The sequence below is a fragment of the Tetrao urogallus genome (assembly GCF_951394365.1).
Source record: "Tetrao urogallus genome assembly, chromosome: 1".
Classification (NCBI taxonomy): domain Eukaryota; kingdom Metazoa; phylum Chordata; class Aves; order Galliformes; family Phasianidae; genus Tetrao; species Tetrao urogallus.
Genome location: NC_136813.1, coordinates 137,575,841 through 137,720,019, shown reverse-complemented (window position 1 = coordinate 137,720,019; position 144,179 = coordinate 137,575,841). Strand labels below are relative to the sequence as shown.

The following is a 144,179-nucleotide window of genomic DNA, read 5'->3' as shown; positions in this document are numbered from 1 at the left end:
ATTGTGAGAGCCTGATGATAGATTCTCGGTCCCCTGCTCTAATTATACAGGCAAAATTGGAATGGGAATGAGAATAGACAAGAACAGAATTTCAGGTCCCCCGTCAGATTAATGGTATCATTTTCCCAAGCACCGACACCTTTTGAGGATTAGCAAAGAAGGCAACAATCACCTCCACCAGGAAAGAAAAAGACTTTAAAAAGAAGTATAAAAATGAAGTAGCCGAGCCTCCGCGTGAGGAAAGCTGTGCCTGGAGCTGTCACTGCAAGAGCAGCGATCACCAAGCAACCGTTCCATACAGTAAAACCATAAGGCACTAATCACATTCTGCTCGTTACAATCATCACATGACTAAAAATTGACATTCATAAATTAAAAAAAAAAACAACAAACAAATCACTGTACATGTTAAAAAGGCAATTTTCCCATTAAAAACAGTTCCCACTTCTCAGTTTCAAGAATTTTCCTGCCCCTGGCTCCCACATGGCATCACCATTCAATTAGGCTGAGTGTTTGATCAAAGTTCTGCTGGTTAACACATATCTACCACACAAACATCCCAAGGCAAAAGCAGAAGACAATTTGTTGAGAACTTATTCAGTGTTCCCATGAATATCACCATCAGGTGTCAGAGGTGTCAGTCAGCCATCCTGCTGGCTGCAGTACTGCAAAATGCTCAAATTCTCTCATCCTAAGTGCAGCCACATGATTTTAGAGCTCACCTGCATCTAAACTCCCACATACAACTCAACTTCAGAACTCTGGAGTATAAGCTCCCTTATGCAGCCACACGGAGAGACAACTGCATTTGCTTCTTGTACTGCACCATGAGGAAGCTTCAGTCCCTGTCTGGAAGCTCTTGTCTGAGAGCAGCCAGGTCTCTTAAATTCATCCAATTTATCCCTTGTTGGAGTTGAAAGTAGCTGCCCCATAAGGACACAATCAGCGACACTCACTTCCTTCAGAGGGGCACTGCACAATCCCATTTTGGTCAGTATTGATCAAAGTACAAAACACAACCTGGTAGTGAAAGTATTTGTGTCCCATCGCTGATCCCCAAAGCCGTTGAAAGTTCCTTCAGAGGCAAAGGATCTGTTAAGGCTTTTTCTCAGAGATCACTGTAAAATATTACCTAAATATTGCACACTGTTTGTCTGCTTAAATATTAAAAAAACAAAATCTCATTTCCCAGAGATTAGTAGTAATATTATTAATAAAAAATGCTAAAAAATAAAATAAAATATGGAGTTAACCTCTCCATGCAAATCTGCTGGAATATGAGACAGTTATTAGCCAGGGACAACAGAGGTCCATTTGTGCAGAGATTTAGCAACAAGATTTTTGAAACAAATGGACAGCACAAATTCCAAATATTTTTGCCCTTTCTAAAAGCTACAGTGATTGTAAATTGAAACTACCCATGAAATACACTGTATGCTTTCGCCAGCACAACAAAGCATCGAAATTCATTGCAAGACAGCCTCTCTAACGTCAGTTTCAAACGCCTGACCTGTAGTCAGGACATCTAGAAATAAATAAGGGGATAGCAGTGAGAGCACCCAACAGCAGATCCGAAGTGACTGCTGGCATGGAGAAGCCTGGTCAGCTGGGACAACCCACCAGCCCTGCAGATTGCCCAGCTCTGAGCAGCAGCTCCATGATGCGGATGGTCTCAGGACAGGTATTTGGTACCGTGATACTGAGCTCGCAAAGGCAGGCGAAGCACAGCTCACAGAGTCATTCTGAACTAGTCCAAACCTGGAAGATGTAACCAATAAGTCTCCCAGGAATCTGATTAGTATCCCAGCCATCAGGTCCAGGCAACAGTCCTTCTGGAGGAAAGCAGAAGTCACTCAGCCAGCATCCGCAGGCGCCGCTCGTGCAGAAGCAGTCTGATCTCCCTCACTATTAATGGTGAAATGAACAGGATGGTTGAACTCGTCTGTGGAAAGAAGCATATTCAGGACAGTCAGCACAGAGCAACAATAGCCACAGCCATCCTGCCATCCAGAGAGTGCTCAAGGGCTCCACTGAGAGATTTGGGCTAAGAGCCACTGCAACAAGATGCGCAGAAGTCAAAGTGCCCGAGTTTACAAGGAGGCTGCTACGACTTCAGCTATCAGGATTTTCCTTCCAGGAAGAAGCTGAGCCCTTCACCTCCTCAACAGCCTTCCTCCCAGCCTTCTCTGCTAGTTACCCATCAACTTCCATTGTCAGCAGAGATACAGAGACAATCCCTGCCACTTCCAGTAGGAAACGAACAGCATTCAACACTGTGGCAATGCTGAGGAGATCAGGGTTTGAACCGTCCCCTCTCCCGGTGCTGTATCAGGACAGGGCATTTTAATTTTAGTTTCAAGTCCCTCGTCGCTTGTCTCACTAACCTTCAAGGGCTGACAAACGAGCAGCTCTCTGAAAACATTAGGAATTACATAGCATGGAGATGAATGAGGAAAGTGTCCTGCCTTGGAAGTCAGACAGGCCAAATGAACTTAGGGAAATGCATACAGGTATTTTTAGGTAAGTATTTTCGTACGTCTGCCAAAATCCCCATTCCTGTTGAGCAATGTGACTTTAAAGGATCCAGCTGATTTACACACCCTGAGGCAAAGGCACACCACAGACCATTCTGATAAGTGCATCAGAGCCTGCAGCTACTACACAAGTAGACTGCAGGTCTAGGTCACCGTGTTTCAGTTCTCATAAAAACTTTCCATTACAAATTGAATAAAAAAGGGGGGCTTTCTTACCATAAGAATGAAAAAATAGAAAACCCACATCCATCCCAGGTTCTCTTGGATCAAAGACACTAGATACTGAAAGAGAAGAAGAGAAAATGATTCAAATTGGGAAGATAAGCATGACATTCAGACATTACTCTTTCAGAATTTGTGGGCTGTTAACACGCCATAAAGAGCTGATCACAAAACCTTCCAGCTGATCTCTTCCTGTCAAGATAGATGACTCAGGACAGCAGCCTTTCTGTGTAAAATCCCATCTCAGCAAAGCAGAGACATCATCCTGAAGCTTTACAGTAACTCACAGCAGCACAGAGACAGAAATGAACTACAGCTTCAAGGGTGACAAATTGACTCCGCTGAATACAGGGTTTTTGCGCAGAACACCAGGACATAAGTGGATGTAAGTACTCTCAGAAGAGCTAAAAGCTCTAGAATGGCTTATAAATTAGACAGGACACATTTTTAAGAGCCGTGCAACTACTAACTACTTAACTCTTCATCAGAGGCGAGGCACTTGAGACTACAGTCTGTTCTGAACTGCATCCTTCTTCTACAGGACTATACAGTGTGTAAAAGAAAATGTATTTCCTATTAGCAGATTTACACTCAATTGCTGCACAAGGGCTTCCCCTCTTCACCACATATTAGCACAAAGCAGGATGTGAGTTTCCAACACGTTCATTGCGCATTTGCTGTTACTCACACACCCCCAGAATGACATCATGCTTGTCTCTGCTGAAATAAACGCCATTTTAGAATGGGAGGCAGGTGGAATTTTTCAGAACTAAAGGCCCAATTTTTGTGACGACGTAAGTTCCAATGGTATGTGTGGGGGAAGACAGAAACACTGAAGACAATGTGTAAGAAAACTGAGTGCAGCAGTGCACTTCAATACACCCACCAGGCACTTGTAATTTTCCATGCTTAATGGAGCTAAGTGGCATCTTTCCTATGAGACAGAACGATTGCATTCATCCGGCAATAAATGACAAGTACAAATCCAAATCCCTTCAGAGAAAAGAAACTTGCACGCCTTGCCTAAACCATTGATATTTCACCAGCACTACAGAATGCCTGGAATAGAACTGGCTCCGATCCTCCTGCTAAGTCCTCCCATCCCAAAGCATCACTGTGTTCTCCCACAAAGTTAACGCTTGTATTTGAGAAGTAAAAATGCCCCCAGTGGGCACTCTGTCTGCTTCCTCTTCTGCAGCAGTCTGCTCTTCAGGCCCCTGGCAGCAGGCTGTAAGGCCTATCAAAAGTAAGTGGTGCCAGATTTACAGGGTGTAAGAGACATTCGCAAATAAAAAGGGGAACCACAAATAAGAGCAAAAGTGAAATTGCTTTGTAAACACTGTAACATTCATAATGCGTCTTCTAATTTTATTCAGTCCTGTAGATAAAGTTTTCTGTAAGCAAAGATTTGGCTATTACCTTTGAGCAAAAATCCCAAGCAAACTTCAAAACATTTTATTCTCCCTCTTTGTGAATCTGACCTTTTCTTGCTTTTTTCCAGTTTGGGGTATGAATGTCTCAGACTCACTGGATTTATGAAATTGCTATAACGATAGGGCTAGAAATACTTAGTCTGGTTCTTAGTTCAACTTCAGCCACTGGATCACAGAACACATTCTCATGGTTGTTTGTTAAACAAATACCATACATACACACATACCCCCCACACTCCATGCACAGAGGAGTGAGCTAGCATCTGTAACCACAACAGACCCTCCCCCTCATTCCCATTGCTCGTTTTCCTTTGTAGCCTCACCTGGCCCACTGCAGCACCAATGCTGCCAGTTCCATCCACAATCCCCGTGACCGTTGCCAAAGCTTCACTGCTGCCTCTCACCAAATCCTGGCGCCCCAGGTCAGCAGAAATTGCAGAACTGATCATGTTAGAAGGGCCACCAATGAAAAATCCTGAAATAGCCAAGAAAACAGCCTTGGTGCAAACCAAGTAAGGGGATGGATTCTCAACAGAACATCTTCAAAACGCAGATTCCAACAGGCACAGCTCGGGAGAAGGATTAATTCTAGGACCAGTGATCACAGACTAACTGCAGGTAGAAGTTGACCCGCACAGATGAGGAATACAGTTCTGATACACCTGGAGTATGCACACACAAATTGTCAGCAAGCACATCTTCATTCAACAGCACAAGCTAGGTAATCAGATGTGGCACACTGCAAGGAGTCGGGATGCAACAGACTGAAAAAGCTACTGATTAACAGCGTGCATATACAAACCCTCAACATGAAGTACACACAGCACAGGTATGTCCCCCATGCTACAGCCTCATCATCCCAGGGTTGGTGGAAAGATGGAAGAAAAAATCTCCATGGGACAGCAAGTTCTGAGTAGGAGTGTTTGAAAAGAAGGGCTCTATTCATGCAGGCTGATCTTAATTCCGTAACACAACATCATACATCTGGTGCACAAAAAGCTTGTGACCCTTCACAGAACACAGGGCATTCGGGGTCCTGGCAAACACCCTCAAAGCTGAACTGCAGTTCACTGCCAGATATTTTGGTAGAAATCCAGCTCCATCATATTGAGCCAAGGCAGACCGCTATAATTCCAGTCCACTCTTCCATGTAGTATATATTCCATACTTCCCCCTGTTAGGCTATTTTTCTACAGGTATATTTGAAAACTAACATAATTTGGGCCTCATATTTTATTCTTTCTACAAAGCTAGTAGAGATGACAGCACATTACCACTACTTAAGCCTGATTTTTCCACAATGTAATATGTGTGTAATACATACACACATTATAAATGTATAACAATGTCTATTGGCATAACAGTGGCATTTTAGATCATACCTGTAATTGCCATGATCACAGCATTGATAGGTTTGCTATTAGGAGAACCTGAAGGAGAAAGAAAGGTTAAGTCTTAAGTAAAACAAATGAACTTGAAAACATCATTTATTTATGCCTTTACAGGAACAGCATTATTAGGTACATGTAGCTGCTTTTCCATCACAATTCCTCAGTGCTTCTCAGACATTCTTTTCCCCAAAACCTCAGTTCCAGGCACTATCTGAACTCCTTACTCACTACCACAACTTTGGGCCCCCACATGATAAAGTTACCGCATGTAAGACAAGTTGCAGCCCTATTGATATTTTCTCAGTCCATTATCGTTCTTGTGTACAACACATATTTCCATCAGTTTGGCTGACAGAAACGTAATTATCACTGCAATAACTTTGTGTTGCAAGTCTGAGACTTCTGCATATCTTGCTCAACTGTACTTTTTGAGTTGAGCACCAAACACCTGGACTTTTGGCTGCTTGCTCTGCTGTCTAGTACAAGCTTCAAACCTCTTCAGCAACAATACTGTGTTTGCTTCCAACTCACTTTTGACAGTAATGAGGTAGCAAAAGTTCTGGCAAAACTCCACCAAACGCAATCTTTGCTATCTAATGCTTATACATCACTGCCTTTAATTTGAGACCATTTGAGCAAGGCAGCATGCCTCTGGAAAGGCATGACTAGCTCTAGCAGTGATTTTTGTCCACAGACCTCAAAGTGCTCTATAAAAGCTGGCCTGCAATGCCACTTCATTTTAGAGGAAAATACAAAGGAATGAAATGACATAAAAGTGAGTCAAAGCACTCTGGAGCCACTGAAGAATACATCTCAAGGTACAAACCCAATGCTCTTAGAAGAGCTTCATAGATGCTTCACTGAAATGAGATCTGCCTATATCAATTTTCCTGACAGAGTTTTTCTAATAGCCAGCCACCAAGCAAGAGATGCATCTACTATAAAGGAGACAGGAACTCTTTTAGCATTTTAGCACTTTCAGAAAAGTAAGAGGTAAAGCCTAAGAGTTTCTACCTTTTTGTAGTATATACATATATATTTGTCAGCACAGATCTTCCCCAGATTCTCTTTCCTCTTACTACAGAGACATGCCTTACATTTCCTGCTCTGCCAGTTGTGGTTTTGATACAGCAACAATGCCAGAAACCTCACTGACACTAGAGAGGGAATAGTACCACAACTTGTCAGCATAGGGAAATCCAACCACTCAGAAAATTCTGTTCCATCTCATTAATCAGACAATGGATTTCTTCCTCTGCAGTGCCACACATGAAGTAAAATACACCAAAAGGCACCATCCTGGTTCAGGAGCAGCTTCAAGAGCAGAAAACATAATTAGAACAGGGTGCACACTGTTTTTCCCTAAGAAGCACCAAATGAACGTCCATCATTATGCAAACAAACCATACTCACGGCTGTATCCAAAGAGAGAGCCTACAGCAAAGAGCAGGCTGATTGCTAGCACTGGGGCCCTCTTTTGTAGCACGTCAGAAATCAAGCCCTGGATAGTTCCACCTGCAAAAACATAAATCATCATCAGGCTTAGAATGCTAACACTTGAACAAAACCAAGTTGTTTCACTGAGTGCAGTGGCCTTCTGATTAACGTGCATTTTCTCTACAATCCAGAAAGGTATGCCTCCTGCCCTTACACCTCAGACGCAGAGACAACAGTACACTTAACTGGCCCAAAAAGAGCAGGGAAAACTTCTCATGCTGCTTTCTCAAGAATTTGTTACTTTTTTTCTCCCCCCTCAGGCAACTAGCCAGCGTTCCTGCTTTCCTTTTCCTTACCCTATAGCAGCAAACACAGCCCTGAACGTGAGCAAGCTTAACATTGTGGCTGATTAGCTTAACTGGAAGTGCAGTTCTTTTTCACAGGGAAAGTATTAAGCACCCAGGCGGCTCACGTTCCCTGCTGTCTCATCTACTTAGGGTAGACGCAGCTAATTGCAACAAATGTTGCTAGCTGACACAAATCACCTTATGCATCACCGCTGCCTTTATAGGAACTCCTATGCTGGTAAGAATGACAGTGTTTGAAAAAGCCTAACTTAGAAAAGGCCACAGAGGCAGAAAAACTGACACTGAAAAGACCCAAACAAGGATGAATGCTCTAGGAAAGCAAACTGGACTAGGTAATAAAGCAAGACATTGAACACAGGAGTGTGGAAGCCTAATCATAGACGGTAGGTTTCTTTATTCTGGAGGGCTAGAGGTAAATTTGGCAGTCAGCAGAAAAAAAATACCATTCCATTTTATCTCACTGAAGATAACAGAGCTGTGCCTGCTCTACTGAGCTTTGTGCTGAGTCTGTTCTTATCCATACAGGACAGAAGGTGTAATACAGCACTTCACAGCACAGACCTCACCTCTCCCTCAAGGGTTCGTGTCAGAAAGGAAGCATCAAGCCGTTGGGATGCTGTTTTTTGTGCCTGGCACTTTTCAGGAAGTCCGAACAAATAAAGAAAAATACCTGCTGGGGGTAGTGTCCAAGAACACAATAGCATCCTCTAAATCATATGTGAACAATCTGGGAGGCTAATATACTCTGCATTTTATAAAATGGCCAAGCACACACATATATAAGAAGCCTATTTGTATATTCACCAGTTAGATTGCAATGAATGTGACTGCTCTGAGCTGCATTTGCTGTCTTTCATTTTCAAACACTAGCAGGGCAGATGCAGAAGATGTCACCATTCCCTTGCTCACTCACCTATGATTCCTCCCACATCATACCAGATGGAAAGCTGGTCAGCTTCTGCTTCTTTCCATCCAAAGTTGTTGCTGAGGTAGAAGGGCAGCCAGAAGAAGAATGAGTAATTCACCAGCTTCAGGCAGGCATAGGCCAAAGAATACTGGAACAAAGAGTGGGCCAGAAAGCAGTTAGCACTTGAGAAAAGTAAAAAGCATTTCTGCTTCTTCCCAGAAAGCTCTGTACCTCACAGAAGCTTTCAGGGGAAGTGCTTCTGCATTTCATATAAGACGACAGCATCATGAAAGCTTAATGCTGAACATCAAAGGGAACCCGGGAACTCAAAAATCACTGTCAAGAAGGTTATTTTCTTTTCACTAAATGCAATGGGTTAAAATGCTTCCAGTGCAATCTTGAGAGGAACTGACACAAGCCTTAAAAAAAAGAAAAGAAAAAAAAAAAAAAAAAGGGAAATTCAATATTTAATTCGCCTTCTAAGGAGAGGGGAATTAACCATATGACATGAAACAAGCTTGACATTTAGTCACCTGCACATATTGCTGAGCAAAATTATGTGAAGTAGTTTCTCTGTGCTACTTTTTGTTCTTCAGAAGGCTCCTGCCTGCAGCACCAGGAGAGATAAAGTTTCATTCATAACCACCAGGTAAGTATTCCAGGACAGGTTTATTCCAGGAAAGGTTTGGCCAAAGCTAAGCCTCCACACGCAGCAGCTGAGTCAAGCTTTTGCTTTTGGCTGCTGAGCTCAACTTCTCCTTAGCCAACAGGAAATCTCATTCTGTAGATCTTTCCTATGTGGAACAGGATCTTTCTCTGGGATCACTGGCCCAGCACGCAGCAGGATGAGGCACACTATTTCTGTAACACCTCCTGATTTACACTGACACAACAGTTTAAGGGATCCACATTGGAAGAGGTAAATGAGGATGAAGGTGGAAAAAATTACCTGCTCGGATCACAGCTTTTGAGAACATATGTGCTCAAATGTTAAAAAGCAGATTATTCTGACACAAAATCAGCTCTTCTGAAATTCTCTCAATACATCATTATTACCAGCTCTGCTCTTTAATAGGACACAAACCAACTTTTATCACATATGTATGCGACAGAGTTATGTCTCTGACTGTGAAGAAGCATGCTGTACAGAGGTATTTATTACAACATGCTTAGAAACTGTCAAATAGATTGACAAATTTGACACTGAATTTCTGGAGGTCCAAGGCAAAACTGTCTATGCTGAAACTCTTCCAAGCACATGACTCAGCAGCAGCAGAAAGGAATTACAGAAAAGCAAGTGAAATCTTTGTAGGATTTTAACAGATCTCTGGAGGTTCTCTCAGCATTTGTTTTCTCACTCACTGATCTGACACAGAACTCTGACATAAGATAAAACTCAGACTCAGAGGTGTTTGCACTGCTGGATTAACACATAGAATGTGCTCTCAAAATCCCAAGCACAGAAGCAACATCAGTCATAGAGTACTTATGTTCTGGTCAATGAAAAACCATTGCTAAGAAATAAAGGTTCTTTTTCTACCATCCCATTGTTAGCACCACCAAAATCAAGCCACAGTTTATATGGCATTCAGCCATATTAGGCAGGAACTCAAGAGGACTACATTTTCTTTTGCCATCCCTCAGTCAAGGTCTTACCAATGGAACCATGGCTACATAAACACTGATAACCATCCACTCACTCCTTCTAGATCTTGTGTTGCCTTAATCACAACAGCCAACTGCTTAGCCTCTTAATAAGGGTACCTGACAATATCACCCTTTCAGTAGTTCTACTGCACGATCAAATCCAAATGGTTCACACTTATTACTGAGTCAGCCACTCTATCCATTTCACTGTACTGACTCTAGTGTTCAGAGGGTACAGAGTTCACCTGCACAGAAAACTAACATGATTTTTAATGGCTGTTTCATTTTTTCAGCTGGATCAAATTCATGAATTGTGCAATACTGCTGATGCAGAAGTACAAGTTCTCATGCAGGGGACAGGATGAGGACATGGGGAAATTGCATCACCACGCCTTGTTTCCAGTCATCTTTTTAAAAATACCTACTTTGGCTCATTACATCACCATCACATTGACTAAGGCTTTTTCAGGCCAACCTTCTGTTCCAAAGCAACTAAAAAAAGCACAGCCGAATATCAGCATCACAGAGTTTAGTGCAATGCTCTGCTAGCAGTAAGAATTCAACCAGTTACCTCAGCAAGAAAGGTAGCTTACTCATTGCCTCCCTTCTAATTCACCAGCAAAAAGGGCAGGATCTCCACAGCCATAGTTGGCTCACCGTGTTCACTAAATGAAGCAGCAGTCCGATGGGAAGAGCAACACGCAACCCCATATCAGGACACTATTACAATGCATGCACACAGAGATAATTACCCCAATCCCAAGATTTTAACAGGATAAGTCATCAAACGTCGGCAACTGAAACACACAGTCTATAAACCAACAATCACATCAACAAGAGCAGATAACACAAAAAGCCACATTCATATTTAAAAAATAAGAAGCCAGATCCCACTCAAGAATCCGCGTTCTCACCAGTACTACACCTGGAAGACAACAAGCCTGGAAAAAGCCGATGGCCTTTGGCTGGCTGTCAGTATCAGCTGCTTGAATGGAGTAATTGCCATCATCGTCATCTGCATCATCATCGCCCATTAAAGGTCTGTTGGCATCTTCCTCAACACTGCCTTCTTCATCTGCTCCAAGCTCAGGAAGGCCTAAGTTGTACAAGGGATACGCAACAGGAACAATGGACCACAGACTGTTCATGCTCTCCCCAGTTTAAGCTACGCTCTGTTCTTTTAAGCAGTTTTCTCTTTGAGAAGTTCCCTTGATCTCCCATACCTCCATCCTCTTTGGCTTAGAAACATTTCTAGATGGTGTTCTTCAATGTCAACAGGTTCTAGCCTTTGTCTTCTAGTGCTCTTGAGAGTATTCTGTCTGATCCTGGTGTTGACTTTGTCTGCTCTGAGTGTCTGGCCATTAGTTTGAAGATATACCAAATTAATGCATTTCTCTCCTTACTTGGTGGTTGGAATCCTTTCACCTGGCTCCTGGTTACCACCTCCACTGTGCACGGAGGCTGAGTGTACCACCACCTACACTGACAGCTGCTGCTTGTTAATGCCTCCTCTGGAATGGAGTGCTTAGGAACTGCACTGAGCTTTCAGGGCTGCTGAACACTTTTATGCAGACTCTTTTTGTGCTACCAACTTTATAGCCCTTACAGGCATCTGGGAAACCTCCTCCATGTCCCTGTCAAAGCCTGAAGAGTCTTTTGTTTTCCTGTTATACTCTGACTTGTCTACCATCTTCTTGGAGAAGGACTATATCCTGGGAGCTGTTTAACTGGCTACTGGAAGCCTACATACTGAAAGCACTTTCCCTTCCTAACATATGGCTAAGGCTTGCCACAGTTCTTTTTCCTACAGTAGCCCACCAACAGTTTGCTTACCATTTCTTAAAAAAACCATTGGTTTCCCAAGTGAACAAAAACTCAGAATTAGGCATATACTAAATGGAAGGATTAGAGGTAGGCTGTTACATCTTGTTTTTTAAAAATTTCCAGACTCTATACAGATGTTGCATAATGACATTCAGTGTGATTTTGGTAAGAGCATTTTATATATTAAAGTGCAACACCATTTTGTAAGAATCCTGAGGATTAGTGCTGTCAGAACAAGCAGCACTTTTAGCACTACATGGAAAGCTACAAATCAACTTCCCATGAAAGAACTGAAATACTACAGCCCTCTGCTACTTACCCACTTCCTTTGGTGAAGTCAGGAGCCCACAGAAGACGATTACTCCTCCAGCAAACTGGACTGAGGCAGTCACCAAGAAGGCATACTGAAGATAAATAAAAAAGATATCATTTTTAAAAGGCTTTCAGTCACATGGGTTTCTTTGATCAACAAGGATCTCTCTACATCCTGACCTTATCAGAGGGCAAATATAGCTACAACTCAGATTACATCCATAAAACTTGGAAACAAGTGATCTCCACATCTTCTGAACAAATTTGGTTCTATCTAGGTGACGGAGGAAGGAGCTCACCCAACACAATCACAGATCTAGCTACACTGGTAGGCACTGCTTGAAGCAGTGGCAAATACCAAATTCAGACCAGCTTGCTCAGGGGAGTCTGTTCAATTGGGTCTCGAAACCCTCCAAAAGCAGACTCCCCAGGCTCAGAGACCTTCCTCCAGTACTTAAGTGATTTCACAGTGAAATGTTTTTCCAAATTCCAGCTGACACGTTCCCTGATTCACTTTATAGCCACTGTTTTTTGGTCTCTTACTGTGCAACCCAGAAAAGAATCTGACCCTGATTTTCACCAATCTCCATACAAGCATTGAAAGGCTACTATTTGGTGCCCAATAAGGTTTCTCTTCTCAGCCCTGTTTGTCCATGCACGTTATGTGCTCCAACATGCCTTGGTTCCCTGTGTTCCCTGCCTGGCATATTACAGCAATATAAAGCACCCCTGGCCTCTTCCCAGCAAGAAGCTGTATCTTTCTATCTGTCAAAACTACTTGCGCAATGTACACTAGCAGCAATGAACTCACTTGAGCAAGAACCTGTGATGGACGTGATTTGAAGAGTATTTTAAGCCACCTGGATCAGAAGAGAATACACTACAGCATTAAGGCTCTTCAAAAACACCAACCACATCGCCAAGAAGTCTCAGGTTCACTCCTCCCAAGTCTGAAGGTTTAGGAAAGGAACAACATTCTGTTCTGCCCCCTGCTTCCTACCATGGAATTACAGAAGATGAAACTGAATGTTCAGATAAGAAAAATATTCCTTTTATTTTTCAAGACAAGAAACTGACTCTGCATAACCCAATCAGACATGCAGGCCTAGCTGGAAGCCAGACAGCAATACCTACCTCATAGCCATACTTGAGAACGCAGGAGGCAAGGAACGCCCCAAGGATATTTCCCACAGATGCACAGGCACTCCAGAGGCCAAACACAAAACCTCTCCTGCAGAAATGAAAGAGAATTTGGAGGGGAGGATGCAGGAGAGGTGATATTAGGAGCAAGACAGACAGACAACATTAGAATGAACTTTAATTTACTTATAAAGTTACAACATTCTCTCGCCTGCTCCAAAGAGAATCAAAGGTCTCTTACAGCAAAAAAAAACATAGAGCAACTTGGGGGCACCAAATAAATAAGCAAGAAATGTTCTGTCCTGAAACACTCACATTACAGCAGAGATAAACTGGCTTACAAGCTATGGCTACAAGTGTGCCCCAGTCACAGACTCAACACTCAGATAAGTCACTCTCCATATGAACTCTTTAGTGATAAGTGGTCAGAACCAGGTAATCCAGCGTCAAGACAAACTGAATTCAGCCACTTTGCACTACAAAACTTTTCAAGTTTGACCTTGTGTCTTTAGCACACACAAACGTGTTCATACCAAACTGCTCCATGGCTCCAGAAGAGATAACAGAAGTAAGTAGGGCATCCCATACAACTTTAATTCTGACCAAAATGTTGGCAAAAGAGAGTTGTGTTGGCAAAACAGAGTTGTGCCCTTTTGGTTTGAGACTTCCAGCACAGCCAGCTACTCAGCAGGTCAGAGAAGTGAGTCACTGTAGAAATCTCAGCTTACCCAGCTTTTCCAAACCAATTGCCCATGACAGCAACCACACAGGGCCAACCAGTGGACTGCAGCAAGCCGTTCACAACCCAGAGACAGCAGTAGAACCACTTGTTGTAGAAATGCAACCACTCTGTGAGTGTGCCAAAGAAGAATACCTAGGGAAGAATAAGTAGAATTAGTAAGAGGTAATAATAAAACAGAAAAGAAACCATGAGGCTACTCTTGGAAGCCGAGAGCGAGAAGTAAAGGCAATTCAGGGGGAAGGTTCCCGGCAGAGCTCAGGCCAGAGGCAGGCGTGGTATTGTTTGAGAAATGGCTCAGAGCTAACAGCACCCTCTGCTGAGCCACCACAGCACCAACTCTGGAGCCCAAACAGCTCAGGAGAGAAAAACATCTTTTCAGCACTTCCAAGACTTATTTTTGTAAACAACTCAGTCATAGCCAAAGAAAGAGACAAATACTTTCAGTAACAATGCTAAAAACCCAACGGCCTCTTGATTTCTTACTGTACTGACATCTGAAACCACAGTTCTCCATGCAAACACAAAGCCTCCAGTAGCTCTTTATCTTTGCAAAAATTAACATAAATATTACAGCCAGGTTTCAAATTGCCACAAGCCCTAATCCAAACTAGCCAAAATAAACACACTGTGTTGGATGCATGTCTGCCTGTGATCACGTGCTTGCAGAATGCAACGGCCCACAGAGGGCTTCATAGCCGACGGGTAAATCAAAAGCACTCTGCACAGTTTACATTGCTTCAGTTGCTAGAAAACCACAAAGAGATAAAACTGATGCCCGCTCATCTGCAATGGCTTGAACTCAAAGAATGGTTTTGTTTTATGCAGTCATTCATTTTTGACGTACACCCTGTTGTCAATTACAAAATAAGCACATGACTGCTTAGTACTGTTAGCATGCCCTTTAAGGATGGCAGCAAGGATTGCATTGGCAGGCAAAAAAATTGATGCCAACATACATGTGTTTGGAATACCGTTATAACACCAGGTGGTCCCAAAAAGTCCAAATACACTGATCTCGTTCAAAAGCTATTTGTCAAGTCTCTAGACAGTGCCTCAAACATAGGAAATTCCTTCTGACACAGCATCCATAAATAGATATTTCAGGAAGAGCTGAGTCATCCAGTAAGTGCACTGAGACCACTGAGGTACAGCTACAGCTCAAGGCATGGTTCACACAGAAATAGTCTCTTCTCCTAAAATAGGATCCAGATCCCCTTACAGAGGTATTTCTAAATCGCACCAGTACATTCTGACTTACCACCAGAGCAGATGAACACATGCCAAAAGACAAAACCCAACGTAAATTCAGGCGGTCTCCAACAATGCCACTCACAAAGAGACCCTGAGAACAAAACACAGCAACAAATAAATCCACAAAATGAGCACTTGTGATCTGCAAGAATTAAAATGAAGTAGAAGGGGCAAGCTGATCCCAATGTTTCTGTATCAGCTTACAGGTTGGTTCTAGCCACTTCTTCTGCCACCAAAAATCACAGAATTGCTCAGGTTGGAAAAGACCTTAAAGATCATCAAGTCCAACTGCAATCCATCCATACTACCCTAACAACTACCACTAAATCACGTCCCTGAGCACCACATCCAAACGGTTTTGAAACACATCCAGAGATGGTGACTCAACCACCTCCCTGTGGAGCCTATTCCAGTGCTTAACAACCCTTTCTATAAAGAAGTTTTTTCTGATATCCAAACTAAACCTCCCCAGGTGCAACTTGAGGCCATTTCCCCTCATCCTGTCACCTGTCACCACTGACAAGAGACCAACTCCACCCCCACTGCAATCACCTTTCTGGTATTTGAAGAGAGCTGTTTTCCTAAGTCGTTCATTCAATTTCTTACGTTTAAAAATCTCAAGAGTTTTTGGAGAGCTCAATCTGCCCCCTCCCACTCACTCGTGAAAGGGGTATAAGAAATGTTGAAGTGACAGTTACTTCTCTTGCACTTGTCAACAACCACGTTCACAAGGGACACAGGCATAGATGGAATGAACACAACCAAAGAAAAAAAAACTGCTCCTGAACCAAGCTTTTTAACTGCATTAGTGCTAGGCAAGTCCAGGAAGGTCCTGTCCAAATGTAGGTGCATCAGATTTAACCAAAGCTCAGCACCACTGAGTTAGTTTTACTCACCACAGCATAGGAAAACAAAAAAATAGTGTCCAATGTTCCCAAGAAGAGAGTTGCTTCTTCTGCATTTGGAAATAGATGGTTGCTGTTCCATAGCTACAGAGAGAAAATTGTAACAGGTAAACATGGAGAAGCACAGCCCATTACATTCCTTGTGATGCAAACCCCAACTCCAAAGCAGAAGAGCATCTGTCCCCAGCAACTTCCTATTCTTCCAACACTTTAATTAACAAATTAAGAACAATTCTCACATTCTTCACTGCAGAAAATGCCCACTGTCATTTTGTTTCACTTCTAAATGACATAAGAGCACTCCAAGTGAGAAATGCAACTTCCACCTGGATCAAGACAAATGACTGGAAAACAAACTCTGCTTCTAACAAGCACACAACTGTTAGACAGTTTCTTACATGCAAACACTGATGAGTATCTTAATGAATAATACAATAAAGGCATATTCTGTTTTATGTGCAGTGCCTCTCCTGTAGCTATCTGTCTTCTTTACATGAATAATTCCCTCAAAGCCTTTGTGGCAGCAACCATAATTAGGCATGACAGACCACGAACAGAAAAGTGAGAACACAGAAGGAAGGCAGGGAAGAAACAGACTAGATAGAAACTCTGCACAATGAACTTCAGTTGCTAATTCTTTCATTTTTGTGTTAACCTGTATTCAGTATGATCAAACAAAGGAAAAGGTTCAATTGTCCCCAAACTAACATTACAGACATCACTGGAAAAAAGCAAGCTTTGAGGATGACTTGAAGAATGAATAAAGTTTATTAGGACAATGCTTCCCCCACACTTTATCCCCATTAGAAAAACAAGCAAACAATCCAAACCTGGCCTACAAATGCAACTAACTCACCTATGGTCAGTTTTTGTTTCTGTGTCCCCAGAGGAGCATCTTATCCAGGCAGCACCAATTACACATCTGCTTAGTTTAAGAGACTTAACTTCGATATGGCCAACCTACACAGCTTCTGCTTAAGTCTCATGCATCAAAGAAAACTAATAACACCCTTGAAAAACATTTGCCACTTGAAGCCACCAACACCTACTTATAGCAAGATATCTCAACTTTTAACAGATTCCTGGAATTCCACAAGCTACTAAGTGTGTTAGAAAGAGAAGAGAATCAAATCTCCTGTCACTAGGTTTAAATTCATTATAAAACCCCTAGAGGACTTACAAATCTGTACAGACTGAAAAGTACAGATCTAATAAAATCATGGTATGGTCACCAGCACCAGAAAGCCAGAACCAGGACGTTAAAGCACTGTAACCCCACTCACTGCTCTCTTGTGTTGCCTTTGGCACTTCAAAACAGGTTCTTTCCTTATCCCTCCCTTACCTTCTCTGCTCTGCTGGCTATATCAGCAGGAAAGGTGTCCCAATCTCCATGAGAACACCAACTTCCTAACAAATTTTTCTCTGGGAACCATTAGAAAAGAGTTCAACACCAGCTGGTGATCCAGAAAACTACAGTTCAGAAATCTGAAGTTCCCACACATATTCAGAGAAGCAACCCTGACAGAAAGAAATAAAAGAGCCTCTTCAGCAGCACAACCCAAGCACACTGGAAGTTACTCATCTTTCTTTGCACCTGCTAGTTACCTCATTTGGCCGGAGCTCAAAGGTTGTGCTGTTTAGGCAGGATGGAGTCCACTGGCTTGAAATGCTGACTTTGACATTACTGAATGTCTTTCTGGAAGCATGGAGCAAGGAATAACTGCCAGAAAAAAACACAAGCACAGGTTGGCCAAATCTTCTCTGCAAATCATGTGGGAAAGAGTAAGACTCAAAATTCAGACATGTGCTCTGAGTAACAGAGAACTGACATTTTAGAGATCACTGCTAGCAACAGGAACCACAAAATCATGGGCAGATACTGATTTTAAAGAGGGAGAATCTGCCTTGTGTACCCACCCAGGCCAGCCCTTCTGCCATGGGTTGAGTTCCTGGCAGTCAGTCTCACCTTTCGTGAAGGCTCTGCTGGTGGCTGGATTCCCCAAGGGCACAGCACACTTCACTTTGCTATCACACGACTCCTAGACTGGCTGTTACTATTGACTTTTGAGTTTGTTTTCAAGGCTCAGAGCCAAAATTAAGAGTACTTCCCTACTTTTGCTCTCCTTCTTCAGACAAGCTCTGTACCTCTCCCAAATTCAGTGAAACGAACGCCTCTCTGCAGAAAGACACTCAGCCTACCTGAAGAAGGTCAACAGGAACACAATAATATGATGGTGAGTGCAATGGGACATCAGGCCTCTGTTTGCAGGCTGTCTCCGCGAGCTTCCAGGCACAGCCATGGCCCTGCTCCTGCCTCAGCAGCAAAGTTTGGTCGGTGCTTAGGTCATTTTGTCTTCTTGCTTAAAGAGAAATAGGTGGGAAGGGAGAACAGAAGAACGGATACAAATTAAAATACAGGTTTAAAATACAGTGCTACAAGATATGGTTTAGTAGCTTGTGGTAGCAGCGCTAATAGGAGGACTTACAGGTCATTTTGCAACCTTGTAATTCTATGATTCTATGATTCTCTTCCTATGTCGATGATCACTGTGCACTATTTACGTATTTGGTAGACTACAGGGTGGTCATACATCATACCTAAGTTGCTCTGAAAGTAATGCCTCCTATTTATTTCCATGGAAACTACAACAGACACAAAGAGCACAAGGACACTATTTGATCGAGCAAATTGTCAGCAGCAACATTATTTTTCAGCATAGTCACCATTAGTAGCTGTGCAATTTCACCATCGATGAACAAATGCCTACACATTGTGCTCATAAAGACCTGCACTTGTGGAGGTGACCTACTGTTTCACAGCTGCTATGATGGTCTTGCAGCTGGGAAATTGTTACCCATGCAGTTCACCTTCCACTGGTCTGAATGCATGGAAGACAAAAGGCCTACATTAGGACTATACAGTAGGTATGGTAGGATGGTCCAGCCAAGACTGGCAATATGCTCCACAGACTTCAAATTGGTATGGCCCCTGTGCTGCAAGAGAAGGATTGTCTTCTTCTCAGGCCTGACTCTGGAAGCTTAAGCCTTCAGCTTAGTCAGCACTGTGATGCAGTTATCAGAGTTGATGGTCTGTCTGGGTTCCAGAAAATCCAGAAGAATCACCCTTTTCCTATCCCATAAGAGTGCACATCACTTTATCCACTGAGGGCTGTGTCTTGAACTTTTCCTTCAATGAGGAATTTGTATGTCATCACTCCTTGGACTGTTGTTTTGACTCCAGCTCACAGTGGTGACACCACATCTCATCTCCGGTAATGATGTGATCCAGAAAAGCGTCACCTTCAGCCTCATATTGGTTCAATAGGTCCTGACAAACTTGCACGTGCTGTTCTTTCTGTTCCCACATCAGCATTCATTGGACCTACTTTGTGCAAACTTTGCAATATTCCATCGTTGTCGCTGTCATTTCCAATGCACTGAAGCCGATATTCAGCTCTGTACACCATTCCCTGGTCACAATCCGCCAATTCATGTGGATGAGCTGACGGAGACATTCGTGGTGCAACAGCTGTGCATAGCAGTCTGGAATGCTACTTGTCCTTCACGTCACTGCTGAAATGCACCACCCACAGCCTTTCTGTGCTCACATCCACTGTTTGGTCTGCACAAGTGTTCAGCAAGCACCGATGAATGTCAGTGAGTGCCATTTTTTTCCAGCAGCCCTCTGCTGCTCCTCTCTCTCCTGCATGCTGCAGCAGATAAACAGAGGTTTCCAGAGGACAGCAACACTTGTGCAACACTGAGGGAGACGTTCCTTCCCCGCACAACCTCCCTGCATAGAGATTTATTGCTATCCTTGTGCCCGCACACACAGACACAGATCTGTTTGCCTGTAGGGCTGAGTACTGGATCTGATCTCCATCTTTGTATAGAATCACAGAATCATTAAGGTTACAAAGGACCACTGAGATCACCCAGTCCAACCACCATCCCATCCCCCCATGCCCACTGCCCACGTCCCTCAGTGCCACATCCACCCGGCTCTGGAACACCTCCAGGACGGTGACTGCACCACCTCCCTGGGCAGCCTGTGCCACTGCAGCAGCATTCTTTCCGAGAAGAAATGTTCCCTTACACCCAACCCGAACGTCCCCAGGCTTCAACGTAAATCCATCCCCCGCCCAGCCGCCATTCACCGGGCAGAAGCCGGGCGCGGCTCCGCAGCCCCACGTACCCCACCGCCGCGGCGCTCAGGAAGTGGCGGCTCGGGCGGCTCTTCCGGCGGTGGCGGCCCACGGGCACGGCGGGACTTGTAGTCCGGGAGTCCGCTCAGCGCCCGCCCCGGGGAGGCTCCCAGGGGTCCCGCCTCGCAGCCGGCGCGGAGGGAAAGAGAGGGGAAGGGAGGGGAAGGGAGCAGCACCGCCCCCAAGCCGAGGGGTGGAGGAAGAAGAAGAATAAGGGCCGGGACTACGTTTCCCGCCGGCCTCGGGGCGGCGGGGCGGGGTATAAAGCGGCGCTACCTGGCCGGCAGGTGAGCCGTACAGGTGGGGCGGCTCTTGTCCGGGTCTCGGCTGCCCCTGCAGGTGCGGGCAGCCCCGGGTCGGGGCGCGCTCCCTCAGCCCGTGCTCTCCCCTCATTCCAGGCTCGGGCTGCGGGATGCCGTTCTCCAGCTCCAGCACGGACGATGCCTTCGATTACCTCTTTAAGATCATCCTGATCGGGGATTCCAACGTGGGGAAGACGTGCGTGGTGCACCGCTTCAAGACGGGGCAGTTCTACGAGAAGCAGCAGAACACCATCGGAGTGGACTTCACCGTGCGCTCGATGGATATCGACGGCAAGAAAGTGAAGGTGGGTGATGGGAGCGGGCTGGGAGGTGCCTCGGGGCGGGACTGCGGCTGTGCCTCCATTACCGCGTAGCGAGTGCGGCTCCGGGGGGACCCCAGGTGAAGGGGGATGTAAGAAAGAAGGGGACAGGGTTTTTAGTGGGGTCTGCTGCGATAAGACGAGGGGAAATGGTTTCAAACGAGAAGAGGGGAGATCTAGACTGAGCATAAGGAAGCAGTGTTTTATGGTAAGCATAGCGAGGCACTGGAGGAGGTGATCCAGACAGGTGGTGGATGCCCCATCCCTGGAGACACTCAAGGTCAGGCTGGATGAGGCTCTGAGCACCCTGATGTAGCTGCGGGTTTCCCTGTTCATTGCAGGGGAGTTGGACTAGATGGGCTTTAAGGGTCCCCTCCAACTCAAACGATCCCATGGAAGGTCAGGTAGCAGACTCCTTCCCTCTGCCTAGCCCTGCAGCAGGTTCATCTGCTTTTCCCCTTCCTACTTGAAAACTGCCATCCTCCTTATCTCTCAGCTCACTTGTGGGAATGTTGGTCTATTTATAATGCCAGCATTAATCTAACAGATTGCTCTTTAGTCTGTGTAGGTTGTCTGTATGCATACAAATATCTCTTTGAATCATATAATCATCATAGAATGGACTGGGTTGAAAAGGACCACAATGATCATCTACTTTCACGCCCCCTGCTATGTGCAGGGTTGCCAACGACCAGACCAGGCTGCCCTGAGTCATGTCCAGCGTGGATCTACTGGTCTTCACATCTTGAATCCTTTCTCTTGCAGATCCAAGTGTGGGACACAGCTGGTCAAGAGCGCTTCCGGACAATAACCCAGTCCTATTACAGAAGTGCCCATGGAGCCATCCTTGCCTATGACCTTACTAGGAGGTCCACATTTGAGTCTATTCCTCACTGGATTCATGAAGTTGAAAAGTATGGTGCTGCAAACTTGGTCATGATGTTAATTGGTAGGAATCTGAATTTAAATATTATATTATATAGCTTTTCTAATAGATGTGTAAAATCCCCCTCACCTCCCTACTGCTGCTTAAAGCATCTATGAACCTATGAATTAAAAGGGAGTATGTTTTAATTAAAATAATGAAAATATGTATTAGTTCAATTTCAAACAAAAAGAAAGTCACAGCCTGGCATGACCAGGCCCGTTGCAGGCACTGAAATCTCTTCACGCATTCCTTTCCTGCTGGAATAATGCAAGGAACTTGCTAGTAGCTTAGCAAGCAAACACAACCCTATTGATGTTAGAATGGCAGTAAACCTGACCCTGTGCTCCTGATGTGCAGGAAGGCAGCAGTTTGATAATTCAAAATGAAGAGGGATGCACAAGCAACACAACTCCTCCTTCTCGTTTTTCCTCCCTGTTCTTGTGATAACGCCTTCCGTTGCTCTGTAATGTGACTCTGACTGGGTAGGACTGTACGCGGCTTCTGCAAAGCACTAAGAATCTGCTTGCATTTCTCTTCCTCCTTTATTCCGCTAGCATTCAAGAAACTCTGCCTATCGCGGAAAGGAATGAGTAGAAACTGCTGAGGTTGGAGATTAGAGGAAGTGGGATGGTTCTTTCCTTTGGGTTTCAGATTGTTACTGTTCTTTCCCTCCCCAAGGAAAAAGCTGCAAATGAGAGCCCTGACATGCTGAAGTGATAGAGCCTTTATCTACTTTCCACTGCTTCTGCCTTTTCCACTGCAGCACAGTGCTGAGAGCAATGCACGCAGCCCCAGCAGCCCAAACTGGCTTTTGAGGGTAGGCAGCACTGAGCCCTGGAGGCAGCAGGCATGGGATTTAAGCTGCTGCTGGTGCCTCTAGCAAACTATGTGCTTCTGGTGTTGTGGTTGTTCCTGTTTGTTTCCTTAGAGGGAGAACAACAAATTCTGACCTGCTTATGAGTTGGGAGGAGGAAGGAAGGAAGGAAGAAAGAAAGGCGGGGGGGGGGGGGGGGGGGGGAAACCACAACAACCCACAAACCTTGGTGATAGGGTTTTTTCTAACTCTTTTAACGACTGAAAAAAAAAAAAAAAAAAAAAAAAAAAAAAACAAAAAAAAACAAGATCTATTAGTGTGTATGGTGGGGTCTTTTTTTGTTTATTTTTTCTCTTAAACTCTGAAATGAGTAACAATCAAGCTTTTGTCAAAGAGCTGGTGTGGTAGTTTCTTCTGGTGCTATTTTACTTACCTTAGCAGGAAACATTGAATTAGTTGTAGCCATTTTCTACACCTTTCCAGTGGGACAGTTAAAGTTTTCAGCCTTTCACATCTGGAACTGAAGGAGGAAAACACGTGGCACTGGAGGAGGAAAGGGCTAGGGCAGGGTGGTTTTAAGATGGCAAACAAACATCAAGTAAGGCAGGCTTTGGGGGCTTGTGCTTTGCTGATAATATTTGTTCCCTTTTGGAAAAGCTAGACGTGACTTACAGGGGAAGGGCAGCTAGGTTATACATACTGTGGTGTCGAGATCTGCACATGATGAAGGGTTGTCTTGGAGCTAAGAAGGTAGATTTAAGCCAGGCACTGCACGTACCAGGACTGGTACAGCAACTATTTGAAACACCTCAAATAAAATACCTTTGTATATTTATAACTTCTATCAGATTATGATTGTTGTTTTGAGTAGTTTTCATCTATGTGCTTTCGAAGAATCCTCTGGCTCTGCTATCTAGAGCAAATAACTAGATACCCCCTGTTTTTTGTGGGTCTTCTTTTCTTAAACTCATTTGATGAGCTATGGTTTTGATCAATGTGATGGCGGCTCTGACATGTTCACATCTTGCTTTTCCAGCAATTAGTTTCCATTGTAATTCTATTATTTAACAAAACTGAAGTAATGCATTGGACTTAAAGGAAACAAAAGTGTGAGAGACTAAATTATCAGGTTATCTATTTGCCTTCTTTTTAAGGGAACAAATCGGACTCAGTGGATAAAGCGACAAGTCCTGTTTGAAGATGCCTGCACGCTGGCTGAGAAGCACGGGCTCCTAGCTGTGTTGGAGACGTCAGCAAAAGAAGCTCAAAACATTGAAGAGGTGTTTGTGCTGATGGCTAAGGAGCTGATAGCCCGAAATACCTTGCAGCTTCATGGAGAGAGTCCTCCAAACAGCGTCTATCTTGAGTCCAGGCCAGTGATTGCCAGTCCAAGTGCAGAGAAGACCCAGTGCCTTTGTTGAATGCTCTTTTCAGGAACAAAAAGTTGGAAGTTATCATTTTTCTGAGGCTATGTTTGATCTCAGTTTAATTCAGATGATGAAAGTTTGCTACGTGGCCTCGAGCCATCTCTCATGTTTCTACCTTGCAGTTTGGTGTGTAAATATCCTCAGAGATCACTGTTGCTGTTGGCAGCACAGGTTGCTTGGAGCATAGCAACTGCTACCTTAATGTGAACTTGTAAGCTGAGACAGCTCAGGAAGCTGCCAGCCTTAACCAAAGAGAACTGTTTTAAAAAAAAAAAAAAAAAAAGCCTTTAACTATATCTTTAAGACACTTTTCTGGCTATGTCAGGAGATAAATTTGCACTAGAGCTTGCATTGAGTTGATCCTTCTGAGATGTGCAGTCTGCTGCAGTACAAGCTCTTCACCTTAAAATGTCTGCACTCAGACAGCACTAACCCACTTCTGCCTTAGGTTTCATTTAGGGGAGGGCCTGATGTAAGGCACGGAGCCACCTGTGCTGAGCTATTAAATACCAACATTTGTAAGAGGGTGCAACTTCACAACTGTATGGTTTTCTCACTAGGCAAACCTGGAGTCATCCTTGGTGCTTCAAAGCAGGCAGAATGTGGTGCGGTAGGGTCCCAATCTTCTCCTGGGAGTGAGAACTCCTGTCTTTCATTTTGTTCTTGAATTGTAAGAATTGTAACTAGTAGTGAGCTGTCTTGTTACACAGTTATTAGGAGCACTGAAGCTTCCAAGGCCACAATAGCTTCCATTAATGCTGGGGTGAAAGGACTACTTTGTTTTGCTAAGCCTGCCTTGCTTTTGATGTACTGATTTTAATCAAAAGCTGACTGTTAGTTGGTGTGAAAATGCAATGGTAGAGTGTGCCTGGAGACTTTCAGAGGCATGTGAAAGAAGGGATTCAAGTCTATGTAAAACAGCAACAAGGAGTATGGTTTAATAATGCAACCTCACCTCAGAGCAGTGAAGGGGTGGTGTTGAGCATACAAGCATGTGTGCTATTGCCTGGGAGACGTCATCAAACATCTTGGTAAGCAGTGGAAGATTTTGTCTCTGCCCTCCGAAGTGCAAGCAGTGCTACTGGAGGGCTCAATTCTATGCACAGGAACTGAAAGTGTGTGTGTGTGGGGGGGGGGGGGGGGGAGATGTTTTTCAGTAGATATGAACAGTGGAGGAGAAAGGGGGGAAGAAATAATATACAGGAGAAGCCTTCAGATGACACAGTCCACGTGTACTGAAGTGTATCACTGAAGCTGTTAACGTTTAAGCTATGAACTAGAAATCGTACTCTGTAATGATTAAAATACAGTCTGGGTTATATGGAAAGAAGCCCTGGGAGGGTTGGCAAGCTGCCACTTCACAAGATGGCACTTTACCTATGATGTTTCACAAGTTCCTGAAAAGTGGGGAAAAAGATGTAGCAAATCCTTCTGGAAAAGCTTGTCTGAAAAGCACAAAATAGAGTAAATCATTGCTTTAGTCTTGAGCGTAATTTCATTATTATGGCTTGCTCTGGCCAGGTTCTTTGCTAGTGCACACCAACAACAGTGGTTAATTCAGCTGCCTGTAAACAGAGCAGAATGCTGCACAGCTCAGGCTTGCAGTTGAGCTGTTGTGCTTTATTCTGCACTGTTCCCTTTTGTTTGATGGGTGCAAAGGTCCCTCTGTCCTTTTTTTTTTTTTTTTTTTTTTTTTTTCCCCAAGAGTCTGGTCTAAAATAGCTCCCCCGCCATTCACCCTTGTGCAACTCAAAAAGGAGTGTGTGCTCTCCTTTGGTTGCTTCTGCCTGGTGCCTTTCAGAAGCCCTCTAAGCACAAAGGTTCCCCTGGGGTCACTTCTCATTCACAGAAGGAGCTTAGAGTGAGCTGCAGCAGTTCCTGGGTTTTTCAGAGTGTAGATTAATAGATTAATTTATGATGTAGTTAGTACCTGACATGAAGAAAACTATTAAGTCTGTTAACAAGCTTTATTCTGTTGTTGTACAGTGTATGATAGCAACCACTATGTTTGTAACTTTCGTCAGTGCCTTTTTCCATCACAGCAAATGGAAGTGTGCAGCTGCTGCCCATGCAAGTTAACCAAGAAACAGGTTAACTGCTGCAGAACCTTATGTTACCATTTTTGCTCTTCCAGCATCATACGCAGATCCAGCATAGTTCCTGATGGCATCGTTAGCATGCTTGTAGAAAGGCAGCTCTTCTATAAATGTTGTTTACAATACTATGCTACCAATTACTACTGTCCCACGGTTGTAAGAGCTGTGCATCCAGCTGGAGGAGATGCTCGTTTGTTTTTACCTACCTGGAAGAAGTATTCAAACCTTAGCTGTCTGAATTTGCTGCTGTGCATTCTTTGCACTGATACCCACACCCATGTCACATGAAACAGAGGCAGCGCCTCCCCACGTGGCAGGGCAAAGAACTGAAAGAATTCTGAAATGGGGCATGCGCTGAAGCCCCTTAGAAGCTGACTGGCTTAAAAATAAGCATAATTACAACCCAGTGATGTGGAAGGCATGTGGCACTGCTTATGTGGTCACACTTTTCTACATACATAAGGTACAGGTTCTTAATAGCAAAAGCTGAGGTTCTTACCTAATAATTCCAGTTAAGTACAGTTGGAAAGGAGACCAAGAAGGCACATCTCAGGCCCACATCTGGTACAGAGCTCTGTTCTGGAGCCTCCTTTCAGGAAGCAGATGCATGCTGGTGCTTTGGGACAGAACCAAATCTACCTCCTTTTCCCAGTAGGCAAGTGTTCCAACCATAGCTGCTCCTCCCCAGCTCTCATATATGGAGGAAGGCTGCTAATGAAGCTGAAGTCTACATATGCAAAACATTCAACTCAAGGCAGAGGGAGTTTTAGTACTCAACACCCTTTCTACCAAGTCCTGGAGCCATTTTCCAACGCCTCTCTCAAGCGCAAGGACCACAACCACAACAGACAATGCTAGGATATACGAGTTGCTTTATTCAGAGCGAGAACCTCTTTCACTGAGAATTACATCAACTTTTAATACGGAATTGCACACTTGAGCGTTTCACTGTTAGCTTGAGACAGTTAGGTCCTTTAAAGTCATTTACTGCACTTACAAGAAGTTTGAAAACCAGCCTCAGCTTAGCTGCCCACAAAGGCTTTGTCTGTGTGATCACATTAAGCTGCTGGCAAGGAGGTGTGGACAGCAGCTGGGCTGCCAATGACAAGTAGCATATCTAAGGGTAACAGCAACAAGTTATGGCAACATGTGAGGGGCAGAAATTGAATATACTTGCAACTCTTATTTCCTTGATAAAAGCTGTATCCATAAACATTAGTGCTTATTAGTTATCACTGCCAAGTCTGGCTAGATTTGCTCACCAGACGTAAGGCTTACCTCAATTGCACACGTACACAGAGTTAAATGATGCCTCTAATTCTACAGCTGACTTAAGTTGCCTTTGCAGCTCCTTTGTTGCTATCTGATTCATACAGCACAGTCCTGTATTCTATCTGAATCCCAAGAACTGTGTGGATTCCCTCCCTTTAGGCTGCTGCAGCATTAATAACGCCATGTAGGCAAGTTCCATTCCAAACAGGAGACACTCTGTACCTCAAGTCACGCTCCAAACAGAAATTCATGTCGTGCCTTCCGTAACAGGAAAGAGTTAGTATGCATTCCCTTAAATGAACCAGGCCTCCCAGCAGCAAGATTACAATACACATTGTTGCAAGCAAGAAAGAGCAGCACTTAAAAGGACTGTAAAGAAGTAGAGGCTCTGAGGCAGCAGTGAAGCTGTTAAGAAGTGCCATTTGCTTTTACAATTGCCATCAGACCAACTGGAACATGCAAACACTTATTTCACAGTTACCACACAACGCAAAATTTCAAACGAAATCAGAAGTATATTTTGCTGCACAGGGACTGAAGCCAAGGCACTTCAAATGACAGCATGCAACTTTTTCTCCCCCTGAATATCTTGGTTTTGAAATCAAGATTTTGTATAAAGACTCCACAAATTTCCATCAACCTTTTTCATCTCAACACTGCCATGAATACTCTCATTGTCCTCTCAGTCTATTCAGTTTCTGTATCTTGGGAACTTACTATGTTTACTTACATACTTACTATGTACTACGTTTTCTTTTTGAGCTTTACTCTCCTTGTTTTCACATTAAAGGTTGATCTTCATCCTCATAAATTTATTTGTTCTTAAGAAGAAAACCACAGCAGCCTACCAACATTCTTCACTCACTCCAAAGGCCCCACACCTTTCAGTCATTCCCCTTGACAGGGAATTATAGCACAACAGCACACTTCAGAACAGGCCTACCAGCAGCTGGATTCACACAGGAAGAAACACACAGTGCTGCTCAGAGTAAACACACACAGCTCCTCTACTTGCAGAACAAGAACCAGCAGCACTCTTCAAAGCAAGGGAGCAACCAAACACCTTGCCACGATGAGCTGGACTACACCAGTCACAAGTGGACAGAGCCACCTCCTCATTAAATCACTCACTAATGTATTCCCAACTTGCCTGAAATCATACACAAGCAAGGTTTAGAAGCAGCAACACCTAGCACTGTGCAGCAAAAGTACCCAAACCAAAAGCAGAGCATGCTATATCTGACCCTTTGGGAAGGAAAACGATTCACATGCTTGTGTCCATTACCATTCTCCATCCTCATGGGTCCCATCTTCATTACACTTTGAACACAGCTCTCCAGTAAGAAGCTGGCAACCTACCTTTCACTGTGTGAAAGCCTTGTTCTACTCCACAGCCCTAATTTTTTCCTGGTTCTTCCTACCTCCATTCCATTTACATCTGCATTTCTCCCTCTGCTGCTTGCCTCTGGAAAAAGAAGATCTGACAATGATTTCAGACTGCTCGGCCTCATCTTTTCTCATATTTCTGAGCAAGGCAAAATATGCTTCTAGCAGTTAACTTCCATCTTTATGCATTTTAGTAGAAGAATGCTTCTTTCTGAACACCCACAGGTTTAAATAAGCATGTGGATTCCCAGAAAGCAGCCTGTAGCAATGCTTAAACTTGCTGTCCAGGCAGCATTACAACAGGAAACTTAATAGAAAACACACTGCAGTTGACTTTTGTTGAGGACAACAGAAACAGCACCATAGCATGGGAATCATTTCTGAGGAAGCCACTTCTGTTCCCAGCAACACCTGCAAATGTTCCTTCAGCAGCTCAATTATCTCAGCTGTCCATTCAGAATGTGTTCACAAAATCTTCATTGGAAAAGTTATAAGAAAGTTAGAACTTCCTTTTAGCATGACACAATTCTGCAGGAGCTAAGCAACAAATGCTTTTGTACAAACCAAACACCCTCTCCCCACCCCCCCCACTTTCCTGCAATAAAAAATACAGAGGCTTCAAACGTAAAAGAACAGACAGACCTCACTTGATTTTTTGGGGGTTTTTGTTTTTTTCATTTTTTTGTATTTTTTTATTTGGGAAAAGTGCTTCTTACAAAAGGCAGCTGCAAAACATTACATTATAGACCTCAGAACAATTTCTCATTCCAATTAAAAGTGAAAGGAGAGGCAGTCTAGGGGACAAGAGCAGCAGGAAAACAGATCACGGGGCATCCACAAGTCAATAATAAAAAAAAAAACAACAGCAATAATGTAATGCAAGGTTAAAATTCCTGTACGGGAGCTTTGGTGGCAATGTAATTTCTCAATGCAAATTACAGCCAGAAACTGCATGACCGACTTCCTAAGCGCTAACTCACGTAAGCTGAACAGCTTGACCAGGCAACCTGCCCCACTCAGAGGCCGAAAGGCACACGGCCCTTGAACCAGCTGAGAGGCACAGAGATTTCCTAGCAAAGCTCGCGGCTTACGTGGTCAACCAAGTTCTAAAACTTAAAGAGCAATGCAGCTAAAGGGGCCTCTCGTGTTCCTCTGACCCCACTCAGCTAACCGGACTTCTGCTCCTGGACCACCCTAACGAAACACATGAAAGAGAGCTGGTGTATCAGGGAGTTGCACATGACAGATCGTTGCCACAGACTGAGCTGAGACCACTAAACCAGTTTCATGTCCAATTGGAGGCTAGACTTCATGCACCAAGAGGGGATGAAAGGTGGCCTTGTTACTTAACTTACACAGAGTCTCCCCATCCTCGAGGTCCAACTCTACGTTTATCTGTATATACACATAGAAAGTTCTCCTTTCACTAAGACATTATCCTTTCATGCTAGACACAGTAAAAACTTGGAACATTCACACCTGGTTCTGGTTACACAGTAGTAATAGTAATGTGCAAGTAAACAAGAGTCCAAAATCACAAATGAAGATGTGTACATGAGGGGGCCGGAACGGAACTGATGTCAGAAAAGGATTATTTGTATCTGGCCTGACGTCAGAAATATTGATACAGAGACAGAAAATAGGCCATCAGCCAATTTACATCCCCACTGCATGGCCACCGCTCATTTTTGTATCTGGGCTCTTCAAAATGAGTGTGGAAGTCCTGTAAACACTTTAACCCTGGAACTGGGTGAGCTCTGTTGGGTACATAGATGAAGCAACAAACCTAAGCTAACTGTTTGACAGTTAAATTCATTTTTACAAAAACTAAGATTTTAAAGATTTCTTGTTATTTGTTTAAACAGAGGAGAAACAACACTCTTGGGGCGGGAGGGGACAGGAGAAGACAGACCCTGGGTAAAAGTTATTACAACAGCACCTGGAATTGATAGGCCTGCCTAGGAGAAACACAGGCACTGCCACAACACCACAGGTAAGTAATAGCTACTGCCTGAAGCCAAGACGACAGTCCACACTCCACTGTCAGGTGCTATAGATCCAGGTCATAATAATCTTCCAGCTCATCATGAAACAAGTCCCACTCGTCCTCGGAATCCGTTAGCTCATCATCACCTCCTGCTGCCAACAGCATGAGCAACATCTCACCGAGCTCAAAGGTCACCACTTCGTCCTCATCGGTCTCAAATGGGTCACCGTTCTCTCGCTCCTCAATGAACTCCCAGAACCGATTCCTCCGCTGGGCCTGCAAGCAGAACACAAGCAGTTACCCGGGTGATCAAGCGTGCAAGGAAAGGGCCTTCCCACAAGCCAACAAAGGTTAGCTCCTGTGTACTTTCTGTGTTTCTCCTTCAGGGAGACACTGACTCCCAGTAGAACCTACCGTCACACTCTTATTAATGCTGCCCAACATTTTACCTCAGTATGTTGGTATGAAAGTTTGAAAAATTCATTCCTTCCATCTTAGCTCCCATCACTTGCAAAATTTAGACCACCCTCTCTTTCAAATTCACTACAATACAGAACTGTCAGAAGTTAGAAAATACAAAGTGCCCCTATCCTCAGTGCAGCACGTTCCTCTTGTGCATTTCCTGCACAAAAGGGACAAAAGCCAGCACTGACCCTAGATCTACTTGCTGTACGCACTTTGGGTCTCTGTGGCTCCTCTTGACGGCCATCAGGATACGCATGTTTGTAAAAGCAGTTCCCTCCAAATGGACAGCTCCCACGGCCTTCATCAAAATACCTGCATGGCTTGTTGCTGGAAAGGAAAATATCACAACTCTTATTCACAGCACATCCAACTAGACTTCAGAATTGCATTTACCTACAGACCAAAAAGATCTCAAGCACCATTTGGAGATGGTCAGTACAATGCCTGTGCGAAAAAGTGGTGCATTACGTAGCGTTCACACCCAAGGTGTGTGTGGATGCATGCATAGGGGCACTGATGACTTCCACAGCACAAGCTTGTATTACTTAATGACGAGGCCACCCCTGTTCAGAGTGCTAAGGGAAAGACAAAGCACATAGGACCAACTTGGTGACTGTGTAGCTGCATGCATCTGTGGGTGGAAAGGTGAGGAAGTACATCACACATTGGACTGGAAAGGGAAAGGCTATGCATTGATACCCTTCTTCTCCAGGTGTGCATTACTTCTCCAGCCTCACAGCTTGAGAAGCTGCAGTGCTCATACCTCATTGCCTCCTTGTACTTCTGAATGAGTTTCTGCTTCTCTTCCTTCTCCTCCACCCAGTACTCACTTGGAATGACAAAGTTAGATGTGATCCGACACTCTGGGCAGGACCTGGGGAATGAAAAGACCTTGCTGCAAGACTCTGTATTACACGGCGCTCTCACCTATGTAACAAGTGATGGCACACATCCACCTTAAAAGACATTTTGAACATACTTGCTATATGTGCTTTTCAATCTATATTCTGTCTTAAATACAAAGATAATCTAAGCTCAATGACTTCAAGACTTAATGTTAATGGTAGCTGGTCGTATCAAACCCTAAGGTTGTATCAAACCTTAAAAAAACACTTAACACAGACTCCTTTCTCTTTAGAATTAAATAAATTTATTTTTGTTTGATTTCTATATATATTTGACTGGATTTCCTTCTTTTTCTTTTTTTTTTTAAAGAACAGCCTTTAAATGGAGAAATGATTTGCCAACTGATTAATGCACTAGGGCAGCAAAGAACTAAGCAGCATACATTGTGAACTGGTTAATCTGTTATCAGATTTCTGGCTGGGTGTCCAAGACATAAACAGTAACCATCAGATAACAAGCTAACTAAGTAAGTGAAAGGCTTACTTCTACCATGAAGTGATTTTTGCAAACTTAACGCGCATTAACTAGATCAGGGTGTAAACATCATCCCTAACAATTATTTTGCTTCCAAACTGAAGTTAGTATGCATTAAATGAAGTCTCTTTATGGGGGAGGGGGGCAGGAAGGGGGTGGAGGGGGAGTCTGTTGCAAGTTGTCACAAGTTACTAAGTTCTTACAAAGCACAATCAAAATGAGAAAGTGTCTCACTTTATAATCTTGCTCTCAAATTGTTTAGCACTCCTCCACTTGCGGATGCACTTGAGACAGTAAGTGTGGTTGCAGTTGGAGAGGATCCCAAAGCGGCGCTCACTAGGATTAGCTTTTTCATACACCACCTCCATGCATATCCCGCACACCATGTCTTTACTACGCTGGACGGCAAATGAAAGCTCCATGTCCTTCTCGTGAGCTTCAATGCAAGACTGCAAAGGAAAGAGAAAACAACTGCAGACACGACTGGTCACCTGGGGAAATCCAAACAGGTTTTTAAGCTCAGTTTCACTCTAACATTTTGCATAAGGAATGGAAAATGATTAAGCTGCAGAGTCTTCATCCTCAAAGAGCCTTGCTTAGACAGTGGGAAACAAGCAATTCAGAGTTCAAATACCTTTCTTCAGACATTCCTTTAAACATCAGAAAGGCAATCTGGAAGACCATCCAGTTTTACTAGGCTAAGAACAAAGCTTTAGTATCTTCACACAGACTGCTCTCCCAGCACAGATAAGGAAGCGCAGCTGCTTCTGAATACAGCTCTGACTGGAAACAGTCCGTTTTACAACAGGAATTTCATTCACTGCCCAACCCTGCATGCACCTTCAAATAAAAGGGAATGAAGGACAAGTGACTTCAGGGAGCTAGGAAGCAATAACTTCAAGCTATTTAACACCAGACAGCTGTCTGCTCACCTTTATGTGCTGGGATCTCTGCGCAGCATCAATTGGATGCAAGACCTGCAGTCCGCACATATCACAGACATCCCCATGGATATACACGCAGTTTTCTCCATAACGACACTCTCCCACTGCAGCGTAGGGGCACAGCTCCTTCTTCATCTCCACGTCTGCTTCCTGCTTTTCATACTCTTCCTCAATCACCATTTCCTCCAAGGGTAATTCAGTGCAGGAAGGGGCAGCTGGGTACAAAATTAAGGAGCAAGAAAGGAGATTTCATGAAAAAAAGTTTTAAAAAACCCTTCGGGTGACCCTGCTCAAGTCATTCAAATGGATTATAAGAAAAGTGAGACTCACTTCAGTCCAAGTTCCATGTACCCTCAATTTGAACTAAGTTATTTTCTGACTCAAGAAAGCAAGATTGATTTCTAGTGTAACTTGTTGATCATTCAATTCAGACAAGACTAAAGCTATAAAGCCCTCAACAGTCAGAGCAAAATCCATTCACAGCTTCAGTCTGCACTAGAAAGTCTCACTAACTACATTTTTGTGCTGACTACAGTTCAGCAACAAGTAAGGTTAAAAATCTCTCACTGCTTTGAGAATCAGTTCCACTCCAGCTAGAAACGACTCTCAATTTTTCCCCACCACAATTACATTGCTGAAGCAATAGAGGTGTATCCAGCACAAAAAGTGCCAGTACAGGGACAACACACCAGCAGTTTCTCAAATGCAGGTTAATCAGTGTGTTTTTGACACTTCCACGTGGCTCCAGGTCTATTCTAGACACTTGCAAAAAAAATAAATAAAACCCATCCAAAACAGACATCCAATCTGCCCTTATCGAGAGAGCAATCCTAGCGGTAGGAAAATCTGTCATTTTCAGGCTATTCTCACTTCATTCTAGACTAGTTATCAGTTTTGCAAAAAGAAATCCCACTGAAAAAATACCACCACCTAATCCTAAATTGAACTGAAATCTGTTCAGCTTCTCTTTCCTGCACAGATAGGCTCTGTTTAAGACTTCTGTTTCTCCCACAAACGCGCTCATCTGTGCCACCATGAGCCAAACAGCCTTTTGAGGCTGCGATATCAAGCAGGATTATGTTACAAGACAAAAGCAGACAGCTGGAAGATGCACTAAATGTGGAAGAATGACACAGCAGTTCTACATCCAGAACATGCACAAGGAAGAAGAGCAACTGGATTTCATCTACATAACCAGTAGCTGACAGAGGAGTGAGAAGTCATCTGTGCCATAAGAAAGTGGAGCTTTATAAATCCTCTGACCACTGGGTTTGGAGAAGCAAGTAAATACAACTAAAAGGGTACTTGGAACAGTAAAAGAAAAGACTTTCTCAAAAAAGAATCAGGGGCCACACAGTTTTTATTCCCACGAAGCAAAGATGCACAGCAAGCATCCAACAGCCCAATGGCCTTCAGAGATACAAAGAAAAAGCACGTGCTAGAAAGCTCAGTTTCAGGGGAAAATGCAAGTATGAAAAAATTAAGAACAGGAGAAGAGGAGCACCCAAAAGCTCAAGTCTGCTTCCTTTTGGTTCCCACTTAAGAACAACCATCTGACTTCAGAGGTTACTCACACTGCTCTCAGATACTTTTCAAAAGCAACTAATTGATTAAGTAACAAGCCAACCACTAACCTGCTGATTTTCAGAGGATCCCAAACAAAAAAGAACTAAACCTTCATTACCTCCTCTTCCCTAGGAGTTCTAGTTGCTCTTCTCTGGTGCTAACTCAAGTACCCATTTACTTAGACCTACTTAGTGTTCCATCCAGCTGAACACAATAGGAAAATTCTCCAGCCCCTTTTTCTGGAGCTTAAGAACCATGGTCTCCTCAAACAGCAGCAACAAAAAAAGAATCACAAGTACCAGACTGTTTCCATTCCCCTGGTTGTCATTTTTGCCAGATTTTTTATTATTATTATTTTTAACTTTGTGAGGAGGGAGAGTTTAATAGATCACAGGATTCACAGATGGAAGTCTACTAAGCAGATAAATGCAGCTGAGTTTCAAAGGAATCTATTGATACAGCGCCTCTTTGAAATGGGGCTGGCAAGATTATCTTTTGCTCAAGGCAATCCTATATCCCTGGAAAATGTATACTTTGAAGCAGAGGCACGCTTGAAGCTTTTCTTAATGGAGAAAGTTTCCAGAGTCACCTGTACTCCTCTGAAGGATATCCTTTATAAAACCTTTCTTTGATAAAGTTTTGACAAAGAGCTGCTTAGCTGAGGCTCTTTTGAGAATAAAGATTCTGAAGTCTTATTCCCCAAAGACTGACTTACAATCCCATTCACTTTCTATGCTGGGCCACAAAAGAAAGAGAAGAGCTTCAAATCTTGGCAAAAACGAGTATACTGAATTATTTAAACAACAACAAAGAATGCAACATCACCAAAGACTAAAAACAACAACAACACTCAGCGTAGCTAGTAAATTCTAGCTAAGTCCATGCTACCATCCTTGTGTCCAAAGCACAACCTGTTCTTGTCATCTAGAGGTCAAGACATTAAGATACAGCTCTGTGAATGTCAGTCTTTAATAACAACTTCAGGCACTTTTACAGTATGACAGTACAGGAGGGGGAAAACACGCTGAAACTGATCTAATTTTTCAGTCTGTCTTCCATGCTATTCCAGCACTTCCTCTCAGCTAGAGCTATATTTCTATGAAATAAAAATCTGAACAATCTGAAGCCCTACACGTGTAACTCTTGAACCTACTGCTCCGTTTTGTTCCAACTCCGAAATTCCAGTTGGGAAAACTCAGTCACTGCCTCAGCAGTTCCACTTCCAACACTCCACAGAGTAACACTTATTCTCTGTGATTCTGCCCACTGTTTTCAAAGCCATTCTTCAGTAGGTTAGATCCCAGAAAGCAATCTTCCCATTCTCCATTTGACTTGGAAGGGACCTGCAAAATCATCTAGTTTTATTTCATAGTCAACATGAGTGACTAAATCATTCTAGGGATTAAATCATGACTATGGTACAAAGGTAATACAGCATCTCATGGACTTGCATGCAACCTACTTCCAACACTCAAGCCAGTTTCGAAACTCAGAGCAATACTACACACAAATCTCACTTCAGTACTTCAGCACGTAATGGATTGCACTTTTGAAAACAGCCTCCCTACAAACAACTCCTACTTTTCACAATTTGGCTCTCATTACACAGCAATCTCAAAATAAGAACCAGATAAGTTTTGGACCAAACTGAACAATGTTAGGAGCACATCTGATGCTTGAGCTGCAAAGAGATCTTCAGCCCACCGAAGCAGACCATAGCTAAGCCAGAATGACAACTGAGCCAAGAAGCAGCTGCACTGAAGAGTGCAATGTTGCTACCTCTGCCAGCAGTTTCATTCAACAGATCCACTTGTTGCAAGTTTTAGAAGAACTCTCTAATCATGCAGCTTTTTAGAGCCCAAATGTACGGAAAATAATGAGGTTACTAAGCTCCTATTAAAGTGCATGATAACAGCATTTATGAGCTGAGGAATATATCTCAAGTTCTGAAAAACTCAATTAAGGCATTAAGATATTATCTACTCTGTCAAGATGAATCTGTGCCCGCAAAGTAAGCAGTAGTTACTTTCAAGAGCTTGCATTCTCCAGCTTCAGACTATCACATTCAAATGCTCAGCTCTTAGTAGGATTACTCCAATTACTTTTGTTTCCCTTAACAGGGCATACAGAACAAAAGCACTCTAGTCTACTTAAATCCAACCCAGATAGTTTAACAAAGTATTTTCCACACAACATTTTCCAGTCTTCAATTTATAAAGTAGGACAGGTATACATTCAATTAGAATATTCTATTAGAAGATATTTTCAATGAAACTAAGACATTCCTTCCTGCTGGCAAGTCTACCATTTACAAGGAAAAATTAAGTTTCTCTACAATGAAAGACAGCAAGTATGTCCTCATTCTGCAGGAATTCAATAAACTGAATCTGAATTGGAAAAGAATTGTTTCAAAGTGTGTGTTGCTTGCCTCAGAAAATAAGGAAAACCAAGAATTCAGCCTGACTACCAGTATTACACTTCAAACACCAAGGAGACTTCTGAATGTAAGTGCTTCCAGACAATCCTTAAACTTACAGTACCAGTATTTAAGTAAGCTATTAAGCCTTAGGCCAGCTACAAAGCAGAATCTTCCATTCCTTTAGTGACACTGCTCAAAAACTCTAACTTGTGGTATTAAAGGGTAAACTCACCTCCTAATCAGCACTTGTGGATAGCCCTCCCTGGAGGCGCTCAGGGCCAGGCTGGATGAAGCCCTGGGCAGCACGAGCTGCTGGGTGGCAGCACTGTCACAGCAGAAGGTTGGGACTGGGTGAGAGTTAAGGACCCTTCCAACCCAAACCATTCTATGCTTCTCTGTAGGAGCAGATACCTCTCAAAACCCAAACATACTCCAGCAATTAATATGAAACTTAACAAGAGCATCTTCAACTTTTTTTTTTTTCTTCGACGTTTTCAGATTAAAATCTTTACAAAAAATACCTAAATAACATTCCTGAATATTTCAGTTCCACTTCTTCTCCCTCTTTTCAATTTGACTTCAGCCCCATACTTGTCCAGACCACTTTCCTGAAAATCCCAGGAAGATATGCATAGAAAAATTCTTTTCTGTATATCTTAACTTGATGTAAATCCTTCAGACTTCCAAAATTCTAGAGAAAAGATCTATCTATGCCCTAATAAAGCTTTAGTTAGGAAAAACTGTTGCAAGACAGATGTCAGATGCCTCAAGTCCTAAAGATACTGAAGGAAAGTAATCCAGTGCAGACCAGTTAATTATCTTCAATTCACACACTTACTTACACGTTGGAACAATTATTAACAAGTACATACATCTGGTAGTCCAGAAGGCAAAGTGCATTTCAGGGTGCGCTCATAACCAGCCAGCCAAAAGAAAAGGCAGTCTCCCACTGCATTCACCGTTGGTGCAGCATCACCTCAAATACTGAGTGCAGTTTGGGACTCCACAATATAAAAGGGATGTTAAGATACTTGAATGCATCCAGGGGAGGGCACCAAAGCTAGTGAAAGGCCTGGAAGGCATGTTCTACGAGGAGAAGCTGAGCACACTCTGGTTAGCCCTGAAGTGGTCAGGTAGCTGGACTAGATTCTTGTAGGCCCCTTCCAGTTGTTATTATCTTTTATTCTCACAGCAGCGGGAAAGAGCAACACTGTTCAGTGCTGCTTACATCTCTGCCATTTTACTGCCTTCAGTTACTTCAGAACATCTGGCAGCAGTAGCAGCAGAACAAACATGGAAATGTGGTGCACCTGAACCTCAAAAATTGAGTATCTGAAGAATTGTCACTATTTTCTTTGCTGAGCTCACTGTCAAGATACAACGCTTAGTCCCAAATCAGAATCATTTGCATTAACAAAATGTCCTGTCTAATAGTAAAAGACAAATACTGCTAAATAGTATAATCTGAGCATTATGTAACAAACTTCAAATTATTCTGGGCATAAAAATATCAGTTTTTGATTCAATCATTATTTGATCATTCATGCCTATACATCTTCAGTTTTAGAGAGCCCAAAACTAGAAGTTAGACTAAATGCATGCACCCTCTTTTTGATATCTTTGTGCTACCTTTCTGCAAGGAAAGTAAATGAGAGGTGTGGCATACTTAAACTGTCTGGTCCCATACAATCAGCTCTTCCAATTTCATTCTCCTTATGAGCCATCACAGTACCATAAAATCAAGTCTCAGAAAAGTAACTAGAATAAATGATCTTCAGTTTCTGGTCTGAATTGCTATGGGACTCATGAAAGCAAATACTTGGTCAGAAGTCATTCTACAGGAATCAACACCTCCACCAGACATCTTTCACAGTAATCAGAGACTTTGCATATATACCTGGTTTTAGAACACCATTACAGCAGTAAGAAGGGATTTGAAATGATCCTACTATTCACGCAGAAAAAAATCAAGTAGAACTTAAGAACAGAACAGTTGAAGTGATTCATAAATACGATCAGCTGTACTCAGCTAAATCAGAAGCATTAAAAAAAATGCACTATGCAGAAACTGTTGACCCATGACAGAAATTCACCATTATCCCATGATCAGCTTACCACGTCCGCAGTATGGCTGCCCAGGAACAAACTCTACAGCATTCACCCAGTCTTCAGCACCTACTCCAGCAGCTGCCAGATCTATATTTTCATCTTCTATCTCAATAATATCTTCTTCAACAATTTCAGGGAATAATGCGAGGTCTGAGGATACTGAGGGATACATTTTTGCAACTGGATTCACAGTAGTCTCTTCTTCTTCTTCCTGCATCAGCGGCTTGGTGTGTTCATATCTAACAAATGAAAAAAAAACATGTCAACTCCTCACAAGAAAACTCCTCCACAGAGCTGCCTGAAAAATTGGAAGCAAACCAATTTAGATGCTAACACGCTATACTGAAGAAAAGGCTTGGAAGAAAATGCTAGGTGACTCTTTAAGAGAAACGCATCCACTTGTACAACATGTCAGCACTGCCTAAGGAACCCAAGCCTACTCCATTTGGAAGAAATGGAGTGATGTGTGCAATTTTCACTTAAATTACAAAAAAAATGAACTTCATTTACATCCAAATTCGCTCACATACCTACTACATATGTGCAGTAGTAGTGAATGAAGTGAGTTAATTTAGCCTTGAAGAGACTAAAGACAGATACTGCTGTCTTCAACTATTAAATGAGAAGGCACAGAAAAAGAGTGAGCCACTCTTCTTAGAGATGCAGTGATAGCTAAAGGCCAGCAAACAAGCTCAAAGTGGGAAACTACCGTAAGTTTACCATGAAATTAGTTAAACACTGAAGGAGATGCCCAGAGAGGCTACATAACTTCTGTTCCTGCAAGTACTCAAAACTTGAGTGGACAGTGTCCCAGACTGTGACCTAAACTGACCCACTTTGCCTCAATCAGATGTTATGTTGGCTTTAGTAATTATTTTTAAGTCCTTCTTCAATTTACTGTGGACAACGATGCTCAGAACACATTGATCCCTGCCACCCACAAACAGATAAGTGCCATTTCTCTCAGAGATCTGCCTTCGAGCAGCTAGTACACTGGAAGAGACATAATTAATTTCCCCCCACAAAGTCTTAGATATCTGCTAACTAATTTCAAGGATGAAAGGAGGGAATTCTTGGAGATTATATACAACCTTTAAGCAACTGTGATTCACTTGCCTTGTGTCAGGTTGAAAACAATTAAGCTTTACAGATCTTGCATATGAAAGAAACACGCCCGACCAAATGTCAGCTTCAAAATCTCAATGAAGCTTTAAAGCACAAATTAAAAGGCAAGCCTCCAGTTTTCTTTAACAGTGGTTTCCAAAGCAAAGCACACGCACCCCACGCATTATACAAGATAATCCACCAGAATTCAGGACAAAAACAGTAGGGCTTTTTAATATCTAAAATTGTAAGAAAGAACTCAAGCTTTTAATATTAAATATATAGAGCAAGTTGGTGCTCTTACTCAGTTTGCATGCCAAAGGGTCCTCTGTCACACACAGTACACACAAGGTGTCCTGAAGGAAGAGCAGGTGTGCCACAATGTGCAGGGATTTACAGCAGTGCCTTTGCTTGTTTGCTTTCAGTGCATTGATATTGTAATTCACATCTGCCCACTAAACAGAGCTGCAGATTACGTTATCCAGTTTTAAGTTAAACTCTCACAAAACAAACAAGAGGTTAAAAAACATTTCTGCAAAGTAATTGTGGATTTAAGAGAATCCTGAGTATGTGAACAAAAACAACGACAGGATGTCAGATCTGATTAGGTTGTAGTTGTTTTTACCTTTGTAATGTGGTTGAGGAAGAGCCGAGAGTAGAAGAGTGAGCGCTGACAAGAACTGTGGGGGGAGTGCAGGGGAGGGAAAACGGAGGCAATCGAAATAACTCAGAGGAGGATTTGAAACACAGATTCACTATGGTTAATAATCCTTGCCCTCAGCGTACGTTATGTCTTGAGATATTAGACAATGGCAGTATGAAACTAGCACAGTGACAGGACTTGATCTAAGTATCCCCAACATGAAGATGAACTTCTATAGTTGTTGCTTTTTTCCCCCTAGAGATGTTTCAGATCGTGGAAAATCTGGGTTGAGTTGCAAAGGTTGGTGATAAATGCTGAAAAGCATCTCCGATGTTTCTTAGATAACAGCAAAAGACAAAAAAGCTACACACAAATTAGAACACTTGTTCTTCCCGATGGCAGAAATAACACCTGGAAAGCAATACAGCAACAAACAAAAGTACTCTTTGTCAGCAAATACTGTTGGGAGACAGAACTCTGCAGAAACAAGTACTAGAACAAACTATGTAGTGTTCAAGGTTCATAACAGAGGCAACTGGAAGTACGTTACTAATAATGCTTCAGCTTATGGCATTCCCTAGATTATGCTGCAACAATGAAATACACAAACTACATTTCTGTGAGCCACTAAGGAGATACACTAGAGAAGATGTATTCTCAACAGTAAGTGAGTTCTCTATTAAAAATGGTGTCTTACAGGAAAAGCTGGGTGAGTTTAACCACCAAAGGAGCAGCGGCATTAACTATAATGAACTATTTCCAGTTAAGATTACAGGGATAGCACAAGTGAAATTCATTTGTTGCATCATAAATAAGATACTGCAGCAAAAAAGCTGGAACCAGAAGTGGACAAAATGCTACCACCACATCATCAGTATGGTTAACTCAAAACTAAAACATTCTGATAGTGAAATCTTTCAATATTTTGTAACAAGAAGTAGAATGATGATGAAAACCTTCAGTACCACTCAGTGGTTTGCTGGTTATTTCACGTTAAATTGCTTAACAATTCTTGTAAAAGATGAGTTGCACACTTTTCTTTCACAATACTACAAGTGCTGCAAATTTGTTGACCTACTCTGTGATTAGAGGTAGCTGTGACTAGTATGCAACCAATAAACATTTTCAAGAAATAAGCACACTTAGTCCCTTCAAATTAGAAATGATGTTTTTGGAGTAAGAGCAAGTGCTTTTTGAAAGAAGCTTGTGCCATGGAGATCACATTTTGTAAGTGGCTGTTGGGAAACACTACCATTGCGAGATGATTTTGTTGTCAAAAACAATGCGTGTTACGTGTAAATATTCTTGCATCTGTACATCAAAAAAAATTTGGAAACGGTTTTATAACACATTTAAGAATCTTCTAACAGAAGAGTTTCAGTAGAGCTTAGATTTGTTAAGAACTTTGATAACCATTAAGCCCAAGTACCACAGACTGACCTAGGAACCTGACCTTCCAGTTGCCATATCCAAGTGCTACACTGAGAACTTTGAAAGATAACAAAGTGCACTGAACCACAACACTCTCCATAAAACTATGTTTTTAGTGAGGGTAAAAAAAGTTTTCTGTATGTTGTCGGCAACTGTGAGACCCCCCCACGGGATGTGACGTGACAGGCCCTCTCCCTGCTCTATGATTGATGTGTGGCACGTGCCCTTAGGGGTGTAGACGAAGCACATAGGTTATATAAGCTAGAGTTCAGGTGTAATAAAGGCCATTTTGCTGTTCATTATATTGGTGTGCACGTGCAGTCATTTGGTCCTGGCCTGGTTTTAGGTCAGTACCGTAGGAGGCAATGCAACATCTGTACAGTTAATAAATAAAACCAGTGTTTTTAAAATATTTTATTCTTTATCTTAATCTAATCTTATGTTGCCCTTGTGGCCAAGAAGGCCAATGGTATCCTGGGTGCACTGAGAACAGTGAGGCCAGCCGGTCGAGGGAGATGATCCTCCTCCTCCACTCTTCCCTGCTGAGGCCACATCTGGAGTGCTGTGTCCAGTTCTGGGCTCCCCCATTCTAAAAACACAGGGATCTCCCAGAAGGATTCCAGTGGAGGGCCACAAGGATGGTAAAGGGCCTGGAGCATCTCCCATATGAAGATAGGCTGAGTAACCTTAGTCTGTTCAGCCTGGGGAAGAGAAGACTGAGAGGCAATCTGATTAATGTTATTAATACCAACAGGGAGGTGGAAGGCAAATGGATGAGGCCACGCTCTTCTCAGTGGTGTGTAGCAGTAGGAAAGCAGTAATGGCCTAAAACTTGAAGTTTTGTACTAACATGCAGAAGAAACTCTTTTCCGTCAGGACATCAGAGCACTCAGACTGCCCAGAGGTAGAATATCTTCACAGGAGACTCCACAAGATCATCTGGACACCCACCTGTGCGTCCTATTATAGAGTACCTGCTTCATCAGGGGGTTGTACTCACTGATCTTCAGGTTCCTTCCAACCCCTGCAGTTCCGTGATTCATTTTATCCATGTTTTAGAACATGTGTAATGCAATAGTAAAGTAGTACATCTGTATAATTTATCAGCAAATATACATTCAGTGGGGGTGTGTGCTAAAGAGATTCATTTTTTTATTCCATCTACAAGCAACAAAAGTTTGGAGACCACTGATGTACATGACCATGAATGTAGCACTGGCAGACATACAGAAGGCTAGAGACTAATCCTCCATTATCTTTCTTATACATAGTTACTGAATACTAAACACGTAAGAAAAGCAAACTATAGCTACCACATGAGGTCATGATGCAAATATTTAATCACACATAGGACCTACAACAATACAGTGTTAAGGCCCCTGGTAAGTTGTAATACAGAGAACTTCAGCGACAGAAAAAGATCCCTAAGCCTTTATAAAGCTTTGCTACCCTAGGAAAGCATTATTTTCTTTTGTTCATTCTTTTAGTTTTTCTTCTCTTTTTCAACAGTATAGGTTAATTTATGTCCTCTCAACACAGGGCTGATTTGTACAGGTATTTTAAAAATCTGTATGACTATAGCCCAGTTACTTCTTCAAAAGTGACATTTAATTGTCAGAACAGCAATTTCTGAAGAGAGATGCAATACAAAAATCATACCTGTTTTACCATAATTGACCCAATGTTTCTCAGTCATCAATTCGGGTAGTATGAATGTAGTCCCAGATTTCATTTCATCTACTCATACTATTAACAAAACAAACCACAAGCAAAAACACACCTTGATAACCATTGCTTTTCTGAAGACTGGTTCTCTTCACATCACCTCTTATTGGTTTTCAAAACAAAGTAAACACTACCACTCTTAGCAAGAGAAAGCCATTACTGAACTAATTTCTGTAGAATTATGAAGTTCCAAAGCAAGGAGGATTTCTTTTTCTCTTGCCTTTCTCTGAGCTCTCTACTCAGGAACTCTAAGTGAATTTACTCCTACAGCGCAGTGAGTAGCATTTCTTTACCTGCAGAGATCTCCGTAAGCACAGCATCCACGCTGATAATACCTGCACACCATGGCAGACTGACTGGTGGACAGGTCATGAGAGTAGCGACAGTTGTCTCCCTCCTTGCAGACTCCATGCATGAAATACCTGTAATACAGGGAATTACTGTGAATTAAGAAGTACTGAAGCTGTAAACACAGTATTTGGAAGACAAGTTGTTTTATAAATCAAGGTATGCTGAATTTAAGACATAGCTAACAGCTCACAGGACCCTGTCCCAGTATAAATGTACAAATGAAGAAGTCTGAAAAAGGACAAAGCCTTTTCTACTCCAATGAAATGTAAAAAATCACTCAGAAGTGTTTCCCCCCCCCCCCCCCATTCTTATAAATGTTTATCTAGAAAGTGTAAGCTTCTTTAAATGCACGGCATTGCAACTACTCAGACTTCGTATGAGAGCCATAACTGAACATATTAAAAGAACACTTAACCAATAGACAAGTAGTACCAAATTCTCTCCCTTAAGAGCTCCTTATCAACAAGAAGCTTACAGAAAGAAGCTCTGGCCCTCAAATACGAAGTAAATTACAATCTCTGAATTAATTTATCAATACTTACCATACAAGAAAAATTGCCAGGGTTCAGGTTTCACACGAACTCTTAGCTAGCCTATAAGGCACAGCCTGAGCAAAGATTCAGAAGGCCATTATACCCTTAAGACCATCCCACTGCTGAAAGGAGTAGCTCTGCCTCCCTGCTCCACACTGCTCTGCGTGGATGCTGCCACCCACACAGCCAGCGGAACCAGGCCCTCCAAGGAGGTGACCGCACAGCCACCCTGCAGTGCAGCCAGCAGGAAGGACAGCTGGATCATCTTCTGCAGCACCAACTAAGAGGATGGCACTTCACAGAGCAGCATTTGAAGTCACGCTCCTAAACAAAGGGTGTCAAAATCTGGACAAGTACTTAAGACTGCTGTAAGGTAAGAGGTCATAAATCAAAGCAAACAATTCACCAAATTATATAAGCAAAGCAACATTTGTAGTGCAATACTAGGGAAGTGCTGTAACTTGAAGCAAGTCTGAAGAAGACTGACGTGCAAAGCCAGTGGTGTACTCCAGATACTTACTAAGAGCAGGAGAGCTGAAGTGGTTTTATAAGCCACCAGCTGACACTAACTGTCAGGCTGCAATTCTCACTTTCAAGGTACCATCTGTCTGTACACTGTGGCTACACAGCAAACCTGATCAGAAACGTGATCCTACACAGAAATAAATAATAAAAAGACCAGATGACACTCTGCAGGCTATTCTCCCCAGAGACATCAGCACTCTAGTCAGGTTTGCCAGGTGGCTGCACCAACCACCATGCCAACACACCCCAGGAACCAGGTACTACCCCAGGACTCTCCAGCATTCCTCACCACAAAGAATAATTCATTCCATCCTCTCTCCCCCACAAGCACACAAACACCATCACACACTTGTGCATACACAAACACACCTCAAAGCCAAAATTTAGCAACTCACAGACCCACGGAAGCAGAACCTAACTGGAACTTCTAGATTCTTTTAAGGAATGAGATTTACACCAACAAGTCAAAATTAATTCAGGCTGTTAAGTTACCAAAGAACAAGCTAGGAACATTCATCTCCACCCTTTGCTTGTTTCAGCACAGCTCTGCTTCTCCCATGTGTCAGGGCACGCAGATCCACAGCCACCTGCTGACTTAGATCAAGGAGCTGCTCAGATGTAACCTGACATTCCTTCTGCCACCCCTGCGGTTATTTTTAATGCAGTTCAGATCACGGCTCAGACCATTGCACAACCACCGTGCTACTCCAGCCATAGGGCTGAAATAAGCAACTAAGGGGAAGGCAACAGCTACAGTAAGCACTTTGGCTGAGAAGGACCTGACCAGTCTAACTTACTCTAAATACTGAAGCCTTGGAACGAGGCTCTCCCACTGCTGCTTACTCAGAGGAAATGGAAGTCTGAGGCACTTTCCAACCCTACATCAAGAGACTCCTCTGTAAGCACAGATCCTCTAGAATTCTGAAACTAGCCACAGTGCATTACATCAAGACAGTATGTTATAAAGGGGAAGGGAAAAAAACCTGAAGCACTCATGAGCTTCATTTAATTTTCATCACTTTCGCACTGCGTTCCCATGCAGCAAGCTGAGCTCAATTCAGTAAGATAACTCAAGTGAGGGGAGGGAAAGGATCTCTAAGGATTACACCAACTCCACCTCTTGCCCAAAGGAGGGAAGTTTTGACTTCAACATCACAAAGAAATTGACATTTTCCACGTGAAATTGCTGAATCTGGCTAAAATGTGCTTTGGCCATACTTGAAAACTGGGTATGTTAAAGCACAGAGTGCATTATTTTTGGCTTGGCATGTAAAAATGTGGAAGAACATCTTTACACAAATATAATTGTAACATTACATCCTAGCAATACCAGCCTCTTGTTTCTGGATACAGGACAAAAGGATTCTAAAAACTGAAAAGTGAACAGGCTACCTGCCTCACTCAGTGAAATGCAGAAGGACGTCCAAACTTTGCTTTCTGTCAAACACACATCCTCTGATCTGAAAAAGTTAAACTGGAGCAGGATAAGTATACAGCTGCATTCTCCCTGGGTGCTTTCACACAGCAATGCACTGCCTTTCCTGTTCAGATATAGGAATACAAAGTGGTGAGACTGCCCCCACTCAGCTCACTGCAAGACTATGCAAAGCTATGTGGTACCAACACATGGCACAACCCATCCAGGAGGTACCAACTGCAGACAGTGATATTTAAGCACTGCAGAACAGTGCTATACTTAATTATGTATCCTTTAACCCAAACAGCAAATCCTGTCTTTCAAGGGGTGCTTAGAAAAGCCAGAGAAATCAGGCTCTGCGCATCCAAAAAGCATCTAATCCATAACCAAAACCTCACGGGCATTTTTTTGGAAATGCATAGAGAATGCCATCACCCAGGGCCATGGATGTAGATGCCTTAAAATAGCACCTTTTAAATATTTTGTTTTCCCACTGTCAGAAGGATATTACTTCTACTACCTGCCATAAGCTAGAGCAAAAGCACGTGTAATGACTTCATTAAGACTACAACACGGTTTAAAACAAGACAGCTGCATTCTAGAACCTCAGCGTGTACTAGCTGCCTTCAGATCATCTCCTTCATTTGAGTCTTCCATGTGTAATCCTATTAGTGAAATCACTATGCAAGATCTGTCCCCACAGCTTTAGAAGGTTGCAAGGAGTTTGCTTTCTCAGGTGTGGCTTGTCCTTTACTTCAGACCCACTTAACTCTGCTATCAGTCAACCGCATATGTTTATTAAACCACTGGTTTCATTGAGAACGTTACACCCAGCAACAGAGCTGAGTTTCCAACAAGAACAAGAAGCACTGCCATCGCTGGCAGATGGGAACCTCTGAGGAACAGCCAGCTGCACCCTCTGGCTGCTTCAGGAGTGACAGAGGCTGAGAGGTCTTAACAAGGGAGGCAGCTGAGCAAAGGCCAGGCATGCTGCTCTAGCACAGCACGTATATATTCAGCTATGAGCAGCTGGCAAAGTTCTACAGGAGTCAGCAACCTTATAAAAATGGAAAGACAAGACAAAAGCGGGTCTTAATTGCATTTATCTGCTCGTCCTTTCCTTTCCATAACCTTCTTCAGCAAGAAGGTAGTGGGAGGTGTCTAGAGAGAGCTGCTAAAAAGGGGCAGTGCTGCAGGTTTTAAAGAGGCTTGTGCACCACACCTCATCACTACTGTTGCACCAAATTAAGGAGGCCTGCCTGTGTGCTTCAGATTCTCTTCTCTGTTTAATACAAAAACAACACAATACCTGATCTGGGTTCTCAGAAACAGAAGCAGTTACACACGCCAGACAACTCTCAAACCACACCATCTAGTTGCTAAAGGGTTTTATTTCTGTGCAGTTACTGAATGCAATCTGTTTACATCAACTTGATGGGCTGAAGTACTGCTGCATGAGAACTGGAAAACTCAATTATCTGGAGCTTAACAGCATTATCTTTGGTTTAAGTGTCAGCTATACCACCACTCACTAAAGTTTCCTGTCTGTCTAAAACAGGAAGGACAGAGACACTTGATAAAGACTACCATTCTTTTTTCTTATTTTAAATCTATCTGTAATGAAAGGATCCGAATATGAAATAAGTCCTCACAACCTACTGAGGAACAAGATTAATTTCGTTTTCACCCCGAGCTCTAAACTAAACCTGCAGAAAAAACAGAAGGGCAGCAATTGCAAAACCACAAACCTAGGAGAAATCAAAGCCCTTCCTCTCAGCCCCAGTGTCTCTCACTCTAAGACGCCAATCACCCAGCCAAGGGCATCACCGTGACGTAACAAGCAGCAAGAACACCCTCTAATTCTACAACTTCCCATTTTGGTAAAACAGCTCTATGCCCTCACCAACCATGAAATGCCAAGTATTCATATCGAAGATACTCCTGTTTATCTGAAGTTTCTCAGGCAGTGTCTGCTGTTACCCATACGACGATCCAGATAAAGTTACAGATGAAAGTAACTCTGCAGCATTACTCAGAACACAAGCTGCTCCAGACAATAAAGTGAAAAAAAAAAAACCCAAACCTCGATTCTGAAATGTTACTAACCCCTTCATCTCACAGTTAAATCCTCCAGCTCATTTACAAAGGTAAAACAAGGCTCAAGAGTGTGTTCTCTTAACAAGCTAACAGGAACTCCATCCTACTGAAACTTAACTTAGAAAAACCGAATTCTTATAACGCAGCCCCAGAAGACCAGGTCCAATCACTAATTTCACTTCAAAGCCTGAGGAAAGCTTTGCTGCCTGCAACTGGAAGGGGCCCACTGAAAACAGACAAACAAAGGAACAAACAAGCACCGGGGCAGCTAAGAGGATTAGTCAAAAAGAACAATGGAGAGGCTCATTAGGTCGAAAGCTAAGATCTTATTTTTGTTTAAGCTCACATTACTGCACACGAATGTGTTCTCCGATGATCAAGTTTTCCTGAGCGTTTTGAAATAAATATTTATTCGACACACTCACTGGCCGGTACACGCACAGGTCAGCTCGACTGCTCTGCAGTAATTGTTTGCAATCAAGCGATTCGCTGTGCCTGAGCAAGTACACAAAGCTCATCTACATACTTCCCTTAATTAGCTTTTTAGTCTTCAGAAACATACAGCAAACTCACGCAGAAGGAGCACCGACCTCTGCCCTCGCAGCCCACTGGAGAGCTGAACTAAGCACCATTCCCAGCCATTTCCTCATCTCCGCCCTGTGCTTAACGGCCTTGCAGCAAACATTAACCTGGCTATTCACGTTAAAAGCTCTTTGCACGCAGAGGAGTACTCAGAATTGAGAAATGGTGTTTTCCAGATGAGCACCGTTAACGTGCTTAACTTGAGGCAATGCAAACAATACTCAGGGTTAGCAGGAATGCCTCAGACACCGCAGGGCCCCCGCAGCAGCACAAAGGGATGCAGCGAGCAAGCTGCTGTGAGAGGCAAGCACCGGCTCTCGGGGCCGCCCTTGGCACCAAGGGGAAATGGCGCACAAAAAAATCTCACGTTAAAATCTAGAGCCTCCTTCCCTTCCCAGAAGGAAAACGGAAAATATTTTGGATTTGTAAAGTATTCTGATCGGGAACATGTTATGTTAAATGGAATACAGAGACTTAAAAAAAAAAAAAAAAAAAAAAAAAGAAAAGAAAAGAAAAAAAAAAAAAAAAAAGGAAATGCTTCTTGAACCTCGGCTTCGATCATCCGTTTGTGTCATAGGAACTCCTCTATTCTCTCTTCGCAAGAACTGCTTTATGCTCCTTTTAGCCTGCAGTCCCAGTTTAAAAATAGTCCCTCTGGCAGCGCTGCAACATGCGGCAAGATCTGCACGCTCATCGCGAAGAGATTTATCGGAAACGCATTCTGCAGGGAAATGCAGATGCAAAATGACGCAGCGCTCTGAGCCATGATGTAAGGCGGGCAGCGGCGCTCCCGGCACTGCGGGGACGGGTCACGGCGAGCCGCGTCCCGAGAAAGGCCTCACCCACACCCGCGTTATTGAGACATCTAAAGCCCGATTCGAACTCGATGGCCCAGCGCTGCCCCCATAGCCCCTTTCGTGGCGACCGCCGTGACTCAGGAGCCCCGCGGGCCTCCAGGGCAGCGCGGCCCAGTCCCCAAGGGCGAGGCGGGCGCGGGCCGCAGCGCGGGGCCGGCTCCAGAGGGCGGCGCAGGGCCGCGCCGGAAGTACGGGCCCCGGCGGCAACCTCGCTGCCCGCGGGGCCTCCCCGCCCCGGCCTCGCAGCGCGGGCCCTCCAGCGCGCGGTCCCGCGCCGCCCCTCGCCCCCGGCCCCCCCCTTCAGAGGCTTACGGGGCGCTGCAGTGCCTACGTGAGCGAGGAGGGAGGGGCCCGGCGACCCGAAGAACGGCCGCATGAGGGAGGGGGGAGGGGGGGGGGGGGGGGGTGGATGGAGAGAACGCGGGGAGATTATGGGGACGAAGGGCCGCCGCCCCCGCCCTCCGCCGCGGGCAGCGCCTACCTGCAAGTGACCTGTTTGGTCCAGCCGCCGCCCGGCCCCAGGGCGAGGGGCGGCACGGCCGCGGGTCCGAAGATGGTACCCGTGGCTCCCGCGGCGGTGCTCGGCCCCAGGACCGCCGCCGCCGCGGCGTCCGCCGTTGTTCCCAGAGCCACCGCCTCAGCCATTACTGTTTATCCCACACACGGCGACAGCACCGGAACTTCCGGAAGCACATCCTTCCGGGCGGGCGGCGGCGGGGCGGGGCGAGGGGAAGGACCGTCCCCCCCCCGCCCGGCGAAGGCTCCGATTGGAGGAGCAGGCGGGGGAACGCCCACTCGCTCCAGAACGTTCCCGCCGCGCGGTGTGGTCCTCACCCGCCCACCGTGGGGGAGGGGGGGGGAGGTGGCATAATGGCGGGCTGAGCCGTCTGTTAACAGAATTAATGCTTTGCTGGGCATCTCCTTTATCTCTAGGAGATTGGGAGATTTCTGTTTTTCTTTTTCTTTCCTCGTGTATTTGCTCTTCTGTTGTTCCTGCTGGCAGAGAAAATGACAGCTGCATTGCACAATGCATAGGTTTTTATCTCAACAGACCCTCAGCCTGCTGGTGCTGCCCCTGTGTATTTCAGCAGTATGTTACAATAAAATATAAGTTCTCTCAGAGCTGAAATAAAAATTACAATTCACTTCTCCGTATGCATTCTATCTATAAAACCTGACCCAATCTTAATTTCATATTCTATTTATTTACCTTACTTTGGTGAACGTGGTGGTGTGTGTTCCCACCTCCCCGTCCTCCATTATGTGTCCTTTTTTAACCAAGCAAAGTTGAAAACCTTTAGAGGAAGCAGTGCATGCCGTTTGTAGAACAGGAAGAAAACTGTTGAGCTGTTGAAAAGAAAATTGTACCTTCGTTTTAAATAGCGTTCTAATTCTCTTTCTTTCAGACTTTCTTGTCTGTAGTCGATGTGCTCACCAAAAGCCAGATGGGGTACAATTCAGGCAAATATGAAAATGCAAGGGTGGCATGAGAGTGGCTGGGGCCTGAGGGTGCAGTTCGCAGCAAACAGCAGGAATTTGCCATGCCAATCTGTATTCCTGGCCTCTCCCATGTCACCCAGCAACCAGTTTAATATTAACCCTTGCTCCCGAGGCCAGCAGGAGGAAGTACGAGCAGGAAGCTTTGAGTTGCTGCAGGCAGACAGTACTAAAAAGTCAGCAATCCATGGCAAACAGAGGAGCACGTTATGCACAGCCCCATGGTTTCCAAAGCTGTCCCCAGCAGTTCTCTGCGGCCTTCTCCTCCCCATCATCTGCACACCTTGGTCCTGACTGCTGGCCTGGGTTGCCATCAAAGAACCGCTTGAGCGGCCATATTTGTTCTCTGAAATCTGCAGTTTCCAAGTGGAAAGCTGAGCTAAGACATCTAGCAAGTTGAAGGGCTGATTTTCCATTTTGTTTGAAGAGAAAAAATGAACAAACACACGTTGTTTGTTGCTGTGTGGTTGCTGTGTGGTTGCTGTGACTTAATGATGCTACAGACTGAAATGGGTGTCCATGGCTTAAGATCATGTTAAGATGATCTTGATTTTAAGAGAAAGATGAAGACTCAGAGATCAGCTTGATTACCAGAACACCTCCTCTGATAGCATGCCAAAAAAGCTAATAGGCTAGATAAGTTCCTACAGTACTGCAGTATTTCTAAATCCACCTAATTGAGATTAAAATGATGCTGTGAGAATTTGTATGTATTTTTCGTAAATGTAATTTTGCCTCCACATTTGGTTTTCAGTACCTTTGGCCACCCATCCTCACAAGAAAACCATACCAATCACAAAATCCTCAGCATGCATTGGTTGTATCTGAGGATGTGATGTGCCATTTTTTCAGTTAAACTCCCTGCAGACCATGTAGCAGAAGCCAGGGGTGGATTTTCTTTGTAACTTAGCAAACTTCGAACTCTCCCTGAATATGTTTATTCATGTAGAAAAAGTCGTTCTTTATAACCAAGTTAAATAAAAGTTACAGAAGACTTCTTTAGAAAGGGATGAGCATAAGATATAAATGCAGCTTTAAAAACTTCTGTTTTACAGTTTCCAAACTGGTGGATTACAGTAAAATCAGACACTGTTTACTTTAGCATAAAAGAAATATGTTAGTAATTGATTTTGATAGTTTTATATTATGCGTGTAAGTTGCATAGAATCATGCCTTCCATCCAGTAAGTCAGTGCCTTTTGGGATAGCCATCTAGCTCTGAAACATGACATTTTTTGCAGAATACAAAATCTACACATGCATAATGTCAGTGCATTAGATCTCAAAGTGTCGTGGCTTTTTATGATGCAACAAAAATTTTCTAGATTCAAAGTTCTTGTTTGAAACCACCCTACACCTGTTAGAATACGATGTCCTTGTAGTGGGAGACTATCCTGTGCTCAGTATTTCTCTGCATCATGAGCAGTTCTGCCAGCATGAGACCTACAGCACTGGAACAGGCTGCCCAGACTGGTTGTGGAGGCTGCGGGGTGACCTCGATACCTAAAGGGAGCTGACAAACAGGAGGGGAATTGACTCTTTGAAAGGGTTGATAACTGCAGGACAAGGGGAAATGAGGGAGAGAAGATTTAGGTTGGATGTCAGGGGGAGGTTCTTTATGGAGAGAGTGGTGAGGTGCTGGAACAGGCTGCCCAGAGAGGTTGTGGATGCCCCGTCCATGGAGGTGTTCATTGCCAGGTTGGGTGGGGCCCTGGGCAGCCTGGTCTGGTATTAAATGGGGAGGTTGGTGGCCTTGCCTGTGGCAGGGGGTTGGAGATTCATGATCCTTGAGGTCCCTTCCAACCCTGGCCATTCTGTGATTCTGTGATTTTTCTCTGGGAGGCTGAGAGCTGTGTTTGGCAAACCTGCAGGGGAAGCATGACCGCAGTTTCTCTACGTTTTATGAATATGTACAAAGGAAACCAATCTACAGAGACACTGTTTTAATGATTCCTGAATTCATCGATTAAAAAAAAAAAAAAATAGCAGCAAAAGAATCTGAATTATAGAGTGAGGGAAAAATGTGGCACCACATGAACAAAAATAACCCCAGAAGCAATCCTTGCCCTGCAGCTAAATCGCCCCTTTGCCCCAGGCAGCAAAGTGGCCACAGTGCTGAGCTCATCTGTGGTTAATAATAAATGGCTGTCAGCCCCACAGCTCCGGCCCTTCCGTCACGCCTTCTGCCAGGGCTGCCCCGGCACAGCTCCAGAGCCCACCCAGCCTTGGACACGCGACGACAGCACCCGGAGGTAAGAGGCACACCAGGCAGTAATGCACCAAGGCAGGTGCGTGGGGCGATGGTGAGGGGAGGTGAGTAGCGTCGGTCTGCAGGAGGGAGGAAGGCCACTCTGCGTGAGAGCTGTGCAAAACCTGTGCTAGCAGTTTGCACAGGTTTGTTATGGGGCCTAAGGTCAGACAGGTCTCACTGCTAAGCTTGCCAAGCTTCAAAACTTCCAGCTGGCTGGCCTCCATTCCAGCCGAAACCGGCTAATTACTCTCAGGTTGCAGGTGGGGACAACTGGTTTGTATCCACAGCCCAGCAGGGCTTGGGCTCTCCTGGCTGCTGCGCTACAGAGTCCGGGGGTTTGTTAAAATTCAGAGCACTGCTAGAGCAGCCCAACTGATCCTCGGCATAACCTTTGTGGCTCAATGAATAGATTCCAAAGCTGACTTTGCCCAGAGAGCCGAGGGGTGTGTACACACCCTCAGCAGAGCAAAGCATTTACATGAACTTCTCAGGCTGCTGGCTGCGAGCTGAGCGCTGCACAAGCAGGGGCTGTAAGCATGAAGCAAAGCTTGTGCCATGTCTGTGCAACAATAGGATTTCATAAAGTCTGTTTGGATTTTTGTCTTAAAAATGGATTTTGAATGTAGAAAAAAAAGATCTTCTGGTTTTGGTTGGGTGTGTATTGTGTGTCATGATGATGTATGGCCTGATGGTTTGGGAGATGTCCCACAAAATCAGCCTGTCTCTCCCTGTTACACCACCCAAACTGCTCTGTATAGCTGAAGCCTTTAGATTCTGGGGAGAAAAAAAAAAAAAAAAAAAATCAAAACACATTTCCTGGGAGTACTATGCTTCTAATGGCTGTGATGCCACACATTGTGCAGAGATCAGAGCCATGTTCTGTTAAATATAACACAGAGTACTGTACTCCAATTAATTTCCTATCTAAATTAGCAATAGGTACAAAGGGCTGAAGAAATAAATCCTTTCCTCACAGTTAAGGGATGAGGAATAGGAAGGCTTGAGAGAGATGGCCAACTGCCCAGCAAAAATACGTGTAGCAGTCTGGAGTTGAGCGAGACTGCCCTGGGGCCCAGATCAGACCAGCCTCTTAACATTTGCAACTCTCTCCTCCTCTTTCTCTGTCCTGAAATGAATTTAATTAAAGTGAATAGGAGTTGCTAAGAGACGAGAGGAGTTCTGGAGTTCTTGCTGGGGCTGAATTGTGCCTCTGCTTCCAACACTTTATGCTAAAAAAGATGATGTAACATGAGCATACATAAAGCACTGTTGGCTCTAGGAAGAGCTGCTCTTCCCTCCTTACAGTTACAATCTGGCTTCCCAGTCCTCAGCATCTTTCTTTATTTTAGAGAACTGCTAGTTTCCTCTGAGACACCAGCAAAATATAGTTACATTTCTCTGTAGTATCCCTGCAGTTTTCTCCTTGTGCTCTTTTGGGTTGGGGGTGACAGCAGCTGAGCCTGAAATTTGTCATGAACAAGTATCTTTGGAAATCAAAATAGGAACTTCGGAAGTCTTTCTACTTTGTTACTCCTCATCCTTTCCTCAGCTCTACCTTGATTTCAGCATCAACAATGGGCTAGGTAAACTCAACTCCATTTCTTCAGTTTAACATTTTGATTTGGCTCATGGCCCAGCTCATGCTTGAAACACAATAATTTTCCAGGCAGTTTTCTGGTCAAGCCCAGGATTGTTCACTTTCCAAGATCAGGGTAAGGGATGGCAGATTTAGCTTCTCATGGTCACATTATTGCTAAATTAATACTTCCATTTTTACCCGACTTTTGTAATCTTAGGACCATCCTGCTGTACAAGATGATTGCGAAGATAACTTACAGGCTGGCAAGACATGTGTCCACTGAGACACATAGGACCACGCAGGTGAGAAGATTTCTGCATGGTGAGTAGTGTATTCCAGAACAGTCCCTGGGTGGAAAGCATCTTCCTCATCTGAACACAGCAGGGACCTTGCTGGCAGTGTTTTGGGAGCAAAGCAAAGAGCTGCTTTTTCAGCTTTCAGGAAGGTACTTCAGGTCCTAAAAGCACAGGGAATTTCCATTGTTTCATAATAACGCTAAAATAGGTGACATTTTGATGCACAATAGTCTTACTATATATTTACTCTTGGTGCTTGCGCTCTTTTAAAATATAGCATTATTCAGGCATGATTGCAGTGCTCAGTTCATTCACAGAAACATTAATTTAAAGTAATATTAAAGTAATGTTATTGGAGCCAGTAGCAATGCAGCTGTAATAACGGTGGGAGAATAACATTCAGATCATAAGAGGAGCATTATTTGTACTCATTATGGTAATTTCTTCTTTTTTTTTTTTTGTAAATAGTTCAATCACATAAAACACAGTTTTAGTCTTCATGAAGTTACTTGCAAACCCCTCAAAAGAAGAGCTGAAGAGAGGAATGAATTTACTGTGACTATGAGAAATTGCTTTTTTATAAAATAGCTCAGTAGTAACTGCAAATACCCCTGTAAATAATTGACTTCTTTATGTTTATCTCCAGGTGCTTATTTCAGGATTCAGCCCTCTATACAGGAAGCCCTGGTGGAGGGGAGACCAGTCGTAGCCTTGGAGAGCACCATCATTACACATGGCATGTCCTATCCTCAGAATCTGAGGTTGTAGGTTTATGTTCCTTGTTCAAGGAAGTTGTGAGAACAAAGTGAGGGGAAATGTCAGGTTATTAGAGATAGTGGTATAAAAAAAGTCCTATTTGGACTTTCTAAGTAGAGCAGAATCATAGGACACACATATTCATACCTATTTATCTCCTTACCCAACACCTTACATTTCTGGCTTCTTTTGAAATGTGGCAGCAGATAATGTCATCATTTTCTCTAAGACAGAGATACCATAATTAATGGCTGCCCAATGACAGACACTGAAAACTCCCATGTGGTTTCTTTTGGTATACCTTTTGTGATACAAAAAGGATTGGAACACAACATTGAAATCTGCTCATTGGCACCACTCAGAGCAGCTGCTGTGAGAACTCATGGTCCCTCTCAGTGCCTTCTGTGCCCTATGCACAGTTTTAGTAGTTGAAGATTGCCTAACATATGTAAATATACCTGCAATCAAAAGATAGAATATCCCACAAATGATCAAGTATAAAGCCTGCAAAGCTTAGAAAGGCCTAGTTTTTAACCTTAGAATATCCTCAGCTTGCAGCTTTTCAACACTATTGGTACCCAGTACCTAACTGCCTATACTGTAAAAAAATATCCTGGTCATTTGAGTAGAATTGAATTATCAGGGGTTTCTGTGAAGATTTATGATCTCACAAATAACAAGGATTAGATACAGAAAGGTTCTAATTTGAGAAGGTCCCTAATATTTAGCAGTGTATTGTACAAATAGGTTTGCCTGTAAGCCAGGCTATTTTACAGCTCCTGCCTCAGAAATGAAGCATAAAGCCTGTCCATTGCTATCCTTAAAACAGGAGCTCTGAATAGCTCTGCACTGCTGCAAAATCAGGTGTAAGGTTTTGCCATTAGGAAGATACAGAAGCAGAACTGGACTTAGCTGAAATCCTAACTGTGCAAAACTGGAAACTGGGAATGCCAGCCATGAATCTCGGCAGGCTTCTTGTCTGATTATTTGTCTCACTAATTTTGTGGTTGTTGTCTCATCTACCTTCTTCTAGCATGGCCAGAGAGGTAGAAAAAATTGTAATGAGAAACGGAGCAGTGCCAGCCACTATAGGTATTTTAAAGGGTCAAATCCACGTGGGACTCACAGATGAGGAACTTCAGTTCTTGGCAAGCAGTAAAAATGTAGTTAAAGTGTCTCGGAGAGATCTTCCTTATGTCCTCAGCAAGGTATGATATGCAGACTTTCTACTGGGGTGTTTTCAACACAGCAACAGGGTGGTCTCCAGCTTTAAGCCAGGTAGCTTTGAGCCCCTTACTGAGATACCACATGTATCCGGAGTCAAAATATATCTGAGTCAGGGAATAGCAGACCTGAAATAGGGCTCTTGAAAATTCACTCAGGATTGGCTGGTTAAGCAAAGAATATTCATTTTGGCATGATAGGGCTTCATCATGTTACACATGAACTATGTGACAGCAAGTCACCCCAACGTGTGCACATAGTGCTAATGATCTTGTTAACTGCCCAAGAGCCCTGCTGGTTGAAAAGCCCTGGAGAATGAAGGCTTTTGCTATTATCAGACCAAGAACAGCTTATATAGAAGGGATGATGAAACCTCTGCCTTTTTGCAAAGAATGTTTGTGTCAGAATTTCACTTAGCTGTGCCAACAGGCTGTTGTGACACTGCTGTTTGTCAGAACACAACCACAGCCACCTGCATGTGGCATTCTCTGAGTCACTCTGGGGGCTGCCTGTGACCTCCTTTCCCATATAGGGTTTGTCTGGTGGAACTACTGTATCTGGAACAATGATTGCAGCACACAAAGCAGGAATCCCTGTGTTTGTGACAGGAGGCGTTGGAGGTGTCCATCGAGGAGGAGAGAACAGTAAGAAAATTAATACATACTACATTCATCTGTGAGCTGAGGAGGAGGTGGGTCACACCACACATGAGGTTTATGCCCTAGTCCATGTTGCTCTCTGGAAACCTGGGATATGGCACAGCTTTGGCAGTGCAGCTTGTGACCTTTAAGTACATACTTTTCTTTTAGCTATATATACTCATAGTACAGTGTAAACACACCGCTCTGCTGAGTGCTATCTCTTTCTGGTGTAAATTCCACACTGGCGGTTTCCAGAGGTCAGCAAAGCTTATGTGGTGTTTCTCTGCCAGTTGTGTCAATATTGATATCAAAGTCTTCTTATATTCCATTTTCTTGAACTTTGTCCTTTCTTTTTTCCAACTCAATTTTTGCATGCTATTTAGTGACGTGAACTAACAACTGAGACAGTCAGTACAAGGCTGCACCTCTGCCCTTAATCAAGTGACTTCTGTGTTTTCAGTCCTTCTTACAACCTTAGCACCTTAAAGTATGCTTTAAAATTGTAATATTTGTGTGTGGATCAGAATGTTTACAAAAAGAGGCAGATGTGGCTTTTTAACAGGGCAGATCACATTAGCACAATCACAAACAACAGCTGCTTGTCCCTTGACAGCTCTGGATGTGAGTGCTGACTTGACAGAGCTAGGACGGACTCCAGTTGCCGTTGTATCTGCAGGAGTCAAGTCTATCCTTGATATTGGCAGGACATTGGAGTATCTGGTAGGTATCATGGGCTGCTGAGCATGAAAGCAAGTGATTATGTACTTGGTATACTGTGTCCAGCAGCACTAAGTGGGCCCAGTGATGCTGGGGCAGTTATTAAGCCTAAGATTCTGATGAATAACTATTTAGAGGATGTGAGGCCTGTCTTTTCAGTTCTCTAGTCCTGGGGCTATTCAAGCACTGGACTGCCCCCAGCATCATCCTGTCTGTGCCCGACAGGCTGTTGCACAAGTGCTCCAACTGAGCCAAAGGCAGCCCAAGCCACGGCCTCTTCTCTGGGTTTAGAGTCACTCACTTTTCTGTCTACTGGGAGAATGCTCCCACACTGATGGATCAGGCAAGCTAGATCTATCAGAGACTAAAACAAAACTATAATTAAATTAAGAAACAATACGATTTTTAGTAGAGTCCGTTTTTAAGGTTTGTTATATTGGAAACCACCAGAGGCAGTACTTCAGGTGACAGCCAGAGTCAATACTTTCCAATCACAAATAGAACTCATTTAAATTCCTGTCAGCTCATGGCATAACTTCAGGTCACAGCTTGTTACCTTGGACTCAGCATTGTGCTAGTGACAGCTGCCCTGCTTTTGATCAGCTCCGTGCAAAGGACGTGTGTGTCTCACATGTTTCAATATGCCAGATTCTGTCTGACTAGTTACCATGTCTGGCTCTTTGCTTTGAAAAATGTTGGTGACAGAACAGAATAGAATGGGATGTATTAAACATGCAAAAATAATCAAACCCTGTGCTAATTCTGTGATTCTAAAGAAAGACGGTTTCTAGCTGGTTAGAAGGGAGAAGACTTATCTCTCTCTGAGTCCCATTTCCCTCCACTGATTACCTCACCTCCATTACTACAGGAAACTCAGGGGGTCTGTGTGGCTGCCTTTGGAGAGTCAAGGATGTTCCCAGCCTTCTTCTCAAGCCAGAGTGGCTTCCAGGCACCGTATCATGTCCAGGACGAAGAGGAGGCAGCTAAACTTATCGGTGTGTTTCAGCAGGGAAAGGCTCGTGTAAGCCCTGGAACAGATGGTCAAAAAGTGGAGTCATTTTTTGATATTTGGTTGGTTTGTTTTTTTAAAAAAGTCTTTGCCTCTTATTGTACAAACAGCCTCCAAAGAAATAGGGGGACATAAATTGCTTGCTAACTAGACAAGAACCTGTCCTTGGGTGAGCTAAGAACAGGAGCTCCAGCTGTGGATTCACATACTCCCCACCCACTCTCCATCCTTTTACATTCAGTTTGTCCAAAGAGAACCTCTATCACAGAATCACAGAATGGCCAGGGTTGGAAGGGACCTCAAGGATCATGAATCTCAAGGATTATGAATCTCCAACCCCCCTGCCACAGGCAGGACCACCAACCTCCACATTCAATACTAGACCAGGCTGCCCAGGGCCCCATCCAATCTGGCCTTGAACACCTCCAGGGACGGGGCATCCACAACTTCTCTGGGCAGCCTGTTCCAGCACTTCACCACTCTCACAGTAAAGAACTTCCCCCTGACATCCAACCTAAATCCTCCCTCCCTCAACTTAAAACCATTTCCCCATGTCCTGCTGTTATCTACCCTTTCAAAGAGTTGATTCCCCTCCTGTTTGTAGGCTCCCTTTAGGTACTGAAAGGCTGCAATGAGGTCACCCCGCAGCCTTCTTTTCTCCAGGCTGAACAAGCCCAGCTCCCTCAGCCTGTCTTCATAGGGGAGGTGCTCCAGCCCTCTGATCATCTTTGTGGCACTCCTCTGGACCCTCTCCAACAGCTCTCTGTCTTTCTTGTACTGGGGGCTCCAGACCTGGATGCAGTACTCCAGATGGGGCCTCACAAGAGCAGAGTAGAGGGGGACAATCGCCTCCCTGTCCCTGCTGGCCTCCTCTAACCATCTGCCTGTCCTCTCCCAGCCAGCGCTCTGGACCTAGGCCTGAGCAGCGGTGTGCTGATAGCAGTGCCCTGTCCCCAGAAGCAAGCTGCCTCGAGCCAGCTTATTGAAGATGCCATCCAGCAAGCTCTCAGCGAAGCCAGGTGAGAAGTAACCTAGGCCCTAACCTCTGTTCGCTCCATAGTTTTGAGGAAATAAGTGACTTCAGGGACACTGCTAGAGGGGTTGTAGCACAGCTTAATCTTGGGTGTGGATGAGCCCATAACAAGGCTTTCACCATGGTTTTATCTAACCTGAAGCTTGTTTACAGGAGTTTTTATGCTATGTGGTTATGGAGATAAATTAATCTGCTTGCAGCAGTGCTTCTACTCTGATGCCATTTCAGCTCAGTTTGTCTCAGTAATTTTCTTTACATTTGCAGGTCCAAAGGGATTACAGGCAAAGAACTGACACCTTTTTTGTTACAGAGGATCAATGAATTAACCAACGGGAAGTCACTGGACTCCAGTATCCTTTTACTAAATGGAATGAATAAAGGAGTAGTATACTTCCTATCTCCTCCAATGATGTTTGCTGGAAAATGCTGACATTTTTTTGACAGTTCAGCAAGGGGCAAACACTTTGTTACCTACAAATAGATGAAAGCTCAGTAGCTGCATCCTGATTTTTCAGTAGCACCCTTACTGTCCTCCTCCACTTTTGCATTAAAAATTAGATGCCAACACAGACAGCAGATAGTCAAAGAGATCCTTCACATGTGATCCCTGAGCTTGCCTGCTCTGTGATGGAATCTCAGTTCACTCTTGCCCTCCGAGGAATCGTACACTGGAAGATGTCTGGGCTTCCCAGAGCACTGAGAAACTTGGAAGAAACACTCCTGTATAGCATGAATGCTCTTGCACAGGCAAGAGGAAGGCAGATCTACTAGCTAGGATACTGGTGTAGGGTCTGGAAAAGATAGATTCAACTCCAAGCTCTGCTACCAGTTCCTTGGGAGACCTCATGGCTGGCAGACTGGTTTGAGGATACTGGAGTTGTATGCTGCCACAAAATGGGGCTTTCAAAGCCTCTGATACTCTGCTCCCAGTGGAATTAATGAAAATCGGACATGGAGAGACTTGGCAAAAATCTCAGTAGGCATTCAATACTGGAAGGGTGGCCAAGATCCTCAAAGGTTGTTACACTCTTAGCTCCAGGTTAGGCACTTCACCTCGTTTTCTGTGAGGCCTTTTCTTCTATTTTCTGTCTGTAAAATGGAGATGTTAGCTTTACTCTCCGTGGACACAGAGGAAGGTGAATACTTAAAACTTCAGCATGCTCATACAGTACTGTAATCCAGCATACCTGTTCCACTGGATTTTGGCTTCTGGGAATCAAATCTACCAAGTCTCACAGCATGCATTTCCTGCTTTCTCCCTCTAGGCCGTTTCCTACGTAGGCTTCTGTTGGGCCAGTCATGCTGATATTTTCTCTTTTCCTAAAAAAATGCCATACAGACCTTGCTCTGATCCAAAACAATGCCAGAGTGGGCAGCTGCATTGCAGTGGCTCTGAGCAAACTACAGAAAGCCACAAGGAAGGGGAGCTTGCCTCGCAGAGGGGACACAACCGTGCCTCAGCCAGTGAGTCCCCTGCTGTCCTCCACATAACACCTGTTTGCTGACAGCACTGAAGATAGTTTTTTATCTATTTCCAAAAGCATAAGGTGACTCAGCCAGAGACCAGTCGTTCTCCTTTATGCTGGCAGACATTCTCTCTTTAATTTTCTTTATTATTCGCAGCTAAATATTCTCTCCCATTCTGTGTACAGAGGATGAACTGTGACAATGCCTAATCTCATTAAATCTTAGACCATTGTATCCACTAAAACTTTCATCACTTTTTCACCTTTTATTGTGTACAGCTTCAACTCTGTTTCTCTCATGCCAGGGAATTTATGTGACTGCAGGAGTAGACTTGGAAGAGGGTGTTGGCAGAGGATATTTTGAGCTGCTGAGTCACACACATTTTATAAATATCTTCTTTCTTTGGCCTCCTTCTCATGTCTGCCAGAATTACAAGATGTGCCGCTTATCCCAAATATGATCCATTATAACTCTAATACTCCATTCACGATCTTAGATTTCATGTGTGCTACATGATTTACAGCAAATCTATTTTAGGTAGACTTTAGAGAGCTGAAAAAAGTTTCTAAAACCCATTTGCACTAGGATTTGTCAACATAAAGAGTGCAGTGACTCCAGAGGCAGTAACCTATGTCCCCAAAGAATCTGGGAACTTTCTGTTTGTGGAGCTGTGCTGCTTTTTCTGGCTTTGTGGGACAGTAAGACAGTGATCCATGAAGTTGCACTGGTTAGGTAATTTCTTCTGGGAGCTTGCAAGACATGACTGCGTTTTTCTGCCCATTTTTATCCATTTCCTCCGTGTCCGTCCTTCCTCTCACTCCTGTTAAACAGCACTGCCTGAATCTTTCTGAGGGTTAGTATGTCAAAAATTGTTATACTCTGTGACCACTCAATAAAACTGCCAGCTCCTCTGTATGTACTCCATAATGTCCTGCCTGCCATGCTGGGACTGTATATCAGCAATTATAATTCACAAATGCGGAGGAGAGATTTCCATTCTTTCAGAATGGAAGTGCACAGACCTGTGTCTAGCCAGCCAAAAAAAGCACAGGCCTTCACTCTGTAAATCAGAAGGCTTTTCAAGACGGTGCAAAAAAAAGCCAGTGAAAATTGGAACTTTTCCCTTAAGTCCTTCCAACCACTTTCTACCTCTTTCTTCCTTTTAAAGGTGGTGATTGGAGGTATCAACGTTGACTTTATAGCCAAGGCGCAGAACTCTGTCATCCTGGTATAGTATTTTTAGTAGCTTGCTTATCACTGCTGCCATTTCCAGCTAGTTTTACAGAATTGCCAAGCCAAAGAAGGGTGGTGGGGGGAAGATGATGTCAGTGCATGTTATCTTTGTGTCTGTATGAACACACAAGCACACACACGGGAAGCGTAGTGCTATGCATTTGGTTGTGTTGTCTAGGTGGACACACACATGTCGATCTGCTGTGTTCATGTGCTGAGTCATTGCCTCTCAAGGAGCAGAGCAACATATCATCCTTACAACCTCCACATATCACTGGCCTCAACTGGTACCTCAATGCAATTCTTTGATGCCAAAAACCCAAAGACCTGTTTTAGTAGAAGTGCTGCCCAAGTCACTCACAAAATACATATGCAAAGAGCTAGAAGCAATGGATGAAAACCCTCACTGTGCTAACCTATACGTAATTCAAGATTAGAACCTATACTGAGGAAATCCCCAGATAAGAGCCAGTTCTGGCTGCTTCAGGCTGTCTTAACAGCTTGAATAGGAGCCAGACTATGTGCAAAGTACCCAGAGTAGTAAGAAGCCTTTGAGAAAAGTAGCAGTCACAGCTAAATGAGAGCCATCTTCCTCAACCATAAGAAATTTAAGACATAAAAAGAAAAAAAAAAAAAGATTGCTTTTAAAAAATAAGCATTTTAAGCATTGCGAGACCTTGTGTGTTTCAGTGTGGTTTGACCAAGAAGCTAAAGACTTGCAGACTTTCCCATTGCAAACAGCAGTCATTATATGACCTATACAATTTATTTTATTTTATTGAGATTGAAGTGGTAGAGCTTGCTTGTAAGCTTGTTTAGTTTCTCAAATCTCTATGCTGATTGCTGAAGCAATAAACCTGTAACAAACTCCTGCCTTCAAATGGGGCCACCTGTGAAGACCTCTCAGTCAGATAGAAGACGACCAGCTGGTGAAGCTACTGCTAAGGAAGCTGGAAATTAAATGATAAGGAAGCAAAGATGAAACCATCATAATGGTTAAGGGTGACACATGCTGTAGTGTCAGCTGTGCAGGCTTTCAAAACCAGAAGTCCAGCAGCTTCAGCTGTGATCAAACTGAGAACATACATACCCTGCACTAAGCTATTAAGGCAAGGTGCAATCAGAGGTAGGCAAACCACCTGTTGGGATAGCAGCAGTGAGTGCAGACCCCTGGGGCATGCGTGATGTGGTGAGGGGCTGAGGGCAGTTACAAACCCCATTGGGAGCAGCTGGTAAGGGAAAAGGAAGATTTTTAATGTTGTATGGTAGCAAGCCCTGGAGCTGAAGGCCCATCACAGCAGCTAATCAAATGCCAAGCTGCAGGAGGATTTGGGAACTGACAGCCTCTATGGTTAGGCACAGAAGAGAAAGCAGGCTCAATGCTATTGCTCTGCTTTGGCTTTTAAGGATTTTTCCAAATTGCTTAGCACCCAGCAGGTCCCACCCTTATGCATGCTGTTTGTTGAAGAGGCTTGCAACACATGATGTCCCATTTAGCAAGAAAACAGCAGTATTCTGTACTGATTTTACCTTGTATGTGGCTTTCAAGGCTACCCAGAAGTGAAGTGCCTTTTATAACTATTTGCATGTAAGTAACCAGCAGAGAAAGATGCACATTGTCTAGGTTTGGGAAGGTTGCTGGACAAGTAACTATGGCTATAATGGTTTTAGAATGTCCAGAAGAATCATAGAATGGCTTGGCCTGGAAGGGACCTCAGAGATCATCTAGTTCCTACCCACTGCATCAGGTTGCCCAGGGCCCCACCCAGCCTGGCCTTCGACACCTCCAGGGATGGGGCATCCTCAACTTCAGGAAGAGCAGAGTCTTATCTTTACATTAGGAATTCAAGCTTCTTAGGATGCAGAAAGAGGTCCTAGAAACTCTTTCAATTCCTTGAAGCCTTGTCAGAAAGCATCAGCTCAGTTATCTTTCAAACCACTTCAGCAAGCCCATTTTCATCTTTCTTTCCCCTGAGTGCAACAGAGAATAGATACTCAAGTGCTGCTACAGATTGAGCTCAGTACAGCTGAGCTGGCAAGGTGTGATCACAGTCAGTCATCTCTTTGCCTTTACAAGCAAGCTGCTTCATCTCTCATCGCACCCACTCTAAAGTAATTTAGCAGCTTCATTTCTTTTAGATCTTGTGGGGTTGTACAACAGCAGGGAGCACCCACGGCTGGATGCCTGCGTGGCAGGCTGGTACATCCGCTGTTAGGGTAAAGCTGGGCTTAAAAAACCTGAAGCTGTGCCATTGGGATGCGGGGGCAAACTGAAAGAGAAGAGCAGCAGGCAAAGAAAGGAGCTCATGTGTATTTTCAACGTTCCTGATGGCATCAGCTTTGAAAAATAGATGATGGTGCTGCATTAAGTAGGGTTTGTGCTCATTACCAGTGACAGTTAGTATCCTCTTTTAATGTTGAAATAGAGGACCGTGTTCAAAGCTATATTGTTTGACTTGCCTAAACAAGCATCCTTGCTTTTTGATTTGGAATATATATATGTATTTTCACTTGGCTTCTTCTATTATGCACAGTAAGTTGCAGAGCTAAAATAGACAGGCTCAGCGCTTTGGAAATCTGCAATGCTCAGTAGGAGACAGTCACAGATGGAAACAGCCTTAGTCCTGGCAGTGCCAGTGGCAATTCAAGGGGAGCATAAGCAAATGTAACAGAGAGGCATTTGGGTTAATGAGGAGTGACAAGTAGTGGAAAGGTGGACAGAGGCGATAGGTTGCTTACATGGCATTCTACTCAGGTTGTCCAAACAGTTCAGGGCTTGGAGAACTGCTAGGCAGAAAAGCAAAGAGATGGAGAATGAACATGGTGTCTTACAGACTGCACAACTGGGGAAAGCCAAGGGAAACAAAAGAAGCCTGGAGGTTAAAACAAACAAACAAACAAACCCCAAAACACACATAGTAGGGAGAACAGCCTCTTACAGTTACAGGACTGATGAAGACAGTATTGTGTACTAAGGACAGGTATTGTCCATGATTTCAATGCTCACTAGAGGGGAAGAAGGGTCACTGGAGAGCTTTGATGCAAGTTCAAAGAATGTCCAAGAACTGTGAGAGGGGAGGGAGGAAGACTATCTTGTACCCTGAGATGGCAATACATCTGCTTGGTTAGGAAGGATAGAATGCTTACAAGCAAGAAAAATGAGCATGTGCAGAGATATTCTTGTGTGCCTGGGCTGACGCGGGGCAGAGAGAGTCTGGACCTGGAGCAGCACTGCGTGGGTATGCACATGCTTCAGTACTTGCAACCCAAACACTTGTTGGGAAATTTTTTGTTCCAACAGGTTTGCTTCATTATTTTTATCCCCAAAAGAGACAGGGGAGTTGTTAGCTTTCTTTATTTGAACAAAAGGAGAATCCACTGGGGCGTGCATCTATGGGGTCTCTCAAATTATCAGGGGAAACTGTTATCTCCGTACCCAATGCTAGTGAGACGTTCCCCCTTTCCCCACTGTCTTGGGGTTTGTATTCATCTTAGTTCACCTATTGCATGCTCATCCTCCCCAATAGGTACCCCCCACCTTTGTTTATACATACTTTCTAACTTGGATTCAGAGTTTGCTGTTTTGCCCAACTAGATCTTTGTCTCCTCTAAAGTCTATCACTCTGTTCTGTCCAGCACACAAGATTTACACACAGGTGCTAAGCTAGCATCTCCTGCCATATACCTGCAAGATAAGTTTGTGTAACTTGTTCTTCCTCTCAGATCCTATATTGCAAGACATCTCATCCTTTCTTCTCTCATGTCACAACCTACTCTTGAAAAGCTCTGGATTATCCAGAAGATTATTAGGCATGCCAGTGGCAAGCTGTCTTCAGAAATGGAAAATATGTTTCAGGATTTTGTGAATCAAGAGCTTTAGAGCAATTTGATAGTCAGTGATGAAGCCCAGAGAGATTTGGACATTTACTGAGGTAATTCTTCTGGCAGGAGAGCTGGGAGGAGGGACGAGGAACTGTCTGTGCTCTGGCAGTTTGACCATTTGTGACAGATGGACAGAGGGAAGAGAAAGGAGAAGCTGATAACCACAAAAGTGGACAAAGGTTTTTGGAGAGAGAGATGTGTGGGAAGAAAATGATAAGTCAAAATAAATAAAACTGCAGAGGCAACACTTGCAAAGGCAACAAAACCTGTTTTATCTTCAAAGTGAAAAAAATAAAACCAAGCAAACAAACAAACAATTGCTTACAGGTGGGAGGTAGGTGGCCTGGAAAACAGTTCCAGAGCCCATCAGGTCTGGGTCAGTAGCTCCAGAGTCCCAGCGCTGATGTGAGCAAGTAAATTCAGAAGGTTGCTCTTCAACCAAAACTCCCTTCCGTGTTGTTCAAAGAGGTTGTAGTCAATAAAACCAAGATAGTTATGCACGGAGAGACCAAAATGATCTCGCCTTCTAGGCAACGGGCCTTTTATCACCAGAGCTGATGTGTTTAGATGGGCTGTGGGAGTTTGCAGTGCTTGCAAAACTAGGCGGTCTCTATTCACTGCCGTATGTTTCAGCAATTTCACTTCAGATGTTAATGGAGGCATGGCATCTATACCAAGTAGCTCTTCCAACTTTGCTTATAAATAATTTATTCCTCCAGGGTGGCGGACAGACAAACGCTGGAAGAGTAAGACGAACTTTTGGCGGCGTTGGAAGAAACTTGGCAGGTGCCTAGTGCTTGGGTTTACCTGTGGGTGCCTGCCAGCTGTGATTTGTCCTTTGGTATTCCTTCAACAGCAGGAGCTCTTGAGCTCTGTTCAGATCTGGGACACATTAGGCAATACATCAGGGGACAGACTGCCTGGAAAAGGCAAAGGATGATCCAAAAACTGAGATGGAAAGGAGCCGAGCAGAGGTCTGGAAAATAAAGAACCTCAAATATGAAGTTAACTAGTCTGTAGCACAGTGGCCCCAAACTGAGGTTAAATAAGCACCATTGCTCTGCAATGACTGCTGAACAACCCAGTCCTCAGTGTTGAATTAATGCCATGTTGTGGTTGCAATAGGAGTATGTCTCAAGGAAGGATTTGAAATGAATATACCTATTCAAAGGTGATTGACTGCGCACCAAAGACGAGAGGAATTGGAGCACAGAAGTTACTGTAGGAGAGAACAAGCTACAGTCATTGGCAACAGCAAAGAACCATAGCATGCCTGGTGCTTTAGCACAGGCAGGAGCAGACCAGTGTTTGAGTGCTGAAATTAGCAGGGGGACAAAATGTGAAGACCTTAGGATTACTCTGGCTTTTTGATCTTTCCCAAGTCTTCCTAACACAAATCTGCTACTGCTTCAGATCACAGATGGGGAAAGCTTGAGGAAAAAATTGCAACCCATTCACTGAGGAATGAATTGTGGTAGCTTGAAGGGAGAAGAGGAAGGGTTTCCCACGAACCCATGAATAAGACAGCGTTGCAGGACAGCCACACGGCAAGGCCACACACAGAAGTGATATCGGCAGGCCTGAATTCTTGTGATGGGTACAGGAAATGTTGCCAGGGAAGTGCATAAGTTTCCTGTGACAGACCTGTGAACGTCTTTTCATTTGCTTTTAGACTGCTTAAGCCGTCTTGGCCTGACCCCTCTCCTTCTGTCAGCTGTGGGGAAGGATGAACATTCAGAGTCCATCCTGCACTACTGTCAGCACATGGTACGTTTCACAGTAATGGCTCTTCAGAAGCATGGAGGTGATGGCATTACAGAAAGGAAAAAGTATTTGTAACCCTGGCAAACATAAAAGCCACCTTCCATTGCATCTCATCACTAAGAAGGAGAATAATTCAATGCTGCTTAGATACAGATCATTAAAAGCCAAGGAGCTACCCCCAGAACGCAGATGAGATGTACACAGAGCTTTAAGTCTGAACCACATGGTCTTAATTCAGCTCCAAGGAGCGGTGTTTGAAGGAAAAAGAGAAGTAAAGAAGGAGGAACTGCAAAAACAAGTAGGAAGGCCTAAGCACAACTAGAAATATGCAAAGCCTGATCCTCAGGATAAACAAAGCAATACCAAAACCAGCCTGATTTGGGCTATAAGACAAAGAAAGCCTAGAACCAGAAGCCAAGGCTAGGTACCTCCCAGGTTTGGGGGAACAGAATCTTACAGCCGTATACACACACAACTGTACACCAGAGAAATACCTGACTTCAGCCGCAGCTTGCCCTCTGACACCAGGAAGCCAGAAGCAACCCCAATCCAGAGCATCAGGCACTCCTCTGGGGAAATGGCAGAGCTGAGAGCAAGCCAGGGCTATGGGTGGAGACCCCAGCTGAGGCTGGTCAGAGCCATTAAGGCCTATTGGTGCCTTCAGGGCCCTGCTATACAGACATAAAGACCACCTGAGACGTTAGTACTGGTAATTTGAGCAGCTCAATGAAAACAGTAATAAGAACAAGAACTCTCTTTTGGTATAAAGAGGCTTTATAGCTGCAGATTTATAATCCTTCCTCTATCTGAGCACAGTACAGTTTGAGCTATCTCAGAGAACAGCCTCTCAAGAGAAGGTGGAGTGGGACTATTTGCCAAGAAATCCTGGTCTGCAAGAAGCCTTACCAGCAGTGTTGGTGACGACCTTGCCCTTAAAGCCTCAATATTCCCTGTGAACTAAGTGGGGAGAAGCACTTCTCCATCCTAGAATGTATATTCCAAGCATTGCCGTGGGTTCTCATAGCAGATCATTCAGAAGGCCCACAGAGGGGAAGGACACCTCACAGCTATACCTTTGACTGCTGTAAAAATGGTTCTAAGGCTACCATCAAAGTCAGCTTCCCTGCTGTGCAATCAGTGAGATGGCTACTGTAAGCACTAGCTGAACCATGCACCAAGATTTGCTCAGTTGCCATCAGATGTGTCACAGAAGTTGTAGGAATGGATAGCTGGGGCAAGCAGTGCTCTGCAGGATGCTCTGCCATCACAGCAGAGCGACACGATGTATTGAACTGCATGGCAGAGGCCTGTCATGCTCATTTACTAAACAATTTCTTAAATCTTTGCTGTGGCTCCTGTTGCATTACACTATTAATAGTTAGCCATCTGCCTGCACTGCCTAGACCAAGATATCTCTGGAATGTTGCTTATCTGAAGGGAGAAGGGAGGATAAAGGGAGAACAGCAAGCTGGGCTACTGCTACAAATTGGGTGGGTGCAGAGAAAGTATACTGATGTTGAGCCAAGTGTAACAGAGAGGAGGAACATGCTCCTTTTATAACTGTTCTTACTGTTTTAGGACATGAGTGCCATCCTGCAGCTAGAGGGGAAGAGCACAGCTACTTACAGTGCTATGATAACCAGTGCTGGGGAGCTGAGCATCGGCTTGGGAGATATGGACATCCACCAGCAGATCACAGAGCAATACGTATGCACGCCAGCTGATTTGCAACCTTCTGCTTATGAGAAGCAGTGTGGAGGTGTGACAAAAACCAGCTAGTAAAGTAGTACCAGGAGGGAGTGGGTGTGCAGAGGGAACATGGGCATTCCTGAAGTTAACCCCAGGTATTGGCCACTGAGATTGCAGCGTGGCAAGCTACCAGAGGTACCTTTTACTGCTTACCCGGATGGAACGTCTTCATATTTCTGTTTCATAAGAAGTCACCATTGCTGTCATCCCATGAGATGTAAGCCAGAGTCCCCTGCACTGATGAATTTCAATTAACCTATCATTTTTGGCTTTTTAAGGTCAGCAGTAAATCCAGTCCAACTGCAGAAATTATATTTCCCCCTTTTAAGAAAAAAAACAAAAGTAGACAGAACACTGCCTAAAGTAAGTTTTCCTGTTCCCCTCCCACCCCACCATCCCTGTTGTTTCTCCATGCTGAGTTGTACAAACAGGTGCTGCTCCTCAGCACGTCCAACCCTTGGAAACATCAGGGCTAATGGAATTGCAGTAATTGCAGATTGATTTGGTGAAACCCCCATCACTGCACCCTCTTCCCTACTCGTTCTGCTGTCAACAGAACAAATCCTGCACTTCATGACTAGCAGTGACATGAAAATTAAGTGCAATTTACTTATTGGTGGGCTCTTAGTGAGGGAAAAATATGGTCACTGCTCCCACTTCCATCCCCACCCTGCCTCTCCCAAGCTCTGGCACAGAAAACCATTACATGACAGATTAGTTCTCCTGAGTTTTACAAACCAGTTGTGGCCAATGGAAATTGTGATCCAATCTTCTGCTGCAAAGTGCATTTTGGCAGCCCTTCTTTCAGCCAGGATTAGCAGAAACACAGGAGGGAGGTGTACAAGAATGCCTGTAGTGCAGGCCTGGTGTTTAGGCAGTGGTCGTGAAGCCTCAGAGAGGCAAGAGAATGAGCTGCAGCTCCTCACTCCATTGTCAACCTGCTGTCTAAAGAAGTACTGTAGCCACTAGATATACAACTGGACAAGGCACGAGCAGACCAAGGGAAATTTAACATGATAAAAAAACAAAGAGCCAATCTGTGTGCCTTCACAAGAGGATGACTTGTCTTCCTCCACCTAAATACAGAGCTACAGGCCAAAAGCCCTCACCTCACTGCGGCTGTTAGCTCTGGGGCTGTTCAGAAGGGGCTCTGCCTGTCAATGATGGGGAGCAGAGAACAAGAAGGGGAAGAGATGAGATAAATGGAAACATCCAGCTTCCTTAAGGAATCGCTTTTTTATGTTCATTCCTGTGTTTAAGAGCTGTGAAAACCCTGCATCCTGAGTATGACCAGGAATCATTTTGTCTCTCTGCAATGACTCAGCCTGTCTCTGCTCTGTGTCTTGGATTTTGACTAGGTGTCCCAGTTCAAGGAGAACCTGTGCCGGGCCCCACTGGTTTGCATTGATGGAAATGTGCCTCTTTCCACTATCCAATACATCTGCCAACTCGCTAGAGATCATCAGCTAGCAGGTAAGGAGAACCCACCCAGCCCTGGCCCCGTGGCTCCCATGTGTGTGTGCACCAGGGTACTCCACATGATCTGAGCACTCTCCACTCGTTGGTGGAGTTATCCAGCCTGACATGCTGTGTTACCCATTGCTCCTTTCCATACACTGCTACTCCATTTTAAATGGATGAAACACTTCTGCTTTCTCTGAGTTTATCTCATTCCGCAGCTAAGTCACATCTGCTGTAACGTAGGAGCTAGAGCCCTTCGGCACTGCCAGAAGGACAAAAAAAGCTGTTCTCTTTGCCTTTAATCCCAAGGCAAGCACAGATGTACGTGCTTCTGCCACTCTGAGCAGTGATGGAGTTTTCTTCTCAGAACAAGTGCTGAAGCATCATTTGGGAGGGTTTCTCTTCCACTTCCCATAAAATCCAGAGCTCCTCCCTGGCATGCTGAGGACACTTTATAAGCCTTCCCAAACCTCTGCAGTTTCACCTTCATTTTTAAGAGCAAATCCTGAAGAAGATGATGTTCTTAATATGTGGCAGAGGTTGCCAAAGCAGATAAAGGGAGTAACAGACCCAAAGACTGATTATATCATTCCAGAGCCAGAAACAACTTTGTTATTGCTGAGCAGCAAAGAGGAAAACTGGGGAACCCTGGACACCAGTGTGGGGGAAATCATATTTAGGTTTCTGATACTCTGCAAAATAGCCCCAGCTGTACAGATCACATTAAGCCTTCTGCACTGCGTCCTGCTCAGATACAGGAAAAAAACACTGGTTCATCAGTTAATTAACCAATTGCAATCTTCCTTTAAAGTGTGCTACGAGCCGACAGATGAGAACAAGGCCTCTAAGCCATTCCTCTCAGACAGCTGGAAAGCACTCACGTACATTTCCCCCAACCTACAAGAGCTAAAAGCAATAAACCGGACTCTTGGGAACCCTCTGCCAGCAGGTATTGAACACTCACAAGAGTCAGTTGTGCTGACTTTGCTTATTTCACATAACCTAGATCAGGAAAGAGCATTTTCCTCCTGTCTCCCATTTCAATCACACTGGGTTATAACACAGCAGGAATTCATGAGCAGTCTTGGCATCTTCCACCTTTCAGCCATCTCTGTGTGGGTTGCTTGGCCCAGGCCAGACCAATGATCAATCAAAGAGCACAGCAGGCCTAGCGTGGCTCCTTGTGCAAACCAAGAGGTCTGTTTTCCTCACTTTGTCACCGAAATAAGAGCAATCTCTAGTTTATAAATATCTCAGTGACACAAGATGTTCTGAGGGCACCTGCCCCCACACTACCATTCTTTGGGGAAATGAAATACCATACTGTATGCAAGCGGGATCCCAAAAGCATTAAAACATGGAAGTCATGCTTCAGGATGGTGTTTTTGATCTCTATAGACATGTGTAGTTCCAGGGAAGCATACGATTGACAGTATGGAAATCTAACACTGGAAAATTGTGTTTCCCATGAATCAAAGGAAAAAATATCACATTTTCAGTAGTGCTCATAAATAGGAGCACCGTGTAGGCTGCTCCTATTTACAGTCTGCCAGCCCACAGAGAGATCCACTGAGATCCTTCAAAGTTACACCCTAGCTTTTCCTCTTCTCTGTCTAAAGAGGCACCATCCAGGCTGGAGGACATTGTCAAGATGGCAGCAGCCTTGGCCTGCCCTTTGCTGTCCCACCTGTGCTGTGTGATCGTGACCCTCGGTTCTCATGGCGTCCTCCTGTGCGGCAGGAGCCTGGGAGGGAGTATCTCTCTTCGTCCAGCACCTCACGACCAGGTAAGAGAAAACTAACTCAGAGCTCTCAGCAGCTTCTGTCTGGGACTGCAGAGCATGATTACTATTTCTGGTGGTGAAGCGGTGATGCTGGGAAACGTGGCATCAGTGCTGGCAAATGTTCGTGTTTGTGGGTGGAATGCACAGCTCTGAGGATTAGTGAAGAAAACTGAGTTGTCTGTCGTGGCTCCTGGCAGCAGTGCTTATAGCCAGCTCATTTTACATGTGCTTTCCCTGAATATTCATGACTGCAAGCTTCATTTTCAGGAACTTAAATCACTGATCTCCTTTGAAGTGTGAAAAAAAAAAAGATTATTAAGATTATTGGCTTATTGGCTTATTTTTATTTCCCTTCTTTGGCATCTATGCATGCTTGGATGACACCAGCCCCAACAAGCCACATCAGCTTGAGCAGTGCTCACTGTCCTCCCTCTCTCCCCATACAGACTGCTGCTGCCAGCCTATGTGCCACCCACTACCCCGCCATCCCTGTCAGCAGGGAGGAGATAGTCAACGTCTCAGGAGCTGGTGACAGGTACATTGCTAACTTCTCCGTATTCCCCAGCTACATGTGGAACCATCCTAACATGATTTCTTTTAAATTCTACTACAAAGATAAACTATGGTCTGTTGCTTGAGGAGCAGGCACAAGAACAGGACCGGTTACTGTGATTCCTTGCAGTGCTCACTAGAAATGTCTCACTGAGCATCTTGAAGCCCACTTTGCTCTTATTAGCTTTACTTCTGTTTAAGATCCAAGCCCTCCATGGCCATCTAGTATTTTCTGGATTACTCTGGGCTGAGCTGCTGAAAGCTGAGTAAACCACTGCACATCAAAGCACCCTTACCAGCTAACTAATTTACCTCCAGTGGAAGTGGGACTGATGTTCAAGGGTTGCCCTATGAAAGCACTCCATCAGGCTCTGCACTTGCCTCTGGCAATAGCTTGTGCTTCAGAAGAGTCTGCCGTGCAACTCGCCTGCCTGTTTTCACACTGCTGCACATAGGGATAGGAAATGACACATACTATTCCTAGCCTCAGTGATCCATTCTCCGTCTGTCAGGGAAGTATTTCATTATGCGCCTTGTTAACTTGTCAAACTCTATATAGCAGTCAGGTTTAATTTAATTAAAAAATCTGGTGGATTTTTAAATTATTATTTATTTAGTTAGTTAGTTATTTTGCTTTGTGTGCTGCAATAATTGATTCTCTCCTTTCATTGCCTTACGCTAGACCAAAAGGCCACATCTGACAGATATTTCCTTTCAGTTTTCTTCTCTTACCTACCAATAACTCAACATAGCAGTATCTCTCCTTTTTTTCTTATTTAGGTGAGCAGAATAAAAAGTCATTTTTGTAATAACTCAATACTTTAGCCAGGATCAATCAGTATCTTCTTGCCAAGCTAATTCATCCACTTAACACCAGAATCCTTCTTTACTTCTCATATCCTAAACTGCCTCTAAGGCGAGTTGGCTGCACTCAGCACAGCACTATGGAGACTGCCATGTTGTGCAATGCTGTAGAGCCAAACACAGCAGTGGTGGAAGTTCACGGAGTCTCTGAATATTGGGAAATGAATCCCATATTGATTTCTTCTCCTGAAATCCCATTCCTCAGAGTCTCCAGGTTCATGCAGGAGTTTTCAGAGCACTCTTGTTTGTCCTGGAGTGTCCTTCTGGCATCCCTTGGCAGCTTCTCTGAGCTCCTGTTGCATTGAACAGTGCCAGAATGGGCCAGAAGTGCTCTCTCTTTGGCATACAAGCAGATGAAACAGCCTGGCCTGCTGCCTCCTCCAAGGGACCATGCAGCAGGCTACAGTCCAGGGCTAGACTCACAGCTCAGCCTGGAGAGCCCTAGTGCTTCCAAAGCACTGTGTCAGGGATGCTGATCCAGGAGGCCCCAGCCCTGCTCCTCTCCCAAGGCTCTCCTGTCCTTGGAGGTGCTGCTCTGCGGCTGTTTGCTTCCTGCACCCAGCTGCCCTGGCAACATAACACTGCCTGCCCGCACACGGCATCGCTAGGGGATGCACCCCCAAATGTTTATTCTCAGTCCTTGGAGCTGTTGAAAGATGGAATGGTTTTGGAAACCACAATCTTCTGTGCCTTTGTTAAGAAGAAAAAAGAAAAGAAAAAAGAATGATATTGAGGTAATCAGCGAGAGTGCAGAAAAGCAGTCATTTTCCCTTTCACATAGATTAGCTCATTAATCCTCCCTGCTGCCATGTTTTCTTGCCCTTGCTTCCTCTAATCTCAAATGTCATTATCTTTTCCCTTCACCTTCCCTTCTCCTTTGTCCTTCCCTGGTTTCCTAGCATCACTCCGAGTTTGGCTACAGACAAATGCTGGCTGTTCCCACCAGCAGCACCCTGCATGTCCCCATGCCTCAGCAGAGCTGTCTTCTGCAAGACAGGCAGGTGATAGCATCACTTCTGATGCCTCCTTGCTGCCTGTGGGTTCAAGTACCTGTTGTACAAGCACTCGCAGCATTCTTACTGGCTAATCTCAAATGGACAGCCACAGAAGAAGCTGGCAGAAATCTGAATCCAAAATCTCATTTCAGCTTTGGATTTTTTTTTCCCATCCCCTCTCACATTACATAGGGAAATCTACCTCTCTGCCCATCTACACCTTCCCAATGGGGGTAAGGAGGGAATGTAATGAGGTTTCACCAAGGAGCAGAGAAGTGACAAAATAATTGAAGAGGAAGGGAAAAATAGGTTCTTCCCTTTGTAGACCCCCTTTCTCCAGTCTGTCTTGGAGAACTGGGAGGAAAAGAAAATGGGGTGGAATGGGGTGTGACATCAACTTCTCAGATGAGAGGCAAATAAAATGCAAATCAATGGCACTATTTGTTCCTCCAAATTTTAAAATAAATATAATAACCCCCCACAAACTTCTTTTCACCTCATTCCTACTCTGCTTCTGTAAGCATTGATCTGGATTCATAGGATCATTAATGTTGGAAAAGACCATAAAAATAATTGAGTCCAACCATCAACCCACCACCACCATGCCCTCTAACCACGTCCCTCAGATGAGTTGTATTCCAGCCAGCCATGTTCCTGAGGCCAAAGCTGTTCCCAGGGCTCAGAATTGCTGTTCTTTCTCTCCACAGTTTAATGGCAGGAATTGCTGCAGGGATGCTTGCCAACCACGACACAGACACCTGTGTCCGGATGGGCCTGCTGGCTGCACGCCTGTCTCTCTGTTCCTATGAGCCCATTTCCCCAGAAATCAGCACATCCACCATCAGCCAGGAACAAGTCCAGAGCAAGCCCTGGCCAGAGGCGAAGGTATGGAAGCTGGACTAGATCGACATCGCTTTCTCATCCATCACCTCTTCATGCACCCAGCAGTACTGTCTCCAGGAATTAGGCCGTGTTTTCTGTTTCAAGCTCAAAAGCTGACTAGAAGACTTGAGCTACTGGTACACACTGCTTTTTAGGAGGTGAAGTCTCAATGGAGTGCATCCGGCATCAACTTGTATTGCACTGTTCACATTCATGTTTTTCTGTTGTTACTTCCTCTCTCTCATGAGTTACAACCACTGCTTTGGTCTTCTGTCTGCTGCCTGCTAATAGTTTATCTCACATTCCTATGGGGAACACTCACCTGTTTTGGTTTGGTGTAAACCATCAGGGAAGGAGGCCCCAATCCAGGGAACTTTTTTGTAAAGGAAGACTGGTTTCTGATCCTCAGATCTTCCATCTCCCTGAAGTTACAGTCCCTCACATCATCGTTCATTACCATGGTAGCTCCTCTGTCACTGACTCCCATATCTCCAGGACCATGTCTTCAGGCGGGTCCAGCAGCTTCTCACTCCTGTTTCTCTCCAGGAGGTCTCATGGACCACAACCAGTGCAGCTGACAGGGACGTAATGCTGTACGACAACCTGATAGGCCTTCCCAAGCTAGCCAGCGAGTGTTGCATTTTCTTGGTCATTTCCAGGGAGGAGGGGAAGCACAACCCTTGTTTACAGATGGCCACACACGCTGTGTAGCTCAAATGACTCAGCCACATTCACAGTGAGTTTGTGGCAAAGCCAGGAACAGAGAAGTGACCCTCTCCAGGATAGGACTGCACACCAATCCCTCTGCTTTTAACACCTCCAGCATCTTTATTACTAAGGACAGCTCTACTTAGGTCAGTTAGGTAGGAAGTCTGGCCACTGCCTTTTGACAAGCAGCTGGCAGAGCCAACTTGCCTGAGGCTGAGCCATTCCCATCCAGAGATGAGGACAGTGGTCACAAGAACTCACCCTTGGTCCACAGGGAACACCTAGTGGGCAATTACAAATGCCCAAGAAAGGGCTTTAAAAGACAATGGATGAGGGGTTCATTGGGTTTTTCTCCTCTGCCAGCTGCTCGTTCCGGAAGGCTTGTAACAACTCATCAGATTGGAGTCTGACACCTTTCATCAAATTTGGCTAGGGATGGGCAAAGAGCTGAGAAGGTCTGAGGTCTGTGACAGTGCAATGACAAAGTTCTGTCACATCAGTAATATCTTCTCAGGGTATCAAAGATAAAAATACAGCAGATGCCTTTATGGAGAAGAAAGGGATTCACACACTGACCAGCAGCCCCCCTTTATCAAGGCCTCAGCTGAAATGCTGTGCTTACACCACACATAGTACCCATCACTGAGAGAATCTGGGTGGCCTGGTGGGAGGGTGCTGGGCTGTTTGGGAGTGCAGGGATGGGGACAGGCCCCCACAAGCAGCCTGGTTAGCTCACAGGAGGGGAGGTGGGACATGGCAGGGGCGGGGGAAAAGAGCTGTGCGCCGGTGCTATAAAAGTGACATCCAACCAGTGCTGGGGAAGAGAGGCAGCCTCAGCTTCAGCTCCTGTTCCCAAGCCTCATTGAGCAGGGCATCCCCGAGCCAATCCAGGTCCTGAGGATGGAGGTCTGGGTGCTGACAGCCGCTGCCCTGCTGCTGGCACAGCTCTCCCTGGCCCCAGCACACATAGAGGTGCTGGGGGAGTGGGCAGCTCTCCCAGCAAGACAGCTCGGAGCTGGGGGACCCACAGAGAATCATCGGCCAGCTGGAGACGGAGGGGACAACCAGGCGTACGGCAGCCACCCCCAGGTCGCAGTGTGGGAGGCTCTGGCAGAGCACCACCCTACCTCTGGGGCTCCCTGCAAGGCCACAGGCAGCAGTGCACGAGACCCCCCCAGCAGGCCCCGCAGGAGCCCACCACAGCCCTTCCGCAGCAGGAGCCTGGGGCTGAGCCATCATCTGAAGGGCTACGGGAAGTTCAACAGCGACACGGTAAGCACAGGGCATGCCTGCCCATCGCCCAGGGCACAGGCAGGCCTCACAGCACCTCTCCAACAGAGCAGGATGTCCCCAGGGCTCAGCCCTGGGTCATAAGGGGATGCTGCTGGGTGTTTTCTCCTGTAAATCAGTAAAGTGATGGAAAGCCTGCACCGGGGTGACGAGCTGCCCCCCGGGCTGTTGGCGTTAGGCTGAGCTTGCTGCCTCCCCTGCAGCACTCCTGTCGCGGCATCCAGAGCCGGCCCTGCCAGAAGCCTTCGGACTGCGGAGGCTGCCTGGGGCTTTACACCTGCAAGTCACCCGGCACCTGTGGACTGAAAGCTGTCTCCCGGCAGAGAGGTGAGCAGTGCCTGCAGTGCTGTGTGGTTTGTGTGCAGCCGCAAGGCTTCAGCTAGCATGGCTGCTCTCTGGGCTTTGTCTTCACAGGGGGGTTCATGCAGAGCATCCAGGGGCACGCCGTCCCAGAGCAACGCAGCTCAGTGTAGGGGCTATCCTGCTGCTGAGACCATCTCCTGCTTGAGTTTCATGTTCAGTCCTTCATTAAACAGTTGTAAAATGTTCTTTCTCTGTGCTTTTCATGCTGTTAGACACTCCTGGATACTGTATGCTGGGTTTGAGCCCCACATTCCTTACTGCTGCCAACAAGGCACTCACCCCTCCACCACCCTGCCTACCTGCCCTTTTCTGTCACCACCACTACTACCACCACCACCACAATCCATTTCCAGTTTGCTGGGTCCTATACCCAGCAAAGAAAGGGGCTGCTGATGTTGGAAGCTTTGGCTTCTGAAGCCTTCTGATCCCCTCAAATCCCCTCCACTCTTTTGCGAGTGGAATTAGGCTCTGCTGACCCTATCATTGGTCACCATGGCCATCAGATGTGGGGAAGAGGCACTTCCAAACCCTCCAGCAGTCATGCATGGCACAATGCAGAACTGGGCTGCCTGCAGTGAGGCATTCCAGCACACAGCCTGTCCCTGACACTCCCAAAGCAGAGGAGGAGATCTCCATTCAGTCCTGCATTGAAGACCATTGAGGGATTTCTTTCCTCTCAGCTTCAGCCAGCCCCAGGCCTGTGGAGAGCCTCAATGAAGATAGGTGAGCAGCAGTGGGTGGCTCACTAGGGGAGCTGACATCCTCATTTTGTCTCAGCAGCTTACCCAGTGTTAGAATGCTTTCTAATGCCACTGAGATGTCACCAGAGGAGAACCTGCTCGGCCTGACGGGAGTCTCCACAGCCAGACCCCGCAGCTGAGCTCATCCTCAGGCTCTCTATGCACGCAGCTTGGGTGAGGGTACAAGGTCATTGGGCTCCAGAGCATGCAGGCATGGCCAAGCCAAGGGCTCAGCCACTAGATGTCTCCTCCAGTCCATAAAGGCAGGCGGCAGACACACCACAAAGACACCCCAGGGGCTGCACACCTTTTAAACCACTCACTTTTAATTATGCTGCATAAGGAAAAGACTCTCCTCGTGCCAGGACCCGATGCAGCCAGCCTGGCAGCTGGCAGGCTGATCACATCCTCAGTAGGTTTAGTGGTTCCCTCTCACCCTCAGAAGCTCCTCCTCATCAGTCCATATAATCCCTGCAGTTCTCAGCATCTTTGCACTGCAGAGACAGGTCCACACAACTCCATTGCTCCCATCCTCGGTGCTCAAGCTCTGCCAGCTCAGTCCTGTGGCAGTCCCACCGCCGTCCTGCAGCACCAGGCGGGGAGGAGGCAGGGCGAGAGGCATCGGTTAATATTTGTTCTAACCCCAATATAAATAGAAAAATACAGCAAAACGAAGAACTGATTAGCTAAGGGATCCGATCTGCTGGGCTGTCTACAACGTGCTAATGCAGAGTTCAGAGTGCTTGGTCCAGTGCATAGTACTGTCGATATCCAGAGACCTGTCCCAGCAGCCCCACTGCTGTCGCATCGTCCTGTGGCACTGCACGTCTGTGTGAGCGCGTCCTGGCCACGGTCAGCTTGCCCAAGGCTGCGGGCCCCTAGGAGCAGGTCAAATGGGAATGGTGGATACATCTGATTTGTTGATGTTAAATGGTAAAGCCATTCTCTTCTGTGGAATGAGGATGTGCTCCGCTCTTTACTTTTTGTGGAGGAATTTCATTTTGCTGCCTGAATAGATGGAGAAAGGAAAAAGGGTTTCCCACAGTGACAAGCAAAATAAGTGTCACTCCCCACTACTGTCCCAGCAAACCTGTACAGAGAAACGCTGTGGCTGCCAGCCCCAGGTCCTTACCCAGCCCGTCACCCTGCAAAGCTGGAAGCAGGTGCCTGCAGCACGGGCACAGCCCTGACCATAGCCTGGGAGCAGCACTGCAGCCTCCAAGCACACCACCTAGACCCCATTTGTCCAGCAGACTTGGAAGGAGAAGGTATTACTGAGCTCACTTAGCTAAGTTACATGCTTAAGAGGCAAGGCCACCAGTCTCATGGACAATGCTTCTCCTTAAATGGTCACGAAATACTCAAGGTCTGAGGATCTCTTAGCCATGGTGTTCAACCAAGAACTTCTAATCTTGGTCTGGAGCTCTCATTACTAGAACTCCTCTACAATTCAAAATGGATTCAAGCAAGAAGAAAATGCACAAGCAGTGGAAACAGGGACAGGTACTGCGGGAAGAGTATAAGGAAGTTGGTAGGCTATGTAGGGATTGGGTCAGGAAAGCTGAGGCCCAGCTTGAACTACACTTGGCAAGGGATACCAAGAACAAGAAGAAAGGCTTTTACAGATATCTCAACCAGAAAAGGAAGTCCAAGAGGGCATACTCCTCCTAGTGAGTGAAACAGGCAGGCTGGTAGCAACAGACAAGGAGAAGGGTGAAGTACTTAACTTCTTTTGCCTTGGTCTTCTCTGATAATTGCTTGTCACACAGCCCTTAAATATTTGGTTTGGTAGGAGAGAATTCAAGAAGCAACACTCCTCCCACTGTAAGCAAAGATCAGGTTCGTGACCGCCAGAGGAACCTGAACATCCACAAATCTATGGGTCACAATGAGATGCATCCCAGGGTCCTCAGGGAATTGGCTGATGTATTTGCCAAGCCATTCTCTAGGATATTTGAAAACTCGTGGCAATCAGGTGAAGACCCTGGTGACTGGAATAAAGGCAACATTACCAACCTGTCAGTCTCATCTCTGTGCCAGGAAAGATTGTGGAGGAGATCCTCATGGAAGCTACACTAAGGCACATGGAAGGCAGGGAGATGATATGGGAGAATCAGTGTGGCTTCACCAAGGGCAAATTCTAAAACCTAGTGGCCTTCTATGATGGTGTCACTGCATCAGTGGACAAGGGAAGAGCCACCAGTGTCGTCTATCTGGACTTTAGTAAGGCCTTTGACACAGTACCCCACAGCATCTTCTCTCCAAATTGGAAAGATTTGATACTGTTTGATGCAGGAAGAAATGGCTGCAGGATTGAGTGCAAGGGTGGTGGTCCATTGCACAATGTCTGGATGGAGATTAGTGATGAGTGGAGTCTCCCTGGGATTGGTGCTCAGACCGATACTCTTTAATATCTTCATCAGTGATACTGACAGTGGGGCCAAGTGCACCCTCAGCAAATTTGCTGATGACGCCAAGCTGTGGGGTGCAGTCAACACACCAAAGGGATGAGATGCCATCTAGAGGGACCTAGGCAGGCTTGAGCAGTGAGCTCAGGTGAACCTCATGAAGTTCAACAATTCCAAATACAAGAACTTGCACTTGGGTCAAGGTAACATCCAATACCAATACAAGCTGGGGGATGAAAGGATTAAACACAGCCCTGCCCACCGGTACCTGGGGGTACCGGTGGATGGCAAGCTGAACATGAGCTGGCAATGTGCCCTCACAGCCAAGAAGGTCAACCATATCCTGGGCCGTGTCAAAAGAAGTGCAGTGAGTAGGGCAAGGGAGGTGATCCTGCCCCTCTTCTCTGCACTGGTGAGATCTCATCTGGAGTACTGAGTCCAAATATGGAGTCCTCAGTACAGGAGAGACATGGATCTGTTGGAGCAGAGTCCAGAGGAGGGCCAGAAACATGATCCAAGGGATGGAATGAAATGATCCTCACCCAAGTGAGGACAGACTGGGCGATCTGGGGCTGTTCAGCCTGGAGAAGAGAGGCAGCAAGGTGACCTGAGAGCGGCCTTTCAGTTTCCAAAGGGAAGCTACAGAAAAGAAGGGAAAGACTCTTTAGCAGGGTCTGTGGTGACAGAACAAGTGGAAATGGCTTCAAGATTAAAGAGGGGAGATTTACGTTGGATATAAGGAAAAAGTCTTTTACAGTGAGGATTGTGAAGCACTGGAATGGGTTGTCCAAAGATGTAGCTGATGCCTTGTCCCTGGAGACTTTCAAAGTGTGGCTGGATCAGGCCCTGAGCCACCTGATCTAGCTGTAGGTGTCCCTATTCATTGCAGGGAAGTTGGACCAGATGGCCTTTAAAGGTCCCTTCCAACTCTAAGGATTCTGTGATTCTATGATTCAGCCTTAGGATGCTCCTGGGCAATTCCCACCCTCCACAGAAAACCTGAAGTCTATGGAGAATGTGCTGCTCATCCCAGCAGAAACTGCGTTTACCTCTCCTGAGTCACTGTTTACTCAGTTTCCACCTCACATCCACCTGTATCCTTTAGGATACACATAGCTCAGAGCCCACATTTTGATTCTCCCCAGCCTCCAGGCTGGAGGCAGACCAACAGCACATCAGAAGCTGGGATACGTGGCTAGGCACTAGCCACTTCAGGACTCAGTTGTTAACAGAGCCCTGCTACCCGTCAGGAGCTCCTCTGCTGTCAAATCTCAAGGCAACAAGAACAAGCTCTGTGAGAAGCCAGTAGTCTTGCTGCTTCCTTACCAAGTCCTTTCAAGAACCGATTGACTCCACTCTGCTCCCCACTGGGAAGTGTTTCCAGGTACTCCTGAGCCCGTACCTCAAACAGACCTGCAGGAAAAAGGAAGTCAACAACTTTTATTTTGCTGTCCTATAAATAAAAGAGCGTGCATCTGAAAACACATTCTCCTAGCTTACCAGTACACTTGTACAAAGGAACAGTGTACCCAGCCTCCCCAACTCACTGAGTGCACATGTAGGACAGGAGCTCTGGTCCTTGGCTGTAGGACTTCCAGCACATAAGCCCTGCTATGACCTCCTCCCCACCACCGTAAGGCTGACTGATTTTTCTGTCTTACAAAGGGAGAGACAAAACCTCCATTTACTCTGCTACAAACACAGCCTGCACCAGCACTTACAGAATCATGGAATCATAGAATGGTTTGGGTTGGAAAGGACCTTTAAGATCATGTAGTTTCAACTCCCCGCTATAGGCAGGGACAGATCCTTCTAGACCAGGTTGCTCAAAGCCCCATCCAGCCTGGTCTTGAATCCTTCCATGGAGGTGGCATTCATAACCTCACTGGGCAACCTGTTCCAGTATCTCACCATCCTCATAGTAAAAAATTGCTTTCTCATATCTAGTCTAAATCCTCTTCCAGTTTAAAGCCATTTCCCCTCATCCTGTTGCTACATGCCCTTATAAGAAGTCCCTCCCCAGCATTCCTGTAGGCCCTCTTCACGTACAGGAAGGCCGCTATAAGGTCCCCCCAGAGCATTCTCTTCTGAAGAGCCCCAGCTCTCAGCCTGCCCTCATTGGAGAGGTGCTCCAGCCCTCTAATCAACTTCGTGGCCCTCCTCTGGACCCACTCCAACAGCTTTCCCATCACCTAAACCGGCACGGCCCCTGCACAGGCACTGCAGCCTCAGCCCATGCTGCTGGAGCTGGTGGCATCTCCTGCCCCTCCTGCAAGTGACAGCAGAGGTTCCAGGAATACAGAGCCCTGGCAGAGCCCCTCACCTCTGACTCCCTGCTTCCGCAGCTCCCGTTCCTGGATGAAGCCCCCGAACATCTGAGTCTCCATGAAGACCTCCAGGAAGCGCCGGAGGCTCTTGGAAGAGACGGACTTGCGGAAAGCCTCACGCTGCAGAGTCCGCTCCTCTCGCTCGCTGGGGGTCAGGAAGAGGGAGTAGTGGCCCACGATCTCCACAAAGAAACGGACAAAGGCCTCGGACACCACCTCGTTCAAAGGGCTGGTCTCTGAGGAGAGGAGCAAGAGGCAGCAGTGAAGACAATACCATAAGGATGTGCTAGGAAAAAATGTGTTCTCTGTTACTCATTTGTATACACAAAGCCATACCAGCTTTGGGTACAAACAGAAAAGGACTGGGCTGCTATTATTTTGGAAGTAAACCAGCTTTGTCTCAGCTCCTTCTCAACTAGGATATGCCCTCAGTGCCTCTCAAACAGATGCCTCAGCCCTGTGCTGTGTGTGCAGACCGTTCACCGGAGGAGTCTGCCTCCTTCATGTGGTCAGCAGCAGAGCACCTGTGTAATCCTCACCAGGAAGGATGAGTGATGCTCCCTGGAGCCACACGAAAAGGAAGGACAAAGCCAGGAAGGGGATAAGCACTGTTTATCTTTGCACAATGAGAAATGTTTTCAGTGAGATGGAACATTTAATAAAGCTTCAAGCAACATCCTGACCTACTCTAGTTTCTGTGGAACTAAACTTAGTATGAACGTAGCTTTCCTCTAAGAAGTGAATGAAGTGAACAAAAAGGGCAGGGAGAGAAGTGGTTTGACCTGAACAGTGCTGTGCCTTACCCTGCTTGCCATTCACAGAGCCCTCCTCTTTGTCACTTGCCAGCTCGTTCCTCTGCTCCAAAATGTGCTCCAAGGCGACCTGCAGCTTTCGGGGCAGGATGGAGTCCTCATCTTCCATCTGCAAAACAGAAACAGCCACCTCCTGAGGGCCTGGGGCCAGGACACGGCCAGCTCCTGGGTCATGTCCTATCTAGTTTCCGACACGGCAGGGGGAGCACTAAAAGCAAACGGTGTGGAGAAGGAAAGGGTGATACACTGGGCACTTTCCCAGCACCTTCCTGTCAAAACGTGGAGAAGCAGGAGAGGAGGATCTCTTTGCCCAAATACTGCTCTAGCCTGTGAGTATTCAGATGTCCAACCTGCAGACTACCTGGCAGGGCACATCCATCTGCCTGTGAGCCCTCCCAGCACCATGAAGAAGGCTGAGCTGAACAATGCTGGCGTGCAGCCAGGCAGGCGCAGCCGCTCGCCTGGCTGTGCTCAGACACCGATCGCGTTACGGAGGCTCAACAATTCCCGCAGAGCAACCGAAGCCAGGAACTGCCTGTGTGTGTGAGCTCTCACCAGCTCCTGCTGACACAATGTGACTCAGCTTATGTTTCTCAAGGAGAGGTGCGAGGTGGAGCATTTGACCCCACATCTGCTGCCAGCTGAAAGGATGCAAACGCAGTTCCTGCAGCTCAGGGAGCTGGTGAGCCAACACTGCACTGAAGGAGTGGTCTTCGCCCACGTGCTGCTTCCCGCAGCAGGAGGTGCTCTCCTCCCACTCCACTGAGGCACGGGTTAGACCTACGCAGCCAGTGCTTCTCAGCCATTTGAGGAAGAGCTCAGGGTCAAAGCTAACTTCTAGGGCCACGAGCATGTTCTGTTGCCTGTGCTTTCCTCTTAAATACCCATCTCCACTCCATGACAAAGGGAAGCAAAAATCAGCAGGCAATCTTGTCCATGCAGTTAGATCCCTATTTACCGGCTTCCGACTTGTGACTCAGTCAGTACAAGGACTGGAGCAAGAAATCACAGACGTCATTCCTGGAGCAGGAATGATACAAAGAAATAATCAGGTGATGATTTTGCATCCCTGCTCAGCCATGGTCTGTGAGAAACAGACTGGGAAAGCCATGGCCTTCTGGGAGCCTCAAGTACTGAGCTGACGCTTTTCAGTTCTGCCCTCAGGATGACAGAGAAGAACCTGCAGTACTCAAATGCCATCCTTCCCTCTTTAAAAACAGAGAGAGAGAAAGCACAGTGATTCAGTTCTCAGCATCTGTGGTTTGGGACTGTGATACTACCTGAGGACACAGCAATCACTGTAACACTTCTAACCACAAATCTCACCCCACTTTTTGTGGGAAGTAAGCAATGCAGCCACACAGGCAGGTCAGCAAATCCAATCAAGGTAAGGTGTGATGGAGAAATGAAACAGAAGATGGAAGATGCGAAATAGTTCCACTCACCTGTCTCAGAAACCGGTTATTCACAAGGTCAACAACAAGGACCTAAGAATGAGAGAGAAAGAATGAAAGCAGTAAATCACTATTTCCGTCATCAGAGTTTATCTTGATCTACAACTGGTCTAGAGGAAACACTTGAGCCCTGGCCCTGCTCCTCCTAACCACTGCAGCAGCTGGAGGGAGCACCCAGGGTGAGCCAAGAGGAGCCCTTGTTGTGGCTTTCTAGCAGCTTCACCACTAACCACAGAACAGCCTGGACAAGAAGAGCCTGCCATCCCAGCCTCTTCCATCACTCCTCGCTCCTCAGCTCTGCCATTAAAAAAAACAGTCATACATGCTCAGCAGCCTTTCTAGGCCAGAAGACAGCTGAGCCTGCTGGAAGAAACACTGTTAAGCACGGCTCACCTCCTCCACCGGGAGCTCCTTCAGACGGGGCAGGGAGCTGGAGAGCAGGCCGATGAGGAACGGGGTGGGCGAGCACACAATGTCGATCATGGAAGGTGGCAGCACGGGGATGTAGGTGTGCTGCCAGGTAAAGGGGTACAGGAGGGCCACTGTAGCATGGCAGCACTTGGAGAGGGTGCTGGAAAACAAGGCACAACCCAGAAAAACAGCGCATCAGTCAGGAGGTGAGTGGCACCCACTGGCAATGAGGGTTCTTTCAGTCATTCCCTGAGTGAGCTCCATAATTTACTAAGCACATTCCCAGATTTCTGTTCCCAATTTTCAACTTCAGGTGCAATGACCTGTGACAGGAGCCCAGGTTAGGAAGGATAATTGTGCCCCATGCACACATGACAAGAGACCCACCCCACTGAACACCTACCCTTGCCCCTCCAGCGTCTTGACAGGAAATACCCCATGGATGTGGGGCCTTCTGTGCCACTGCCCTTCATTGGAGAAATGAGTTTATTCTCCCACAGCATTCCTCTGCAACTGTTCCCATGGGAAAGCCACAGGTTTGAATGCACAGGGGCTGTGCTGTCCAGAACAGGATGCTCTAGCCTGCCCCTCAGCTTGTGCACTGCACCTGCTTTGCCTTTGGGCAACCCTTTCCACGCCAATGGCATGCTTTCCTACATCTCCTAGGCACACTGACAGTTCTCAGTGCCAAGCTGGAGTGAAAGAGGAAGGAGTACACGGAGGTTTGCAGCCGGCAGAGCCCGCCAAGATTGCTCAGAACCATGGCAAACAGGAAAGTGAAACCCAAGGAGGGGAGCACGTGGCTGGGCTCCATGCAGTGCTGCATGTGGCTCAGAGAAGTGTAATATGCCTTCTTCCTCCTTCAAACCCTCACAGCAGCTTTGCTTTAAATGCCTCCATGGTCAACTCCCAGGAAGACCTGGCCAGAAGCCCCAGTGACTCCCCAGCAGCCGACTGCAGGGACACACAGAGCTGCCTGCAGGGCACCGGTGACCCATCTGCCCTGGGTCTGGGAGCACTTGCATGCATTGAGGGAGGAGGAAGGCTCACCGCTAAAAATGGTGTAACTAACATCATCTTGTTTTACTAGCATCCAGGCCCCAAAGGCTGAAGGAGGGGAGAAGGCTGGTGCAGCCTGGAGGAACCACGTGGCTGGGAAACGCCAGCAGCTGGTTTGCATTAAACTCCACAGGGGAACTCACATCGAGCAACCCGGATCTGGCAGTTTATTGCTGACTTGAAATGAGAGGGAAGGGGGGAGATGGGTGTGGGCTTGCTCCTCTTGCTCCAGTGAAGTCTGATGACTGCAAATCCCTGCCCAGCAATGCTAACACGAGCTGAATGCAGTGCCGTGGCTGCAGCTGGCTGGCTTTCAGCAGATACATTCAGTTCAGCAGAACATGATTATGATTGCTTGATTATGATTGCTGGGACATCATCAGAATGCAGGCAGTAAACATCATTAACCACATGACACTTTTTGGAGATAAATCCCAGAGGAGGGGCTGGAATGTGCCTGACGTGGGAACTGTACTAGGACTGCAGCAGGTAGGGAGTGGGTGCCTGGGAGGGACCCCTGGGATGTGCGTGCTGAGGACATCTCTTTGCAAGATAGACGCCATTTTCTCTGTGCTCACAGAGTTTTGTCTTAAGTGGTACTCTATAAAAACAAAGGAAAACCTTTCAAAATTGGTGTCACAGACCACTATCTCTAAACCTTTAGAGAGGAAAATCAAAGCCAGTTCCCCATCCTTGCTCAGGAAGCTGTCAGAGCATCCTTTTCCCTTCCCAGTGTAACAACCAAACACACACATAAAAAAAACCAAAACTAAAGCCAACCCAAACCAACACCCACAGAAAAAATGTGGGACCAATATCAGAGCAGATTGCTTTCCTTGTAGCTTTAATGAATGCCATACCTGAAAGGAAAGGCAGCGAAAGTAGAGGTTCCATCTCAGGAGTGCACCCAAGATTAATGACACTCTTTAAAGTCTGTCTTCTTCAAGGTGGTGCTACATGTACACCCAAGTGGAAGTGTTACAAGTTTCACCGTGTCACAAACCCTTGATCTTGAAGGCACATTTGACTCACCTGCCTAGAAGGCGCTTAACAGCACACGAACAACAAGAGAGCCTTTGTGGTTCCAGACAGCTCCAGGGAAGAACAGTGTGCAGCTGAGGTATGTGATTATTGATGGCACACTGAGATACTATGGCCTGCTGTCTCCCAGTGTATTTACTGTGGCTTGCTCTTCCCCCAGCCCTGCACTCAAGTTCCAGATTACACATGGTACGTGAGAGCTTAAGTGGGAGGAAAGATGGCTGAGGTCCAGTTAGAGAAAGTCACAGAGCCGTGCAAGTTGTATGTGCCGTGGTGTGGGAAGCAAAACAGATCATTTCCCCTTCCAACTTTCCATCTGTGGCTGTCTCCTCACCTCCAGGATAAACCCTACTTCACTCTGCTCTGAAACACTTCTCAGCACAGAAGGAATTGCCACTGCAGAGGACTGTTGGGGTTGAGGTCTGTGAGCCTCCCTTGAAGGCAGAGCAGTTCAGATGTGGGCACAGAGCGGTACCACTGAAGCATCTCTTCTGCACGTGATTCAGCCAGATATCCTCTGCGAGAAGTCTCAGGGAGCTGCAGCTTGCCAGGAGCCCAGCACCCCCTTGCACCTTCAGAATGACTCAAATCTAAGCTCTTTCTTTTTCCTACATAAGACATTTGAGAAAGCACTAATTGATCGTCGAATCATGCCAAGATTGCTGATCCATGCAAGAGAATTCAGTCTGATAAATTCCTTTTATGCCATCTGTGCAAGTGTGTATTTTTCAGCCATCAGCAATAGCCAAGACTGAACCACACCACAGTCACAGCATGGCACATACCTGTCTGAGTAGAAAGTGAATAAGGTCACTGAAGTTCTGGGCACCATTCAAAAGGCTGGATGCCTCTTTTTGTGCTATGTGCTTGTCTCTCAACTCAACTGTGACAGTTCAACACACTCAAGGCACTATTTAAATCAGTAAGCTCTCAGCTTCTTCTCCCAGTGCTCTTACACCAAAAGGGCAGGCAATGCCTTTGGGTAGCTACAGTGCCCCTCCTGAAATCCCCACCAAAATCCTGAAATCCCTGCACATATGCATTACAGCCATCACAAGGGCTGCTGCCATTTGAACAGTACTGATCCAGGGTGATGTGTTGGGCTTGGAACAATCCAGGTGCCACCAGAAGTTGAAAGGTCTACCAGTGTGATAGCAGGGTGGTCTGGGGGGTGCCAGGCACTAATTTCAGGCTACAAAAGTTCACTAACAATTGTTCAAAATGAGGAACAGACTCTATTTTTAAGGCCTCTGGTTTCAACAGCAAATCCTTAAAATATCACCAAATACTAAAGAACACTGTCAAGATCATTCACAGCTTGTCAGATCGTGGCTGAGCTGTACTTCTGGTGCTCCTTGCACAGGAGCTCGCAGGAGACAGTGACTGAGTTATTGCTAGTACAGCGGCTAAAGAGTATCAAAGGACACAAGGACACAAAGAACCATGTCATACTCTCTCCCTATTGATTTGAATATTGACTGACATGCAGATCTCCCTGGCTGAGCGCTTCCTTGATCAGACCAAAGATACCACAGCAACTTGTTTGCTTACTCAACAGGCCCTACCACCACACAGCATCCTACACAGAAGTGCATTTGCAAAAGCAAACACAGCTGTTGCTTTTCTCAGTAGCCACCTTGTACGGAGGTGGTCAATATGGAATCTGAACAAAACAGCTGCAACCACGCAGAAACTCTTCTTCCTCTCCTGGGGAAACTTGCTCCAAGACTAGGTTGACTTGCTCTAAAAAGACACTGACAACATGAAACAGCTTCTAAGGGAGAATGTTAGCCTGATCGGTTTGAAAGAATGATAGAACATCCCAAGCTGGAAAGGACCCATAAGGAACATCGAGTCCAACTCCTGGCTCTATACAGTAACAGCCAAAAAGTTCTGATTCTGTACTGCATATGGAAGCAAATCATTTGATTATTTTCTTCCCAAATTGCAGACCGAATACAGGTTTTTCAGCTTTGAAAGCAAGCACATCTGCTAAAAAGTCCAGCTAGCTGATCTTTCCTTGGGTTTGGCACACTTAACAAATTTCTGAAAAATACTGTTGAATCAATCAGCCTTTTGGAGCTTAGTGCTGGTAAGTCCTTTGGTCTCTGCACCAGCCAAACTGCTGGAAATAGGCTGGCATTTTGTGATTTAACATGGCTTGATTACCTTATTTTTATTTCTTTATAAGCTCTGCTACAGTAGGATTTACTTTACAAACACCTTTGGATTTCTGACGCTGCATAACATCTGGATTTACTTATGTCGGATCACAGAACTGGTTCACAATGTTTGAGAGACCCAGGAGCTTCCAAACCTCGGACCGTGACTTGGCGAAACCCACCAGGGTGATGCTGGGTCCCACCATGGGGGGGGATGGCCACCATCTCCCAGAGATTGATTAATAAGAGAGGTTTGTGCACACAAAGAAGCAAACAGAAAGGGTCTCAGAGGAGAGTGCTATTACCTGACATGGAAATGTCCTCGTTGGGCTTCTGCTTCTCCCCAGCCACAACACAAAACCAAGAAATCCAGGAGGCTGTGCTGACAGGCACAGATCAGACCACATTTAAAGCCCATGGAAAGGGCTGCTTTTAATCTTTTCTTGAGATGACCACATTTAAAGTATCTACTCTACTTCAAATCTGCATTTGATAACAATGGCCACTTTGTGTTGTTGACACAGCTGTGGTTTCTGGCAAGGGCGGATGCAATTGCTCGAGTTGCTCAGATCCACAACAGGCTTTTGAGGAGATCTGGAAAAAGGATGCCTTGATTTGAAGCCCGTGTACATTTTCCAATTTACAAAGTCCTCTGAATCTAACACATCTCCCTCGGGGCACCAAAAGCCGCCCAGCTCCATGCACCTTGGAACATCGGCCTACTTTTGTTTGGAAGACGCCCTTCGAAATGCTGCCCTTTGATGCCTCAAGCATGAGTGCAGATGAAGGCAGGCAAGGCTACAGAGACCGGTTTTAAACACGGTTTTAACACAGTCACTTTTCCTGGGTTGCAAGCGAATGTATACTCCAGTCTCCATAGCAACAGAGAAAAAAACAACTAATATACCAAATTCTTTCCTTTTCCGCTGCCAAGCGTTGGACTGACAGTTCTTTAAAAAACACTCAACATTCATTCTTAAGATGGAAAAGACAAAGTATTTCACTTGCTGTACACTTGTTAGATGCATTTTTTTGGCTCAGCTTCAAAACATTTCACAGTTCACACAGTATTTGGCAAAAGACCTTTCAGCTCTCTTCCCCAGAGACTGATTTGATAGCAATTAAGAGACGCAAATACATTGCACGCATTATTTTCCCCACTGCTCACACCCATACATACCTTACAGCCACGTACAGATAATTATTGATAGTGCCTACATGAAGAACTGCAAATTACATTTATCATGCATCTTTCACCATGTCACCTGCACTCGCCCCACTAATCCATCTCAGCTGGATTACTTCTAGCATTCCAAACCCCTGAGCAGTTCAGAGCAGCTGCTTTTATCGTTGTTTTTTTTTTTTTTCCCTTCCCTTAAGCTATTGCCAAAAAATGTTTCTTTTCTTTCCCCTGAAATTGGCATTTTCACCCTTCAAGTAAATACGATTTAGTACTCATTGAGTTCAATGTGTTCCTGTCCCAGGAAAAGCACCATTTGGACAGAAGACCTCATATCGACAGAACTGTTAGCATTCAGAACATGGAATTTCCACCAACAAATACAACAGATCGTTGACCTCTCAGTTATGAAAGACTCTCCACTCCTGCGTACTCAAGCCATTGCCTGGATTAAAAACACAACAGTTTACTTCATTTTCAGGGTTGTTTTCTTTGTTTTTTGTTTTTCAAGCCTTTGCAGTCCTTTGGGGTCATTTTCAAGGTTTTCTTCACAAGAAAATTCTTGTTTTGTGAAAGGAAAATAAAAATTCTGACCATCCCAAAATTGCTTTATGCTAGGAGCAAGGTCTTCTCAAACACATCACTTACTAAAAGCCTTGCAGACAGCAATCGATATTTGGGCCTACGATACCCAAGATCTTTAAAATATGACTTTTTTTTTCCCCACAGAAGAATGCCGTTTGTGTTGTATTTGGAAACTTCTAGAAAGAATGATCCCAATGCTTTCTCCTGTTCTTTTTTACAGGCCTGGGAAGCTTGATTCATTACTGAAGATCCTGTATATATTGACAGAAGATAGAGGAAAAAACCAAATCCATAGAAGCGACTGAAAGATATCCCATAACACAGATTGCTCAGAACACCGTGTGCTGTCAGAAAAACATTTAGTACAAAGAGATCTGATGACTGAAAGTTCATTTTAAAGTGATGACTTAAAATGCAAAAAAACACCAAAACATTGAACGCTATGCACCCTACCATACATTCTTAGCACCCTGTCCCTCACAGAGATCACAATGTCCTTAATAGCTTTTCCCAGAATGTAAAATTTATCCTGTAGTGAAGGAGAAAAACCTCAGAAAACAAAGCCTGTCATCATAAATTATAACATAAATCATATACACTCTGTGGAAATATACAGTGGATAAATTCTGGTTCAAACGCAAAACTGAATGCTCTGATATCTTACGAGGCTTAAATACCCAGAGCACTAAACATCTATGCATACAACATATCAGTGATTATAAAAAACTAAATTTTTCCCTCCCCAGCTCAAGGTAGCTGCCAAAAAACTGCAAATGGGCTGTGCTGCCATGATGCTCCAGCACCCCTCTCTGCAGCCGTCCTGTCTGAGCTGAGCTGCCATGAGGAGTCCTGGAGCCATGTAGCATGATTTTTTTCCCTTAGCTTTCCTGCAGAAGGAACCTCCCCATATTTTGCCCTGGCACTCAGTCCCATGGCTGCAGCCTGCTGGCTGTAAGTTGTGAAAAGAGACAGCTTAGGGGTAGTGTATGCGCCTGAAACCCGAGCTCGCTCCTAAGTGTCATTATTCATCCAAGCAGCTTTTCCTTCCCCAGCCCTGGCGAACTCTCCTGCCTAAATCCTCAAGTGCTTTGAGGGCTGGAGAGCTGCCAGCCACCAGCTGCACAAGATCTTAAAGAAACCTGGGCCGATTTTTCTAAATTAAGAGAGTAAATTTAAAAAAAAAAAAAGAAAAGCAAATTGAGCACACATAAAAATAGAAGGGGAAAGTCCTCTGTCTCATTTCTCCTTGCTGCATCTTTTACTTTCATCCCTCGCAAGAATGAAGTCTTAAGGGAAAAAACAATATTAAAATTCAAGCTGAAGTTTAAAAGATTTCAGAAACAAATCTTGTGGCATCGGGGAACAAAACAGAAGGGACAGCTCTCCCTGCCTGAAGCCTTCTCTCTGGAAATCCAGCACAGCTCAGTGGGGAACACTGCAGAACCGTGGAGCAAGACAGGCTTTGCTTTCTCGGTACCAGTGCTCCACTCTGAAACCATGCAGAGAACAGGGAATTTGTTTTTCCCCATAGATGGGAAACTGCTCACTTCTTGTAAGCTGCGAAGTAAAATTACAGTGAGCGCCCCACTCCTGGGAATTACAGCGCTACTTACATCAGATATAAGTTGGAAAAGAGCAGAGAAGAAAAAAGAACAGGGAAAAGAGATCAGAGCCTGCAGCCTTCTCAGCCTTCCTTCCTTAGCAGCATTTTGTTGAAAATAATGCAAGAGGGTACCTGAGCTTGTCTGCAATGAAGATCACCCTTCTTTCCAGGAGCAGGGAGGCGAAGACCCTGCTCAGGTGCCGCACGCTGAGGGATGAAAACAAGGACTCAAAATCAACGTGCTCGAGCCTGGAGTCAAGAGGCCGCCGCAGCTCAATGACCTTTTGGAGAGAGAAAGACCACAGGTCAGTCAGCTCTCACCATCCGCTGGTGCTGTGGGAACAGGACCTTGACAGGTATGTAAGCAGCTAACAAGCATTACTGGCTGTGCTGGCAAACACCACTTGATGTTCAGCCCCCAAACACAAACTTTCCAAAGGCCTCCCACAGATTGTTCTTCCAGATGATGCTGAGGACCATCCAGAGTCCACCTCAATGTGCACAGCGTGGTACCAACCACAAGTATGCCCTATTGGGCTGAGGACAGGGAGCTCTTCATAAGGAGGAAACCAGTTTGTGTCCAGCTAGGAATGGTTTCCAGGCTTTCTCTCACTCTGGCAGCAGTTGTACAGAGCCTTTACCATTTTCACTCTTACTTTTACAGATGCTTTTTATTTCTGGATGTCTGACCTACTGACTATAAACTTCTATACCATTACAGAAAAGAGTAACCCATGAGCCTTTTCCTTTGTTCACAACTACTTCAATAATTTCTGTCACAGCACCTTGGCCCTTCATACTCTTTGTCTTACAGACAGATATTCCTAAATTGTTCTTGAAAATCCCCAAAGCCAGATACCTTACAAACCCCATAATAAAATCTCTAATTCTATATAACCCTGACCAACACCAAGCCTCTAGCTGATCTATCTCAGTGGCAAAACACACCCAAGTGCTTGTTGTTCTACCCTCTTTATGCTCTCAGAACAACAGGTCACCTTTCACTCCATAGGAAACTTCTCAGATACTGTTTATTAACACCTGTCCCCCTATGTTCTTTGTTTTCTGTATAAAGCAAACCATTCTCTGGAGCTTTGTATTTTCTAAACCACTTAGCAATTGGAACTACATTTCTGGGGCTTTCTCCTAGTGTTTACATTTGTTTTGAAAGCAATACTCTAAATAAATCTCCCCTGATGCTGGAGAGTAGGAAAATCACTCTCCTTCATTAATCATTCTTTCACTTTCTTTCACAACACAGGAATCCATCTTGATAACATCATTGTTACTTCTGCTTATTTTATGAGTCCCTACAGCACAAGCTCCTTTTCTGAAGTACTATTGTTCATTCTTACTTGCACACTGTATCAGACTACTGATTTCTTCTTCAGAGCATTTTGCTCCATATTTGTATCCATATTGAATTTCAGACCAAATCTCCCATTAAGCACAGTCGTTTTGAGTTTTAATCCCTAACTCTCCAAAGTGCCTGCACCCCATCTCCGTGCTGTCATCTACCAATTGTACAAACGTGGGCTTATGCCATCAGCAAGATAACTCACGAGCAGTATGGATCCCAGAAACAAAACAGCTGAAATGTTCTCAGACTGTCAAGCACACAACTGGGAATTTACTCCTCAATTGCAGGTTTTTAACCAGCTATGCATGTGCTCTGCAGTAATTTAATTTAGTCTGCACTATTCTGCTTGGCTGACAAGAATATCAACACGTCCTGCTATGCTGAAGCCCTCCTACATTTCCTTAAAAAGCATTCCACATTCTCCTATCTAGAGCAGGTACTTCAGAGATGAAAACAATGTGAGTTTAACACAACTCTCTTCACAAATCCGAAGTGACTACTTCTCCCTATTTCATGATCCTCTACACACATATAAGCTGAGTATGTATTTTGTTCCTGCATACTTTCAGCAGTCAAAGTTAGGTTGTCCCTGTTAGATTTCCATGTATCCTTGTCACTTTTGAATACAGACACGAGGCTTACCCTTCTCTGCTCTACCGGGACTTGCTGTTCTCGGAGCTTGCAAAACAGCTGCTTTTGCAACACAGTAAAAAACACATCACTGCAGTTGTTTTTCACAGAGCCATACCCTGAGCGTCCTCAGCTCCCAATTACTTTAAAACAACTAAGCTGTCTTTAGCTAACTCCCTCCTATTCTGCCCTGTACCACCAACCTTTCATTATTATTAACAGCATTAACTATGTGATTGTAAATAATCTTCCTGGGCCCATCACCACAAGAAAGACATTGGGGCCCTGCAGCGTGTCCAGAGAAGGGCAACGGAGCTGTGAGGAGTGTGGAGCAGAAGTCTGATGGAGAGTGGCTGAGGGAACTGGGGTTGTTCAGTCTGGAGAAGAGGAGGCTCGGGGAGACCTTATTGCTCTCTACAGTGACCTGAAAGGAGGATGTGGTGAGCTGGGGGTCAGCCTCTTCTTCCACATAACAGTGACAGGGTGAGAGGGAATGGCCTCAGTATGCACCAGAGGACGTTCAGGTTGGATATCAGGAAACATTTCTGCTCAAAAAGACCGGTGCTGCAGTGGCACAGGCTGCCCAGGGAGGTGGTGCAGTCACCGTCCTGGAGGTGTTCCAGAACTTTGTGGATGTGGCACTGAGGGACGTGGGCAGTGGGCATGGGGGAATGGCTGGTGGTTGGACTGGGTGATCTTAGTGGTCTTTTCCAACCTTAATGTATTCCTTCTGAAGACTGAAGCATAAAAAACCACATAGAATATGACAGTATGTCTTCACTTGCCAAACATTAAAGGCTTTCTCATATTAAGAAGGAGAAATGAATCCAGAATTAGCATTCAGTATTTCTCCATTTCTCTCGTCCTTCCACTGTATTCATAGATCCTCTCTTATTTGCCTGTGTTTCAAAGGAAATTAGATTCCTAGTAGTCATGCTCCCACTTGGTTCCTTCCGTTTGCAATAACTTCTGAATTCCCAGCTGGCCAGTTTCCCATTTCAGTGAGCAGGGGTCCCAAAGACAACTAAATTCTGCACGTCTGCAGAAAAAAAGCCGCCTACAGAGGGGAGTTGCATGCATACAGCACAGCATCCCTGCTGAGAAAGAGGGGCAGTGCAGAGCACAGCCTGTACACATCCTGCTTTGCAATAGTTTCCTTGTGCATGGCACTTATACACTGACAGGATAGATGGCATGGAAACTGCTTCATGCACACAGAAGAACAACTGTGAGGAAGCAAGTTTCACTCATTTCCCTGTTTGCAGATACCCATCTTTTCTTTTATGTCCTCTGCAGGCCACAACTCATTTTAGCCTTTGTTTATTTCTATTTTGATCCTTGTGTGGTTTACTGTTCTTTACATTAGATTTTAGCGACAAGTATACTTATATTGCTAGATAAACTAGAGCCAGCTGTTTTTGTTTGCTTAAGGAGACTGCTGACACTCTGTACTGGGAATGTTACCCCTTAGACAGGACCCTCATCAACTAGCTCTCTTTCCTGTTGCTCGTATTTAGGGCCTAACAGGAAGCATGGCCAAGATCACATTCAGTTTAGCTACCTCCATCTGCCCACAGTCCTTCAATGCAATCCCTCAGATCTCTAAACTCTTTAAAAGCCTTCCCTTAACAACATCACGCTGTGGGAGATACAAAATGTACCCTCATCTCCATGCTGTGAAAATGCTGTTTTCAAAGGCTGTAGCATTGCCCTTGTGTGATTTCAGATACTTTTTACTGGAACTTCCTATTCTGTCCTACACCAATAGTGATTCTGCATTAAGGATCACAGAATGGCTTAGGTCAGAAAGGACCTTAAAGATCATCTAGTTCAGTGCCTCTGCCATGGACAGGGTTGCCAAGGATGCTGGAGCACATGCTATTGATCAAGAAATTAAGCATATGGGGAGTCTTGAGCAGACCCAAATGTATACACTTTGCAGCATGGAATCTGCCAGTCTGTGCCACTTGGCCTCAGGACCAATGCCTTGCTTCATTTTACCACATTGCTGATGTGTCCACACCTTCAGTTTTACCACGATTTCCTTTTCTATTCTGAAACCATTGGAAAACTCTCCATGTCACCCTCTCCAGTCTCCAGTTATACTCCTTCGTTTCCTGCCACGCAGCTGCCAGACAATCCGCCATTCAAGAGCATCTCTGGTCCCAACTTTCAGCCGCCATTTGCTGGCCCAACTCTCCTTCCTTTTAGGCTGATGTTTTTACCTCTGTTCCTGAGCCTGGCAAGAAGTTCTTGACTGTAATTGTCCGGCCCAAAGCTGGGAAAGGTGCCTCCATGACGCTCCTCATGAGAGGCTGCACCAAGGCTGGAGAAATGCCTCGTCTCTTCTCGACCTCATCCAAGATCTGGAATCAAACCAAGAAACCACAAAAAAACCCCCATGTAAAATAGGAAGAGGGCAACAGTGGAATGGAGTGCAGCAGAAATTTACATTATATTCTTAGCCCAACACTGACACAGAGCCTCAACTCAACTAAGGAAGAAGGTAACATGGGACTGAAAGCCTTTTGTCTTCCTCAGCAAGAGAAATCCAACTCCAGCAAGGTCAATGGAAGGCTCACAACGCCCAAACTTCCTATGACCTTCAGAGTCAGGACTCCAGGAAGTTAAGTGCTCACGTTCTGGTAGCTGTGCTGAACAAACAAGGCAACAGCTGACAAATTATTTTTCCTTTAAATTGCATTGAATTTAATTGTATTTAACAGGTTCTGAAATTAGCATGCAGTTGCCTTGCCAACACCATTTTTAGTGTTTCTCCAGCCATCAGCTTCCCTGATTTCCATTCTTTTGGCATGGACGTCATTTTTGGGTCCTTCTTGCCCTACTGCAAAAATTCCCCACTCACCTTAGAAAAGAGATTGAAGCATCCAAGGCGACTCACAATGCAGTAAACTTCTGGGAGGCGCTTCCCTTTCCCACTGGGCTTTCAAGACAAACACAAATACACACACACAGAAAACGAGAAGAAAACATCAGAGTTGTAGCTACTGCAGAGACAGAGCACCTGGTCTCTTAGTTCTGCAGCTCACTGACTGGCTCAGAAACCAGCACGTTTGACAAAGTGCTGCGGATGACAATATCTTAAGTCTGACTCTAAACACTGGCAGTCTATAAATTATTAACAGGGGAGAAATGGGCACATCCATGGTATGATCCAGACCTACCTAAGTGACCAAGACAGGGTAAGCTGTTCCACAGGGACAACTCAGCCTGCAGGACCAGTACTGTTCTAGACAACTGTTCACTAGCTATCTAAACCTAAGGGAGAGAAACTCTGTCTTCAGTTTAGTGGTAAAAAAAAAACAGTCTATGATCATAGTGTTAAGCATTGGTGCAAGGAAAGGACAAAAGTACTACATCTGGAGTGGAGAATGACATTTAGTGAGAGACCTTGGCACTGAGAAGAGCAGAACAGAACGAAGTTGTTCTGCTGCCGCCCTTTCTACACTAAAGAGAAGGGCAGCAGCTTTCTACTTTCCACAACAGGTGACAGTGGTATCAGCTCCAGAGAAGGTTGCATCTGTTCTGCTAGATGAAAAAGAAGAGATAATTACCAGCAGCCTCCTACAGTATCCAAAACGCCTGCTTCCATCTTCCCCGGTCAGGACAAATGAGAATGTCTCACTGCAGAAAGAGAAACCAGAATAAGAAGGTACTCGTCACCCACACAGAAACTCTCTGACATAGAGATGAATTCATTCAACCCACAATCTTTTTGCATTTCCAAAACGCCCTCTCAGGGCTCTGCCAAACGGCTCTCACATTTAATTAGCTCAATACATAAATCCATTTCTCATGAGTCAGGATACAAAGTACAGTACTTTTACCTGGCAAACTGATGGATGGGGGCCCAGTCCTTTGCATCAGGAAAGCAAAACTGGGGAATAGCTTTCAACTGATCTTCTGCCTCGCGCATGAATTTGAATGAGCGCTCAAGCTAGTTGAGAACAGAGAGAAGGAATGTTTCCAATTAGTCATGTGGGGATGGAATGACTTCAAATATTTTTCCTGTGACAAATGAAGAGGTGATGACAGAGGCTAAGCTTCTGCCTGGAAGATATTAAAATTTCTGTGATTCTGGCTCACCTAATCTTTCGATATCTTAAAGTAACTCTGTACCCTCAATTCCACCAAGTTCTGTGTCTGCAGCACCTGCCCCTGCTCAACTGTGACTTCAATCTGGGACATGTGTTCCAGAAAGGGACCAGGTACATGAAGTCTAGGGAAACTCTGGGTACATCATCTTTACAAACATGCTGTCACACCGGCTCTCTGTTTCTCTTATTTCTCATTCCATATTTTCAGCTAGACTACTGGCAAAATATGTGCCTTCCCTTTAAGAACAGATCGTCTCCCAAGTGTCATTCTTCCTTTAAGAAAAAAATAAAATGAGGAGAAAGTAATAGCTACATAAAAGTCATAGCCAAAAGCAGCAAAAGATCTGACTCAGCAGCTCTTTCAACAGCATGCTGAATGTCATGACAATTCTCAAGAGGCTACTGCAGCCCCTCTACCTTCCACGTTACTGAACAGTGCCACAGCAGAGGGGTTACTAATTCAACATGTGACCAACAGAAATGCTGTGGTTCTCCAGCTGTGCGGTGCACCATGCACTCTGAGACACGCTACCCAGAGCTTCCTGACAGGCACCACACCTTCAGAGGGAACTGCTGGGTAACCTCAGGAACGTAGGCAGCTCCAGCCTGCTTCTTGTGCAGTGACACCACGACGAAGTACTCAAACAGCTGCCTCTCTTGATACTCAATCAAGTCCCGTTCCAAGGTTTGATACCGCGGCGTTTGCTTCAGGCGAGATTTCACGTGGACAAGGCGCTGGCTGTGAGCTACGACAACGAAGAGTAGAGATTGTCATTTTGTCTACTGCTTTGCACAGAGCACCAACAGTACTTTGCAGACTTAAAACTGCCTCACTGCGTTTATTTTGTTAGCGGCTGAGCAAGAGGAGGGAACCTTGTGGAAGTCCCTATGAATACTGGCAGGGATGGGGACATAATCTTGTTAGTACCATCACATAGAAGATCTCTGGCAGCAGAAGTATTTCACAGACCGTTTTACAGCTGAAGACAACCCAAACTGAGATCTACATAGGAAACAGTGTAACAGTAATACCTGGGCACTCCTCCTCACACTCATGTATGCACTGTCTGAAGGCGACAGTCAGATGGCTCAGAAAGCCCTGGAGGCATTCAAGGCCAGGCTGGATGTGGCTCTGGGCAGCCTAGTCTGGTGGTTGGTGACCTTGCACGTAGCAGGGGGGTTGAAACTAGATGATCTTTAAGGTCCTTTTCAAGCCAGGCCATTCTATGATTCTATGATACGACTCTATGAAAACTGTGGGTAGCAACCTCCACGGTACTTGGATCAGGCTACGGCTATGGCTCCACTGGCTCAGCAATGCTTGGGACTCCCAGGTTTGGTAACATGGGCTGGGCTGCAAGCCAACAGCAAAAACAAGGGAAGTGCAAATGAAAAGGGCTGGCTCATCTCTGCCTGATCTCTCAGGACCGCATTTCTACAAGTTCTCCCAAGATAATGGGAAAACAAGAGAAACAGCCAAGCAAGCTATAACTGCAACACATCTGAGCTGTGGGACAATAAACATTCCAGCATAGAAAGTAATGAAAAGCTGCCTGCTGAGAAGAGACCAGATGAGATTCCCTAAGACCATCCCCCTGCTTCATTTTACAGTTGTATCCAAATTAAATCTCCGTGAGTCTCCTTTAGTCCTACTACAAAAGAAAGAAAGAATTAACTACAACCAGAGGCTCCAGCACATTCTCACACATGTGCTTTTTGCTAATGTGGGTGGTAAAGCAACATTTTTTACAGAAACAACGACCATAGGGATACTGCAGAAACTCCACATACACAGCACATCTGCTTGGGAGAGAGTATATATTCAGTCCAGACTCCTGACCTTTTGTCTGGTAAAGCTGTGCCGCTCATGGACTATTCCAGACAATACAACTCAAAGCAATCTTGAGGTGCCTCTTAAATCAGAGAGTGACACAGTCCCTGGACAGTTACAGCACGGAAAGATGGCTCCGACTCCTTTCTCTCATCAGCTGTTATGTGATTTGCTTTAAGGCTGTAACTCTTCAAAAGCTTTCAGAAATGGTCTCTCTTTTACCAGGGACTTCAAAACAAGCTCTGCCACAGCAATGCTGAGTGCTTCTGAAAAGCTCACTTAGGCTCTGCATTGTTTATATTCTGTGCAACCTACTAAAGATACGGGGATTGTACTGCTGTCATCGTGGCAGAGCTTGTCTTTAAATGTTTTTCCTTCCCAAGGGTCGGTACTTATGGCTCTGATGTGCAGTCTCACAACCGCTGCCTGATGATTTACTGGGTCTCAGCTGACGTACAGGGACTTAGTAAGCAGTGGTAAGTGGCTGGTGTGTTTGGTCTGTTAAGCACAGCCTACAAATTTGAAAAGAAAGGAGTGGTGATCACAGCCAAGTCCAACCCTCGCGGACTGAGGTTTCTGTTCTAACAAACTGAAAGAGGGAAAGGATGAGCTCTCCTAAGCACAAGACACTACAGCTGACATGTGGGAACTGCTGCTTATCCCCCTTTTCAGATTAAGAACTGATCTGTTACCTCAATTAGGTGTGTGTGTAAATCAGGAAACTTTGGATCCTGAACGAAATTCAGTTTTGCATTCCAACTCCATCAGGATTTTTAATTTGCTTCATAAATTCCCAAGAGAATGTAATGCTACCAGCACGTTACAAGGCTAATTACAGTGCAAGAAGATTCAAAAGCATTATGGAGATCAGTATACAATACACAAGCTCTACTGCAGCGAAACAAGGAATGCAGCACTTAACCCCAATTTAGCCGATGCAGAAGAGTTTACTTATAGCAATAAATCACATAGTGCAATTCCACTTTCCTAGCTAGCCAGTCTGGCCAGTGGGTTTTCTCCCTTAATCAATTTGCAGTGGGGCTACTGAACACTCTGTCCCACTGCCATACTGCCTCTGTCAGCTTGTTCACACGTTGGTGCCTGTGCACTTAGAAAAACCTCATTTTATTTCCACAGCATATAAACCATCTGCTATGATAGTGCAAAGAGCTTTGAAGCAAATTGGAACAGACATTTATTCTGGACTTCTATAGCCCTTTACTCTTTTGTTTTCTCCTGCAGTTTTCAGATCTTTGTTCTCTTACTGTGTTCTGAGTAGAAAGAAGCTCTTTCTCCAAAGCTGGAACACAGAGGAAAGATCTTGACCCAAGAATGCAGAGGAGAGCTTATCAGGAGGCATTTGTTCTCTTCACACATTTGCCTTACCTTTCAGCTTCTCTTCGGTATCACTGTCTGATTCACTATTTTCATCTGTAACTAGGAAATAAGACAGGGGAAGACAAAGTAAGTGAAGCCTATTTATAACAGTGCATTTCCTATCACTGACACGAGAAAGCTGGATCTAACAACCTCAGGGGGAAGACAGCACAAATCTCAAGTGCCTCTAACTTTTCAGGGACACACATACACATGCTTAACTCATCGCCTTCAGTATTTTCCCATTCATTCATCTGGGGAACCAAAAAAAAAAAGCAACAAAATCCATTTTGCACAGCCATTAGAGTTACATAAAGAATAAAATGCCAGAACAGTCTTTCCATCCATGTTCATATAAGCATGACACAAGGGCAAAACACTGATTAATATGCAGTAGCATGTGGGATAAACGGTAGAAATAAACATAAAACCCAACAGTTGCCAGAATGAATGAGACTCAAGGCCTATATTGTCCTACAGCCTGTTTGTGTCGGTGCTTCAGAGAAGAGTATAAAAAAAATGGAAAGACCAGTCTGGGATGCTTCCCTTGAAGTTCACCTAAACACACACACTCATCCACTTTACAAATAGGACAGGATAAGCAGTAGCAAGTAATTGTGGGAAAGAAACACAGTTGTAAGCCACCTTTTACTAGAAATTAGAGTGTTTAAAAAAAAAAAAAAACTGTGCTGGAACGATATAATTTATAGTTTTGCAGAGATTAGATGTTTAAAAGTAATTGCTTTGGAGTACCTGAACAATTGTGGTGAGCTACTGATTGACAGTGAGAGGCTGAAAATCTCAGTCTTGAGATAATGGAGATGGTTCTACGGTCCAGAATCTAGAAACCGTGATTCCCAACTGAGTCTATTTACTTACTGGAATGTTGAAAAAAGCAGAACTGCTTCAAAATCCACTATCTTCTATTGGACAGTTCATTAAAGTGACACTTCCCACAAAATATTTTGATCTCAACAAATCAAGACTCTTTGGACAGAAAATCCTTCTCCAAAGCTTATTGCCAGTTTCAGAAATAAATAGCAAAAAGTGGAAACATTTCTGGTATGACCTAGGAGGTTATCACATAAAGCCATGAAAAGAAGATGAAGCAGAAGAAAACAAAAGAGTGCCTTGTCATTAAAAGCCCCTGGGCAGCAGAACAATCTTTATCTTTCCAAAAGAAGGGGTGGAAGTCCCAGCAAGGACTGGAAGAAGCATTAAAAAAACATCACATGACACATCAAGTCAGCCTAAACTCAATGGCAAGTTCTCAAAAAGTCTTAAATATGTAAGGAGTCAAAGTTCCTTTACCTTTTCCTGAATTGCTCTCTGTAGATTGCGATAGTCTCTTGACACGTTTCTTTCCCCTCCGTGCCTCATAAATGGCATTGATTTTCAACACAAGCTGCTCATCAAAAACACAAACAAACAAACAAACAAAAGGTTATTTTCCTCCCCAGGCAAGAAAGAATGTTAGAATTTCAGGAAAAGTGTTTCACTTCCCAGTCACGGCTGTACTGTAACACTTCACTGGATGCCCCAGAATCAGTGGTTATCAGCATCTGCCTTGCACAGTAACCTACAGAGTAACTCAAAAATCATACGTGCAAATATGGATACAGATCTGGCAACCAGGAAACAAATAGGATAAACAAATATGTCCCTTTTTCCCCAGCATGAAAACTATGGATTCAGGAAAAAAAATCACCACACGTAGACGCTGGTAGTCTCTGCTTGTCCTGCAAAGACTATGACACACAACTTTGTTTTTATAACTGTGCTTTTGGAATATTCAAAAGAAGGCCTGCTGCCAAGCCTCATTTAGATTGAATACAATTCCTGACAGTTCTGAAACAAAATCAGATTGAAACAGAGTCATGCTGTACCCAAAGACAAACTAGGAGATGTCACTCCAGAAAATGCCCTTCATCACAATCAAATGCCAGATTTTCACATATCTCATGATTTGGCAAGATGAAAAAATATATTCTTCAAAATTTGCAGAGATGTTTGTACACCTTCCCCTTCAGGCAGAAAGGCAATTAAACACAAGTCAAATCAACTGCAAGGACAATGGCTGCAATGCAGGGGTATCACACTGGAAACTGAAGAAAACTCTTTCATACTTGCATTCCAGCTTGAAGAAACAACCAAAAGAAAGAAAGACCAAGATTTACCTTGGGAATCTTCCTTCTCCTCTTGCCATTCTGAGGATCTCCCAAGGAGAAGAAGGTGTCATCTGGACTGCTGGGAGTTGAAGGAGGGCTGATTTTGGATGGTGACCCGGTTCCATCACGGCTCAGTTTCCTTATGTCTGGCAGTTTGAAACTCCGCCGCTCTGAGTTTTGTCTAAAAAAAGTGGGCTTGGAAAGCAACTGGAAACAGAAGAGGAGGAATGACTGAACACGGCACTTCATGTACCTTTGCTTCATTGCTAACAATGTCACAATAGTAAATCCAGTGGGGAGTCCACACCACTCAGTTGCCAGAATTGCCTAACTTCTGAGTATGCTCAGAGATTCCTGCACACACAAGGAATTCGTCCAGCTGCTAGGCTAGGCCATGACTATCTGGACAGCAATTTAATCATCCCATGTTCATTCCAGAACATAACACAGTCTCAGAACCTGGTCAAGAAACCTTACTCTAGTGTGCAATCCAGAGGCTGGTAAACAACCGGACAGCCACAAGCGTATGGGCTAAGGAGCAGATGGTCAGGAGGAAGAGAGGAGTAGCGAGGCTAGATGAAAAGCATGGCCAGTGTGGCTGAATATTCTGTCTCTGTCAGGACAGAGAATTAAATATTTCAGGATGATGCAAGAAAAGTCCTGATGGACAATTAGGGAAATTGGTTTCCCCCTAATCCCAGCAGCAAGTTCAGTGGGAGCGTAGCAGTAGATATTCCAGTACCATACTGAAGTTTAAAGTCCCTGACCAAAAACAGCACAGAAAAGCAGAAAGCTCAGCTCCAGACAAAGGAGGACAAACTAATTCTCACGAGAAATAATGCTCAGTAAGAACTTTTTTTTGTCTTCTAATTTCCCAGTGGTTATGGTGAGTTTAAGTCATGTTTTTTTCAGGCACTGTATACATCAAAGGTTACCCCAGCATGGAACTGGGAAGAGAGGTATCTAAGCTTATTCTCATCAAGTTAGTCCAGCACTATCTGAGGTAGCATAATGGTCTGTCTATATACCCAAATATACCCAGCAGACTTACTAGCCAGACTGACACATTCATTCAGGCTAGCTCAGGTGTCTCTGAATGGTTTGCAGAACACTCACAAAAAGGCATACCACCCACAGAGAAGTCACACATGAAAATGACTCTTGGAAGAATCTTTGCACTGAGCAATCTCATCCTGCACTAGTGATATAAACCACTACTGAAATCTGTCCAGACTCCATCCTGGGCACGCTCTCCAGTGTGATTCATACTGCAGTTGCAAGCCAGATCATTGCCAAGAGAGCAGCAATACTTCTGCTCTGACTGATGCAAATCACAGCTTTGGGATGTCAAAGCATCATAGTGCAACATAATTACTTCCATTCAGTTCTTCAGTAACTGTCCTGCTGGGAAACATATTTAGGGTGAAAGACATTCCTGAGTAACACTGCAGCACCACTTACACAGTATGGGTGGGAAATAGGTACACAAGCGACTGCAAAGCTGTCTGACAGAAAATAACTTCATTCCAACACTCATGTACAGACTCATGTTGCTCTAGACCTAACTAGTACAACGAGAATGGAATCATAACTGCAGGACAATTTTCATTTGGAAGCATTAAGTTATCAAGGAAAACTTCAGTTGCTGGTTAAGCTGGTTGGAAAAGAGGAGCACATCCAGAAATACTGCACTGACTTCTCAAAATGTTGGCTAACAATTAGCCAACAAATAGCCAATAATAGCTGCAACTTGGAGAGCACGGGAAAAACCTTCAGTCGGGGCTGAAGGGTTATGTCCCTACTAGCTGCAATGTACCCAGTTGTTGCCAACATTATTTCTGCCATCAGGCTGCCCCTTCTGTTCCAGGCTTGGACAATCTAAATAGGGAACAGGAAGCACTCAATCCAGCTCAGGACTGGCCTCGATGAGTTCTGAGCATGATGTGCAGACTCATACTTTGCCTCTCCACTTGGTTTCACTGTCAAGGAGAAAAGTGGCATCTGTCTGTAAGCTGTGCTGCTAGCAGGGACATCCTTTTAGGATGGGCTCCCTAAGCCCAGGACTAGTATTGCATTGGTTACCAGCAACCCATCCCATCAAGCAGAGATCAGAAGTGGCATCCCAAAGGAAAGGTCTGCAGAGATATCTTGGCGTCAGCATGAACAGACTCATACTGTCCACAGACACAGAGCCAAGACAACCACAGGGCTGGATTACCCAAGCACTAAAACGCACTCTGTGAAGGAGGGAAGGAGGAGCTTTCCTGTACTAGATTCTTCTCTCATTGTTTAGTATCTGGAACAAATTTAGTACTGAACTTTCGTCCCAGTACAGGTATAAGGCAAAGACACAGCAGCTCATTTTCACTCCCATCTCTGCCAATGTAGCCCTTCTGCCAGTGAGGTAGAACACTCACTAGAAAATGTATTGGGATTTTTCTATGGATTCAGAGATAATTCCCAAATCCAAACAACCTCATGATATGAACATGCCCATTTCTGGATTACCATTTTGTGTCTGTTGCTCCTGAACTCATTTGTCCTGAGGAAAGCAGAGATCTTAGTTCACTGTCACTCTGAATTCATTAACAATCTGGAGACAGGTTCCCAGAGGTGAGGGGCTGAAGTCACAAGCTGTCACTGCTGTACTCTCTGCATACACAAACTGTTGTTCTTTTCTATCTGCACAGTTGCAAAATCACTCAGAGGACAGTGACACAGAAAAAAATTTCTGGGGACACACATTTGTATACAAATCGGATTGAGAAGAGGATTTCTTCCCATCCTTTTATTACATCAGTCTTGGATTGCAGCTGTATAAAATTCCAGTGTAACAACAAATAATTCAGTCCTTTTCAGGCCAATTGCTCCTTAGTGCATGGCAGATGCAAAGTACCAGGGGAAGGAGCCCAGGTGTGAAAAAAAATGAAAGCCAAAAAAACACTTGTGTGAAGGAATGTTGTTTCTGCTTTGCTAAAGGGCAACACATCTTTTTCTATTACATCATACTCTTATCAGTGGTAAAGACAAAAAGGCAGCAAATCCTACTATAAAAGTCAGAGGCAAGACTCTACCATTTCACAGAGAAACAAGATTTCACCCAAAGACCTCTGGAGCAAGAGAGGTGGCCACCTGAAACAAAGTACCTTAGTGGGAGTCCCAGGTACTGAAGAAGTGGGGGATGCTGGGAAGGTCAGGACACATTTCTTCCCCAAACAGCGGCTGTTGGTCTCAATGTCTTCATAAGGGTTTTCCTTAGATGGTGGATCTGCAGTAAAAAGCCACAAACAAGAGATTGTAAGTGCAGAAAATCCTTGAGGTTTGCCATAAAAATCTGTTTGGGGATCTGCTGGACTTCTCTCACCTCCCACATCAGACATAAAGACCTGTTCTCAAGCATTCCTGCCATTGCTTCATTCTCTCCACAGCCCCAGAAGTCCAGCTGCTCACTGGACAGTGTCCAAACCCTGACACTGTTGTATTCAGCCATAGGAACATATCACAGAAACTACAGATGGAAAAGATGCAGCAAGTCCTCAAGTTCATTTCCTTCTCTTCAGAGGAGCTGTGAGTTTCTCATGCACAGCGGTCCATAATTACAGTTCCATCTTTCCAGTCTTCTGCTTAAAATTATTTCTGAATGAAGCTGTCAGCCAAAAGCTAGCGTAAGAGACCCCTTTCCATTTCAACCCCACATTTAGAGAGAACTCTAGTCGTCATTTAAGTGGAGCCAGCACTGCTCTTGGGCTGACTGCCGCAGCATGGATGACTGGCACACAATACAGGCTTTTGAACACATTTGCCATTCATGAATGCCTCAGTTCCCACAAACCCCACTTTAGAAAGAGGAAAGGATTCACCTAATCCAGGCCATCCAAAGCCAGGATGCTCTCTCTAAAAAGAGAGAAAAAGAAAAGGAGGGAATAAAAAGGCCATCTGAAGTACGATCTGGTCCATTCTTACATGAGAGCCTCTCAAAAACTTAAGCTTGAATGACCACCCAGAGGTGTCCTGTTCTTGAGGTATGTGACCAGTTTGAGTTTTAAATACCCAAGATTAAATATAATGAACTTCTTACACCCTGATCTTCAGCAGTGTGGAAAACACTAACATAAGCATCTTCAAAGAAAAGTATACCATTCTGAAAAAGCAGGTTGTGGTATCTTCAACTGAGCGTCCTAAAAGAACAATGACAAAGTCTCAGTCCAAGCACCTTCGAGTGCAGGCAACTGGTTATGAGACTTCTCTTTTCACCAGCACCTTTTCATGAATCCCAGTGGACAGCTGGGCAAAGCAACTGCCTTTCTGTTGCATTCATGTAATGCTTGACAGAGAGCTAAGACTGGAGGCCAGAGATGCTGCAGGCATCTGGGAACAGGAGCTGTGGATGGCTGTGGATGGCTCCAGGATCTGTCAATTTGGTGTGCTCTAACCTGATTGCCCTGCCAGGAAGGGAGTGCAACTGAAGTTTTCAGACAAGGACAGAAACCCAAGCCTTTTCAACACTGACTTCTGTCTGTTGCTTCGGGATAATTACACTGCAGTGGTGGGCCTGAATTCACCAAGAAGGAAAAGGTAAATCTGTGTGATGCTGGCAAAGTAAGTCCGTGCTAACATTTTTTCTGCATTAATGCTCCGGTCCCTGGAAGTGGTTCCACCTTTAAATCCAGTGGCACACTTCACAGCTGAGGATGTATTTCAGCAGTCACATATTGGGTGGACTGGAGAAAGAAGAATGAGGTTATGTTCTGCTGCCAACCTCATCCTCAAACTGCTTGCCAGCATGTCCAGTTTTGCCTCTTTTTGACACACAAACCTCGATATTCATCTGCCCAGTACAGCTTCCAGTATTCCACATAACCAATGGCAAACAGGTAAAAAGATGCTTATGAAAAGAATCTGTGTGACTTTCTGGAAAGGGCAACAGATCTCCCAGCAGCAGCTGAACCCTGCTGAAAGTCATGCAGATGTCTACGGGATGTGCATGTGTGCTTGCATGCCCCATGGATGCACACAGTTAACAAAGAATCATAGAATCATCTGAGTTGGAAGGGACCTTTAAAGGTCATCTAGTTCAAATGCCCTGCAATAAACAGGAGCGCCTACAGCTAGATCAGGGTGCTCAGAGCCCTGTCTAGTCTGACCTTGAGTGTTTCCAAGGATGGGGCATCCACCACCTCTCTGGGCTATCAGCAGTCCCCATTACTCCTCCACTGGTGTGGTTTTCACATGTTTATATTCTGTGGACTTTGCCCACCCGTGGTCTTGTGAAGAACAAAACTGGCTTTTTTGGAGTTGCCCCGTCCATCTCTTTTCCCAAGCTCCCATGGGAAGACCAACCAGGATTGCAGGAACCAATTAAAGATCACTGACTTTGGGCAAAGCCTAAATATGCAGCAATAAAACAAACAAAAACAAAACAAAACAAATCATGCCCCATTAGCTGACAATTGTCTGTAACTTTGTTTTCTTCTAATCTTTGCAACTGAAAAGCAGGAGGGGAAAGGAATTTCAGCCTGGTACTGAAGTTCTCTGCAAGCTTGGGGCACATGGGTGTGCTTGTGTTTGGATGGATGGATTTGCATACACAGCCACCCGGTAATGCTATCCTTGTTATTCCAGCTGACAAGGTGACAGCTACATAGTGATTTCTGAGACCTCCCATCACGCCCTAAAACACACACATGAAAAAAATACCAGCTGTTCAGACATCCCCTGGATCTTTGGCCCTCAAATAGAGGGAAGATAAAGACAAATGGCTACTTAGCTTCACAAAAGAGCTTTCCATTTGGCATCGCCCTTTCTGCAAACAGTCCCAAAGGAACAGCATTCCTTTCAGAGATCCTTCTAATCAAATACGATGAGATTTTATTAGTATCAAAATAATAATGCTCTGATTGCTCCTGCAGAAGTGCAGCTGCCTCCCCTGCTGAACAGCACAGACCACCTCTGTAGGTAACAGCTGCATGGTCAGAGCTGATGTAGCTACTCTATTCCTACACAGCTAAACTCAGCCAAGAGCCTTACACAACCCAGCCTACAGCTACAAAAACTTACGAAGGCTTTTTCAAGAGGGATGCTTCTATTCTATGTTCTGTGTTCAGTGATCTACCATGCTGTTCATCGGTGACGAACTCACAACAAAGCACAAACCAGAGGTGTGAGAGCTTGTCCACGGGATGCAAAGAAGACAGAGGACAGACACCAGCAAAAACTAAAAGCTGGTTCCCACATGCCTCAGGTTCATCTTTGAAGCCGATGAATTCTGAAATATTTGGTACGTTTTTCTTATAACTATGCCATTAAATCATGTAAACTATGATCTGCGTAAATCTGTTTTGCATGTGGATAACAAACAAACTTCAATCAGCACCACCAACGCGGGGCTGTTGACCACAAGTCCTCTGTGTTATTCAGTGCTCGCAGTCAAATCCCTCCCTGGCCAAAGCTCCTACCCAGTATGTCTTCATAGACGTTCTCCTCTGATAAAGTGCGTGTGAGGGCCAGCTTGGTCTGCGCGTACCAATCCACCCTTCCATTCTCTGATGACGACTGCAGCAAGTCTTCAAACTCGTACGACTTCCTGCACGTTGGTGGGAGAGGAAAGGAACAGAGAGTGATGCAGCTTTTACAGCCAAATGAAAGCATTTTGTAATCCACTCACAACACTACACAGAACCTTAGGCCATGACAGGTCCCATTTAGGGCACAGGAGTTTCCACCCTCACCAGTCGTAAGGGCCTCCCAAAATCAGGTCTCTCAGCAGTACAGGATAGCAGCACTCAAGTGTTGGGTGCTAAAAAGGATAAAAACTAACGAGTCCTTCACTGATGAACCTGGAGAGTTTCAGTTTCCTTCTGGCACCCAAAACAGGAATTCTGATGTGACATTTCATGCAGCTGTGTTTTCTATTCTCCTTGCCTCAAAAATGTGCTACAATCATGAGGGTAGAGATAAAAGACAAGAAAGCGTTCCAGGAAAATACATACACAGTAGATTCAGTTAGAAGAGTAAGTTTACTATTAACAGTGAAAATGTTGTGGAAGAGTCTAGAGATTATCATCCCAGGGCTGCTTCCAGATCAGCTGTATTAATTTTACAATCACAGTTTTTGCTAAAAACAAAACAAAACACACAAAAATAACACAACCCCCTCAATCTTGGGCTCGAAGGCTAAGCAACGTAATGCAGTGACCTTAAAGCCCAATCTACCATGACATATCTCTTCACAATTACCCCATGAAGTTATGCTGACTGCTCAAAGTTCTCAGAGATACCACAGAATCACAGAATCCTTAGAGTTGGAAGGGATTTTAAATGCCATCTAGTCCAACTTCTCTGCAATGAACAGGGACACAACTAGATCAGGTTGCTCAGAGCCCCTCCAGCCTGACCTTGAGTGTCTCCAAGGACAGAGCTTCCACCACCTCTCTAGACAACCTGTTCTAGTGCTTCACAACCCTAATTGTGAAAACTTCTTCCTTAAATGCAATCTAAACCTCCCTTTTTAATTTGAGACCATTTCTCCTTGCCTCAACACAGAAGCTCCTGATAAAGACTCTGTCTCCTTCTTTCCTGTAGCTCCCCTTCAGATACTGAAAGCCCACTCTCCAGTGTTCCTGGAGCCTTCTCTTCTCTCCATGCTGAACTCCAGCTCTCTCAGCCTGTCCTTGTAGGAGAGGTGTTCCATTCCCTGGACCATTTTTGTGCCCTTCCTCTGGATGCACTCCACAGATCTATGTCTCTCCTATACAGAAGACTCCAAACCTGGACACAGCAATCTCACCAGTGCAGAGAAAAGGGACAGGATCACCTCCCTCACCCTGCTAGCCGCACTGCTTTTGATGCAGCCCAGGATATGGCTGGTATTTTTGGGCTGCAAGGGCACGTTGCTGGCTCATGTCCAGCTCGCCTCCCACCAGTATCCCCAAGTCCTTTTTGGCAGGGCTGTGCTCCATCTTTACGTAACTTAGTGCAGATCATGGCAAGCAAGGCTCTCATTTACTGGGGATTACGTGTGACCAAGGAAGATGCAGCTCTTCCAATGAGATAGAGGAAGCGGGGGGGTACTCCACCATTAAGACCAACACCTTTGTGAAACACAGCCCAATTACCTGTGGTCAGCGTTGTTCTTGTGCTTCCCGCTCCAAAGCCTCCTGCTGACAGCTGATGGAGGAGGAGAGGAGGGGAGAGGAGGGGGAGGAATGGATGGCAGAGGAGGCAAGTTTCTTTTATTCCTAGCTGCTGGCACCCAGTCCTCTTCCCCCTCATGTTTGAAAGTCCGCCGGGGCTTTGGCAGTGGGTTGATGAAAGGTTTCTTCTCTGGCACCCCTGGTTCTGTGTACACATTTTCTGTAGTGCAGTCCTTGGATTTCACATGAGAAGTTCTTACCTCTTCTAGAGTCCCAAAAATTGGCTCGCTGATTTCAGAGTCCAAACGAAGAAGCCTTTTGTTGAGCTCAGTCCCACATATGCTCTCATGGCCCTCTGGAGCAGCGTGTCCTTGTGCTGCCTTCTCCTGCAAGCACTGTGGGGAGTAATAAGTACCAGGCAACTGTGGCTGCAGCTCTGCTGAGCCATCCTTCAAAGCCTGCTCCAGCTTCTTGACCTGACTAAGCACTGAAAGATTCTCCTTCTGGCCCTCCCACTTCCCACCTTTCACTTCTTTGCACTTTCCAAGGCTGGACTGCACTTCCTCATCCTTCTCTGTTTCCCCTTTCCGCTGTGCTCCTTGTCCCATGCCTTTCGGAGTTCCTGCCTTCCGCTCATTCTCTTTGCCTGCCCCTTTGCACTCCAGCTCCCAATTCATAAGTCTCTTGGTCTCCACTTTCCGAGATGTCAATGCTTCTCCACTTGTCTTCTCAACTACACATGGTATCTTGTGCTCCTCTTTAGTTCCTTGCTCCTCCTCCCGACGAGGAGCAGACTGCATTTCCTTTTTCCCTTCCCACTCTGAAATTTTGTCCTTGATGCTGAAGGACTTATTCCTCAAGCCAATTTTTCCAGGGGTCCGTGTACTCTGAGTACCTCCTATTTGTTTCCTGACGATTCTACTGTTTTCTTTAACGTTCAGATCCACAGATGGGTCACTGATGATCATTTTGGGACTCAGCATGTTCTGCTGAAAGCAGTCTAGCCTTGGATCGAGCATCAAGTTCTCCAAGGCTCCCAGAGGGTTCTTCACCACGCAAGAAACTGGTTCAGCTTCAGGTGTTACACTCAGGGTGACAGAGGCACCTTCAGAACATCTCTCACTTGAAGATCCACACAGAAGTCTTCCTAATTCCTTCACAGCCACTGTACTGTTTTTATCTGCAAGTTTGATCCTATACACCAAAGACAAAAAGAGAAGAGACGTTCACTGCCATTGTTCACCCTCGGTTTAGTCAGTCCATCAGCTCCACAAATTCTACTTACAAATCTGGTAACAGGACAGGATGCTCACACTGAGCCCCTGAGAAACAGACTTGTGGGAGAGAATGCCAAGGAAATGGTCTTAACCAAAACACAATGTTCCTCTCATTATGACTAGTGAAATGAAATCTTTCTCTGTGGCAGAAGTAGGTGGCAGATAGTAATTTCTGTACAACAGACATGCTGATACCAATGAGAGGTTCAACAGAATTTTGTGTTTAGAAGTGCAGCAGTTTTGTACAGCTTCAAGGCATTAAGCAGGTCCACTGCAAATAAATACAAAATTGATCCTTAACAAAAAACAGCAAAATCACTGCTGTTAGAGCAGACACCGTGTGGCACAGACAACACTCCTCTAGATCCACCTCAGAGGGTCTGTCTGGATTCATTCAAATATTCCCAAGTGCACATTAAAGTACAAGCCATGCACTTCTATTACTACATTTCTACATCTCTACCATCCCAGGCTACATGTGGGATTGGGCTCCCACACACCCAGGCACGCTCCCTCAGCCCAGAGGGTGTGATATAGCACCCAAGCACTAGGCTCAGCATTCTCAGAGCAAGGGATTCAACATTTTCATTTGTTTGAGTACAAACCACATCAAAAAGTCCCTAATATCTCTAGTCTGGGGGACCTCCAAGTGCTTTTTTTTATTCTTTTCAATACTGTGTTATTATATCAACACAGTAAAGTTCCAGCTGGACAGACAAATAGTTACTCCAACACAAAATACTTCTGAACCGAAGTACTTTCCAGTGCTTAGCAATGCTTGGGCTTGGAAAGTAATACCAGCACAACACAAGGTAGAGATGCAAGCCCTTATCATGAGTCCCATTTAACCACAGTACTAACGCTGAGATTCAACTCTGTAAATTGTTGTCAACCTAAATGTATCAATGCGCCTATTCCAGAGCTTAAGCACTCTGGTAAGAACATCCTCTTGGATACCCTGAGTGCTGGCAGGCCTTGTGCTTTGTCCTGGAGCTAAGCAATGCTGGCAGCCATTGCAGGCTCAGTTGTAGTGCAAATTGAGTCTGGGATGGGTTTCTGAGCAGGAGGACCTGAGCCAGATGCTGTTCTTCCTTAGCCTCGCAGATATTTAACTCGTGGCTGTGTCAGTGACAACTTCATGCTTGGGGCAAGAACTGGCACTGTGAACATCATGGACCTTTCCCTGGGAGCAAGGCTTGGCAGTGACATTGTGGCTGGACTGTGCACTAAATACCAAGGGTGGACACCAGAAAAAGCCTCTTAGGGGTAATGACAGTAAGGCTTGTCTGGGGAGTCTCCATGATGAAGATTTCAAGTGCAGCTGGGGTATCATCAACACAATGGTTCTGCCCTGGGGCAGAGCTCTTTTAGCACGGTGCCTCTAGGACATTATCACTGACAGGATGCTAAAAACATAATGTGGCAACCTTGAGATGGTAATGAAACCACCTGAGGCATACAGGGGTGTGATCTAACATGTGAACAGAGAAGGGTAGTGTTAAGCTGAAAAAATACTTTCTTCATTTGCTTTTCTTTCTATTGGGGATAACAAATGAAAGCAAAGCAGCCCAGCACCGAAACCTGGAAAGCTCCCACCTCTCAGCAGACTTGCAGACACTGCTCTCAGACCTGCTGCTCACATCGGCCACCTTGCTAGCTGTCATCATGTCAGCACACAGCTGGGCAGCAGTTCACCTGCAGACAGACACAAGGAAGAGCTGTCATTCTGTGCTCAGCTCTCCCCTCCTGCTGCAAACAAACACACGCACATACATCTCTTCCTGAAGTCCAGGAGAATTAACAGGGGCAAAATATGACAGCTCCCAGAGGACATCCTCAGTTTCACCATCTGCGAAACGGGAAGAAGGGTGACAGCACCACCCCTTAGAAGCCCAGGGAAGAGCTAACAGGTTTTGATAAAAAGAACAATCTTTGATTCAGTATCAAGTGCAGTACCGTGATTTGAATATGCAGCATGCTTTGTGAATGCTTTTATTATTGCCAAAGTCTCAGAGGATTTAGGCTTTTTCTACTCACAGAACAAGAAAACAAAAATGATTTTATTAAGAACTGTGCTAAGGCCACATGACGTAAGCTCTTCCAGTTGTCACAACAACCCCTTCAACATTTTATGACCAAGAGACAATGCACTGAAGCATGTAGTTATGTTGCAGTGTGCCCTCCAGTGGGCCGTGATAGTCTGTTGGTCCCCTCTCTACCTCTCAGGGCAGGAAGGGGCTCACCATCCCAGACATCATGCTTGGAAAATCTGTGGCTTCCCCAGTCTATCCGCTCACCTGCTCTGCCTGATGCTACTCTGCCATGCCCAGCACCCGGCAGTACGACTGAGCGTTCATGTCAGTTCTTGTAGCTTTTAAAAAAAGCATACCAACAACAATGAAGAACAAAAGAATCCCTCATTTCCACTGCTCGAGTATTTTGGGCAGAGAGAAAGAAAGAAAAAAATCAGTCTTGTTTGTTCCCAGTTTTCTCTCCCTCCCTTTATCCCACACTGGCAGTGTTCCTAAGATGAGGAGTGAACTCTGGGTCAACTCAGTGTGTACACATTCAGGGCAGCTCATGGCTAACCATTTAGCAGACTCTCTTTCCCCAGACAATAAACCCCTTGGCTTCTCTTCCTCATTAGGAACTGGAACAAACACCCATTTCACTTCTAGACACAGAGCGGCCTTGCAAAATAGTCAAGAAAATTTACCAGCCCGAGAAACAAAATCTATTCATGCATCCATTAACTGTTATGCATTGTGAATAATGGAAAACTAATGATTGCCCGTGTCTCTGTCCAAAGGATGACTCACCCAGGCAACCAGAGCAGATTCCTGCAAAGCAGCAACTGAGGCTGCATAGCACTTGGCTTACAGCTTCCTTACGGTGCCCTGGTGCTGCACCACTGGGTCACTGATCAGTATGCCCAGGCACTGCCATTAGCAGTAAGAAACCTCCCAACAGCTGGCAGTGGACGTACAGCCCCTCTCCAAGTTTTGCCTCAGAGATGACCTAGTTCCAATCCCCCTGCTGCAGGCAGGATTGCCAGTTGCTACAACAAGCACTAGATCAGGCCGCCCAGGGCCCCATCCAGCCTGGCCTTCAACGCCTCCTGAGACTGAGGCCAGGAGTCTCCTAAGCAACGAGGGATCAGATGCTGCAATATGAACACAACCACTAGGTGTACATATCCAAACACCTTGGAAGATGTGGAAGAAAAAAAAAAAAATCAACTCTGGAACAAAAGAGCAGAAATGAGGTACCTCCTGATTAGCTCAAAGGTCAGATAATTAGCATGAGGACACTCCCAAGCCCAAATGAGATGCAGAGCGGATGGGGCTGAGACTTTAGTTAATAAGGCTACCAGAACCAGCTTGCAGACCTGACCCACAGACACTCCCAAAGCCTGAAGGGAAGAAAGTGGGAGAGTAGTGATGGAAAATCACCTTTGATGGGAAATGAAGAGTAGACCTCCTCTCCAGGTTTGGCTCCAATGGCCCCCTGAACTAGCATGGCAGGCCACTGCAAAGGGCAAGGGGAGCTCCTATTTCTCCTGCTTCCCATCTCTCTGCTCAGATTGATCATGCAGGCAGAGCTGAGTTCAGGTTGCATATGACCCAAGGAGAACTGACATACACCAAGCAGGTCCCCCTTGACCCACAGCTACTTTCTGCATGAACCACATGCAAACTTCTGCCATGCAATCCAAAAGCACAGACCCACGGCAGCAACAGCCCAGAGCCATGTGTCTGGCATGTAGATCCCGCAGCAGCCAGGCCATAGAAGGGGAGAGAAGATGCCAAGATCCATTTGGAGAGTTCCATCACTGCAATTAGTTTGGTAATCCTCATTGTTTGGGGGAACAAAGCCATCATCAGATAGCGTCTCAAAATTAAACCAGGGAAGGAAGGGCAGGGGAGGAAGGAGGGAGCTCCCAAACCTGCTGGCGGGCTCTGGGAAGGATGTGAAGCTCCCAGCAGAAGCTTCTCCGCACAGCCGGCCTCATGTTTCCCATGGCCATGTGATAGGGCTTCCTGCCACTGAGCAGAGCAAGACCTACCCCGACCTCTCTCTTCCAAACAGAGTTCCTGCCTGCTTTGTGTTTGCAAAGAGGCGTTTGTTTACTGATCTATCATTGGCATGCAGGAAGCAGCCTTGAAATGAGCTGTAATCATCTGTCTCCAGCAAGAGCTGTTAGGCTTTCTGCTAATTTAAGTTTTCCTCCCCCCCCTCCGCCTCCCAGATGCCTTCTTCCCCACTTCCAATCAAAAGGCAGTAAGGAGTGTGCTCATCTGGTGCAGAGCACTGGACACCATAATTCCAAAGCAATTGGGGAAGAAAAGGAAGCACTGACAGCGGACATGTTCCTACCCTCAAAGGGCAGAGGGGTCTTCCACTGGGATATGAGCTAAACTTCCTAGGAAGCACCCAATACCCTGCAGTTTGCCTCACCAGAAATGTATGCAGCCTGCACGTGGGTTACACACGTGGTCTTGTCTCCAATAAGGTCAGGCGATGGTCATGGTGAGCTTTCTAGGCCTCCCTATTTTGCTATTACCTTTATAGGGGAAGAAACAAGCGTACTTCAGCAGGGCTTGTGGTTTGGGGATGGGTATCACCCTTGCAATATGCTGCAGGCCACGTCTCAAGATCTCCTTTGCTCCAATTATACCACACCTCACACAGAAACAGGATCCGGGCCTGTAGCTGGGATCGCAGCCACCACGGTGGTGCATGCAAACAATGAGGCTTCACATCCCCACAAGCGACCCGCAGCTGTCAAACGATCATCCAAGAGGAATAAAGCCGTGCTGCGTTTAAAGCCCACGCACATTTTCTTCCCCTTGGTGCTCACTGAAATATCCTCTCCAGTTACTTTTGTGACTTCTGTGTTCGAGCCAGTGAACTGCAGCAGCCAGACACAGACTGCAAGCTCCCAACCCAGCGCTCTGCAGAACAAAGGATGCAACATACATGGAGGAACAATGTGACAATATACAACGTACATATGTAAAGAACAGGAAGGATGCCAAGAAGACAAAACACTAACAGGAAAATCGTGAGTAAGGCTACGCCACAAGTTAAAGCCTTGCACGCTCCCTCCCCCAGCTCTTACTCTGTTTGGAGCCTGTTTCCCTTTGGGGGAAGAGGCAAGCGTGGAAACGCGCTCTTGTGCACGAACGCACACACAGGGCCACTGATTGTACCCTGAGCGTGGTGCCAGCACCAAGCAGCATCTCCAGGCTGTGCGCGGAGCCATGTGAAGTCCCCAGAAGCAGCTCGCCCTATGGAGGGGACTGAAGGCACTAACAGCAGGATTGTTGGTTCATCATACTCACAACAGGATCCTAACTGTGGGTTGCCAGGCTCAAGCCATTTATTTAAAAAAAAAAAAGAAAAGCAAAAGAGAAAAAGTTGGATAAAGTTATGTAAACATAAACATGAAGGCCAAATGACTGAGAAGTGATATACTCCTACAGTACATTTTAGAGGACATTTCAGAGCTGGATCCCACATAGTTTCCTATCCCTCTTGCCTCACTCTGTCCTAACTGTTCCCTTTGATCTATGATAACTTACCACAGTGCTTGCAAGGGAGTCAGGAGAATCCCATGTGTATAAAACTAGCTATTTTCAAAATCCCCAAAGGAATGGTAGTACCACAGCCCCTCTTGTGCAGCACCCCCATGTCAGAGGGCCAGTGCTGCAGTTCAAGGAATGCAGAAGCTGGCAGGGTTGGCATTCAGCCTGTGCACAGAAAAGCAGTACTATGGTATGTCCTTAATTTTATCATGCAATTCTACTGATTTTCTTCCCTCTCTAAGCCCACAAAACAATCTCCGCCTGCTTATATTGTCACTGACCTGGTTCAATAGATTGCTATACTGAAAAGAACTGCCCTACTTCTCCTTCACCCTGGACCCCTGCTCCTCCTTTGGCTGCCAGCAATGTGGTCTCACCCTTGTCCGTGGCAAAGGATGTGTCTGATTAGATCTCACAGTTGCCACTGTCTAAAAGTGCTCCCTCATATTCCTTCCATCACAATCGTCCTGCTTCCTTTGTACAAGCCCTGATGCTTGTAAAGCCCTTGCTAGGCTAGTACAACTCATTGAACTAGCAAAAAATGAAAGGTTCCCTGCTCAGGTAGTGACATCAGTCACTTGTCATGAAAAATCAGACAAGCACTGAAGCACCGTCTGACGTCATGGTGAGCCTTGAGAAGGGCAGGCAAGGAGGTTCTCAGCCACTCTTCCTCATTCCCTGCCAGATAAAGCAAAGAATCCCTGCAGGCACCAGTTCCACCACTGGTTCACCTCTAGAGTGGGCCCCTTCTGTGCCAAGTGAGGCATTTCTTTAGAAGACGAATGATGGCACCTTTATGCCCAAATCATTGCCTTTGACTGAGATCAAGGCTTTTTTTCTTCCTTTCTGATCCAGGCTTCAGCTTTCCTGGATACCGGCAAAATAAGTGGTTTCTACCTCTTTTCCATTATAGTGCCAGAGGGATAATTGATGGCACAGAAAAAAACAAGTAACTGCCAGTTCTACTCCACCATTTCTGGACTGAGATTCACAGGGAAGTCCTACTAAATCACAGCAATGTATTTTGTACCTCTGGTTAAGAGGCCAACTTTTGGCTCTGAAATGGAGATGCTACGTATCCATTACCATACGACCCCCAGGCTGGGATTTCATTATAGGATCTCAGCTGCTGCTGCACTGGCACAAGGCTCTGCTCTGAAAGGAAGCAGAGTGAAAAGCAGTGAAAAGAGGGGAGCAAACACGAGCTAATGTGGGTAATGTTGGTGGGTCACCCCAGGTCTCAAATGCATCCATAGGCTGTCCTTGTTCTGTAATAAAGCATCCTTCTTCTCTAGTAAAGCAGTGGAACCCCTGACAAACTACTCTCATTTCCTACCCACTGTTTCCATCCACCACCCCTTTGCTGAAGATTGTAGGCGATGCTCCACAGGGACATCACAGACATCATAAGTGTCACCTGTCTGTCACAGTGAGCTGGAAGGACGGCACTGGAGATCTTTGCTACCAAAAATTAAAAAAAAATCTGCTGAACATATAATCATCAGGGCTGGATAACTTAAGCTTCAAGATCACTAAGTCCAATCATCAACACAACCCATTGAGTCCCATCACTAAGCCATGTCCTTCCATGCCACATGTGCAAACTGAAATCTTCTTCCCACAGAGCCATGGAAATTTGAAGATGATACAGTGGCAAAGGATGCATTCCTGATACAAACAGCATCCCTCACCTACACATAGCACTTCTGTTAATAAGCACAAGATTAATCTTAGCAAAAGAAAGTCCTGATGTATTCTAAATGCAGATAAAGTAGTATATTTTCTTCCCTAGCTTCACTCTCTAAAACAGCTGAAACATTTTGGTTGCAGGCTTGAAAGCAATTCAGCTAGAGACAAATACTCAGAAGGGAAACAGCAGATTGAAATGATACAATTGACCTAAAGGCAGAAATTGAAAACAGTCCTACAATATGAATTGTGCTCTATTAAAGGTGGGGCTAGTTGCACCCTCTATTATTAAGCTTGTCCCACACTTCCCTTTGTCTTATTTTCCCTTTGTTCCTCCCTTTAAATACATAACAAACAGAAGAAAAGCTCAAAAGGGAATTCAACATCCCTCCAGTTTCCTGCAGACAACCACACCCTCAACTGGAAACACAGCACTTCCAGAGGTAGCAGTAGGATGGGACAGAACCATGTCTAGCAGGACAGAAACATTCCCTAATTCATAGATTTAAGTAAGCCTCAGATGTATAAATGGTAAATTACGTTGTTTCTTCTGCTGACAAGAATGGTTTCTATTGCTGCTTAGAGACATCTTTACTCCTACAGCAGGTTCCCTACACATGGGAAGGAAGAGATTAATCCAGCATTTAGCCCAGGGAGGTGGTGGAGTCACTGTCCCTGGAGATGTTCAAGAAACATGTAGGTGTGGCTCTGAAGGACATGGTTAGGAGGCATGGTGGGGATGGGTTGGCAGTTGGACTATATGATCTCAATGGTCTTTTCCAACTTCATTAATGATTCCATGATTGCCATTCTAGCTCCTAAAATTAATTCTAATTACAATGTGTAGTGGAATGACATGTTCCAAACTCAGCTTTCTGTAACAAAATCATAAACAAACAAACAAAAAAATCCAGATGGAGAAACCAAGACCCTGGGAGATGAAGGCAGGAGTAGAGGATGACTGCTGTGCCAGGTCTTGGCAATACAAATCCACCTCTGTGCACTTCAGATTTCACATAAGAGCATCCATGAAGATGGTGGAATCACTTAGCCCATTTCAAAGTGGGATAATCATAGAATCACACAATTGTCTGAGCTCGAAAGTACCCTTAAAGGCCATCTAGTCCAATTCCCCTACAATGAACAGGGTCACCCATAGCTAGATCAGGATGCTCAGAGCCCCTCCAGCCTGATCTTCAGGGATAGAGCATCCACATGTCTGGGCAACCTGTGCCAGTGCCTCACTATCTCTACTATAATTTGTTTTGTTCTTATATCCAATCTAAACCTCGTCTTTTACTTCCAAACCATTTCCACTTGCTCTATCACAACAGACCCTGCTAAACGGTCTGTCCCCTTCCTTCTTACAGCCTCCTTTTAAATACTGAGAGGCCACTATCAGGTCTCCCCAAAGCCTTCCCTTCTCCAGGCTGAACATATTTACTTTTGCTTTACATCCTCACAAAAGAAAATTCAATTACATTAAGCCAAGGTTGAATAAGACATTAATGTGAATCCTGTGTTCCTGAAGCAAATGCAAGCTTGCTGATGACATCAGTGCAGCCAGCACTCCATACCTGTTTTCTTTGGCTTTGAAATTACCCACATACAAGACAACCACAGTCAATATGGAATAAATCAACAGAAATACGGGCCAGATTTACATAAGCAAACATGTGCCAGCAGAAGAGCCCATCAGCCACAAGGGCAGGCAGGATTCCTAACAGATATGGTAGAAGCATCTCCAACAAAGACCAAACTCTAGTGGCATAGCACATTTCTACCTCTGTAGCCAACTGGTGTAGCTTCTTTCATTCCTTTGATTGGAATGCTACAAATATTACAAATACACCAGTCCTACTATGACAGTAAGTCAATTCTAGTGTAAAAAAAACTGGAAAGACTTTAGAGTTATTGTTAAGCTTGTAAGAAACTCAAACGTTTGACAGCTTAGGAAACAACCTGCCCCTAAAATAGAGCGTTCAGACCATGAACCACACTGGAACTAATTTTTAGTGCAGTGAGATAACCTCTGATATTTTAGCACAAGCGAGATCCAAAGAGGTCCCTTCAAGGAGCAACTCTGCAAAGAGTTTCCTGGCAGGAAGACAAATTGTCTCACATTGGGAAAGGAAATGAGAGCATTAAAATGAAGAACTCACAATTCTTCCAAAATAAGTTATCATTGGGGAAGATAAACCAAGCCTCAGCAAATCTCTCCTTCGGTGGCCTTCACCCTGCAAGATGCTGACTGCTTCCCTTCCCGAGGAGGGTCCAGCACAGTTTCCTACAGCGCCCATCACCCTGGCCTTGGATCACCAGCTGTGTGCTCCAGCAGACCTCTGAGCTTCCCAAACCCGCGACCTGCCCACAGCTTACCTCTGAGCATCACCCTCCCAGCTCAGAGAGCCGCCCGGGGATCATCTATTCCTTCTGGAGACCCCACTTCCCCTTGCCTCCCTCCTGCATACCTAAGGCATTGCAAACGCAGATCTGCTTACTGCAGATCCCATTTCTTACTGAGACCTTCCAAGCGCAGTACAGCACACACCACCACACCACTCAGCCTTCCTTGCAGGGCCCAGGCCAGGTGTAGGGTAAGCTGCCAAAGCTGACCCATCACAAGGAGGAAATCTGTACAGCTTTAAAAAAAAAAAAAAAAAAAAAGCCCAAAACAACAACAACAAAACCCCCACCAACCTCTTGCATTTATTTATTTTTCCAGGAGGAAAGCTGCTCTCTGTGTATGTGTGTGTGTCAGGACAATAGGAAAAAAGACAGTGCAGGGGAACTGCCAGGAAACAGTCAGCCATCTGCCTGCATGGAGAGCAGTTTTTCCTTTTCTTTTGTACCAAAAGGAATGCAGCCCAGAGCCGCCATCCCCATCCGCCTGTGCTAGGGAGGAAATCTGAGCGCCTGTTCCCTGCCAGGGAAAGGAAGCAGGGGGAGTGAGCTGGCCCCAGCCCTGTGCTTACGTGGGTCACTGCGCTCCTGGCCAATAAAAGGGGGAAAAGCCAACCCCAAATCCTGGGGGAGAACAGCTCTTCCTCCTCTGCCCTGCTGCTTTCTGTGTGGCTTGCTGCCCCCATAAGCACTCACTCCTTTCTCACCAATTGCAACAGGAGACACTGCCTAAGCACCTCTGGAAAACCAAGAAGACATCTGTCTGCACCTTCACGCACTGACATACCTTGAGGACTCTTGCACTCAGCCGACATGTCTGTGCAGCTCAGTGCCAAGTTCAGCTGGCAGAGCTTGCTGCCATGGAGATGGCTGAGATAACAGGATATGATCCTGAAGAAGGCACTCCCAGAAGAATCGTTTGTTCAGACAAGTCCAGAGGGCTTCCTCATGCCCCAGCAGCTCAGCAGAAGGAGAGACTGACCCTGTGATGCACCTGAGCTTGTCCAAGTGGGAGCTGGGCTGCTGTCTGCACGTCCCAAACTCTCTGAGACCCAGGTTCTCAGAGACTGCAACGTATTTCTGAATGCATTACCCCCTGTAATGCAAAGCTTGGTGTAGAACAGGGCATGACATGAAACCACATCCTTGGGTGCTTCTTTCTCATGATGGAAGAGAGACAATGTGCACAGCTGGAAACAAGACAGATCTGACCTCAAAAAAAGTGTGTTTTTTTCACCAGCAGGATCATAAAGTATGGGAACAGCACTGCAGCCTCCATCTCTGCAGTTTTCCGCAGACCCAACATGAGAAACTTACTCTGAACACAGAGCTGAACCCACTTTAGCAAGGTGGCTGGAACAGAGATCTCCTGCAGTCCCTCCCAGCCTGCACTACCAGATGATAATCTATCATCAGTGACAGCAAAACAAAGAATTCACTCTCATTTTCTTTGTGAAACATCAAACAAATGAGCAAAAAATTGCAAAACTCTCTCCCTTTTAAAACTCTTATTACTGATCACCTTTCATAGAATCACAGAGAGGCTTGGGTTAGAAGAGACCTCAAGGAACAACAGGTTCCAACCCTCTTGCCACAGGCAGTCAGTTTTTCCAATGGATTATTTTTTGCCTTTCATCTTCTAAAAACTCTCCAACTGATCAGCAAATGGGCAGTAAAAAATGTCTGCTACAGCAAAACATAAAATGATACTATTTCTAACACGTTCACACTGTTCTTCCTCCATTGTTCAGCAGTGCCTAATAACTGCAGCAGTTCAGTGAGAGGTATCAGGGAGGCCACCAGGAGGACTGCCTTGGCAAACACTGATGGATGGTGTACATTTTCACTACGGTATCAGAAAAAGAAAATATTTTCTTCCCAAATTTATTCCACTTTCAGAGAGATCAGGGTTTAAAAACTCTAAAAATTAGTGAAAGCATCCCCTTGGTTTCTCAAGAATAGAAAACCTAGAAACAAATGGGCACATATTGCTCACTGCTGTCTTCAAAGGGATGTGCTAAAGGCAGTGTGTATTCTAGAAGACTTTTAATTTCCACTGTTTACTTTCTTTCACGTGCACCAAACTGTTTGATGAGGGAGCACAATCAGGGAACCCGTGCACAACTTCCTCCACAAAGCATTTATCTCATGACTGAAGTGGAGTTTTCTAATAGAATCTTCCAACCCAGAGAAAGTGCATCCAAGTTTTGTATTCCAGGGTAACCGCAAGGGCATACTCCACCCAAGATGCTTCAGTGTTGTCCTGGATGAGGCCCCAGTGCTGTTTACTGTGCACAGGAAAAGCACATTTCTTCAGAGCAGCCAGCACTGAACGCATTTCACAAGAGCACAATTTACAGCACCCCAAACAAAATACCAAGTAGGAGTCTTCTGGAGCCAGACCCTTAGCAGAAGCCCCTTGTACAATTCAGTAAATACCATTCTTTTTCACCTGCAGTCATAAACATTTGCTGTTCCAGCCCAATGAGAGGTGAAATCAGCCCTACTCAAGGCACTGATGTGGTCCCAGAATGGTGTGGCTTGCACTGCACCCAATCCTCCACATTCACCTTGTTTCTGCTCCTCACCAACATGCACAGGTCCAGAGAAGCCTCAGCAAAGCCCCCTCAGCTCAGCCCCATTAAGCATCTACTGGGGGGAACAAGTCCTACAGATTTCCCTGCAGCATCAGGAAGTCTATAAACTTTTCCTGCAGGGCAAGAGATGAGGCCTCCCAAAGCAGATAACCAACACTAGGAGCGAGGTGGCCACTCTAGGACAATGTTGTAACGCCCCAGTAGAGGGCTTACAAACTTCACAGCTTCCTCTGTGAAGTTCCCATTTTCCTTGCCCCCCAAAAACACAAGCTTTACAAACTCAGCTCGAAGGGCTCTGCCCAGGAAAGAGGCTCTCCCACAGATCTCCCTCCGGAAGACAGTAAGTTGAACAAACAAGCACACCCCGCTAGATTAGATACCCTACTGACTGGCCGCTTAGGGAGGTATCTCTCTCCAGAACCCCCTTCTTTATACAGAGCTGTTGCTTCAGTTACCCATGGCTGAACAAAACGGATCTTTCAATAATGGCCAGATTTACTGAAAAAAGTAAGGCTATGGACATTACTGGCAAACTAAGCCCAAAGTCAACGTTCTAAGGGAAATTCCCCAAACGTTTTCTTCAACTAGAAGAGCTTATGCAAAGCTATACTTGATTTACTTCTTGGCTGGTATAAAAAATGTTTGGCATTCGACTAGGCATTCTTCTTCCCATCTCTTCCACATGTAATTCAAACATTCATACTGGATAGCTTTTACTTAATAAAAATCTGCCATCTGCTTCTCTTAGCGGGTTCGTTCCATTTGTATTAAAAAGAAAACATGGCAGAAGGGAAATTTCAGCAGTAAAACAGGCTAGCAAGAAATTGTTTTGTTTTTTTTTAACATGCCTTGCTGAGCAAAGGAAATATTAGAGGTGCACAGTACTTGAGAATACAGTTATCATATAAAACTAAGAAATTACAAATAGATTTGCTGGGTGAATACATTTCTTATGGTTTCACATCAACTGAAACTGATTTTGAGAAGTTGAATACAAAACAATGTGCCCAGAGAGAGAAACTAAGAGATTCAAAGAAGCGTCTGGTGCACACTGAAGGAAGCATACAAAGTTAGGTTCTCTATTTTAAAATGTCATCTCCTAGCAAAACGTACCTAGATTCTGAAGGTTTAAGCTCTCCTTTCAAAATTTGTTTTTCTGGTGACCTCATCCAGATACATCCTGCTGTGCTTCATCAGCCTATCACCAAGTCCTGCTGACACACTGAAGCAACTGCTGAAGAAAAACTTGCATTATACAATCTTTTGCTTAATTCTGCACTCAAGTATTTCATGGGTGATCGTACCAAAATCTCCTCTATTGCAAAATACTGTTCACAAATTAAAAAAGAATGAGTTACGTGTGCAAGAGAAACAGCACAACAGCTGAACTACTTAAGCCCTTCAGCAAAAAAAGAATGGCTTGGTGATGAACTGCTTCCAGCCCCTTTTTGAAAATGCCTTTTTTCTTTCTGTTTTTAAGTAACGTAGTCCAAGAACAGCCCTGACTGCTCCAAAAATTATCTTTACATGGAACCTGAAGTTTATAAAAAACAACCAACAACCTGAGTAGAGGGTCAAACGGAGTGTGAATTAGCAGGACTGCGACCATCAGCACATGTGCACAGTTTGGTATGAAGCACAGAGGGCCAACCACATCCTGGGTTGCATCAAGTGTGACCAGCAGGTCAAAGAGAAAACTGGAAGAGGGTAGATTTAGACTAGATAGCAGGAAGAAACTCTTCACTGTGAGGGTGGTGAGACACTGGAACAGGTTGTCCGGAAAGGTTGTGGATACTCCCTCCCTGGAGGCATTCACGGCCAGGCTGGATGGGGCTTTGAGCAATCTGGTCTAGAGAGAGGTGTCCCTGCCTGTAGCAGTGGGTTGGACCAATATCATCTTAAAGGTTCCTTCCAACCCAACCATTCCATGATTCTATGAAGCACAGAAAAGCTGAGATCTGTGCTCCTGTGGTGATCTCCCTTTGGAGCTGAAGTGCTTCATGGCTCCTGCAGGGCAAGTCCCTTGTTCAGACAATGCTTCCAGATTCCTTTGGATGAGAAAAATAGTTTTGCCCCAAGCAAGCATTACACAAATGGAACATTAAACAATATATAGACCAGAATATATTATTTAAAAGTAACCTCATCAAATCCTGAATGTTTTACAAAACGTGAGGCTTGTGGAGGCAGTTGAAACATTCCCAAAATTGCCTCTCTCCGTCTAATGGAGAAATTCAGGAATTTAACAGGGGAAACCTTCCTACAAGGAAAGTTTCCTGCTGCACAAACACGAGGACACCAACAAGACAATCTTAAGCACAGAAAAAGTGGCAGTGTCTTTTACCAATACAAGTACAGGATTGTTTTACGTGAGAGGTGACAACAAGGCAAGATTTTGGAGTCACTCAAAGTAATCTCAGGGGAAAGAGAAATCTGATGAAAAAAACCCAAAAACAACAACAACAAAAAAGCCAACTACAGCGTGTGTCGATCTCCCAATAGGGAACTTTTCTCCAAGTTTGACATAGCTGAAAAAGGGCAGCCAGCAAGATCAGGGTTTCTTACATCATCTGGAAAAAGCTCAACGCCTTACACATCTCTTTTCAGTATGCTTGCAGAATCGGGCCACAAATTGCTACACACACAGCCTAACATGTTAGGGCAGGGATAAACAGATTCTCAGTTACAGCTCGCTGATCCCAAGCTCACTGAATTCATGGAAAAGATCCCACTGACTTCAGCAGACAGTGAACGATATCTCATCTCTGGTTTTGGCCAGATGCTAATTTCCAAAGAGTCCCTATGAGCTCTGGATGATCCAAGACTCAACTCTTACCTACAAGGAAACACATAGCCTATGCTCACAGCATGTTTAGCAGCTGAAATACCAAGTTCTGTGTGCAGAATACACATCTATCTTCAGGGGGGCTTAGTGCTTTTAAAGAAAAAGCTCAAATTGTCTGAGAAGTCTTTGGGAATTCCTTCCTTTTTAATTTAGGAAGGTGTTGTGTGGCTGACACTAGCAACAGAACTCGTATTTATGAAGTGCCCTCGTGCTGCCCTGAGAAATTTGCTGTTTCCTTCCACGAAAATTGGCGCTCCCTATCATGAGAACATAATCCCCCAGGACAGGAGAAGCAGGCCTCTTCCCTGCTCTCCTCTGCAAACAGATGTGTGCATGTTCCCAGCTCTGTAAGTCACGGCTGCCTTTTGGCAAGGAACGCCAGCAGCTGCACATCTGCAGAGGGGAAGAGCTTTCAGCAGAAAATAGAGGGGGATCTGATCCTCCCCCCCGCCCACAAAGCAAGCTCAGCGTTTGTTCCTCTCCAGATGACACCCTGATGGATTGATTTAATCATTTGCACATGCATGCCTATTCACGGTGCCAGCAAAATACCAGGGCAGTGAAAGCATCTCACCTGAACTGCTCGCAGGACTGTGCCTCGTCAGCAAGAGCTTGGCAAGGAGTTTCACAGGATATGAAGAGGAAAGTGGTGTTCAAGGATATCACCGACATAAAATGATCCAACAGAATACAACTGTGTGTGTGAGACCGTTTGTGATGAGGGAAGCACCTAGGCAGGTGTTTAATTATAAGTGTATGCTCAAAGCCCACTGTCTTCAATTAGATGTGAGGCTGTGTTACACACAGTCCCACTCTGACTTCCCACAGAGAAACAATGCACTGGAAGCCAAAGATCTGTGCTGGAAGGATGGAAGCTTGTACACAGACCTACACGTCTGCCTAAATGACTTAACAAATGGGGGGCATCCACAGAATATTTAAATGTGGAAGGATCACAGAAACACTTCACCACATTTATTCCTAAAGGGAAAATTAGTTAAAACCTGGAGTACCCAGCCATTTAAAACAGTTCTGGCTATAAACACCAGTAAATCCATGTCCTCTGAAACAGCCTTTCCAGTGGGCTGCCAGTCCCCAGAAGGGATTCTTCTGAGTGCTTCCCCAAGGTTTTCCACCATGCAGTCTTCTACACAGACACCTAACTAAGACAAAACCCGAACCAGATCGGCACCTCAAATACCAAATTGTTCAACAAATCCAATTACACACTGTGATGCCTGATGAGGATAACTGGGGATGGCTGCAAGCATCTGTGCACAGAGCCTACCTTACTACCACCTCCAAACCAGATTGATAGCTCTCTGCTGAAAGGAGTAAGACCCATGAAACAAAACTCCATCAGCATTAGCTGTATTGACTAACAAAGGAGCCCAGACCTGTTTCATTTAAGGATGGCATAGTCAAAAATAAAGTAATGCCCCTCTGACTGCCCATGCAGCAGTATCTGCCTTACTACTGCCAGAGCACAGCCCTAGCCAGAATTCACGGATCCCACTTCAGGCACTGCAGAGCCAAACATCTAATGTAGTTGCCCAGATCCTTCCTTTTGCCTTCTACTCTCATCTTCTGTCACACATCCAGGAATGACCGGTGTCCATGCCCAAGTGTCAGCAATGAGTGAAGCACCCAGGGGCTGCTCTCTGTGTAGGTCACTGCCTTTATTTCAACCCCTCTGCTCCTGGGCCCCATTGCCTCTCGCCCCTCCCTGCTCTCTCTCTGCTCACGAGGACAGAGTTTCCATCCTGGCTGTGGGCCAGCATACGTACAGGCAAAGGCAGCGCTCAGGAAAAGCCATCTTCTGCTCCCTTTTGGTGCATGAACACTGCCCGTCCACAGCTCAGAAGGACCCTGCTGCAACACAGAGGGCCCAGGGACCTGCCCTGGTCCCATGTGAGCCGGTGCACGACCCAGGAGTTACGCATGGGATGGCAGACATGGACATATCTCTTCTAACTTGCACCTTCAGTCTTATGACTATAGATACAGGGTGCCTTGACCCAGTCACCTGGTGAAAGGGTGATAGGTTGGGTTAGATCTTCAGTAGGACTGGCCTAAGGGACTTCCGGTATTGTCTTGTTTAACAAAGTGATGGTGCCTTTCAGTGCCATACCAACAACAAAGACCTTGAAATGGCCCAGATCCAAAATCAATCATGGCCTCTGCCGAAGTCAACACTGCAAAAGCATAGCCTGAAGCAAAGAACCTGGAGTTCAGTCATGCAGTATGCTGGGCTGACCATGGAAACAGAATGAAGGCAGTCCTATTTGGCCTTCACTAAGACCCGGGCTGAAACCACCAGGAATTACATTCATATTCACACATTTCAGCTTTTCCTTTTATTTCCAGTAGTTGGTAAAGCTGTTTAGAGGTGAAAAAGAAAAAACCTCTAAGTCCGATAAGCATTTTCCACAGTCTTTTCCACAGTACTTCTTAGCAACAATTGAGAGAACCCTGCCCCTTTCCGGTCTTGTCTGAGTAAAACAATGCCCAGATGCAATGTTATTTAAGCCATGCCTAGATAAAACCAGGCTCGTTCATTTACTTTCAGAGCTCAAGTCTAACAAGGAATTTCCTCCTAGCTACATCCCACTCGCTTCTTCCCTGTGGAGTCTTCTCAGCCCTTAAGGAGCTGCCATGCAAGTTAATTAAAAGTCTTATTTCAGCATTTCCTTCGCAGTAGAGGCCTCTTCCAGCCAGCTCTTGGGATCCTGCCAACAGACATATCAGCCAGTAGTACTTAAATCCTTCCACTAAAAAATGCTTCCCTAAAGAGCTTATACCCCAGTTCTGGATGCCTAAGAGAGCTGATCATCAAAATCAAAGAGCTTCTACAAGAGCTTATGAGTGGTTCTTCTCCATTCTCATGGACTTAAGTGCACTAAAGAGGCTTTTCTCCCCTTGGTTTGGCCCCCACTTAGAAAGGAGCAGCTTCAGCACAGGAAATAATGACAGGTGCTAGAAGAGAGAATTAACTGTTTTGGATGAAACATTTACTGAGGACCCAAAGAAAAGAACCCTTACCCGGCACCCATGCTTAACACTGGCTCTCATTGGAGAGCACACGTAGTGCAAGGACTGCATTTGCCTCTGTGTTCCCAGAGCACAGAGCATAACAGAGGTTTAATTACAGTCCTGATAAATTGGTTGCTATGGCCAATATCCAGAGTAACTCATCACAAAGCTTCCACTGAGTTTAAGTTTAGATCACCCCTGAACATCACACACACAGCCTTCTAGCTGATATGGTCTTTATCATCTCCTTGTCAAAAAGAAAACTTCTAACATAAAAACACCAGGCATGAGAGAAAGAGAAGCATACTGTAAACGCCTGACAAGGGATCTAAATGCCCTCCTTGTTTTTGGAGAACAACTAGCATCACGTGGTTCACTCTGCAGACAAAATGTCCTAAAAGATTTCCCAAGGCAGGGAGTTGGGAACACCACAGAAAGTAGCACTTTGGGACACGTAACTTGTGCTTGTCTGCAAGGAGGATTGTGCACAGGCTGATGAGTGGGACAGGGGACATGCCAGTGGCTCGCCCAGGCTCCTGCACACAACCTTCTAGCCCAAAAGCAGAGAGTGGTCCCAGCTGAGCTATAAATCTCTAGCCTGCTTTAAACATCCCGGGTTGCTTCAATGCCCTTTGTTTTCAGTGTTCTCTTCGAACCCACAACGAGGCACTGGGACATCTTGTCGCTGTCCTCTCAATTTCATCCTTACATTTTTCAGCTCCGTCCAAGTCTACCCCAAGGTGGTAAGTATCCAATCCCACATGCCAAAGCAGTTTGGATTACTTAAAAAACAAAAACAACCCAAATCCACAAACACTATGCTGATGACAACAACCCAGAACACAGTGCAAGGGTCGAAGAAACGCATTCCTCCTCTGGCAGGATGCAGTAATGACTCCTTTCTGGCAGTTCAGAAATGGAGCCAGCATGCTTTATAGGACTTTGCTACCACAAATCAAGAAATGGGTTTTGATAAGGTACCAATCAACAAACAAAAAATTTTAAATCCATTATTTAAATCCATAAAATTTTAATCCACCAGTGCCTTCCCAGCAACATCTGCACAGCCTGAGCAAACGCTCCACAGAGATCCCTCCATTCCTCTCCACTGCCCCAAATGAGCTCTGTGCAGGAGATGCTTGTTGTTGCCCCTTGGCCAGGGAAAGGATGCCAGCAAACACTTCTGGGTTGGAATAGGGTCTGTACAGTTTGCTGACCTGGCCAGGAAATAAATCATGCCCTACTGAAACACCAGCACATGATGAAGCACTCCATGCTCAATGGCTATGACCCGCTCCTGTGGGGCTCACGCACAGCCCAGGGCACCCCAAGGCCTCACTGCTCCCAGACAGCCCCACCTCCGCCAGCGACCACCAGGAGCAGCACCTCTGCACACGGTCCAGCTGCACCTTGTCCTGTGGACATTCCAGTCTGCTTCTCAGCCCACAGCAGCAGACGGTCTCTTGCTGTACAGTCTGCCTGCCGGCCCCCAGGCTCCATGCCTTCCCCATCAGCAGCGCTGCCCCATACCCAGTGGGAAGGCGCTTCTCTCCTGAGATGTTCTCGTGGATCCCAAGCGGGATAAAGGCACACGGGGTGTGGAAGCTCCTCTCAACTTAGAGAAGCAAGAGAAAGGCGGGCTGTCCGGAGAGTAGAGCGCTACACAAAGCCAAGAGGATGGAGGGAACAGGACATCGCTAATACTACAGAGGGTTTGGCCACTTATCAGAGCAAGTTTCCCCCAAAGCCCAGCGAGCGCCCGTTCCTCACTTCCCCACCCTCGCTAAGATGGTGGAGGGCTTCGGCTCGGCCCTCCGGCTCCTGCCCCTCCTGCACCGAAGGGGAACCACCGGGGGAAGAAAAGGCATTTCGGGTGACTTAGGGAAAACAACAACAACAACAAACGCGAAACGATCGATCTCCTGCGCGAGCAGCAGCGGCAGCTCGCTCGCACCCCGGGGCCGCCCACCCAGTCCCCTACCTTCCTCGGCGGCGGCGGGGGGCCGTGCCCCGGCATGGCGGCGATGCCCGGCGCCGTGCTGGCGGCCTGCGGACGCGAGGCTGGAGGCTCCCCGCCCGCCCCGCCATGCAGCGCCGAGCCGCTGCCGCTGCCCCCGCCGCCGGCACCAGCCCCGAGCCCGGCCCCGGCCGCCCGCCCTCCGCCCCGAGCGCCGCCCCGACCCGCCCCCGCCGCGCCAACCGCGACGGGCAGAGCGGGCTGCGAGTTGCAGCGCGTGTTACGGAGTGTTCTGGGTTGGAAGGGACCCCAGTGGGATCATACAAGAAGAAAGAAAGGGCCGGCAGATTAAAAGGAAATGGGGCGCAATGGATAGTTTTCTGATTGCGAACAGAAATACCCAAAGGAAAGGAAAGTCCCTACTTGCTACCAGAGTGGCACCAGTTGCTCCCACAGATTCCCATTGCTGGAGGAACCTCTGGCAGCTTTAGAATGCTGATGTGCCCGGCAAGACAGGGCGTCCTCGGGAATGGCTTCACAGAGCCACGGAATCGCAGGGGTTGGAAAGGACCTCTGGAGTTCATCGTAGAATCATAGAATGGCCTGGGTTGAAAAGAACCACAAGGATCATTGAGTTTCAACCCCCCAGCTATGTGCAGGGTCACCAACCACCAGACCAGGCTGCCCAGAGCCACATCCAGCCTGGTCTTGAATGCCTCCAGGGATGGGGCATCCACAGCCTCCTTGGGGTAGAAGGTTCATCTAGTCCAACCCCCTGCTAAAGCACGTTCCCTACTGCAGATTCATAGGAGAGTGTCCAGATGCATTCTGAATATCTCTGGAGAAGCAGACTCCACCACCTCTCTGGGCAGCCCGTCCCAGTGCTCTGTCACCAGTTCGATATTTGTAAGCATAAGGAAGATCCCCCCTCAGCCTTCCCCTCTCCAGTTTGAATAGTCCCAGGGCTCTCAGCCATTCATCATAAGGGAGATGCTCCAGGCCCCTCACCATCTTGGCAGTCTCTCTCTGGAAGATCACTGCACATCACTGCAGTCTGGCTCTGTGTGTCGATCCATTCACCTGCACAGGGCTGTAATCAGCTCCCTGCTGGCACACGGGTGTGTTTGCACACAGCTGTGATACTCACTGAAGTGAGGGAAAAAGCTGGTTTGGAAAACATATGCATTTTTCCTACAGGGTTTTAGTTCCGAGGGTACATCAAAAAGGATACAAAGGGATTTCTTCCCTGAGTAGGTGTGCAGTTAGTAACATACATTCCACGCTGGGTTGTGTGCTGGCAACCCTGCTGGCAGCAGGGGTTGGAACTGGGGGGTGTTTGAGATCTCTTCTGACCCAAGCGGGGGGTCAGCCTCTTCTCCCAGGTAACAGCAATAGGATGAAAGGGCCTTAAGTTGCACCAGGGGAGGTTCAGCTTGGACATTAGGAAACATTTCTTCTCAGAAAGAGCGGTGCTGCAGTGGCACAGGCTGCCCAGGCAGGTGGTGCAGTCACCGTCCTGGAGGTGTTCCAGAGCCGTGTGGATGTGGCACTGAGCGATGTGGGCAGTGGGCATGGTGGGGATGGGATGGTGGTTGGACTGGGTGATCTCAGTGGTCTTTTCCAACATTATAATTCTACATTTCTGTAATCCACCAGCTCTACAGAATGACCACATCTCAGCAGCACTATTTTTGTTTGGAGTTGCTGAATTTTCTGCTTTCGTTCTCACCCGGGGCCCGGGACCCACGGCGGTGCCCAGCGAACAGCGGGACGCCGCTGGTCAGGGAGCGGCACTTTTCCTCGCGATGCCTCTTTAAGGGGCGGGCCGGCACAGCCCGCCTGCAGCGATCGGTCGGCCCTGCCCGCAATCCCCACCCCGCGCCCCGGCGTCCGTTGGTGGCGGGCTGGCGGGCGATGGTGGCGGGCTGTGCCGCGCGGCTGCTCCCCCTGCCCCGCTTGGGCCGGGCCGCCGGGGTACGGGGGGCGCTGCCCGTGTGGGCGGCAGCGGGGCGCGGCAGGCTACGGGCCGGGCGCTGGGCCGCCGTGGTCTTGGCGGTGCCAGCCGCGGTCGGGCGGCGGGAGGGGCCGGAGCGGTGGCGGGCGGCCGTCCGGCCGGTGTGGGCTGGGGAACTCGGCCCGGAGCGGCCGGCACGGGGGCTGCTGAGGCGGCTGTGCCTGGTGCTAAGGCTGGGCTTGCGGGCCTGCGTGCTGCTACTGCGCTTCGGGCCCCTGCTGCTGCTGTACCCACTGAGCCGCCTGCGGCCCGGCCTGGCCGTCCTGTGGCTGCGGCTGCTGCGGAGAGCGGCCGAGGCCGCAGGGCCCACCTGCATCAAGCTGGGCCAGTGGGCCAGCACCCGCAGGGACCTCTTCTCCGAGGCCTTCTGCGATGAGTTTTCCAAGCTGCACGTCGAGGTGAGCCCTCACCCCTGGGGTCACACCGATGAGCTCTTGAGGAAGGCCTTCGGCGAGGACTGGAGGAGCATCCTTACGTTTCCCAGCCAAGAGCCGGTGGGCTCAGGCTGCGTGGCACAGGTGTATAAAGCCTATGCCGATCTCACGGCTGTCGCTGCACCCCCGGCCGAGGGGCTGGCACGGAGCTCCGAGTTACAGACTGCCTTTGAGGCGTGGGAGGTGTCGGGCCTCAGCGGCCTCTTCAAGTGGCTGAGAAGGAGGAGGAGCGAGGGGATGTGGGAAGAGAGGAGCGGCTGCTCCCTGAGAGGTCCTGTGAGTGGAACACCCCACGTGGAGCAGATGGCCACGCTCCTCCCGAATGCAAATCCGTCATCAGCCAGACACCTCACACCTGTAGCTGTTAAAGTAAGTCACGCGTCTTACTGGCAGACCTGTGAATGTAGAGTGCACGGGACAAGACAAGGAAGATTCTGGTTCTGATGGAGAAGAGCTGGCTGGATATGACCAAGTGGAGCAATGCTCACTTCCCTCTGTATACTGTTTTGGTGCTCTGGTTCCAGCCAGCTGCAATCCAGGCAGCAGTGTCCCCAGCTCTTTTCAGCTCCAATACACACCCTCTCTGTGGCACTATTTGACGTGGCACCTGGATACCAGAAACTGCCAGGGCCCCATATATGTATTAAAAGAATGAATATAAATTGTTTCACCTTTCAGTAAATGAGACCCATTCTTTCCTCATATGGAGAAATCTGGAACAGACATGTTCTTTCCAGCAAAGCTTATTAAAAGAAATTTTACGTTGGAGCTGTTCCAAATACTAGTCTGTACTACATGGCAGGAAAGGGGCAGAAGAACGGAAACAGGGGAAAATGGCATTGGGTGAAACTTCAGGCTCTGGGACAGAAGTTTTCCATTTGAAAATTATGCAGTGTTTCTTCACAGCTTAATTCATGGCAAAATAAGAATTATTTTGAGGACTGTCTTGTGAAGCCTTGTTAGTTCCCAGCTTTATAGGGTAGGTTCTGTTCATTTCAAATACATAATTTTAGCTGATAAAAATGGACTATCATTTTTACAGTGTTCTAGGAGTTGACTTGCCACCATTTCTTCTTGTGCAGGTCCTGCACCCAGGGCTAGTCCACCAAGTTCAGATGGATCTGTTTCTCATGAAGTTGGGTAGCCACATCATTGGACTTCTCCCTGGATTCAAGTGGCTCAGTTTGACAGAGATTGTAGAAGAATTTGAGAAACTTATGCTTCAGCAGGTGTGTGCAATGCCACGTACTGAAATAAAACTGTTTCTTGCTATTGATTGGCTCTTACTCCATCTATGTTACTACTTTTTAAAAGATTAGGTGGAGGTTTGGTTGTTCTTTCATTATGATTTCCTGTAATCAGGCACATAAAATTACTGTAGGAAAACTTATGTGCTCACAGCATAAGAAAGCAAAGCTACAAAGAAGCTTAACAATTGTTAGGAAACTCAAAATTTGTTTTATAACTTGAAGTGTGTTTTCTAGCAAACTGGAGCAGCAGGTTAGCATAACTGCAGTCCTTTTTGCAGAATTATGAAGGAAAGATGAACACTGGTGAAAGACCTCTCTAGACGAAAAGAATCTCTGAACAAGTGCTCACGTGTTTTGCTCTTATCCTGCATTTAAGTTTACAATCTGGTTGTGCTGGTCATGTTTCCTAGCCTTGAGGAATACATATTAGCGTAATTAACACCCTTTTAAATGAGGTATTATTCTACATTGTATCATCATCAGACTAGTAGTGTTGAGTGAAGTTAAACTTTGCAAGTAGCTCTGAGAACATGTCCCAGTTCAGTAAGTGCTGAAATATCCTTGCTGCCAAATTCACAAAGATTTCACTGCAGAGTTAAATGCTTTTATGTTTGTTAAAATGAACCGTTATCTGCTGATTACATTTTTTGTGTTTAGATATTGCAATGTGAAGTCTTTCAAACTCTCAAAATTTGAACTGTTTTCTATTAGTGCAAGAAATTCTCAGCAATCCATGTTGTAAACTGTATTCAGATGTGACTGAAGGTCATTAGGACTAGTTTAGTGGGACAGAACTCTTGCTGGACTCTGAAAACTTGGGATGAGGAGAGTGTCTCATTGGCCTGTTGTCATTTTTCATTTCTCTTTGAAAGGACAAGAATTATGTCTGGGATATTTCCCACAGCCCAGTGAGGGAAATGAGGCAAGGTTATCTTTCCTCCCACATCTTGAGCAGTGATGGTGGACAGGAGAAGGTTGAGAAGGTTCTGTCCACCCTACCCCTCAGTGGGGCTGGGGGTTCTCATAGTATATTATTTTGTATGTGTTACATTAAATTTCTTTCTGCTCCAGCTGCCCATCCATCTGTTAATTGAGGCTAGGGCTGCAGTTCTTGTAGCCTGCCAGCCTGCCTTGCTATTTGGACAGTAATCTTTGGTTCCTTCTTACCCTTGAAAATAAGGCAGTCCTGGTCTTTTCTGAGACGCTATGCCTGTAGTATTTCTTGGGTATTTTTGAGGTGCTGGGTTATGTGCCACTCATTACTCAGTGTGTTACTCTGTTCTCCCATCAGGAAGGCTATAAGCTTCTAAGAAGCATTGCTCTGTTTTATTTTAATTCTGGCTTTCTGACCATGTTTGTAGGTATTGTGTATTGCACTCTACAGACATATCCTAATAAAAGGTCCCAAAGATCTAACTGCATCTAACTCCCAATCTGCTTTTCCTTTTTCTCCTTGGAGATCGACTTGCACTACGAAGCCAGAAATCTGGAGCGCTTCTGTCAAAATTTCCTAGATGTCGATTTTGTGAAGTTCCCAACTCCTGTTCGCCCTTTGGTGACAGCAGATGTTCTCGTGGAAACATTTGAGGTAAGAATTGCACGTGTGGGAGCAGTGGCAGCAGGAAGAAGGCCCTCAGGGGAGTGCTAAAGATGCATCTTTTGAGAAGTAGCAGTCACAGGCAGGAGGGTGCTCTTTTTTGCTTAAAGAGATTGGTGTCCTTCTTCATTGTCTCTTCTACTCTGTTTGTAAACAGTGCATCCCAGTAGACAGATGGTGGACGGCTCTATATAGAAGTAAACTCTTGGCCTGAAACCAAGCAGACCAGCAGTGTGTGCAGCCACCATGTACTTGCCTGTGCTTTGCAAACCAGCGTAATGCTTCAGCTCTCCTCTGGGGTGGGTCAAAGCACAGAGCTCAGCAGCCCAACACTATCTGATGCTTGCCTGACTTTCCTTGTGAATGTTTGAGTCATGGACCAAAGCTACTCTCAGCCCTAGTTTTTGTGCATGCAATTGTGGCAAGGGTGTCTCTGCCCCAGGCTGTGCTGCACACTTTTTCTAAAGAACAAACCCTTGATGTTCTCATGTTTACCATCTTGTTAGGTACAGTCCCAATGAGCTGGTCCTTTAAAGGTTATTCTTACTTTCTTTCCTTGTCTCTCAGCACGTAGGTAAAGGTATGATTGCATGTGGGTGTATTTGATTCCAGGTCTTTTTTTTTTTCCTTCAGGAGAGTGAGCCTATTTCGCACTACCTACACACAGAAGTTGCCACAGAACTGAGGCAGAGACTCGCAAAGATGGGCATGGACATGCTCCTAAAGATGGTAGGCACTTGACAAAGGCTGGAAGTGAAGGTTATTTTCCTGCAGAATCTTTTCTATTGGGGTAATAAGACACTGTGGCTAAGGAGAGAACCTGTTTGCTCCCATATCTTCTCCCCTTGGACTCAAGACACATCTGTGCCTTTTGGAGCCAGCTCGTGGATGTCAGGTATTGTGACAACCCAGGACTTGGGCTGCCAGGTGCACTGTGCAGCTCCTGAACTGACAGAGGGAGGGTCTGTGCTTCACATGCAACGTAAGACATGACCTGAGTAAAGCCTACATACAGCACTTCTGCAGGCTTTGACGTGGAGCACCTTTAGCTGCAGAAAGGAGATCTGCTTGCACGTGGTAGGGTCCCACTGTGAAATGTGATCA

The 144,179-nt window shown here is 45.4% G+C and overlaps 6 protein-coding genes across 7 annotated transcripts in view; 3 read left to right on the top strand and 3 right to left on the bottom strand.

Annotated features, from left to right (window-relative positions):
- Positions 1-1,849: 1,849 nt before the first annotated feature.
- SLC37A3 (solute carrier family 37 member 3) lies at positions 1,850-18,413 on the bottom strand (the record flags this gene model as incomplete). The annotated part of the gene is made up of 14 exons (XM_079544238.1): positions 1,850-1,942; positions 2,751-2,816; positions 4,513-4,664; positions 5,572-5,619; positions 6,994-7,095; positions 8,299-8,440; positions 10,854-11,035; positions 12,083-12,167; positions 13,210-13,306; positions 13,944-14,089; positions 15,216-15,299; positions 16,105-16,197; positions 17,719-17,833; positions 18,313-18,413. The coding sequence occupies 14 exons, from the start codon at positions 18,411-18,413 to the stop codon at positions 1,850-1,852; spliced, it is 1,506 nt and encodes a 501-aa protein (XP_079400364.1).
- A 2,317-nt stretch (positions 18,414-20,730) lies between these two features.
- On the top strand, positions 20,731-24,103 carry RAB19 (RAB19, member RAS oncogene family; the record flags this gene model as incomplete). The annotated part of the gene is given in 4 exon segments (XM_079537346.1): positions 20,731-20,925; positions 21,706-21,889; positions 23,837-23,859; positions 23,861-24,103. Coding segments are annotated over 4 exon segments (645 nt in total).
- A 6,810-nt stretch (positions 24,104-30,913) lies between these two features.
- MKRN1 (makorin ring finger protein 1) lies at positions 30,914-51,643 on the bottom strand (the record flags this gene model as incomplete). Of its 2 annotated transcripts, none has more annotated exons than XM_079537913.1 (8): positions 30,914-31,126; positions 31,504-31,642; positions 32,079-32,189; positions 32,930-33,144; positions 33,628-33,854; positions 39,740-39,972; positions 44,930-45,058; positions 51,480-51,643. In XM_079537913.1, the coding sequence occupies 8 exons, from the start codon at positions 51,641-51,643 to the stop codon at positions 30,914-30,916; spliced, it is 1,431 nt and encodes a 476-aa protein (XP_079394039.1). The 2 variants fall into 2 exon arrangements, with proteins under 2 accessions (XP_079394039.1, XP_079394040.1); XM_079537914.1 differs by having other exon boundaries at positions 31,528-31,642.
- Positions 51,644-56,560: 4,917 nt separating this feature from the next.
- Positions 56,561-78,653, top strand: LOC306955020 (uncharacterized protein; the record flags this gene model as incomplete). The annotated part of the gene is made up of 18 exons (XM_079546249.1): positions 56,561-56,645; positions 57,267-57,381; positions 58,410-58,584; positions 59,133-59,244; positions 59,855-59,961; positions 60,827-60,953; positions 61,866-61,986; positions 62,265-62,350; positions 63,340-63,464; positions 64,636-64,695; positions 69,302-69,368; positions 70,255-70,349; positions 71,925-72,053; positions 73,454-73,568; positions 74,368-74,505; positions 75,176-75,342; positions 75,786-75,874; positions 78,458-78,653. The coding sequence occupies 18 exons, from the start codon at positions 56,561-56,563 to the stop codon at positions 78,651-78,653; spliced, it is 2,109 nt and encodes a 702-aa protein (XP_079402375.1).
- Positions 78,654-82,709: 4,056 nt separating this feature from the next.
- Positions 82,710-119,335, bottom strand: DENND2A (DENN domain containing 2A; the record flags this gene model as incomplete). Its single annotated transcript, XM_079549524.1, has 19 exons — positions 82,710-82,741; positions 85,468-85,554; positions 86,465-86,704; positions 87,272-87,389; positions 88,726-88,767; positions 89,128-89,305; positions 96,908-97,056; positions 100,991-101,131; positions 101,632-101,709; positions 102,341-102,410; positions 102,614-102,723; positions 103,442-103,629; positions 106,101-106,151; positions 107,403-107,496; positions 108,269-108,466; positions 111,406-111,527; positions 114,715-114,842; positions 116,374-117,585; positions 119,265-119,335. The coding sequence occupies 19 exons, from the start codon at positions 119,333-119,335 to the stop codon at positions 82,710-82,712; spliced, it is 3,309 nt and encodes a 1,102-aa protein (XP_079405650.1).
- A 20,359-nt stretch (positions 119,336-139,694) lies between these two features.
- Positions 139,695-144,179, top strand: part of ADCK2 (aarF domain containing kinase 2) — a gene marked incomplete at both ends in the record, with an annotated part of 10,162 nt that continues 5,677 nt past the window's right edge. Inside the window, 4 exons of the mRNA XM_079549220.1 lie at positions 139,695-140,597; positions 141,311-141,457; positions 142,938-143,066; positions 143,709-143,804. Of these exons, the coding sequence (XP_079405346.1) occupies positions 139,695-140,597; positions 141,311-141,457; positions 142,938-143,066; positions 143,709-143,804 (1,275 nt within the window). The remainder of the gene's footprint in view (positions 140,598-141,310; positions 141,458-142,937; positions 143,067-143,708; positions 143,805-144,179) is intronic.